Source organism: Chenopodium album, chromosome 1 (assembly GCF_948465745.1).
Source record: "Chenopodium album chromosome 1, dcCheAlbu1.1, whole genome shotgun sequence".
Lineage (NCBI taxonomy): Eukaryota > Viridiplantae > Streptophyta > Magnoliopsida > Caryophyllales > Amaranthaceae > Chenopodium > Chenopodium album.
In genome coordinates this window covers 86,876,273-87,000,864 of record NC_137834.1, presented here as the reverse complement: position 1 = coordinate 87,000,864, position 124,592 = coordinate 86,876,273, and the positions used below count along the sequence as shown (strand labels likewise).

At 34.6% G+C, this 124,592-nt stretch overlaps 14 protein-coding genes across 18 annotated transcripts; 3 read left to right on the top strand and 11 right to left on the bottom strand.

The window, feature by feature from the left end:
- Positions 1-7,069: 7,069 nt before the first annotated feature.
- On the bottom strand, positions 7,070-14,866 carry LOC145638098 (phytyl ester synthase 2, chloroplastic-like; the record flags this gene model as incomplete). Its single annotated transcript, XM_081689056.1, has 14 exons — positions 7,070-7,865; positions 8,119-8,228; positions 8,373-8,455; positions 8,756-8,869; positions 9,248-9,614; positions 9,986-10,116; positions 10,281-10,431; positions 11,038-11,160; positions 11,767-11,887; positions 13,011-13,118; positions 13,669-13,827; positions 14,116-14,171; positions 14,665-14,716; positions 14,830-14,866. Coding segments are annotated over 14 exons (1,803 nt in total), but the record flags the coding sequence as incomplete, so codon positions are not given.
- Positions 14,867-20,155: 5,289 nt separating this feature from the next.
- On the bottom strand, positions 20,156-23,280 carry LOC145638086 (phytyl ester synthase 2, chloroplastic-like). Its single transcript, XM_081689048.1, has 11 exons — positions 23,067-23,280; positions 22,863-22,970; positions 22,656-22,762; positions 22,386-22,507; positions 22,158-22,308; positions 21,884-22,014; positions 21,399-21,765; positions 21,181-21,294; positions 20,790-20,872; positions 20,549-20,658; positions 20,156-20,364 (listed from the first exon to the last, which is right to left on the bottom strand). Exons 1-11 carry the CDS (start codon positions 23,278-23,280, stop codon positions 20,174-20,176), a joined length of 1,698 nt encoding a protein of 565 aa, XP_081545174.1. The 3' UTR covers positions 20,156-20,173.
- A 129-nt stretch (positions 23,281-23,409) lies between these two features.
- On the bottom strand, positions 23,410-25,311 carry LOC145638075 (phytyl ester synthase 2, chloroplastic-like). The gene is made up of 3 exons (XM_081689038.1): positions 24,873-25,311; positions 23,659-23,710; positions 23,410-23,503 (listed from the first exon to the last, which is right to left on the bottom strand). Exons 1-3 carry the CDS (start codon positions 25,201-25,203, stop codon positions 23,410-23,412), a joined length of 477 nt encoding a protein of 158 aa, XP_081545164.1. The 5' UTR covers positions 25,204-25,311.
- A 2,090-nt stretch (positions 25,312-27,401) lies between these two features.
- On the bottom strand, positions 27,402-38,094 carry LOC145560566 (phytyl ester synthase 2, chloroplastic-like). The gene is made up of 14 exons (XM_081621795.1): positions 37,646-38,094; positions 36,070-36,121; positions 35,905-35,960; positions 35,444-35,602; positions 34,636-34,743; positions 33,542-33,648; positions 32,746-32,867; positions 32,317-32,467; positions 31,220-31,350; positions 30,412-30,778; positions 28,743-28,856; positions 28,323-28,405; positions 28,062-28,171; positions 27,402-27,912 (listed from the first exon to the last, which is right to left on the bottom strand). The coding sequence occupies exons 1-14, from the start codon at positions 38,046-38,048 to the stop codon at positions 27,722-27,724; spliced, it is 2,154 nt and encodes a 717-aa protein (XP_081477921.1). The 5' UTR covers positions 38,049-38,094; the 3' UTR covers positions 27,402-27,721.
- A 3,155-nt stretch (positions 38,095-41,249) lies between these two features.
- Positions 41,250-45,002, bottom strand: LOC145560529 (putative serine/threonine-protein kinase PIX13). The gene is made up of 6 exons (XM_081621788.1): positions 44,712-45,002; positions 44,179-44,516; positions 42,743-42,878; positions 42,527-42,669; positions 42,014-42,137; positions 41,250-41,902 (listed from the first exon to the last, which is right to left on the bottom strand). The coding sequence occupies exons 1-6, from the start codon at positions 44,791-44,793 to the stop codon at positions 41,454-41,456; spliced, it is 1,272 nt and encodes a 423-aa protein (XP_081477914.1). The 5' UTR covers positions 44,794-45,002; the 3' UTR covers positions 41,250-41,453.
- Positions 45,003-50,083: 5,081 nt separating this feature from the next.
- LOC145560540 (uncharacterized) lies at positions 50,084-51,863 on the bottom strand. 2 transcript variants are annotated; one of them, XM_081621793.1, is made up of 2 exons: positions 51,658-51,863; positions 50,084-51,041 (listed from the first exon to the last, which is right to left on the bottom strand). In XM_081621793.1, the coding sequence occupies exons 1-2, from the start codon at positions 51,708-51,710 to the stop codon at positions 50,267-50,269; spliced, it is 828 nt and encodes a 275-aa protein (XP_081477919.1). In that variant the 5' UTR covers positions 51,711-51,863; the 3' UTR covers positions 50,084-50,266. The 2 variants fall into 2 exon arrangements, with proteins under 2 accessions (XP_081477919.1, XP_081477920.1); XM_081621794.1 differs by having other exon boundaries at positions 50,084-50,952; positions 51,658-51,854.
- A 2,715-nt stretch (positions 51,864-54,578) lies between these two features.
- LOC145560519 (protein GRIP-like) lies at positions 54,579-66,361 on the top strand. Its single transcript, XM_081621779.1, has 22 exons — positions 54,579-54,649; positions 55,632-56,114; positions 56,357-56,472; positions 57,421-57,590; positions 58,155-58,248; positions 58,807-58,893; positions 59,030-59,110; positions 60,717-60,842; positions 61,454-61,562; positions 61,681-61,760; positions 62,447-62,575; positions 62,774-62,874; positions 63,270-63,403; positions 63,475-63,572; positions 63,652-63,765; positions 63,881-63,908; positions 63,997-64,049; positions 64,483-64,554; positions 64,630-64,677; positions 65,217-65,322; positions 65,448-65,506; positions 66,019-66,361. The coding sequence occupies exons 2-22, from the start codon at positions 55,643-55,645 to the stop codon at positions 66,121-66,123; spliced, it is 2,382 nt and encodes a 793-aa protein (XP_081477905.1). The 5' UTR covers positions 54,579-54,649; positions 55,632-55,642; the 3' UTR covers positions 66,124-66,361.
- Positions 66,362-66,980: 619 nt separating this feature from the next.
- Positions 66,981-71,133, bottom strand: LOC145560501 (formiminotransferase cyclodeaminase-like protein). Of its 2 annotated transcripts, none has more exons than XM_081621768.1 (4): positions 71,001-71,133; positions 69,974-70,550; positions 68,559-68,977; positions 66,981-67,636 (listed from the first exon to the last, which is right to left on the bottom strand). In XM_081621768.1, the coding sequence occupies exons 3-4, from the start codon at positions 68,947-68,949 to the stop codon at positions 67,122-67,124; spliced, it is 906 nt and encodes a 301-aa protein (XP_081477894.1). In that variant the 5' UTR covers positions 68,950-68,977; positions 69,974-70,550; positions 71,001-71,133; the 3' UTR covers positions 66,981-67,121. The 2 variants fall into 2 exon arrangements, with proteins under 2 accessions (XP_081477894.1, XP_081477886.1); XM_081621760.1 differs by having other exon boundaries at positions 70,529-70,550; positions 71,001-71,129.
- Positions 71,134-75,883: 4,750 nt separating this feature from the next.
- Positions 75,884-77,583, bottom strand: LOC145560491 (phosphoserine aminotransferase, chloroplastic-like). The gene has a single exon (XM_081621750.1). It carries the CDS (start codon positions 77,486-77,488, stop codon positions 76,208-76,210), a length of 1,281 nt encoding a protein of 426 aa, XP_081477876.1. The 5' UTR covers positions 77,489-77,583; the 3' UTR covers positions 75,884-76,207.
- Positions 77,584-83,394: 5,811 nt separating this feature from the next.
- On the bottom strand, positions 83,395-86,646 carry LOC145624836 (G2/mitotic-specific cyclin-2-like). 2 transcript variants are annotated; one of them, XM_081677927.1, is made up of 9 exons: positions 86,179-86,646; positions 85,909-86,026; positions 85,730-85,786; positions 85,414-85,591; positions 85,171-85,296; positions 84,696-84,785; positions 84,345-84,566; positions 83,979-84,256; positions 83,395-83,774 (listed from the first exon to the last, which is right to left on the bottom strand). In XM_081677927.1, exons 1-9 carry the CDS (start codon positions 86,216-86,218, stop codon positions 83,636-83,638), a joined length of 1,248 nt encoding a protein of 415 aa, XP_081534053.1. In that variant the 5' UTR covers positions 86,219-86,646; the 3' UTR covers positions 83,395-83,635. The 2 variants fall into 2 exon arrangements, with proteins under 2 accessions (XP_081534053.1, XP_081534058.1); XM_081677932.1 differs by having other exon boundaries at positions 85,414-85,585.
- Positions 86,647-88,680: 2,034 nt separating this feature from the next.
- LOC145624830 (uncharacterized) lies at positions 88,681-100,472 on the bottom strand. Its single transcript, XM_081677919.1, has 15 exons — positions 100,281-100,472; positions 100,073-100,154; positions 99,128-99,247; positions 97,726-97,823; positions 97,555-97,638; positions 97,301-97,437; positions 95,394-95,466; positions 95,262-95,307; positions 95,067-95,176; positions 94,487-94,594; positions 94,357-94,407; positions 92,340-92,401; positions 90,762-91,074; positions 89,348-90,362; positions 88,681-89,102 (listed from the first exon to the last, which is right to left on the bottom strand). The coding sequence occupies exons 1-14, from the start codon at positions 100,341-100,343 to the stop codon at positions 89,409-89,411; spliced, it is 2,301 nt and encodes a 766-aa protein (XP_081534045.1). The 5' UTR covers positions 100,344-100,472; the 3' UTR covers positions 88,681-89,102; positions 89,348-89,408.
- Positions 100,473-102,194: 1,722 nt separating this feature from the next.
- Positions 102,195-106,639, top strand: LOC145624822 (protein transport protein SEC23 G-like). The gene is made up of 2 exons (XM_081677912.1): positions 102,195-103,113; positions 104,966-106,639. Exons 1-2 carry the CDS (start codon positions 102,454-102,456, stop codon positions 106,622-106,624), a joined length of 2,319 nt encoding a protein of 772 aa, XP_081534038.1. The 5' UTR covers positions 102,195-102,453; the 3' UTR covers positions 106,625-106,639.
- A 2,939-nt stretch (positions 106,640-109,578) lies between these two features.
- Positions 109,579-116,368, top strand: LOC145624813 (protein ANTHESIS PROMOTING FACTOR 1-like). Of its 2 annotated transcripts, XR_014110478.1 has the most exons (12): positions 109,579-109,735; positions 109,872-109,945; positions 110,306-110,406; positions 111,364-111,464; positions 111,553-111,619; positions 111,700-111,799; positions 111,906-112,019; positions 112,108-112,245; positions 112,498-112,582; positions 114,766-114,815; positions 115,692-115,906; positions 116,007-116,368. XR_014110478.1 is itself a non-coding variant. In XM_081677904.1 (11 exons), exons 1-11 carry the CDS (start codon positions 109,729-109,731, stop codon positions 115,833-115,835), a joined length of 981 nt encoding a protein of 326 aa, XP_081534030.1. In that variant the 5' UTR covers positions 109,579-109,728; the 3' UTR covers positions 115,836-116,368. The 2 variants fall into 2 exon arrangements, 1 of the variants encoding a protein (XP_081534030.1); XM_081677904.1 differs by having other exon boundaries at positions 115,692-116,368.
- Positions 116,369-122,857: 6,489 nt separating this feature from the next.
- Positions 122,858-123,698, bottom strand: LOC145624810 (protein WUSCHEL-like). Its single transcript, XM_081677899.1, has 2 exons — positions 123,302-123,698; positions 122,858-123,129 (listed from the first exon to the last, which is right to left on the bottom strand). Exons 1-2 carry the CDS (start codon positions 123,696-123,698, stop codon positions 122,963-122,965), a joined length of 564 nt encoding a protein of 187 aa, XP_081534025.1. The 3' UTR covers positions 122,858-122,962.
- Positions 123,699-124,592: the final 894 nt, after the last annotated feature.

The window sequence follows — 124,592 nt, the reverse complement described above, 5'->3', positions numbered from 1 at the left end:
TGAGACCCAAACCCGAACATTAACTGACCTAGAGACGACCCGACCCGAATGTAACCTGTAAATTATTGACCTGAATCGAACCCGATCTGAACCGAAATTGACCCAAACCCGTTTTAACCCGTTAAAACCAAAATTCAACTCGACATGTTCCTAACCCGACCTGCTACAAACCCGACTCGAATTTTTACCCAACCTGTTACAAACCCGACCAGAATCAACCCGACTTGTTATTGACCAGACCCACATTCAACCCGACTTGTTATTAAATCAATATGTATAGGTCGTTATCTCATGTTGGTATTGGAACGAAAATTGAATCGATCCCAACTCTATTCCTTCAATATTTCACTTTGAATTATTGACCCGACCCGAGATGACCCGACTCACACTAGCCCGACTTGAACCCGAGAATGACCCAACTTGGAAATGACCCGACTTGATTATAACTCACAAATTATTGACTTGAATCGAACCCGACTTGAACCCGAGAATGACCCGACCTGATTATAACCCGTAAATAATTGACTTTGAACCGAACGTGACTCGAACCCGAGAACGACCCTAACTCGTTTAAACCCATAAAGACCCGAATGTAACCCGACCTTTTATTAACCCAACCTAAACCCCACCCAAACCCGATAAGATGTATGACCCGACGTGACCTGACTCAAACATGATCCAACCCGAATCCGACCCACATATGTTATGACATTAACCCGTATTGATTCGATCCGAGATGACCCGACTCACACTAACCCAAATAAAACCTGACCCGTTTACCCGAATTGACAGCTCTAAATTGAACCATCCAATTTGCCTTTAAACGACCAATTTACCGGTTTAAAATTTGCAACGATTTCATTAACTCAAGCCTACCACGAACATTTATTAAAACATATAATGATCATAAATGGTTCCAAACGGCATTATATAACCTCGAGATGTATCTCATATAATTTCAAGATTTTTCGACATCGGGTCCCGAAACCTCCAAAATTTCTCAAAAACCGTGGATATTAGCCTTCAATTTTGGAATTTTTTGACTTTTTTTCGCCCAAAAATAAAAATTTCCAAAATGTTTACCATGGTCCCTAATACCCTTCGTGAGTCCAATTGGGTGGGGTGGAACCATTCAATTTGTCTTTAAACGACAAATTTACCGATTTACAACTTGCACCGATTTCATTAATTCAAGCCTAGCACGAACATATAAGAAAACGTATAATGATCATATATGGTTCCAAACGACATTATATGATGACCCCGAGATATATCCCCTAAAATCTTAATGCTTTTTTACACCGAGCCATGAAACATTCGAAATTTCTCAAAAAGCGTGGATATTAGTCTGCAATTTTAATGTTTTGAATTTATTTCGCCCATAAATAAAAATTTCCGAAATGTTTACCATGGTCCCTAATACCCTCCGGGAGTCCAATTGGGTGGGCGGAACCATCCAATTTTGCCTTTAAACAACCAATTTACCGGTTTACAACTTGCACCGATTTCATTAACTCAAGCCGACCACAAACACTAATGACAACAAATAATGATCATATATGGTTCCAAACGGCATTATATGACCCCGAGATATATCCCTTAGAATTTCAAAACTTTTTGACACTGGACCCTAAAACCTCAAAAATTTCTCAAAAAGTGTGGATATTAACCTTCAATTTTGGATTTTTCTAACATTTTTTCACCTCCGAAATGTTTACCATAGTCCCTAATACCCTCCGGTAGTTCAATTGGATGGGTGGAACCATCCAATTTGCCTTTAAACGGCAAATTTACCGATTTACAACTTGCACCGAATTCATTAATTATTCAAGCCTACCACGAACATATAAGAAAACGTATAATGATCATATATATATGGTTCCAAACGAAATTATATGACCCCGAGATCTATTCCATAAAATCTCAATGCTTTTCGACACCGTGCCCCAAAAGATTCGAAATTTCTCAAAAAGCATGGATATTAGCCTTCAATTTTGAATTTTTTGACTTTTTTCACCCGGAAATAAAAATTGCTGAAATGTTTACCATGGTCCCTAATACCCTCCGGAAGTCCAATTGGGTGGGTGGAACCATCCAATTTACCGGTTTACAACTTCATCGATTTCATTAACTCAAACCTAACATTTGATCATATATAGTTCCAAACGGCATTAAATGACCTTGAGATGTATTCCTTAAACTCTCAAGGATTTTCGACAACGGGCCCCGAAACCTCCAAAAATTCTCAAAAATCGTGGATATTAGTCTTCAATTTTGGAATTTTTTGACTTTTTATTTCGCCCGAAAATAAAAATTGCCGAAATATTTACCATGGTTCCTAATACCCTCCGGGAGTCCAATTGGGTGGGCGGAACCATCCAATTTGTCTTTAAACGACGAATTTACCAGTTTAAAACTTGCACCGATTTCATTAACCCAAGCTACCATGAACATTTATGACAACAAATAATGAACATATATGGTTCTAAATGGCATTATATGACCCCGATATATATCCCCTAAAATTTCAAAACTTTTCGACACTAGACCCTGTAACCTCCAAAATTTCTCAAAAATTGTGGATATTAGCATTCAATTTTGGAAAATTTTGACTTTTTTTAGTCCGAAAATAAAAATTGCCGAAATGTTTACCATGGTCCCTAATACCCACAAGGAGTCCAATTGGGTGGAAAATTTTGCCAACAACAACTTTTTAAATGACCACTTTTGAGAACAACTACCATTTAAAATTTTCTTTTTAAAAAACTACCACAAAGTCACAAAAACTTTGAGTAGCACTACCACGTTTTATTTTCCGCGATGAATTTTCGGTTGAGAAAGCCTAGTTTATAAAATTTCAATCAATTGTGGTATAGAAAACAAGAGATTTCAATAGTAAAACACAATTATAGGTCAATTATCTTTAATTTTGCATTACATTTATTTAATTTCTCAATTAAATCTTAAAATTAGGGTTTTTGGTCAAAAAAATTGAATTAAGGGCTTTACGAAATTGGGGGATTTTAGGCAATTGAAGTGTGTAATCCAATTAAGGGTTAATGTAGTGCAATATTATCATTTAATTAGGGTTTTTGATGGAAATTTTATAAAATATGCCCAAAAAACGGATATTCTTGCCGAAAACAATAAATGTTGTAGTGCTACTCAAATTTTTTGTGTTTTTGTGGTAGTTTTTTCAAAAGAAAATTTTAAATGGTAGTTGTTATCAAAAGTGGTCATTTAAATGGTAGTTATTCACAAAATTTCCAATTAGGTGGGTGGAATCATCTAATTTTCCTTTAAACGTACAGCCAATTTACCAATTTACAACTTGCACCGATTTCGTTAATTCAAGCCTACCACGAACATATATGAAAACATATAATGATCATATATGGTTCCAAACGACATTATATGACCCCGAGATGTATCCCCTAAAATGTCAAGCCTTTTTGACACCAAGCCCCGAAACCTCCAAAATTTCTCAAAAAGCGTGGATATTAGCCTTCAATTTTTGAATTTTTTGAATTTTTTTTTTTTGCTCGGAAATAAAAATTGTCGAAATGTTTACCATGGTCCCTAATACCCTTCGGGAATCCAATTGGGTGTGTGGAACCATCCAATTTGCCTTTAAAAGACCAATTTACCGGTTTATAACTTGCACCGATTTCATTAACCCAAGCCTACCACGAACATTTATGACATCATATAATGATCATTTATGGTTCCAAACGACATTATATGACCCCAAGATGTATCCCCTAAAATCTCATTTCTTTTCGACACCGGGCCCCGAAACCTTCAAAATTTCTCAAAAAACATGGATATTAGCCTTCAATTTTGGAATTCTTCAACTTTTTTCGCTCGGAATTAAAATGTTTACTATGGTCCCTAATAACCTTCAGGAGTCCAATTGGGTGGTGGAACCATCCAATTTGCCTTTAAACGACCAAATAACCAGTTTATTATAACTTGCACCGATTTCATTAACTCAAGCCTACCACTAACATTTATGACAACAAATAATGAACATATATGGTTCCAAACGGCATTATATGACCCCGAGATGTATCCCATATAATTTCAAAACTTTTTTATACCGGACCCTGAAACCTCCAAAATTTCTCAAAAAGTGTAGATATTAGCCATCAAATTTGCCATTTTTTGACTTTTTTTCACCTGGAAAAAAAATTGCCGAAATGTTTACCATGGTCCCTAATACCCTCCGGGAGTCCAATTGGGAGGGTGGAACCATCCAATTTGCCTTTAAACGGCAAATGTACCGATTTACAACTTGCAACGATTTCATTAGTTCAAGCCTACCACGAACGTATAAAAAAAACGTATAATGATCATATATGGTTCCAAACGACATTATATGACCCCGAGATCTATCCCCTAAAATCTTAATTCTTTTCGACACCGAGCCCCGAAACATTCGAAATTTCTCAAAAAACGTGGATATTAGTCTGTAATTTTGAAATGCTTTGAATTTTTTTCGCCCAGAAATAAAAATTTCTGAAATGTTTACCATGGTCCCTAATACCCTCCGAGAGTCCAATTGGGTGGGTGGAACCATCCAATTTTGCCTTTAAACGATCAATTTACCAGTTTACAACTTGCACCGATTTCATTAACCCAAGCTACCACAAACATTTATGACAACAAATAATGAACATATATGGTTCCAAACGACATTATATGACCCCTAGAATTTCAAAACATTTCGACACCGGACCCTGAAACCTCCAAAATTTCTCAAAATGTGTGGATATTAAGCCTTCAATTTTAGAATTTTTTTGACTTTTTTACGCCCGGAAATAAAAATTGCCGAAATTTTTACCATGGTCCCTAATACCCTCCGGGAGTCCAATTGGGGTGGTGGAACCATCTAATTTTCCTTTAAACAGCCAATTTACCGATTTACAACTTGCACCGATTTCATTAATATAAACTTACGACGCACATACATGAAAACATATATTGATCATATATGGTTCCAAACGAAATTATATGACCCTGAGATGTATCCCCAAAAATATCAAGGCTTTTCGATACCAGGCCCCGAAACCTCATTATTTCTCAAAAACGTGGATATTAGCCTTCAATTTCGGAATTTTTCGACTTTTTTTCGCCCGTAAATAAAAATTGCTAAAATGTTTACCATGGTCCCTAATATCCTCTGGGAGTTCAATTGGCTGGTTGGAACCATCCAATTTGCCTTTAAACAACCAATTTACCGGTTTACAACTTGCACCGATTTCATTAACTCAAGCCTACCACGAACATTTATGAAAACATAAAATGATCATTTATGGTTCCAAACGGCATTATATGACCCCTAGATGTATCCAATAAAATCTCATTTCTTTTCGACACCAGGCCCGAAAACATTCGAAATTTCTCAAAAAACATGAATATTAGACTTCAATTTTTGAATCTTTTTGAATTTTTTTCGCACGAAAATAAAAATTGCGAAATGTTTACCATGGATCCTAATATCCTCCGGGATTCCAATTTGGTGGGTGGAACAATCCAATTTGCCTTTAAACGACCATTTTACCGGTTTACAACTTGCACCGATTTCATTAACTCAAGCCTACCACGAACATTTATGACAACATATAATGATCATTTATGGTTCCAAACGACATTATATTACCCCGAGATATATTCCATATAGTTACAAGACTTTTCGACACCGGGGTCCAAAAACTCCAAAAATTCTCAAAAAGCGTGGATATAGCCTTTAATTTTTGAATTTTTTGACTTTTTTTCGCCTTGAAATAAAAATTTCTGAAATGTTTATCATGGTCTCTAATACCCTCGGGAGTCCAATTGGGTGGGTGGAACCCTTCAATTTGCCTTTAAACGACCAATTTACCGGTTTATGACGAACATGTATGACAACATATAATGATCATATATGGTTCCCAACGGCATTATATGATCCCGAGATGTATTCTCTAAAATCTCAAGGCTTTCGATACCGTACCCCGAAACCTCCAAAATTTTTCAAAAAGCGTGTTTGGTTTCACAATTTAACTCCTAAAGATAATTCTTGACAGACTTACATTATTACGGAGAATTAATTTGCGTATAGGGTATACCTACATTCCCTAAAATATTTGCAGTCGCTTAATCATCAAAGGAATAAAATCATACACTTGAATGACCTTTAATCAAAGTCATTAGGATTTTACAGTTTGATCAATTTTGACTTAGAAATTATGTCAAACCTCAAGATACCAAGTAGAAAATTTTCTAAACCATATCTGATATAGCTATTCAAATTTCGACTTAGTATATGCATTGCAGTTTCCACATCTTTTGTTTTTTAACAATTGTCAATTGCGAATTGCGATTTACAATCTATGAATCGGCTATAATCTCAATTTTAAATAAGACCAGTCTCATATTGGGCCTATAATAGTCCCAATTTTATGCATTACCCTAATGGACCATATAAAGCCCATTTCATTATCTTATTTTCAAATGTTACCGTATTAATTTCATCTTTTTGGGTTAGTAAATGTTATTGCTTCAGCTCCCTAAAGACTGTCAGAGTTGCTCCTTCTCCTTTGTTAAAAGGAGTGGCAACCAAGTAGCACATGAATTAGCTAAGCTTAGTTCCTCTTTTGATATGGAAGAAGTACCTGAGTGTATTTCGATCTTTGTACTGGATGATTTGAGGCCTTTGGCTAATTAATAAATTGCTGTGCGTTTTGGCGTGTCAAAAAAAAAAAATGTTATTGCTTGGTCATACAGGAATGACCAGAAAAACTATGTAGGCGCATTTCCTTCCAAGGTCCTGTAATAACATTTGGTTTAAATTATACTTATATAACCGAGTTTAAAAAAAAAAAAATTACCGTGTTCATTTTGTGACTGTTCTTACACTGTGATTTCATTATTGAACCATCCAAAAGTTATTAAACCTTAGCTTGTTACCTGCACATCTATAATATAAGCATACAAAATAGTTGCTTCTGTAAAAACCAATGAATATATACTATGAAGTATGACTTAATCTAAGCACAATATATAGCAGGATTCGAGGACATGAAGGAAGTACAAGAGAACAGAAGATTTATATATCTTTACGGTTTTGTTACACATGCTGCCAGTTTCATTAAGAAAGCTTAGCTAGTGCTTCCAAGTTTCCAACTCCTATAAACAAAGACAGAGACTACAAAGCCAGAAAGCAGAAAATGAAGAAAACTTTCAAGCTACATTCGTACTAAGAGCTCGGCTGTTAATCAGAATCGTATTGTATTGGAGGATGTAGTTAGCAACCTTAAAATCAACACATTCATCAACCAGCAGGAGCTCCAAAGTAGTTACTGGACTCCTCGAATGAATCTGGCTTGTTAGACTTATAATAACTGTCTCCTGTGATGAATGGAACTTGTCGTGGCACACTGGCACCTGAGCATTGTGGTTGACAACGTAAAGATAGAAATGAAACATATTCCTTCAAGTATGAAAATGACGGTTCAGGAAGCAAATAAGCCACCAATGAATCGTTATTAATCGTTTGTCTGATTTTACTCAGTAAAGGTCCCTTAGCCTTTTATTGTGTTGGAGTATACAGGGTGACTGGACCATTGTATGCATTTCTGTAGATAACATGAGTTCCTGTAATTACAGAACTTCCATGTATGTAAATAATAACTAATGCTCAAATGTAGGAATTTCAGCATCGGAACCATGCATGGTTTGGTATAATGTTCGGGCAGCAAGACTCCGGTAGGGATCTTTATCCCTTTTCTCCTTTAAATATGAGATGCAACGCTCAACCTCTGACTTCACTTGCAAATATACTCTGTGTGCTTTCTCTTTGTCTCTCAACTCCTGCTTCATGCCTGTCATACACAGCAAAATTCATAGCATTAACAATGATGACTGACAAACCTTTAAATGAAAATTTGATCGGATGAAGAAATAGAGAAATCAGGAACATAAATAGTATATGAATTACAGAACCACTACTTGCGTTGATAATTTGATATCCATGTTATACATAAGCAATCTGAAAACTCTAAAAAAGTGGCATGTAAGTCGTCTGTACTGACATGAGACAGAATCAATCTTTGCATACACTAATTGGAAAGATACCTGCTGTGTCAATTGGTTTGCCAAACATATAATAGAATCGGCCTGGAAGTTTTGGTACAACTCCTGGAAAATATGTAATTTGATTTGCTACTTCCCCTTCCAAGTCAGTCCTGTCATAAATTTAACAAAGGTTAGCTCATAGATGTTTTTTTGTTTGTATCAAGCCTTTATTTGAGGACTCATATGTAAGCTAAAAACCGGAGCAAGAGATACTATATATATCTTGCCAATTCAGGATATAGAACCAAAATTACCTTAATTGAATCTGACTAGTCCGTTTCTCTATGGTCTCCCTGAGGTAAGGAATTTTCATCTGATCTTCAGAGTCTAGAAGAATCTGCAAAAATGCAACAAAATAAATCTTACGTAAATCATACATGCAAGTTATGGATGTAAACGCGAGACAAGCATGATTTATGCTTGTTGCATCGGTACATCCACAGAACAGGTTGTTGACAAATTACATACCTTAATATGCTAGGGAATTTGTCATACATGAGCGCATATGAATGAATTTGCGTAAAAGAATCATACATGTATGCTAAATGTTTTAGACTTGAAGTACAAAATGGATAATCATAATCGAGTATGCGTAAAATTCCAAATGGACCAAATATTAAGACAAACGTGAACTAACCTCACAAACATCATCTTCTCCAATAACTCCGAAAGGTATAATTTTTGCTCCAAAACTAGAAGCCATTCTCACAAATTCAGACCTTTCTGGCCAAAATAATTGATATTCCTCACCCTGCATAGTTTATTGTTTATTCGAATGTTATTTATAAAATGTCAACCAATACATTCCATTGCCATACAGGGATTTCGAAATTCTGTGACTTTGACTCTCTCCCAGCAGTGGATTTATAAAAGGAAATGCTCTTTAGTATTACCATTACATTTGGTATTTATATTGGAATTGTCTGCCCTTTTTCTTTTAAAAAAAATCCTTGAGTTACTTATAATTCTCTGCTGGTCTCTACATAAAAGGACAGCTATACAAGATTAGCCAAGTAAATTAATGGGGAAAGCTGCACACATCTGACATCAGTCTAGAGTTTGCAACCTTAAACTATCACCAAAATGAGCTAAAATTTAGAAAGACGCAATTTTAAAAGAGATACATAACCTTGTCATGAAGAGCTTCACGCACTCCTCCTGGATACAACAGAATGTGAGAACCTGATGAAAGTAACTTGTAGATGTTACTGGCTGAGACCGGAACTGCACCCATGATCCTTAATGAATCGAACATGGATAAATCTAGTACATCTTCTTGCAGCTTTACAAAAAACAAAGGATGTGCAAGAACTCTCAAAAGAATATTTCTTTTTTCCATGAAGTTTCGTAGTATAGGAGATGTATCCAAAGCCAGTAACATGTGATTTCCAACTAGTACTACAGGACCTTCAATAGGAATTCCTGCAAGGCCTCTCACAATTTTACCATCCTCCAAAGTAGAGAGCATCACCGGTCCAGTAGCAATGTCAATCCATCTGTGATCAATGATATGGTGATAAAAGCAACTATAATCAAGATCCACAAAATGTTTAAATTCTGAATTCTGAACCATGTAATATAGTGTTCCTCATTTCCCCCTTCATTTCAAGATAAAAGGAAATATAGCTACTTAAACACTTATAGAATTCAGTTAATATCACATATAATTATGTTGATGATGTATAGTGACATCTGATGTTGCATTGACATTTTAGGATCTAAATGGTGCTATGGTAGTATACTCTGAAATGAGGAGATTATATGGTTATATAACCTCAAGAACTTTTCTTTTCTCCCTTCTTGAAATTTTCCTATCTGGTGTCATTACTAAATTCACACAGATAAATTTACTAAAAATGATGATTACCTGAATGGATAAGATAGATTTTTAAATTCAGCGTCAGTGGGAGGCAAGTAGTCAGAAAGATAGTCATGGATTTTACCACAACGATATAGATTTGTACTCTTTATAATGGTCACAATATCAACACCATCTTCCTGTGAATTAAAGCATATTAAAATGGAAATGTCAAGATTAGAACAGAATTACAAATAAAACAAAAGGAACAAAAAACTTGCCAAGAGTATCATATAAAGAAGAATAGAAAGGGCCATATCAGCATCCAGTCCCGAACATTTAAGAAGGACAATATTCAACTAACCAGTAAGAGAAAATGACCAGAGTCCTTGAAGCTACGAATCTCACACTTGGGCATTTTACCAGTGTTTTTCAACACACGAATCTCTTGTTTTGGTAAAGCTCCACGAATCCTTTCTGCTTCCTCCAAGCTTGGTAGAAGCTGGTCCCTTTCACTGAGATAAATTACAAATAATAAAGCTGAAAATCAGAAAGTGAAGTCGTATATCACTGTACAAGACTTCTTGAGTACAATCAAATGATGGTGATTCTCATGAAGAATTAAAAGTTTTGTGAAGTGTTTGATATACCTTTGCAATTTTTTTCTAAGTATTATCTAAGACCATCCTGCCTTATTTGACATCATCTTATTTCTAGTTCTATGCTTCCTAGTATTATTTGCACAAATACTTAAAGGTGTGCTGCATGCTTGTATTAGTTAATTGTATATGTATTTGTGAGATTTGATTAACTCACTATTTACCATAAAAAATAAACGAGCTATTGTGGCGTACATCAGGTCAAAAACCAAATTAGTACCATCGCCTCACAAATCTATTGTGACAGGCACTCCATGTGGTCTGGCGAGGAACACACAGTGTAATCAATCTTAAGAAGTACTCAAGCAAGTAAATCTGAAAATCCCAAACTAAAGATTAGCAAGATTAAAGATATATTCATTCCTTATCTTGGGGCTATGGCAAACCAGAACTGCAAAATAAGGAACTCTTTTAAGTTATAACAGTAACATATTAAGCTTATGAGATGAAAATATTGACCACCTGGTAAGAATTAGAATCTGAGCTTTGATAGCATGTAAACGCGAATTAGCAAATGAACAAGCTGATTTCATTATCTGCAGCTTCCACAAAAGTGTGTCTCTAGGAAGAATATCAAGCCAAGACCTGCGACTTTAATCATGAATTTCTTACAACTAGGTAACGTGCGAAGTAAGAAAATCGATTGGGTCTAAGATATCAATGACAAAAGGCTCACAATAATTCACAGTTAAAATTCCAGAGAATAACTGTGACCTCAATCAAGAACTCACTGCTTAGTAAGTATTCACTTGTATAAGTGTATAATGAAAAACAAGAGCATTCTGATACTGTAAATAAATGATAAAATTTCATAAGTAATAAGCCATATATGAAGAGAATTGATATTTTAAGGAAATTAGGTTGCAAACTTACAATGATACTTGTATATAATAAGAAAGAAGACATGAATAACGAGTAAAAGAAGTTTTGAATTTTTTTTTCTCTTCCTTAGTAATCCCAAGTACACTTTAATTATCCTACCAGATAGAAAGGAAGAGAAAGCCTTCAAGCAGAGACACGCCAAGTGAAAGAACAGCATGTAAGAGCGTTATTGTTTTGCAATTAAATTTGATTTTGGCAACATGCATAAAAGCAAAACAAAACACAAATACATGGACAATCTGCTGTACATACATGACTATCATAAATGTAAAATAAGTTGTGCAATGGAATCCAATAAGAGTATTGAGCCTTACAGATAAGTAGGATAACAGATCACCAAGACCTTGAGAAAGTTGTTCCAATGTTGCTTGTCGTTCAAGGCCTTCAAGCCCTTTCTCCATACTAGATGAGAGCAAATTAAAGGGATCGCCTGGGGAAATTGAAAGGAAGTTGTCAGTTGGCAGTTGCTTAATTTTTTTGCTAGCCAGATACAGTTCGTCTGCTCCTCCTCGTCGAAACAGACATGGATCAGTAATGAAAAAGTCTAATGGCTCAGAAAATTTGCTGCATTGCCCATCGTTAATGATATGAGTGGTGGCGGAATTATAAACTCAATGATATTACAAGGTCTATTAGCAATTCAGCTTCTAACCTATGTCCAGCTTGCTATTTTTTATGGAAGTCAAGCGCTCCTCTATTAAAATCACTGCTTATAAAACTGTATCATCAGGTATTCCTAGCATTTGTTATTCGACATTGCAATGGTAGCCTTTCACAGTTATGAGTTTAGGTCTCATAATTCAGGGCATGGTACATACCCTGCATTGAAATCCAACAGTTAAGTTTGCAAATGTGAAGGTCAAACTTTAGAGTTTTTCTATTTCTGAAACAAGTTGACATTGTCTTTTCTATTTACATTTTTGAGTCTCAACATGTTTCTATACAAGTCTACTCTTTTGAGTAAAAATCATGAGAGAAATATATATTCCTATAACTATTATACTAAATACTCTAGACCTCATTTTTTTATGATATCTCTCTCTCAAAAAAAAAAAAAAAAAAAAAAAAAAGAAAAAACACACACACACACACAAAAACACAAAAACAAAATCTCCAATGGAGAATCTGGTAACATGGGCACACGCTAAAATCACTTGATATGATAAATTATTATCTCATAAACACATATTAGAACTGATACAGCTGCCCCGTCTGTTTTGTTGATGATATAATTAGAATATGTGAAGCACTACAATCAAAGGTGGACATTTCATTTTCAACCTCACACTCATATCTATGGTGTAGGACCATTAATTATGAGTAACTTAAAGTCGGATTCATATTCACATAGAAAACTAAAGCAAAGGACCATGAACACAGATTATTTAGGACCTACATACACCTGATTTACTAAAGAGGTACTACGTATCAATGATCCTTTGATTAAAAAACACCCAGGAAGATTAGGAAATAGTATTCAGTCTTCAGCATGCATAAATTATTGGATTAGATATGAAGGATACAAAATCGGATAAACGAAAAGAAAACTAAACCTGTCATAAGGCCGAGGGTGTTTCGCATACTGATCAGAGAAAGCTCATTGGGGATGACTTTCAATAAAGGAAATAGAAGTTGCAGGTTTGATTTGCTATAACATGTAGCTGCAAGACCAATATCAAAATTATATTATAACTAGTTCTAGCAAAGTAACTGAATAAACATGAGAGTTAAACTTTATGGAGTGGCAAACTAACAAGTGATAGTAGACTAAAAATGTTGGATACAATTTTGATAAAGGATCAAATAACCAGAGATAACAAAACCAATGTTCTAATCTCCAGGATTTGAGAGATGTTTTTAACATAAATTAATCTAGCTTACATATGCTCCTGGATATTCCTCATTAACCAATGGTCTTTGTCCTAGGCATTTCACTTCAACAATAGAGAATTTCTGCAAATCATGGCACCATAGAGGTAGATTTTTTTAATCGATAAAATCATATTGATAACATTTTAAACATCGACTGAGATTCACATAATGCAGCACATTTAGCCAAAGTTTAGCTGATACAACTTAGTGGTATATTTTCTATACAAACTTAATTGAGATCACAAGATTGATGGTCGTTCAGCTCAAGAAAATTTACATGGGAAATCATTGTAAGAAAATTTACAAGTACAGGTTGGTTACACAAACAATAATTCTTACCAGGATTAGCCAAAATGAGTACAAGATCAAGATCAGGATTTCGAGCTGCCACAGCTAATGCAAGACATCCTCCAATTGATTCCCCAACAAGGTAAATGGGTTTCTCAGGGGACTGATGATTCTCTGACCTTGCAGTTTCCTCAACCAGCAATACCAGTTCTAAATGAAGAAAGAATAATATCAGTAGTAAAACAATATTTTCTATGACCACAAACATTAGGATTATTACAGCAACACATTATATTTATGTAAAATGGGTTCAACATGAATATACGCTACATACGTGATACGTTGAATAGAATTGATTACATGATCATTTAGTTTATTACAAAGTATAATACAAAACAGGATAACAGGTTACAAAAAATTAAATAAATAAAAAAAAAAAACAGACAATGTACTCTGCATATGTATATAACTAATGGTGCAAATCAAAAAGAGGTAGACCTTGGAATGGAGTTCGATCCTTGACAGGTATGTGCAAGCACCATACATCAAACATCCTTGACATAGAACACAATATCCCATTAGTTCGGCGTGATAAACACGTACTTAGTATAGCAAGATAGATAGGAATGTAAGGAAAGAGGAGGAAAGGGAGGGGGTCATTTTCCTTCTAAATTTCTCCAATTTTGAGGGATATTGTTTATTAAACAAGGAGGGCCTTTTCCCTCAACTTCATCCCCCCCCCCCCCCCCCCCCACCAACCTCTCATCCAAACACAGGAATCTGTTCCCCTCCCTTTCGCTTCCCGCCCTTTCTTTCCAATTATCTCTCATGAGTCTCATCCAAACAAAGTGTAAAGGTTTATGGTCATTATGGAGCAGTACATGTTTATAAAATCTCATGGGTATATCTTTTGCATCAACAATTACATACAAATAGCCAAAATAGGATATCTTTGTTGTTACAAAAACAGGCTTTTTTGCCAATGAAATTATACAAACAGTAAAGTAAAAGGATTGGCAATGAACTAATGAGGAGGGTAATACTCACTTGCCTAGGTTCTGGTGTTGTAAAACAAGCCCACATCCAAGACCATCAATTCCTGTAAATTATTTAATCAAAACCAACTTTGAATAAGTAATGAAACATTAAACATAGCAAATTGTACTACTAGTAAAGCACTCATTTTAAGATTGAAATTTTGTCAAAAATTACCTCCTTGGTGAGTGTTGACACTACCAATTGACGGAATTCATCAAACCCACATTTTTTAGTTTTCTCTTCCATGAAATTTGAACATATTCATCTTTACCGCGAACTGGGTTTCCCACGAAAAATCAACAAACTAGTCGCCAAAGTGCTAAACACCCCTAACAGGGAAACCCAGTTCGCGGTAGACTTGGCGACGAGTTTGTTGAGCTTGCTTATCCAAAATATCATCAATTCTTCATCCACCCAACCTATTAAAACCCATCACCAGCCCAAAAAACTGAAATTCACCCATTTTTCTTTCCTCCTGTAAACTAGAAATCCTCAAATTCATCGTAACTTTAAGTTGAACACCTTTTTATTGATTTGTGTAATTTATACGAGTATTGTGGAAGAGGGGAAGACGGGAAGTGTTTGGCGGAATAAATTTCTTGTAATGAAATTGGAAATGAGAGGGAAATTGATAATTAGATAAAAGAGCCCGGGAACCGGATGAACTCATGAATGTATGAATCCATGAAAGTCAATTTTTTTTTTTGAAATAAATTGCAACAATTTAACCTCACCAGTGTGTAACACCAGGCTTTGCTCTAAGTGACACTTTAATTTGAATAATTTCATCTTTAATTCTTTATTATATACACTTTAAAATCTTTCAAAAAAAATACACTTTAAAAAGACATATTAAATTTTTTATTATGGGTATATGCCCATAATAATATACAAAGATAAGGTTTTATTTGTGCTTAATATGGTTTTTGGTTGTGCGGGGCTACTATTGATTATGGTTCAGATTCAGGTTACGGAATCAGCACAAGAATTTACTTTCTCACAAAATTGTGAAACGACGACGAATCCACTCAAAAGTTGTATGAGACAACAAATCGAAAATATGCCGAATTGTTATATTTATGTATTTGGATTCTTAGCCCTTCCCCGATTAATTCTTGTTTGATTTTGTTAAATTCGTTTTCATCATCGTTCATTGTCAATTGTAGATGCTCTATGGCTTATATTAATGAAATTTAGTGTCCTTTAGGACTTCTTTCAAAAAAAAAAAAAAAAAAATAATGTAGGACTGACAATCCCTGACCAGCCCGATAACCCAACTTGAATCCGATGCGAAGTTATTGAGAGAAACCCAAATCCGACCCGATTTCACCCAATTCATATTTCATAATAATATTTAGTTTTACGCTATTTTTGATAGTTTTTAAGCTTAACCCAAAATCGACCTGAAATTTGACCCGAACCCGACCCACTGACCTGAATTGTCACCCCTACATAATATATTTTTAAGGGTTATTTTGTTAAGGTGAATTGAATAGGAATTTACACATGTTTTGATTAAATCAATCTATAAACAATTTAAATACACAATAAAACATTTTTTTTTAATTTTAAAACATATATTTAGCCAAAAGATAAACACAATAACATGTGCATTGCACTTGCTAAATTTTAGAAATTTCTTATTTTTCATCAAATTGAAAAACAATACAATTTTTCAAACTTCAAAATCAAATTAAAGTTGTTAAATTATCTTATGATATATAAGAATGTAACAAATTGTACAATTAAGGAGTGATCATCTTATTCAAGTTGACTATAATATTGTTAAGTAAAAATACACAACATATGGTGTAAGACTTTGCTTGTAACATAATATTTCTTGGTTTCACCTTTCAAGTTCAAGTCTTTGTATAAGCGCTTTTTCTAATACTATGTACTTGTATATTTTTTGGTCCTCACTATCCAGTGGAGCCCCAATTCAATCATCATTATACTAACAATTAATTGGTTCTAATACTAAGGACATGTTCTAATTGACTGAATAGAGTTGAACTGAACTGAACTGAACTTATTAGAGCTGAACTGAACTGAAAATAATCTTATCAAAACAAGCCTTAATTATATAAAAGTATAGATGCCTTATTAGCCATCAAAGATTTTAGGGTGCACGAATAAGAAAATAAATTAATGATGAGAGGAAATCACAAAAGTACAAAACCATCCCATGTGATTTAGCCTCAAAACTAATTAAGGTGGGTAAGGAAGCTAAGATAGGTTACTTCATATTACTCCCTTCATTTTTAAATACTTGCTCCATTTTTATTTTTCACACTATTCATTTGTGCTACTTTGATTAATGTTTGTGATTCATACATAAGAAAAAATATAGTCTTGTGAGTACTTGTTAGAATCGTCTCATAACGAACAGATTATTAATGTTCAATTACGGAGTATTAGAATTTACACTTATTGATAATTAAAGATATTATTGATCAATTATTAGCATCGACATACGTGTCCAAGAAAAATAAATCAAGTTTTAAAAAACGGAGGGAGTAAATGGGTAATTTGCAACATGAAAATAAATATAAATATCAAAAAAAGAGAGACTTTAAATAAGTACAAAACAATGTAATCACTGTAATTCTTTTAAATTTCAACCCTTAATACGGAGTATATTATTATAGACCAATACTATCTATGCACATGTTTAACTTTAGTTTCACCTTAAAACAAATAATGTACAAATAGTTATGACACATTAGAAAAATGTTAAAAAGCAATGCTATACTTTCTCATATTTTTTTTAGTTGACACCGTTTGACTTTTACACTATTAACACAACACGCTTTGACTCGCTTTAGTGGTTTATAGATACGATAAAACATATTTATGTGGGATTTTATTTGAATCGTTTTAATGTATATTTTATTAATATCTACTTTTTATTGTTGATAATTAGCAATATTAATTGTTAAAAACATAAGTTGTCAAGCATGATAATAGAACGGAGAGAGTATTAAATTATGTACCGGGAAGGTAGAGAAGAAGAGGGGAGTTGTGCATTCTACTCCCCGTCTCTAATGGCGAAAACCAACGAGGCGGGCCATGGCTACGGCCACCTCCACCGTCGGATTTGATGAAGAGCTTAGCCAATTCAAAATATTCTCTCCAACTCCTCTTATCTTCCTGATCCTCTTCCATTATTGCACCTGCATTAATGGCCTTTCCATTGATATGAGTATAGTTTTTATTAGCTACCTTCACTTTTACAGTTGGCGTTACAGTAGTTTTTATCGTGGTGGAAGTGATCGGCCATGCACTAATAAACTTACGCTCTGCATTGTAGACTGCAGAAACGGTTGCCCGCTGCCGCGGCAAAGCACTACCAAACAACCTCGTCACCGGTGTCGATAATAATCCTACGCCGGTGACGGGGATGTAGACTTTACCGGTAACCGCCATCAATAAAAGATGAGAGAGATGAAGAGAAAAGTAATAACTTAGGTAGTGTAATAGAGTATTATTACTCTATAATCTTATATATAGATTTTTATTTTTATTTTTTTTTTTTTTTTTTGGCTTCACTAGATACCAATTATTTGTGTGAGGGATCGAACACGCGGTCCTTCTTATCAGGGATGCAGCCCATCACCATTCATCACCACAACAACTACCAATTAATTAAGTATAGATATTATAAAGAGTACGGATTAATAAAATGTCAATATTATGGAAATTGTTGATATCTTTGTTCAGAATTGGTGGATATAATTTGAGTACACGAGTACTAATAATTGTGTACATCTATTATTGGTTGTAAGAAAGGACATTTTCAATTAATGATAGATCAAATTAGACGATTAGTATATGATTCCTATATAATTCAGTATTATTTTGCAGCCATGCAATTGGAGATGCTTGCGAGCACACGGGTTTTGGCCATTATTATAAGAATTAAATATTTTGAAAATTTACTCAACAATAATATTTATATTCCGTACTTTTTTGTATTAATTCATAAAATTGTAATTATAGATTAAAAGATTTGATTTATGTATATTAATTCATATCATTGTAATTATAGAGTTTTTTTTTTTTTTTTTTTTGGGAAATTCTCACCGGTAACACTCAACTTCTGTTTTTTCTCAATGGTAGAATGCTAAATTTTGGATTATCATTGGTAATCACTAATTAGTAGTACTAATTTACTGGTAACATTAATGAAACTTTTACCTAATTATCGACTAACCATAGTTTACTAATAACAAAATTACAAACCTATCCTTCTAAAAAATCACTTCCCTCCTTAATCAATTACCCCTTTATTTAAACCCTAAACGATTATTGCACATCCTTCCACTGCTATGCTGCTATGCAGGACTTCTTCAGGTCTTTCTTTCCATTTTCTACAGCAGAAGTATCCTCAAGATACTGGGATTCAGATTTTTCAACATAAACTGTCCATTTTATTGATATTAATATTAATTAATTGGATGAAAATTTTATGTTTATTACAGAGTATGCATAACAAAGAATATGTTGAAGAAGTGATACGTAATAATTGCCCTTTTTTCCCCTTTGGTATCGGTTTGACTAATTATTAATTTCACCATCAATATTTGTGAACAATATAGTATATGGCTATTTATTGATTTTGAATTTAGAATATGCCATACCAGTTCAATTACAAATGAGGGCAATCTATACGTCTCAAAGTCTTGGTCATATATTCAAAACTAAAATTTGAATGGTTTATGAAGAACAGTATTAGACATGTACCTTTTTCATTCTAGGAACCATTGAGCAAGATGATATGAAAATCAATTATAGTCCAAAATCCTGATCAATCAAGCAAATTTGAATTGGTAACCATGGTTAAGGACTTAGGTAAAAGTTTCATTAATGTTACCAGTAAATTAGTACTACTAATTAGTGATTACCAATGATAATCCAAAATTTAGCATTCTACCATTGAGAAAAAAACAGAAGTTGAGTGTTACCGGTGAGAATTTCCTTTTTTTTTTTTTTTTTTTGGTGCATTATGGAGTAGCATATATATTGACATAAAATTTGTAAAGATTTGATTTATCATTTTTTTTAACAAAGGATTGATTTATCATTTACCCAATGTATAATAATGAAAAAAATTATTTTTATGGTGTTATGCATATGAAGAGTTTTTCAATAGGACTGGGATGATGATATAACGTCACATCATATGCCAAATGGCAAAATAACATGTTTTGCCATGAGTTTTAATAGTTATATATTTGCACCAAAAAATTAGTACTTATATATTGATATTGACTATTGTGTGGAGCAGTGGAGGCGTTGCTCCGGATGTTGCTTGGTGTATAATTATATATGATGAATTTTGAAACCTTTAGCGAGAAAAATTAAAGAATCTATTCACCAATCGTTTGTCTGAATTTACATACTGTAGTAAAGGTCTCCTTATATCTTGTGTTGGGAATATAGAGGATGAATGGGCCATTGTATACAGTTCTGTACATAATAGTACTTGATTTCCTGTAAAATTGTAAATAATGAGCAACTAATGCTCAAATGTAGGAGCATCATCCGCGGAACCATGTATGGTGTAGTACAATGTTCGGGCAGCAAGACTCCGGTAGGGATCTTTTTCCCTTTTCTCCTTTAAATATGAGATGCAACGCTCAACTTCTGACTTCACTTGCAAATATAATTCGTGCGCTTTCTCTTTGTCTCTCAATTCCTGCTTCATGCCTGTCATACACAGCAAAATTCATATCATTGTATGTAGCAGCTAAACATAGATAGTACATGATTGCAAAACCACCACTTGCATCAATAAAGTCCTCTAATTTCAAGGTTAAACCACTACTAGAATTCATCAGCAATCTGAAAACTCGAAAGAAGAAGACTGTAAAGCGTATATTTAAGTCTGTACCTGCTGTATCAATTGATTTGCTAAACATAAAATAGAATCGGCCTGGAATTTTTGGTACTACTCCTGGAAAATACGCAACTTGGTTTGCTACTTCCCCTTCCAAATCAGTCCTTGCATAAATTTAACAAAAAGGTTAGCTCATATATGTCAAGGTAAAAACTGTAGCAAATCAGCAAAAGATAATACCATACCTGTTACTAGAAGGATTACGGAATATTAAATCTTGTCAAATCAGGATTACCTTAATTGAATCTGTTTAGTCCGTTTCTCTATGGCTTCCCTGAGGTAAGGAATTTTCATCTGATCTTCAGAGTCTAGAAAAAACTGCAGAAATCCAAAAAAGAAAAAAAAAAAATCATTCATAATGAAAATATTTTCGAGTTATGGATGTAATAGCAAGACAAACATGTTTATGTTGCATTGGTACATCCACAGAAAATTAAAGGAGGCTGTTGCTAAGTTGCATACCTTAGTATGCCAGGGTAAACGCCATATATATGAGTTTATATGAATGAATTTGTGTAAAGAATCATGTCTGCTAATTGTTTTAGACTTGTACAAAATGGATGATTATATAAGGCAAACAAGTAAAATTTCTAATGGACTAAGTATTAAGACAGACGCGAACTAACCTCACAAACATCATCTTCTCCAATAGCCCCAAAGGGTATAATTTTTGCTCCAAATCTAGCAGCCATTCTCACAAATTCAGACCTTTCTGGCCAAAATAATCGATATTCCTCACCCTGCATAGCTTATTATGTAATCGAACTTTAATTACAACATGTCCACAGAGCATTCCATTGCCATACAGTTACAACACTACAAAGATTTTAATAGAGATCAGAACCTTGTTATGAAGAGCTTCACGCATGCCTCCCGGATACAACAATATGTGAGAACCCGATGAAAGTGACCTGTAGAAGTTGCTGGCTGAGACAGGAAGTGCACCCAACATCCTAAATGAATCGAACAAAGATATATCCAATACATCTTCTTCCAGCTTTACAAAAAACAAAGGATGTGCAAGACCTCTCAAGATAACATTTCTCTTTGTCATAAAGTTTAGTACTATAGGATATAAATCCAAACCCAGTAACATGTGATTTCCAACTAATAATACAGGACCTTCCCTAGGAATTCCTCCAAGACCTCGCACAATTTTACCATTCTCTAAAGTAGAGAGCATCACCAGTCCAGTAGCGACATCCAGCCATCTGTAGTAGTCCATGATATGATGATTAATTAAGACTACATTCAAGATCTACACATTGTTTGAATCTAAAAAATTGGCGTTATATATATATAGTGTTCATACTAAAAATGATTATTTACCTGAATGATTCATATGTTTTTTTAAATTCAGTGTCAGTGAGAGGCAAGAAGTCAGAAATATAGTCATGGGATTTACCACGACGATAGAGACTTGTACCCTTTATAATGGTCACTAGATCAACACCCTCTTCCTGTGAATTAATGTATAAAAATAAAATGTCAAGTCTAGAACAGAACAAAGACTAGAACAGAACAACTAGTAGGAGAAAATAATCTTGACAAGACAAGAGTATCCGCAGTTCCGAGCTCTTAAGAAGGACAAAGTTCAACTAACCAAGAAGAGAAAGTGACCAGAATCCCTGAAGTTACGAATCTCACACTTTGGCATTTTACCAGTGTTATTCGACACACGAATCTCTTGTTTTGGTAAAGCTCCAAGAATCCTTTCTGCTTCCTCCAAGCTTGGTAGCAGTGGATCACTTCCACTAAGATATTTTACAAATATTAAAGACAAAAACCAGAAAGTGAAATGTTATACTCAAAATTTCAAGCGAATGATCACCTGGCAAGAATTAGAATCTGAGCTTTGACAGCATGTAAACGCGAATTAGCAAATGAACAAGCTGATTTCATCATCTGCAGCTTCCACAGAAGTGTGTCTCTAGGAAGAATATCAGCCAAGACCTGCGATTAATTACTCTGTAGGTTCATTAAGGGCGCGATTGTTATGAAATGTCTTTCCTTTCAGTTTGTATTTGGCAATATAATTCAAAAGATCAAAAGCAACACAATACACAAAAATATGGACAACATACATTGCATTGAGACTTACAGAAAAGTAGGATGACAGCTCACCAAGACCTAGGGAAAGTTGTTCCAATGTTGTTTGTCGTTCAAGCCCTTTCTCCACGATAGATGGGACTAGATTAAAGGGCTCGCCTAATGCTAAAATTGTCAAGAGATTGTTGGTTAATTATTTGATTTCTTTGCTAGCCAGAAGCTAATTAGCTAACTCGTGTTAGTTAAAAGGAAACAAAACCTGTCATTAGGCCAAGGGTGTGTCGTATACTCATCAGAGAAAGCTCATTGGGGATGACTTCCGATACAGGTAATAGAGATTGTAGGTGTGACTTGTTGTAACTTGTTGCTGCAACACCAATAACAACAATACGTTATTAATAATTCATATTCTGTTTCAAAACTCGAAATCACCAATTTTTTTACATGAGAAATTATTTCTTACCGGGATTAGCCAAAATGAGTACAAGATCAATATCAGGATTTCGAGCTGCCACAGCTAATGCAAGACATCCTCCAATTGATTCTCCAACAAGATATATGGGTCTCTCAGGGAATCGACGATTCTCTGCTCTTACAGTTTCCTCAACCAGCAATACCAGTTCTAAATGGAGAGAATAAAGATAGTAGTAAACAATATTGTATATGATCATAAACATTATAAAAAGAGTAACGAACATAAATTCCATAAGACCATAATCATGTGTGTTTATTCTTAAGCACATAATTTATTTGGGATAAAAAATAACAAATTAAACTAAAGGACTATGCATATGTATATAAACCATTCATGGTGAATAACAAAATAGAAAAGATGGAGGTAGACCTTGAAATGGAGTTCGATCCTTGACAGGTATGTGCATGCACCATACATCAAAAATCCTTGATAAGGAAGACAATACCTCATCATTAGTTCAGTTTCGCGAAATCAACACAATTTATGGAGCACTAATTAAATACATGTTTTCAATGACATTGAGATGCAAGTGCAGAAACAATGAAGTAATAGAATTGGTAATTAGGAAAATTATACTCACTTGCCCAATTTCCGGTGTTGGTGAACAAGTGCACATCCAAGACCATCAATTCCTAAAAGTTATACTTGATAAATATAATAAATTTCAAAAACTAATTTAAGATTAAACACAGCAAATTCTTGTAATAGGATTTAAAAAGTATTCCCAATTTTATGTTAAAAGGACTTGCAAATTATTTAAAATTTTAAGCAGATGACTTACCAAAAGAGTGGGATAATTACTTGTGGAACAAGCAACTTGCTCAAATATGCTACACTGCTAATTAATAGAATTTCGAGTATATAAAATTATAAACACAGTAACATCATTTATTAAATATTTTATGCAAGCTTACTACAGATTTGGACAACAGTTTGTAATTTTTTTTTTAAGGCTAAAAAACAAGTTTTATAATAAGGCAATTGACTAATGTATCCAAATCTTGCCCAAATTTACTCAAAAAATATCACTGAACAATTAATTTAATTTTTTTTTAAAAGAAAAAACTTGTGAGGGGGATTATTATTATTATTGCACATCAAAATCCAATGAGGCTTATTATTATTATTATTATTATTATTATTATTATTATTATTATTATTATTATATCAGAAAAAACCTACAAAGTCAATCAATTTACAAGAAATTAGTGGGGAGCCGAGATACAATCTGGGCCCCCACCCCTCTAGCTATAGCGAACCCGATTCTGCTAAAGATGTGAGCTGCCGCACGAGCACCAATATCCTGATTCTTAGCAAACGTCTGAACCCGCTTCAGCAACGCAATAGCATCCTTATTTAATTCCCCCAACGAAGAAAAGGAGAAAGGAAGAAAACCGTAGCCAATAGCCCTGCAACGCACCCCATACTTGTCCCGCTTCCGCTGAGCCGCCGTAGACACAACACGACCAGGAACGAAGTCAGACAACCCCAATTGTGTCAAAGGTGAAGATTATTATTATTATTATTATTATTATTATTATTATTATTATTATTATTATTATTTTAATATTTTTTTTTGTTCTACCCGCTTCACCCTTTAAGTTAATCCGGATTCGGAGATCAGTTCTGAGTGGTTAGGTTTCAGTTCCCTCCCAATTGTTGTTGCGAGGGATCAAATACACACGGGTCCTCTCTACCAAGTGTATTCCTAATCACCCCTACACCAACAGCCAATTGGTAGCTTATTATTATTAATCGACTAATGTATGGCTTGAATTGAAGGTTATCACGTACCGGGCAAGTAGAGAAGAAGAGGAGAGTTGTGCATTCTCTTCCCAGTCTCCAACGGCGAAAACCAACGAGGCGGACCACGGCAACCTCCACCGTCAGATCCGATGAACAGCTTAGCCAATTCAAAGTAATCTCTCCAACTCCTCTTAACTTCCTGCTCCTCTTCCATGGCGCCGGAAATTACAGCTTTTCGATTGATATGAATAATATGATTATCCTCCTTACGCTCCGCATTGACAGCAACAAGGGCAGCCGAACGCCGCCGTGCTGAGGCGGTGCCAAACAATGTTAGCGGTGTCGATAGTAATCTGGCGCCCGTGAGGGAAGTAGCCATTGGTTTACTATGAGAGAAGTACGTGAACAGTAAAGAATGCAAATATATACTATCTTTGTTTCATATTAATTCCAACTTTGGGTATTATTTGTGAGCTATAAAATATTCTAAAATTAGAAATAATATGAAATGGAGGTAGTAGTTATATAAAAATACAAGAATTCAGCACGGCAAAGTCTACAACACTTAAAATGTGGACTGTGGAGTATACAATATCATTTGTTTGTCCAGTGATCTTATTATACTAATAACCAAAATTCTCTTCCTACGTAATTAATTGTTATATTGAGTAGTGAGTACTCTAAGTACAATTTTCAATAGGTTCATTTAAATAGGAGTACAAATTAAGTAAACATACCTATCATCTAATTAATTGGGGAAAAATACAAGTTTGATCTTCATAATAAATAAGGTAAGACTAATTTACAATAATACCTATCACCTAATTTCGGGAGAGTTGTGCATTATTCGCATATAAAAGATTACTCCTATAATTTTTGAGTAATTCATGAAAAATAATTAGGGGCCTTTTGGTTCGCACATGGAGATCGGAATGGAATGAACAAAGGGAAAGGAGAAGAATGAAATGAAAACACCCTATTTTTGCTTTGTTGTTTGTTTTTAAAACAAGGGAATCAATCCCACCACCACACCACCACCACCACACATTGCATATGGTTTTTATCTTTCTTAGCCACGAAACCCCTCGTCGGCCCTCCCCCTCCCCTCGCCGCCCTTCGCAAGCTCTCCCTCGACTAATCTCACCCTCGAAAAACCTCCCTTAGGGGAGGGGTTTTGGGCGGCGAGGGGAGGGGGTTTTGGGCGATGCGCGTTTATCGGTGGGCGGTGAGGGGAGGGGAAATGGTGGCTAGGGTTTCGCGGGTGGTGGGAGGGAGATCGCGGCTAGGGGTGGTTTTTACAGGGGAGGGGAGGGCGGCGAGGCTTGGGGGAGGATCGGCGATGGTCGGGGGAGGGGCGGCGGTGGTCAGGGTAGGGGCGGCGATGGTCTGGGCTGGTTTTCCGGTGGTGTTGGTTGGTGTGAAGGTGGGTAGGGAATGGAATGGAAATACCTAGGGGGTGGGGAATGAAGTTAGAAGCATTTGGGGTAATGAGGAGGGTAAAGGGAATGAATAAAAGTGCTAAACAAACATAAACAAAGGAAAACGGCTCCTTAGTATCATGTAAATCATTTTTAAATAGTATTAGTGTGATTTTATACTATTTACCTAGTAATAATTTTTATTAATCTTTATAATATATAAAGATGGTCAAAACCAACCATGCATTAGCACATCACACATGCAAATATACAAAAAACCTCTTTCGATTTACTGAAAATAACTGAAGTGATTTGAATAGGCTGAAGCGAACTGAATAGAGCTAAAGTAAATTGTTTATGAGAGATGAAGATTAGAAACTGAACCGGACTGATTGATTGATAACTGAACTAAAATGAAATTAAGCTGAACAAAAGGGCCTACTATGTTTAGCTTAATTTCAGTTCAACTCCAATCAGTTCAGTTCAGTTCGTAATTTTCTTCTCTCATAAACATCTCAGATTCTCAGTTCAGTTTAGTAAATCAGAATCGAGCATTACTAAGTCATGAACGAGGGGACTAGGGGAGTATTTAAAAACTCAATTTAGACTATTATATTAGTATTGGTGCAAATTCTCATAATATCTTTTTTGTGTAAATTTTACTAACATACTTCATACGAAGTATATTTGAATATATTAAGCCAAATTTGTGCATTGAAATGTGTACCCATTTTAAGCGGTATCAATTATAGTGAAATAGATTAAATATTAGATTATTTTATACTTATAATATAAAAATTTCTAAAAAAAGAGTTAACAAATGCAAATAATAATAATAAAAAAATTAAAAAAAATCAACCCACTTATTTACCAGCTGAGCTATCCCCACTCTCCTAATTCTTTACATTGTATTATACTATTGTTTTCTATTCTCAAGCCAAATTCTGGATAGAACATTGGCCTTACTCTTAGAAAGTATAATAAGTTAGCTTAAGATCAAAGAAACTTAGCACATAAACCTAGAAAAAAATTGTTGGAGACTTAAGCTAGTAGAGTAGTCAAATTGAACACTATATTTGCATAATTGTCATTATTATTTATTTATTTTTTTTGAAAAAAATAATTGTCATTATTATTGGTGGCGTTTCAATGCTTACACGTTTTTTTTTTATTTGGAAAGAATGCTTACACGTTAACTAGTCTTTAATTATGAAAATTATTATAGACCACAACCTTATTTAACAGTACTATATCTATATTCAAATATTGAAAAGAATAAAAACCAATACAGCAGTTACATAATGTTAATTTTTCATCATATATTTTCAACCAATACGAAGTTGAAGCTTTAACCCAGTATTAAGCAGAGAAAGAATTGAGTCACCAATCGGTTGCCAGATTTTTTCGTTGTAAAGGTCCTATTTGCTGTGTAGGAAGTATGCATGATGACTGGACCATTTGTAATTATGTAACAAATAGTTAAAGCTCAAATGTGGGAGCATCATCCGCGGAACCATGAATGGTGTGGTACAATGTTCGGGCAGCAAGACTCCGGTAGGGATCTTTTTCCCTTTTCTCCTTTAAATATGAGATGCAACGCTCAACCTCTGACTTCGCTTGCAAATATACTTCATGAGCTTTCTCTCTGTCTCTCAATTCCTGTTTCATCCCTGTAGTACACAACAAAATTCTACTACATCATTATAGGCTTATAGCAAAGATAACTAACAAAATTCTAAAAAGATAAGTTGATTGGATGATGAATAGAGAAGTAGTGGACATGAGATAGAATCATCGCATAAGCAAATCAGAAAGATACCTGCTGTGTCAATTGGTTTACCAAACAGGAAATAGAAACGGCCAGGAAGTTTTGGCAGAAGCCCTGGTAAATACGCAGGTTGGTTTGCAACTTCCCCTTCCATGTCAGTCCTACCATTAGTTTTAACAAAGGTTAGCTCGTAGTCGTAGATGAGGAGATTGAATGGGGCATGCATATGCTTTCATATTATTGCAAGCCTTTGTTGTTTGTTTAATGGCTCATATAAAATTCTTGTCAAGTAAGAATCAGGACAAGAATTACCTTAACTGAATCTGAGTAGTTCGTTTTTCTATGGTTTCTCTGAGGTATGGAATCTTCATCTGATCTTCTGAGTCTAGTAGAATCTGGAGAAATGCAACTATGTCATATACTAAACCAAACCAAACCAAAAGAACATTCATACATAAAAAAAATTCAAGCAATTTATGGATGAAAGTAGTGAGACAAACAAGTTGTATAGCTTAAACCAAGGTGTAAAAAAGTACATGTACAAGGAACAAGGTTGTCAACAACTTGCATACTTCACTGACCTCAGTAAGCCAAGGATCGTGTCGTATGAGTGTGTATGAATGAATTTGCAAATAAGTTCATATAAGCTCATTGTTGTAGAATTGTAGTACAGAATGGAAAAACATGTAAAAGTTCTAATGGATAAAGTATAACAGAGGAGCACAAACTAACCTCACAAATGTCATCTTCTCCAACAGCCCCAAAAGGTATAATTTTGGCTCCAAATCTAGCAGCCATTCTCACAAATTCGGACCTTTCTGGCCAAAATAACTGATATCCCTCACCCTGCATTAATCAACATTTAATCAAATTCTAATTATAAATTGTCACAAAATCACTCCAATGCAATCATACATACAGATGCAAGACTTGCATCTGCGACTTCAAATTATCTAATTCCAGGAACTACAATAGAGAGTAAAACATGGCACATTTATTTTGTATTACATAGGTGTTTCTATTCCAAAAAGAAGAACTACAATAGAGAGTAAAACTTGGCACATTTATTTTGTATTACATAGGTGTTTCTATTCCAAAAAGGAGAGGAGGTTTCAAACATGCAGCATATAATTCTATGTAGCTCTGTATGTAATTAGCCCACATATCTACTTGAAAATCAATGTTTTAACTGATAAAAATTTGCCAAGTCAATTAGCAGTCTTTGGAAACTAATGTACAAGGCACATGATTATATAATCATTGATTCTTCTCTTTTAACATTTTGCTTCTGGCATTTTTAATGCAATAAATTATAAATTAATTTTGAACTTTCAGATGTATATTTGTGTTGATGACTGTAGTAGCAAATAAACAAGCTTTGCAATAGACTTCACTAACATATGTCACATCCTAAGGTAGAATTTTCTCCTGTTAAGGGGAAACTCATCTAAAGTGGAGCTTGTATTATCAGTTTATGCCTGCTTATCAAAGCATATAAAATTACAACTGCAAAATCATCTAACATTGCACTCTTGCATACTGGATCTCATGGATCATCTAATAGCTGGTCCTTTCAGATATGACATGTCTAGGTTAATTTGTTTTCTCTAAGGCAGTGCAATGATATTGAAAATATTGTGTGTTGCAGAATTCCTGGGTTGCTGAAAAGTTTTCTGCAAGATACCACTCATAATCGATTAACAATATTGAGTTTTTATCATCTTGGCTGATTTTCCTTACATTTTATAGGGAGCAATGTAAGTTTTGGTCAATTAAGCAACTTCCATTCATAAGTCTACACAGGGGAAGATGAGAATGCTTCAATGTATATCTAAACTAGAAATGCTAAAATCAAGAATGAAGTCATAATATAATACATGAGCTTAATCTTGCAAGAGAAGAGAAGATAGAAGAGGTAATGCTAGAGTTAGCTTTTTAAGTTCTAATATTATAATGTGGTGCAAATTTTTAGACTATGTAGACTAGGGGCTCTCCTATAGCATTTCAAAATCACAGATGGTGCAATAATCAATTCCACTCTTTTCCCTCAAAGTCTTCTCCAGTGATCACTCCTCCTTTCCCAGCAGTGGCTTTAAAAGATACAGAATGTTGTAGATGCTCCCTGATGAATTAGCATCACACTATTAATATTACTCGAGGAATCCTGGTCCTGCTTTTATAAAATAGTTCTCTGCTAAGTAGCTAGAATTACCTATGAATCCACTTTTCCCATTATAAAAGGTTATCACTGCAGGTCTTTCTAAAAAAAACTCTATTCTACGTTACCCTAATATTGGGGAAAGCTACATACATTTGACATTCATCTATACTTAAAAGCGTTAACCTTCCACAAAAAAGAGCTTAACTCGAAAAACATGCAATATTCTAAGAGAGACAGAACCTTTTTATGAAGAGCTTCACGCATTCCTCCAGGATACAGAAGAATGTGAGAACCTGAGGAAAGCAACTTGTAGAAGTTACTGGCCGAGACTGGAACTGCACCCATGATCCTATATGAATCGAACATAGATAAATCCAGGGCATCTTCTTGCAGCTTTGCAAAAATCATAGGATGTGCAAGCCCCCTCATGAGGATATTTCTCTTTGACATAAAATTCATTACTAGGGGATAAATCTCTAAACCCAGTATCATGTGATATCCAACATATATAACAGGACCTTCACTAGGAATTCCTGCAAGGCCTCGCACAATATCACCATTCTCCAAAGTAGAGAGCATCACTGGTCCAATAGCAATTTCAAGCCATCTGTGATCAATGATGAATTGAAGACAATTATTTTCTAGATCCACACAACATTTAAAATCTAAACCGTATTAATAGAGTTTCTCGTTGTTCCTTCCCTATCAAAACATAAGGCAATTTGACCACTTATGTATATATTAAGAAATCAGTTTAATTTTAGGAAAAAAAAAGAAAGAAGAATTGCTTATTTGCTTTGATGATGTTAATTGACATAATACTCCGTATTACATTGATGGTATAGAATGAACTACTAATTGAGCATTGAAATAGTAGAATGACTAGTATTAAAAACAAAATGTTTTGCTAAAATGTTGTATATCTTGTAATGAAGGGGCTATACGATTTATATGACATCGAAAGCTTTTCTTTTCTCCCTTTTTAACTTTTATCTGGTGTCTATACTGCTGTTCATTCAGGAGATATGTACTAAAATTGATTATATACCTGAATGATTCAGCTGTTTTCTTAAATTCAGCTTTGGTGGGAGGCAAATAGTCATAAACATAGTCATGGAATTTACCACGGCGATAGAGACTTGTGCCCTTTATAATGGTCACTAAATCAACACCATCTTCCTGTGAAATTAGGACACAATAAAAAAAATTGTGAAGACTAGACCAGAAAATCAACAGCGAAGAAAAGGATCATGTAAAGACAAGTATATTAATTGAAGATAGGGAAGTTAAAAGCAGAAGAGTGAACATTTGGGTCAGAGGCAAAATTAATACCGTGTGCACAAGACAAACTGACAAAGCACATGAGTTTCTTCAATACTTTGTATAGTAGTCACATTACCCATACGATATAAGCGAAAAGGTGGATAGTAAAAAAAAAAACAAACAAAAACAGATTACCTATATACTAAATCAAGAAGTAATTTCAAACAAAGGGTGCAAAACAAGTAACCAAATGTTCCTAACTCATAAGGGTGTCGTTAGGATTATCAGGTTAAAATTACAAACAAAACTTAATAACCTCTCATCTTGAAGAGATTAGGGAAAAAGAATTCTGACTTCCCTTGCCAGAAATAAAAATAAATACTATAAAATAAATAAATAAATAAATAAGACATAAACGATGAATTCCTTGCTTTTTCCAGGGAGGGAAGAGGAGAGCAGACGTAAATAATAGAGCGTACACCTTAGATAGAGTGATATGAACATACATATTTCCGAAAATTGATCTGGATGTAAAGTTGCATACAGTAAATTTGTAATGTTTCAAAAATGAGATTGCATATTTCAGAAACGTATCTGAATACCATAAATGATAGATAAGCACACAATATAATAAGTGATGGGATTAACAGGGTACTATCATTTCCTGGTGTCTTGAAATGCATTTTTGTCTCTCTAAAATATTACTCAGATAACATTCCCTCCCCATGAAATTGCCACCACAATGCAATTATATGTGTAAGTGGTGTAACAACACTCACAAGTATTACATGAATATTTATATTCGGGATTAACTATGTCATAGCAGCATCCAGTTTTCCACGTACGATCCTGAACTTTAAGAAAGGACAAAGTTCAACTAACCAGGAAGAGAAAATGACCAGAATCGTTGAATTTGCGGGTATCACACTTTGGCATTTTACCACTGTTATTCAACACATAAATCTCTTGTTTTGGTAAAGCCGCACGAATCCTTTCTGCTTCCTCCAAACTTGGCAGTAGTGGATCCCTTCCACTGAGATAACATAAAAGCCAAAATTCAGAAATGAAAGTGAAAAGTGAGGATAGCCACCATGAGTCAGTACTTACCCTGACACAGAAAGGAGAGGTACATGCAAGCAAGAGTTCATTATATACTTGTATTTACCTAGTGCAGACAACAAGTTGACTTCTCTGAAAACAATTAAACTAGCATGCTTTTCTCGGGGTTTAAGCAAATCAGAGATGGATATAGAGGATATCTGTGTTACTTATTAACAGATTAAGTTTATGAGATGAAAAAAGAATGACCACCTGGCTAGAATTAGAATCTGAGCTTTGACAGCATGTAAACGCGAATTGGCATATGAGCAAGCTGATTTCATCATCTGCAGCTTCCACAAAAGTGTGTCTCTAGGAAGGATATCAGCCAAGACCTGCAACCTTAATCATGAATGTCTTTTAAGTAGGTAATATTTGAATAAACAAACTGGGTCTCAATTGTTCAGACAAATACAACAATATAACTGTTGCACGTTCTTCAAATTAGATTGAGCACCGATACATCAAAAATTGAAAAGAAACATGTTCACTCTAAGAAAATTCCAGCCATGAGTTTCTTATTTTGTTGTCAGTTGTAAAAGACAAGAAAATAACATTCTAATAACATAAATCTTCATACCTAATTTGGTATTTAAACAAAGTAAAGTCACATAATAAGCCATATATGTTAAGCAAAAAAGCTTACAATAATATTTCACATAAAATCAGAAAGAAGACATGATAATTGAGTAGAAGGGTTTAAAATTTTTATTTCTCTCCCATAGTTCTCCCAAATCCCAAAACAACATTTATTATCCGGTAATCCCTGCAGTCCAGGAAGTAAGAGAAAGTCTTCAAGCAGACTAGCAGAGTGAAAAAACTGCATGTGAAGGAGTTATTGTTCTATAATGCCTTTCCTTAAAATTTAATTTTGACAACAAGCATAGAAGCTCAAAATCCTTGCAACACAGTTTAAACTTTAAACTACACAAATCAATTTTCACAATGACTCATAGATGTATGATGACAATACATGCAGTGGAGATTCATTAAAAGTATTGAGCCTTACAGAAAAGTATGATGACAGCTCACCAAGACCTTGAGAAAGTTGTTCCAATGTTGCTTGTTGTTGAATCCCTTTCCCCACACTAGATGAGATCAGATTAAAGGGCTCACCTGAAAAATTGTCAAGAAATTGTCAATTGCTTGATTTTTTTTTTCTTTTTTTCTTTGGGTGCTAATCTGAATCTAATTAGTCCAATTCTCGTAGTTGAAGCCCAATATGGAATAGCACCAAAAAGTCACATTATCAAAAAAAAAAAAAATATTCACTGCATTGCTAAAATTAATGATGGGTGAGTACTGAGTAGTGATGAAGTTAGAAGTTCTATCATCAGGGAGCCACATTATAAAGTTAACCATTAACAACTTAGTATCTAAACTGTGTCCAGCTCGTAATGTTTATGGAAGTCAAGCTCCCCTCTTGAGAACAAGACTCTTAAACTGTTGAAAGCTTTTGCATTATATTTTTAATTTTATGTACATTTCATTTCATCAATCGAACTCATCTTCTTATACATATCAACTCTTTCATTGAATATCCAGTTTATTACATCCTCTGAGATAAAGTAATAGACTAAAATACTCCACATACCATGTTTTGCTGATTTTTCAAAGTAAAGATTAAAGATTTTTAATCAGGTAAAGGTCTACACTGCTGTTTCTGGCAACATGGGAACTAAGATCTATACTTGTTTTATCTTAGAAACATATATTATAACAGATACTGGCATACTTCTGCCCTATACACTTTGCTTCTGAAAGAAATAGAATATATGGAGCACAAAAGTTGACACCAGTCACAGCTGGACATTGACATTTCACCTTTATAGTCATTTCTGAGGTGTAGATCCACTAATTATGAGTCACTTAAGCTAAACCCAATTACTCGCATAAATTTATACAAATCTATTACAAAAGACCACAAACACAAATTAGTCCGGATCCTGCAACTGATTTAAAAAAGAGGTGTCAGGGATCATTTTATTAAATGAACAGAGGAAGGTAGGAAATATCATCCAGTCTTCAGTCTGTGTAAAGACTGCTGGCATAGAGATTAAGCAATACCCATCAGAGAATGAAATAATAGAAAGGAAACAGTACCTGTCATTAGGCTGAGGGTGTATGGTAAACTAATCAGAGAAAGCTCATTAGGAATAACTTCCAGTAGAGGTAACAGAGATTGCAGGTGTGACTTGTTGTAACAAGTAGCTGCAAGACCAAAATCAACAACACATAATTACTAATACATGCAGGGTAACAGATTAAACATAAGAAAGCCGAACTCCAGTTCCTTTTCACAGTAAAAATTGGCTTTGGTGGAGTGACCTGACAATAACCTCCTCTGAGATCAAAGCTTTATGTGATTTATGTCTAGACTTCTCCTGAAGTAAGTAGCAACCAGACAGATAGTATGATGGATGTACAGTTAACCTAGCAGCACACTGAAAAGTGATGATTGACTTAAAATGTTGACTTCAGTCCTGGTAAAGGATTAAAGACCTGGATTTTCAAATTTTTGTGAGGACATAACTAAATCAATATTTTAATCTCCAGGGAGATGTTTCTAACAATATATCCAGCTTGCATATTCTCCTTGTAAAACCTCATCGATCAAGGGTCTTAATTAAAACTCCTGTAATTTCACTTCAACAATAGAGAATACTTGCATGTGGCAGAACCAAACTTTCTGAATAGTCAAACAGATAAAATCATATCGGTAACACTTTAAACGTTGATTGAAAGATTCACAAAATGTGTCATATAGCCAAAGGTTTAGCTAATAGTGGCATATTTTTTTAGAAACTTGAAATCCCAAGATTGATGCTATTTCAGCTAAAAAATTATTTAAATGGGAAATCATTGAGAAAAATTTACAAGCACAAGCGAGTTACTCCGAAATAATTCTTACCGGGATTAGCCAAAATGAGTACAAGATCAATATCAGGATTTCGAGCTGCCACAGCTAATGCAAGACATCCTCCCATTGATTCGCCAACAAGATATATGGGTCTCCCAGGAGAACGACCATACTCTGATCTAACAGTTTCCTCTACCAGCATTACCAATTCTATAATAGAGAGAATGATAATAGTAGTAAACAATATCTTCTATATGATCAAAGAAATTGAGGTTACTAGAATACAAAATGGGCCAGAGGAGGAATGGGCGAATAGGAGAGTAGCACATGTATAATGTGTTCAACATAAAAAATCTTTAACATTTGTTATGTAAGATGTAATTCCATAATGTTGTTAATACTTATACAAAACAGGATTACAGGCCACAAAGAAAAAAAAGGGCAAAGGTGATATACTCCATGTGTATGTATATATAATTAATGTTGCAAAAGCAAAAGATGAGGAGTTAGACCTTGAAATGGAGTTCGGTCCTTGACAGGTATGTGCAAGCACCATACATCAAAAATCCTTGAATAGGAAGACAATACCTCATTAGTTCACATCAAATTTTGACAGGTATGTGCAAGCACCATACATAAGAAAATTTATGACAGGTAATGGAGCATTTAATACTCACTTGCCTAGCTTTTGCTGTTGTAAAACAAGTCCACATCCAAGACTATCAAGTCCTGAAAATTATATTTGATCAATCCATAAGTTCAACAGTTAAGGAAGAAAAACATAGGTAAAAATAGTTATGAAAGATTAAACATAACACGCTGGCGTACTGCTAGTTTTATACTTATATAAGATGTGCAACCCTGTTTCATCCGTTTGGTAAACAGAGTTTCGGCAAAAAATTAGAGGATTCAGGTGGTTTAGTTACTTTTGTGTTTGGTAGCAGATTGGATAAACTCTGCAGGTTATTTCTAATTTTGAAAAGGCGCTATCGAACTGTCGGATTTGTCGATGATTTCATGGTCCAATAATAATGCATCTAGCTTTCTCCAATCAAGTGCACTTGCTCTACATAATCCTAACTCATTGATGGCAAATTTCAAGATTTTTGCAAAAATGTTGATCATTTTTTATGTCGGAAAATTTGGAGCTTTTTCCACATTTCTAGAGCTTGGTATACCAACCCGGCAACCCGTGTAGCCGACATACCTCGCTTAAGTATATGAAAAAGTTATGCAGCCATTAGATCATCCCAAATGCACACAAGATGACAAACAAACAACAAGCATTCCCTATGTTACGTGGACTCGGGTACCCATGTCCGACACGGGTATGTGTCCAATCGTCCAACTTGGCTATTTTGTGGAAAAAAAAAACCATGTTTTTGAACCAAATGTGAAGTGTAAGTGTTATACACTCATGAAAAAAAAAAAAAAAAAAAAAAAAAAAAAAAAAAAAAAAAAAAAACCGAGCACCTAAAAATCCATGTAAAAACAGGATTATCAAAGAAATAAAACTCAAGGAGTATTACAAAGAGGGATAGTGTAATCTTGGAATGCACATGGACTCTTCATTTCACCTCAAGTAACCATGTCGGACTCTCAACACTTGGACATGGGCACATGGGTATGTAAGGATACACTTTTTGTGAGAGTTTTTGGGTCAAATGTAGCCAAAAAAAATAAGAGACGGAGGGAGTACTTCTCTTGTCTCACGGAGTACATCCATTCCTATTATTAATCTCTATTTGGATATCTTTACTTCTGCCCACACTCAGTCACTCACTCACTCACAAGCCTAGCATGAACAATTAAATCACCCCATATGCTAATGATACACACCTTTCACATCAATATGTCATTTACACTACCAAGCAAGTTTTACCAAACATTTCATGCAAATAAATAATGCAATTCATATGTCAAATTCTCCTCTAAAAATATTCATTCAAAAGAACCTTTAATAACAAGTAACGAAATCAGCTACCCTAAACTACTCCACATACCGTTGTCCACTCTACTGGGTGTACTTTCCTTTTCAAAAAAAAAAAAGAAAAAAAAAACGCTGCGCAATTAAAACTCCGTAGTCTAACCGTTGCACTTTAAAAAAAAAATTAAAATAAAAAAATAAAATGTAACTCTCCAATTTTATTTTATTTTTTAAATTGCGAAATACGGAGCAATTTTAGATCGAATCTAATCATGTTGCAATTAAAAAGAAACGGAATAATTCAAAACTCGAATTAAATTACATACCGGGCAAGTAAAGAAGAAGAGGAGAGTTGTCCATTCTACTCGCAGCCTCCAATGGCGAAAACCAACGAGGCGGACTACGGCAACCTCCACCGTCAGATCCGATGAACAGCTTAGCCAATTCAAAGTAATCTCTCCAACTCCTCTTAACTTCCTGTTCCTCTTCAATGGCGCCGGAAATCACGGCTTTTCCATTGATATGATTATCATCCTGACTCACCGCCACTCCTACCGTCGGCGTTGCGGTGGTTGTTGCGGCGGAAACCGGCCATGAATTAAGCTTACGCTCTGCGTTAACTGCAATAATCGCCGCCGGCCGCCGTTGCGATGAGGCGGTTCCGAACAACGTCAGTGGTGTCGATGATAATCCGGCGCCGGCGAAGTAGCCTACGCCGGAAACCGACATGGATTTATGATGAGAGAGAAAGATGAGAGAGAAATAGAGAAGTCAATGTAGTAGTCAATTCGAAGTGTGTGTCTTTACTCTCCAAGTCTTTATCCATAAACAAATGTCTAATTCGGGTAATTGGGTCAATTTATAATTGAAATTATAAATAAATGTTGATAAATCTGTTTGGGTGGATTAATTTAGGTACACGACTACTGTTTTTTTTTTTTTTTTTTTTTTTGTGTTCCACCCGGTTCACCCTTTGGGCTAATTCGGATTCGGGGATCAGTTATGGGTGATTAGGTTTCAGTCCCCTCCCGATTATTGTTGCGGAGGATCGAACACGAGTCCTCCCTACCAAGTGTAGTCCCAATCACCACTACACCAACAACCAATTGGTACTTTTTTTTATTATTATTATTATTAATATACATTAATAGTGTTTTGCTTTTGTTTTACCCATGAAAAATGGAAAATGATGTGGATTTCTTTTGCATAGTTGCATATGACAATTGACAAGAAATAATTCTTAAAGGTTGAAATATCAATTGTAAATCAAACATTATTATAGCAGTTATTATAGTGATTGTTAGGTTAATGTCCGCACAATGCATAAATTTAATTAAGAGAAATTAAAAATTGGTTAATATTTTATATGGTTAAAATAATTTTGAAACCAATTCTATAAAACTCATGTTATTTTGATATGAACTTATTATTTCAATTTATATACATGTTAAATAAGTACATGTTATTTCATTCTTGCATGTTTTTTTTATACATGTTATTGAAGTAAATAGCGTACTATTTTAGCAAAATAATACAACATTTAAACAAAATAACATGAGATTTAGGGAAAATAACTCAAACATAATTGGTATGGAGTACATGATCTAGGAGTATGTAATACTAATTGAGACAAAACTAGCTAGTTACTATTACAAGTACAATAATAATTATCATATTTAATACAACTTAAATCAATGGTATGTAAGAAATAAAGAAGAAAGCAACCTAAAGTAGAAGATGAGATTGAATTGAGTTGAAAAAGTTTGGCTCAATAGTCGTAGAGTATCTTTGGGGGAAAATAACCGATAAAATTAGTTTACTTTTCTTTACTTTTCTCAACTTAATTCAAATTTATCTCGATTAAAGCATCATTATCAAAATAAAATAACATCATCTTTGGATTAGGCGAAATTTTGCAGTATATAGTATCATGTAGAATTGTAGATATTAAGCTATAGCGCCCAATGATTTTATACGTCTGCTACAAGTATGTTGATCATGCAAATTTACTCGTTTGTCCTTGTGTGTGTGTCGAGTGTCGTGTAACAGCCGAGGGCCTTTAGCCCTTAACTACACAAATCCACATCACAGATTCACAGCCTTGTGTTAATAATTGGAAGTTTGGAACCAATAATGCATGAAAGGAGGAGGCAACAAGACAACAATCTGCTTATAAAGTTATTAAGACTAGAACATGCATGAACCAGAAAAGGGAGTCAATATATCACGAAACAATACTCACAACAGTAAGTATTTTGAAACCTTTACTGCTCCCTTTATCCCGAATTAAAAGTCTTGTATACAATTTTCAAATGTCCGGATAAAAAAGTCTCATTTTCTACTTTACTTAATTCCGGAGTAGCGTGGAAAAAGGTTGGGACAATGTGATAAAAAGTAGAAAAACATTTTATTGGTTAGTACCTCAGTTTCATTTCTAAATTTGTTTTTGTATCGTTGATGAAAGAAATCTTTGTTAAATCATGGTAATCTGCAAATAGCTGCAATATTTGAACTCTAAAATGATTAAATACTACATTCAAATGAGCTTATCATAGTACTGTATCATTAATCATTTACCAAGATCAAGATCATCAACAAATAGAAAGATTAATAATACGTAGTACTAAATTTGATGAAAAATAGAATAAGGGAGAATTCAAGTTAATCTCTGAGATTAACATAAAAAGTTAATCTCCTCTCACAATATATTGTAGATTAACCGAGAGAAAGAAACTGAGATCGGATCGTACTGTCTGATCTTATGGTGCTGCCTTACAAGTCCTAGCCTGGTGCCGTCAATCCCTGCATATATACCCTGCAGAGAATAAGACAGACAGTCATGTTTACAAAAAAAATCAAAAGAAGTAGAAGAAGAAGAATTAGAAGTAAATAACAAAGAGAAGCATAAAGGAGCAGGGGTAGGGGCTTGGGTTTGGGCTTTGGGTAGGAATTTTAGTTTCATAAGGGAGAGCTCTTGGATTAGGCTACAGTCCTATGGGGAAAACCATCCCCGTCGCCCACTCGAACCCAGACCATTAATTGTTTCAAAGTATGTCAAGTTGGTTCATGTATAAGTTGAGACTTTTACAGTTTTACTTATTCTGCAGGCATTCCTCACTTGGTGATGTTCAAATTGTGCCTAATCATCTTCAGGTGGCAAATCTGGCAATTCCCGCTATGTCTATGTCTATGCCTATCATGGTATCACCAATTCCATGGGCAAGCCGGCACTGCCAGTCTTTCAATAGACATGACCTAGTCGCAGTTGCTGTAGGAAAATTCCAGCAGGGTAAATCATCTAATATTCCAGGTGCCCTGTAAAATAAGTTGGATAACGCGCATGATTCAGTCGCTGTCATAGACTCGTAGTGACAGTGGTCCACATTTTCATGGATACAGCGTACAGGTGGTTCCTCCTGTGTTAAAGCGATCAAACTTATAGAATTGATCATCATCATTGGAATTCATTGCCAACTACACGAATAACTTCTACTGGTACCGGAATTTCATTAAAGACAACGATCTGTTGTTAGGGAGATTGACTGGATGAATACATCAATCAATAAGATCTTAATGATTGTATATTATCTCAACTAACCATTACGACGTAATTAATCTGGTTGCTCCAACACACCTATCATGCTCTTTTGAAATGGCACGGCAGGTTCAGATATCCGTAACAGGGTGATCACAGTTGATTACACAGCCTATGATTCAAGACTTTTGGAAGCAAACTTGTCTCAATCATTCATGTTATGATTAACTTCAAAGTTTAATTTCTTATTTGTCTTGGTATTTTTATGCAAACAAAAACACTCACAACTAATCCTCGAATCATGTAATCATATGAAAGTCACTGGATATACAAAATGAAGCTGAATTAGACAACTAGGCAAACTAAATAAGATAAACTACTAGGCAATCAATTAATAGCTTGTAGACAAGCAGGGCGAGTAGCTTTTATCTCATAAATTAGCCACATATCCATTAACCAAACAATTTACAACATGATTTGACAAGATCAACAACAAAAATCGCTCGACATGGCAAACAAATCGCTCATTAACAAAAGAACCCATTATGTTTTTCGGGAATTTGATGAGCAAACCTCGTCTTGGACTGTATTTTGCAGTTTTACCGTTCCTTCGGTGACTGAGATCCCATCCCTGCCCTTGGATCATGGTGTCGTGGATGGTAAGGAGAACGTCGAGAATTATCAGATTTTTTGTCATTAGATGGAGATTTTTCTCCAGCGCGTCCTCTGTTTTCTTTGACCTTGATGGCTTCAACTTTTTGTAGCACTTCTATCGCCTCCTTCATGCTAGGACGAGTTTTATGATCGGTGCGGAGACATTTTAAAGTGTGTTGAGCCAACTCAAATGCTGCCTTGAGTGAATACTGACCCTCAAGGCGTGTATCCATGACGATTCTCAGCTTTTTTTTGTTGGAGAGATAAGGCCCCATCCATTCTACAAGATTTTGCTGCCCTTTTGGTCGGTTCAAATCAACTGCTCGCAACCCAGTTAACATCTCAAGCAGCACAACTCCAAATCCATATATATCACTATTCACATACAAGTGACCTGAGGAACATCGGGTACACATATTTTCAGCAAAATGTACACAGCCTTAATCTATCCATCATCAGTTCATTATTTCTAAGTTGTAAAATCTGTCATGTGTAGAAATATTACCTGTTGCAACATACTCTGGAGCAGCATACCCATAGGTGCCCATGACTCTGGTTGTCACATGCGAGTTTCCAACAGATGGCCCCAGTTTAGCTAAACCGAAATCTGATATCTTTGCATCATAATTCTGCAGTCATGTAAAAAGGGAACAGATGAATGAACATTACAAGCGATTTCCTGACAAACATGACAATTTGGTAATAATAGTGCAGCTTAAATTTTAACATAATTGTTTATCCTTGTCAAACATATTAACATAATTACATCATTTGTGTGCAGAGATACATGGCTTGTGTCAAATAAAATATTCCAAATCCTCACATAGTAGAAGAGATTTAAAATGATTTCTGATAAAACAAAGTTACACAGCCTAAGTAATGAGGTCATAGCTATACGTTTGCTTCCTTTATTTTTCATTGTCTTACTACTTACTAGTAGTTACTACAGAGCATTTAAACATATTACCACAGAAGCCAGGTTATTATAAAGAAAACAATATATAATCGTCCACAATACCACATCAAGAAGTATATTTGAAGCTTTGAAATCTCTATATATCACTTTATTTTCTGAATTATGCAGAAAGGCTAGGCCACGAGCTACTCCCAAAGCTATGCTCATCCGCCTGTTCCAGCTGAGTGGTTCCACGTTGGTATTCCCTATAAATTAAAAGAGAGTTAGCTTTTTCTTAAAAAGCATAGCATTATCGACAATCAATCTCTTCAAACTTACTTCTGAATAGATGATTTTCCAAGCTTCCTTTCGGCAAGTATTCATACACAAGAAGCAATTCCTTATCCTCCCAACAATATCCCAACAATTTAACCAGGTTGGGGTGGGACAGCCTTCCCAAGAAGTTCACCTCCGACTGCATTTTTTAGCAGAAGCAGTAAATTAGACACGACCCCAATAGGAAAGGTTTTTCTGTCAGATAAATTACCTATAAACAAAACCCGATGCATTATGATGTTGGTTGTCCTGCTGATCACCTTATCATATCTATTCATCAGCTAGATACATGCTCAGATTCCCCCCCCCCCCAAATATCTAACTATGAAACTCTCTTTTCATTTTATTAAACAAATTGAAAAAAAAAAAAAAAAAAAAGGTGGCATATGAGCAATTTAATGGTTGGTTTGAAGCCCTTATCCCTGCGGTAAAACTTAAAGCAGAAGCCTCTTCCAACTTCTTCTGCTGAATATTATCAGCATAAGGTGGCCAACATTGGCAGCAGGGTAGCTTAACCATCTTAATTCATTTAATACTTCAAAAGAACAATTATTAGCTGTTAAAGTGTTAAGAAATGGTCACTAATATCTTTTTACGTGACTTCCAACATATACATGCGTAATTAGGCCGCCTAGTAACTATCAGCACTGTAGCAAAATTTTTGACAATGTCAAATATTAATTTTGATCAGTATTTATAATAACCTAACTTTTACGATAATGATACCAAGATTTAAGTTTTTGTTCAACTACTAAAGACTAACACATCAAATTTCAGTCGTCAAGACTAAGAAATGCTGATAAAAAAAAAAATTATAAAACCGCAACTTGAGTAATTAGACCTTAGCAACATCATGCATAAAGATCTAAAGTCACAAAAGAAGAGAGGGACAACACCAACTGCCTCCCCATTAACCTACCAACTATCCAAGAGGTAAGTATCTTCTTTCCTATTTGATGCAAAAGTCCTAACTATAACTTTTACTCTTTACCTCTTAAAGTTTTTAGAATTAAACAAAAGCTAGTTAAACACAATCAACAAATCATATCCGAAGTACTATTCATTTAAAATTCAACACATAGAAGCATCATCACAAAAAGAACCAATTTAACAGTCAGTCCTAGGTTCTACTATTCACCCTCAAACGACAAAGCTTACTGGTTCCCAACTGTAGCACTAAAACTCCTAGTCACTGGATGATAATCATAGTTAGCCAGACATCCAGCTAAAAGAGGCTTAAAGCAGAAACAATAAGCATCAGGACATCAGCAAAACATTAATAACACCACTCGACATGTGATTTTGTCATGCATTCCTAAACAAATTCCTAAACAAATATAACGTTCATTTAACGAACATATTCAATGCTTATAGTTAGGCCTTAGAACTGTGTAAATCAAAACCGAAAATTGTAGGATGACATAAAATGAATGGATTACCTGCCATTCTTCAAAACCCTGCATACTCTCAGAATTCAACTTCTTGATAGCCACAGCAAGTTTCAGCCCACTTTTAGAAGTCACACTGCCCTTCTCATCAATCCAACCCTTGTAAACCCTCCCAAACCCTCCTTCACCCAGAAGTGTTTCAGGCTTAAAATTCTTAGTAGCATTCTTTAATTCTGCAAAACTAAAAATCCTTAAATTGGGTTTTTCCAATAATTCTCCACTGGGTGATGTTTCCCCAATACTAAGCTGATCTCCAAAGGAAAATCCACTATATCCTGAACTACTGCTTTCTGAATACCCTTTTCCTGATGCATTTCTAGTTGAAATTCCTGTAAATATCAAAAATCAAAATCACATTTATTTTAATGCAAGATTGAGGAATTAACTTCATATAAACAACAAAATTGAAGACCAAAGTTTCAGAAACTAAAAATATCAACAAATGGTAAACACCCACCAAAAAAAGATGAAAACTTTATGTATTTAAAATGAAGAATTGCAAAAGAAAGAGAAAAAGGGAGTACCTGAAGAAGTATTAGGAGTGAGAATTTCAGGGAGTAAATCTGGGGTGGTGGATCTTCCAAAGCAACCCATCAAATTACCCATTTTAAATTCCGGGGTTTTTTTACTTCAAAATTTTGGTTTACATATGAATTTATTCTTCAACCCAGGTCTGCAATGGTAGCAGCTGTCACGGAGGAGAGAGAAAGAAAGGAAGAGAGGGAAAATTGAGAGAAAATGTGTTGAAAATTCTTCCTCTTTCTTCTCAAGTAAGAACAGTATTGCTGTGTAGTTTGTCCAATTCTGAGAATGTGTAGTTAAAATACTCTTCCTGTTTTGTATTCTTGGTCAACTTTAATTTTTGTATTAGGTGTATTTTTTGAAGGAGAACTTATTTTAGCATAATTGTCCTTATCAACTCCTAAAAAACAAAAGCATTTGATTTGCAAGTAATTCATAGACTGCATTTGAAAATCTATTCCACATTATTTCACATCTACACATCATTGAGAAGAAGTTATTGACGTTATTGTGACTTGTATTAAAGTGGGTTTTGAGCATGTGTAAGGTGAACGATCATACAAGGTCTCTCAATGAAAGGAACCAAAATTTAAAGAAATAATTAGTAAATAAATGGCTTAATTTAGCAAAGTTGCATCGGGTCATTGTCATTGTTGGCATTTGTAAACCTACCTCAAACTTGTATTAATTCATTTTAGAAAATGTAAATAATACTTTTTATAAGATAAGAATATGGTAACTGTGAATTTGGTATATATAGTAGATTGCAACATGGTGGTATAACTACATAGATTGTGATACTTCATACAATTAATTAAGCCATGTGAAATTAATTTTTCTTTCCACTTTGATTGAAGACGATATGAACATTTATCTTAATCAAAGTTACAAAAAGAGTCCCTTGCCAATTTAATGCATATAGTACAACTGTACAAGTGGGGTGCACACATGCAAAAAATAAGATTGTAATAATATGAGTATGTGTTGCATAGTAGCCAGGAATCGGGAGGGAAGCTCTAATCATTGGAGCTATCCCTCACTCTCATAGAATTACTTCTTAAATCTCCTTTTATTTGTGCTAATAAGATAAGTTGTTTTTTTTTTTTTACTTGTTTGTTGGAGGAACCGGATGGAAAAAAAAAAAATAGACGAATGTAATACAAGTGCCCGGCATGACTACGTGAGGTTCTTCAGACATAATCTACCGTAATTGCTTAATTGTTTTCCTTTCCGACAATCGCGGTCCTTTACGAGTTAAGTTTACAACCATTTGTGACGACTAATGATCTATGAGAAACAAACTTAAAAGAGACAAAATAAAAAGAAAATTCAGGTGAACATTAAGAGGACAAAGACGGATAATCTAACAATTATTAATATTTTGCATGGTCATTTCAACCGTTTATGGAAACTTCATCTTCTTATTGCAGATATCAAGGTTATTTTGTATTCTTTCTCGAGCTTTCAAGCAAGACATATTTATCGGGAAGGGAATCGAGCAGCAGATTATGTGCCTCTCTCGACTATTCAACTTTGAATCATCAATCTGTTTCTAGATAGTAAATTTTCTTATATATTACTCCTTGATAGATTAGGTCAAGGTCTTGTGAGAAGACGTACCTAATCTCTTTCATATATCTTACTTTTCAAAAACTAAAAAATACTCCCTCCGTCCCCGAATGATAGTCACTTTTGGATGATAATCACAGGAATTAAGGAGAAATAAATTAAGTACATGGGAACTAAAATCCAACCATGTGCAAAACAAAAAGAAAAGAGAGAAACTGATTGTCATTAAAAAGGGAGACAACTCATTCAATTAAGGCACAAGTACAAAGGCAAATATGAGGGTATTTTGGAAAGCACATATAATACAACCAAAAAAAATGAGGATATATAGGTCATTTTGTGTTATTGTATGTGACCTAAAATTGTAAAATGTGACTAAAATTTTGGGTGTCCAAAAATGGAAATAGTGACTATCATTCGGAGACGAAGGGAGTAAATGTTAAATGTAGGAATCTAATTAAGGGACGGGGGGAGTAAATGTTAGATATAGGAATCTAATTAAGGGACGGAGGGAATAAATAAATTAAGTGGACAAAGACAATTTGGACAACTTGGTATGTCACAGCTCACAATACAGTACATGCACTGGTACAATTGTAAGGACATTATACGGAAAAGCTAGTTGAACAATTAATAAAAGTCAAAACGGTAACTTGATAGTTATGAGATATTTATAAAGTGTAGCTGTGGCAATTAGCAAGTACTGGTATTAACTCCATGGTTCTAGGCTAAAACTAGGTTATACTATTATGCTTACATTAAGTAGTCTAAACAAGTGGAACATGTATTAATTTTATTTCTTTAAAGCAACAAGACACTAGCAACAATTATTTGACGTTGGATTAAAGTATACTCACATTAATTAAAGTCCAAAATTTCACCCAAAAAAAAAAAAATTAAGTCCAAAAGGCCATATTTTAAAAGAGAGAATAATCGCAAGTTTGATTTGATTCACAACCACAAGACCAACATAAAAAGCCAAAGATAAGCAAACAGTAAGCTGCTTTACAATTTAAAAATGCTGTCTTGCTTTGCCTGCCCACCTTGGAGGATTAGTCTGGATTAGACAAATATCTTTGGTATATGCAATTTATGAAAACACTGCTATTCGGATTGTTTCGCCTCTTATAATAGTGTGATCTACATGGACGTGACTAGGTAGCTTTTTTTTTTTTTTTTTTTTTTTTTTTTTTTTGAATAGCTCCGATACTAGTAGTTGTGCACATGAATACATGATCGCCGTAAAAATCGATCGAATCCAATAGAATAAATTCGAGCCACCAGAACTCGATCTACATGGACGTGACCATTACTTAATAGACCGTACAACACGGAGCAAAGATAGCAGACAGGATCAATGCTTGACTGCTTGTTGGTTTTTTGCTAAACTTAATAGCGTTACATGACATCCAAGGTTTTGAAGAAAATGAGATATTGGGACGGGTTGAGAGAATATCCACACTTATTGGTCTTATTAAATCTAGAAACGTCACAAAGTCGTAGTCTAAGTCAAGAGACCTCTCAACATTTTCTACAATTCTATGCAAAGTATCCAATACTTTCAAATCATGTTTAGAAAAAGAGAGGCCTGAAAATTCATCCACCTAAGAGCTACCATGATAACAAATACGTTTAAAAAAATCGTATGACAAACCCAGTTCAACAACTACTTTTCAAAGTCGCTACTTTAAGATCTAAACCCAAGCTAGGGTGTGTTTATTGGGAGTCTTGTGCAGAGTCTTGAGTGGAGTCTTGTGTAAGTCTTACCAATAATCTTGCATGAAATTTGGAGGAGTCTTGAAGTGAGTCTTTAAAAACTAAACTCTACTCAAGACTCACTTGGCATATATTTGTTGACCAACAAAATTATAGAGTCCTTCTTAAATTTTTTAACTGTAGGGTCTTGGAATAAAGTAAAAAAAATATAGAGAGTTTGGAGTGAGTCTGATTAAGTGGAAAGCTGATGTGATAGAGTCTGAAGGGGAGTCTTGAGCCTTAGAGCAAGATTAGCCCTGTCTGGTCTATAGATTTTAATTAATTGTCACATCAGATTTTATATTAAATATAATTATTTTTTTAATTTTAATTATGTTAAGACTCCTTAAGACTCAATCAGATTTATCTCTTCAATCCTAAGACTTATTTTAGATTTCTTACAATAATTTATACTTTTTTTTTTTTGTCCTTTAACATATATATTTCAATATATTTTTTTTGAAATACACATACGAAGTATAATTTTAATATGATATAAATAAACAGTGGGATAACAATTTCTAACCCAATTTAGATGTATGTCATAGTTGAAAAATAATAGCAAAATAGATCAAAAAATCAATTATAATGAAACTACATGAATTTAATTGATTTAAAAATGCATGAAATTTTATAATTACTATACACATATTGCATCAAATAGTTGTAAATGTAAAATAAAAATGACTAATGTAAAATTGTTCTGAATTCAAATATCACTTCCCCCAAAAGGACTCCACAAATGTTCAACCAAATCATGTTCAGAAAAAAGCTATAATATTGTACGTTCTTTATATTTTTAGTAGGCTTTTAAAGAAAACAAATAAATGATAATAAAATCAATAGCATATTTAGCTTTAATGATACATATATATAGTGTATGTAGTTTTATTATGACTAGGTACATACATGATAAATATTAACAAAAAAAATAGGATAATTAAAATACAAGATAATTTAAATTTATAATTGTTGTTGAATCATGACTGGTATGTATTTTTATTTTTTTTGCAACAAGATAAGTACATAAAACATAATTAAGATAAAATAAAACAAACAATATGATCTTTGTATATAAAAAATTAAAAACAACATACATATCTATAAAAAAAATTTGAAACAATGTACATACATTTTTTTTTTTAAACAACATACATAAATTTTTTTTTATTTTTAAGAAATGTACATAGATTTTAATGTATTTAAGAATAAAAAAAAAAAGGTTTTTTTTATTATCAAAACACTGTGTTTTGATGTATGTATAGGGAAAACATTGTGTATAGTATATAGAGTTGAGTCTTGAGTTGAGTCTTGAGTCTTAAATGCATTAAAAAAACAAAGTCTTATCTTAAGATCACAAAATCAAAAAATGATGATGTCATCCTGAGACTCAGGGCTAATCTTGCTATTAGGGATAAACTTCATTGAGCTAACACGAGCACCATGAAGAAGTATTACTCCCTCCGTCCCAAAAAAAACGACCCATTTGGCCAAAACTTTATCCCAAAAAGAATGACCCATTTGCATTAAAACACCACCAATTTGCAACAATATTTGTGCAAAATTAGCTTCCCCATATAAAAATTTCATTTTCCATGTTATTTTATTACTTTCTCTTTCTATTTTTTTACAAACCCCATTTAAATTTATCTTTCCAATATACTTTTACTTCTTTTTACTTAACTTCCTTAATACCCGCGTAATCAACCCAAATGGGTCGTTCTTTTTGGGACGGAGGAAGTAGAAAGAAATCGTGTTCATTATTATCTTCACTTTGTAACATACAGAGTGTTTATGCAACTTATCCAATGATCCAAAGCATATATTATACATTTATACTCCAAATATGCATGGCACAACCGATAACCATACATGTATGGCACCACCATGTTTTCATATTAAGAATACCCAATACAACAATGACAATTGATATAGCAAAAGACAGCCATCCATGTACCTGTATAGCTTGTACATTTGCAGCTGTAGTGAAATGCTTACGAATAAATTTCCAAGGAAAGATGCCGCCAGAAAAATTTAACGAGACAGGCCATAAACACAAATCATAAGTTTTGAAACCTTGTATTATGATGCAGAAAACCTAGAGTAACTGACAATTTTAAGGTCTATACTAACAAACTCGCAAAGTACAATTCTACGAGATGATAAAACCAAAACAGTAAACTCAATCTAGCAACTGAAAAAGCAACTGAAACTCTTAACTACAGTATACTCCTCATTGCCTTGATCTTGACTCAGCTCGCCTTGCTTCTTCAGGTGTTGCGGGAAAAAGCTCTACATATCGTGAACCAATTGTCATCTTATCCTTACACATGGCACTCTTAGCCTCGTTAGAGGATGAAAACTCAACATATGCTTCTCCAGTAGCCTTCCCATCTGCTCGGCTTGCTATGTGGATTTTATTCTCTGCCACCTTAAAATCCCCAAAGAATTTCAGTATGTCTGCCTTGGTTACAGAGAAAGGAAGACCACGCATTCTAAGGATCTCAGTGTACTCCAATTGGTCCTTGTCCACAGACCTTCTGGATCGACCTGGTGGAGAGTTTGGGCGGTCATTGTCATAGATTCCTTCGTACTTCACTTCTCCAGCAACAGCATTGTAATAGTCCTGCTTCTTACATCTGAAAACTTCCACATATCTACGACCCATGTTCTGTCGATCTCTGTTCAGGGCAAGGTCAGCCTGAACTGCTGAGGCAAGCACCACAAATGCCTCCCCCGTGAATCTCCCATTCTTGTTGACCAACAAGACATCAACAATGTCCAGGGCAGCAAAGAACTTAAGGATGTCAATATCAGTGCAGTTGTAAGGAAGACCTCTGAGGCGCACCACCGGAAATCCAGAAGGCTGAAAGTTGCTTCCATAGTTGTAAGGCGGGTATCCTGCTTGACCGCTTCCCACTGCGAAGTAGGGATTTGATTCCATCATTCGTTGTCTCTTTGAGCCGACCTCGTACCCGTCCGAAACCCCCCCGCTTCCCAACATTGCCCTTTTCATACCCAACAAAGAAAAAAAATCCCCCACTTAACCTGTTAATATAACCAAACCCAACCCAGAATTTCCTAGGAGTAATGCCTAAAGTCTGAATCCCATAAATAATTAAAAACGCAATTAAAAATAAACAATCTACCCTCTTCAAGAACACAAGAACTCAACTTAAACATGAAATCACCGAACCAAACAATGCCAATCAACAATTTTTTTTACAAAAAAACCCAAAATATTTTTACGAAATTAGGGTTAGACGAAAAACAACATCTAATCTAATTCAAATTGAAATTCTTTTTACAAATTCGACTCCATATGTTCTTGGATTATAGTGTAATTCGCAATTTCTTATAAAGGGTCAATGATCCAATAAAGGAAATCAATCAACAAATATTCCAGGTAAATAACATCATATAATCAAGTTGATAGATTTCACGTAAATTAACATAACTGCGAAGCCAAATCAATCAAATTCGACAAGAATAAAACCCAAAATCATCAAATTCGACATGAACAAAACCCTAAATCATCAAACCTTAACCAAGAAATCATATCATATAATAATAATAAAATCAAAGAAAACGAAGCAGAAAAAAAGGGGGAAATTGAGAGCATACCCTCTAGAAGCGTAGCCAGAGCCATAACCCGAACCGTAGCCTGAGCCGTACATCGTTTTCGTAAACGTTTTCTGGGTCACCCAAACAATGGAGGAGAGAGAATTGAAGAGAGAAAACCCTAACAAAGCGACTGATTGTTTCTTTGGTTTCTAATCTTTTTGGTTTGTACGGGCCACCAGGGTTAGCCTTTGCTGTTTTATAATTAGCCCATCAGATCTGGTCGGTTATTGTATTTTCCTTTTGGAGTCACACTACTATGCGAGTTGATAAAAAATACTACCTCCGTTACAGGTTATGTGCAACGATTAGACATTTTCCTTCTCTGCTTTATGTCAAATCGTTGCACATAACCTGTAACGGAGGTAGTAAATAAAGTCGGGTCGGATTGGATCAGATCAGATCTTAGCATCGAATTCATTTCACACCCAAATGGCTTTAACGGACCGAGTTTGAGTTTTAAACTAAGGGCGGGTTCTATTTAAATGAATTTATCCAAACTCAACTTAATTTATCTTAACTTAACTGAACTTATTTTAGTTATAATTTGAAGTTAGATAACTCTTATCACAATTTATTTTTCCTAAATTAAACTTAATTGAACTTGTATTCTCTAAACTGAACTTATTAGATCTGAAATAAGTGAAATTAAGGTAAACAGAACAATTCCTAAGTCTTAACCCATTTAGATACAAAAAAATCAGGCATACATTAATGTGTCGTTTGGATGACAAATTTTTGGGAGTCATTAAAAAAATTCCACTTTCTACAAAATAGAAGAGATTACCATAAGGAACTCAAAACACTATTTTGCAATTACTGAAAATTCAATTACATGGGAATATAAATTTTCAAGATTCAACTAAAAAAGCTTTAAAAGGTTTTTTTAAGCAAAAAGAGTTGTTAGTCCATTTTAAAAAACTATTTGGAATATTAGGTGAATAGCCGAGTCGAAAGAGCGTTTTGGTTGTTTAAACATTGCAAACAACTACTCGTAATAGCTATTATTAGTCAAATAGTTATAAAAAAAAAATTACTTAACACAATTAATGATGATTAGTTAATATCTAAACAACTACTATGTACTAACTAATAGCAAATCAAAATACTTAACAACTAATTGTCAAATTAGACCATAAATATTTACTTGGATTAAACATCAAGCTAGACATTTGGGAGTAAAGGGAAGGATAAGAGAATTTGGGAAAGGATAAGAGAATTTTGGAAAGGATAAGTGAATTTTTACCCAACAATCCTTAAACCTTAAATATATAGAATCTAAAATCTAAAGTAAGAATCAATTGACAAAGAGGACCTTCCACTGGGGCCATTTGCAGGCAATTGCTACCCCCTTAAAAATTGTACTCCGTAATTAATTAGTTAATGAACATAAATAACCTATTTTTACTTATATATAGTGGCATAGTGAATTTTTTTCCCTGCAGGTGGATGCATGATGCTTCGTGCATCCAGTTTTGTTGTTTTTTTTTAAAAAAAAAAGGCGGAATGAACATATAGTTGTTCAGTAAAGAACATTTAGTTGTTTTTGTAAAGAACATATATTTATCTTATAAAGAACATCACATATACTAGTAATTGTTTTGTAATGAACATATAAGTTTATGTTCTTTATATATATCTAAAGAACATCTATAATATTAATAAAGAACATGATAATATAATGTAATGAATATTATTTGTATTCAACCACTATAATCTAAAAACAAAATTTAAAGAACATTTCAAAATAAATAGTTAATTTTATGTCACAAATTAAAGTACATTATACTAACAATCAAAGAACATGAAGATAAAGAACATTATTAAATAGCAAGCATGTTAATATGTTCATTATATTTTAATAGTAGGTTCTTTTCACTTATGGTATATGTTCATTATATTTTAATAGTATGCTCTTTTCATTGTAACTATATAGATATGTTTATTATGTTTATATAATATGTTCTCCCGCTTTATAAAAATATGAAAAAGAACATTTTACTATATTTTAATATACATTGTATTATTTAGATCTACAACTTTTTTCTGAATTTGCTAATTTGTTTGCTTTCTTTTTTCAAAATGTAATAATTGGTCGGTTTTTTTCAAGAACTTCATATAGTTTCTCATTGCAACACCAAAACCACATAAATCACAACTTTACACCAAGAACTTGCAAAAAAAAAAACTACCAATCGAACTCAAATTAAACAACTATGCATGTCGAAATTGTACTTACCTTTTGTTTTCATCAGCCATCTTGAACAATTTTGCACCAAGAAGTTTGAAATTAACGATTTCTTTATTAAGGTTTGATGAACTTGAAGTGGTTTTCAGTTTTTTTTTTTTTTGGAGAGAAATCTTGTAGAGAGAAATTTTTTAGAGGGAGAGTATAGTTTAAAATGATTTGAAATTACTATATGATAAAAAAAATTATTACTATTTATCTTTTTGTTTTTTTTTACAAAAAAAGAAGCTAAATATAACTCGTGTACAATAAATTAAACAATATGTTCTTTTCTACAACCATGTACATTATGATACAACATAATGTACATTCCGCATTGGATGCACCATGCGGATCATGCATCCGCCTGCAGGAACCACCCATTGAGGGGCATAGTGATTAAATTTGAGCAATAAGTAAAATATTTAAATCCCGACCCCTCATATTTTCGACCCAGATTCGCCATTGTACATAGTAATTGCCATTGTGAACAATTTTTTTTTTTTTAAATTTTTTTTAACGAAACGTGTAGACAAAAAATATTGAATGAGCATTAATGGAGTAACTATTCTGTTATTCACACAAACTGTTACAGAGTTTTTTTTAAAAAAATAAACAAAAAATCCTCTCCACCAAAACAAAACAGTTAAAAAGTAGAATTTGTCTTCATTTTGAAGCGCGAAGAAATAATACGGAGTAGGAGTTCATCAGTTTGAGATCCACTCAAACTTACTGTCATTCCTTTCTCGATCTCTCTGCCTTTTCTAGGTAAGTCTTAATTTCCTCTTCTTTTAGTTGATTGCTTTCTTCTTAATCAATGCTATCATTCAGCTTGCTTTAATTCGATTTGATTATGCGGTTTATCGATGATCCCTTCAATTTGGTGATTTCGATTCTTATATAGTTGTTAAATTGATTTTGAAGGTTGATTGTTGAGTAATTATGTGCTAATTTTGCCAAAATCAAGCCAATTTTGCTGGCTAAGGTTTCAATTTGTTGCTGCATTTAAGCAATTTACAAATTAGGGTTTTTAATTACTATTTGGTGGATGATGGATTAGTTTGATGATTTGAAATTAGTAGCATAATGTGATTATATATTACAGATTAGTTTGAGGACTTTGATTTTGTCGCAATTTAACTGTGGAATAAGCTATGATCTGAGATATTAGCTCGAGGAAGATGTACTGTATAATAGTTTGAGGAACTTATGATGCTTCAATTAAAAAAGAAAAAAAAAAGAAAAAAAAAAGAGGAGAACCTTTATCCAGGCGTCTGATATGATCTTAAGTATTCGAGATCAGGTGTGGAATTATCGGGTTTTCAATTAGCTTGGTTACATGACTTACATCTTTAAGTGAGCGGATATGGTTAGGAAAGGGGAAGGGAGAGGAGAGAGGAGAAGAGAACATTTTTGGATTTGTTATTTCGCCGCAATAGTTCTGTCATCTGTGTAATACATAGTTACTACGAGCATTTTCTCTTGTTTATTCTCTTACTATTATAATTATCTGTTGATGTGTGGTATTGATTATATCATCTTTGTATGAAATTAATTACATTGTTAGAATGCTAGTTTGATTAACTCTTTTGAGAAATCTGTTTCCGAGTAAATCAGATAGATGCTGATGTATAGATAGAAACTAGTAAGTGCTGTAAATTTAGCTCTATGCTTTATTTGCTGTACCAACTCTCAAGGAGAGTCTTTTTGTTAAAGTATTAGATATTGACTTTGAGATTGGGTATTTCAGAAAATAGGTCAATGTTGAACCAGGAAGGAGATGTCAATGGAATGATAGAAACTACAGCAGAGGATGATTTAAAATTGGTGAAACAATTGACCGAAATGAATTCTGATGGATGTCATCCAAAGGAGAATGGGGTCTGTGATCCGGATGACTCTGGCTCTATTAGTACTCATGATCAGCTGGTCCAAATGGTTGTTGAGCTCAAGTTTCAAAATGAGTATTTTAAGTCTCAGATAAAGGGCTTGCACATGCAAAATTTAGGCATAGAACTAAATGGATCTTCCCAGCAAAATCAAAAGGCTGAACAAGACAATGCCGCATCAGATAATGTAAAAGCATTACAGGAAAAGATAGAGTTGTTAGATAAAGAACTGCAGGAAGAAAAACAGACTCGGAGTGCTGCAGAAGAGGCACTGAAGCACCTGAGAGAATCATATTCAGAGGCAGATGCTAGAGCCCAAGAGTTCTCAGTTAAGCTTGTTGAAGGTCAGTTATTGAGTTATTCCTTTCCTTTCCTTTTTATGAAATTTATGCATTTCTGTGTGACTTAGAAGTTGGCACTGCCCTTCATGTTTTAAAAAAAGAGGTATGACTTTAGATGTGGACTTTCTTATAGAGCACAGAAACCCAAGACAGTATGTCGTAGCATGGCAACTATTTAATATTTGAAGATAAGTTGTCAGATGTGGAAACTATATTAAATTGTTTTTGACTGTTTCTGTTTGTAGCTCAACAAAAGATGGAACAAGAAATCAAAGACCGAGATGATAAATATTCTGAGCTTGATTCCAAGCTTAGCAGGCTTCACAAAAGGGCAAAGCAGCGCATTCAAGATGTGCAGAAGGTAATTTTTTTTTCTTTTAAATATACTTATAATCAAGGATATGTACCGTATATTCTCAGTAGAGTACTTAACTTTCTTAGTTAATAAATAATTTACTTTAAGGGTGCTAAGAGAGTAAGAGGGTGTTACTGAGATTTTAAATATTGGATGTGGTTGGCTGTTTGAAATCGTGATATTGGTTGTGAAACCACTTTTATGGGCAATGGGGATAGTCAGCAAGTTTGTTAAAACTTATTTACTACCTCCGTTACATATTATGTGCAACGATTAGACATTTTTTCTCTCTACTTTATGTTAAATCGTTGCAAATAATATGTAACGGAGGTAGTATTTTTTTAAACTTCATAGATATCTTCTCCCACAATGTTGATTTCTTAATTTTTATATGTTTACATCCTTTTTCTGTCTATATTAAGCTTGGAAAAAGAAGTCGATTATTCCATGGTAGCTCATTATGTCGATTGTAAAGATGAGGATCAAGATTAAGATATTAGGGACAAGATTGATGATTGATTGATTTCACAAGCGTGTACAAACCACAAACAATCATCGAGTAAAAATCTGGAGGTTTGTGGGAATCTAGGTGTGGACAACCTTACCCCTATGCCCCTATTGCTCAGAGACCACTGAGTAGGATTTAGGGAAAATGCAGATAAAGATTACTAGACCACCAATCATTTAATTTGGTCTTATTTAAAACATTCTGTCTTAGAGCTGAACTTGGAATAAAAAAAACGACAAAGCCTATATGGGCTTTTTTCCTTATAGCAGTAGAAACATGGGGAGTTGGTCTTTTTAATTTGTTTTTGACGGGTGGATGCAGCTCCTTTATTTATTTATTTTTTTTATTGAAAATAGCAGCAATAAGTTTCTTGGCGCTTCTTTTCTTCTTCAGGAGTCTGACATTATACTTGTTTATGTTTTTTTTTTAAAAAATAAAAAATTTAGGAAAAGGATGATTTAGAAGCACAGTTCCGTGATGCAAATGAAAGAGCTGAACAAGTGTCATCTCAACTTTTAGCACTGCAGCAAGAGCTGGAGCGCACGCGACAACAAGCTAAAGAAGCATTAAAAGCAATTGATGGGGAAAGGCAGCAATTAAGAAGTGTGAACAATAAGTAAGATCTTTCTTTTTAAAAAAAAATTAATAAAACAATTAGTGAGATTAAGATCTTTCTCAAAATTTTTGGGCCAACTATATTATAAAATTCTAGATATATATATGATATATTCTGGGAACCTGACCTTTGAAATCCCGTGAAGAAGTATCTGCTATTAGCCTCTGTTTCTTTTTATTCAGGCATCATATTACCCATTTAGAAATTCCATATGTAAAAGTATAAAACCTAAACCTTAATTTTATAATTTCACGAATGCCTTTCATGTACAAGTTAATGAGGCGGAGGTGTAACTTATAATTTAATCTCGTATGGCTTTGAAGAATTTCCTTGGTTTTTCATCTGGTGTGGTCTGGTGAAGGGTAAGAAAACATAGAGTTGGACCTCCAAATACCTCAGTAGATTGTTGCTCTACATAGATGTTTATATCCAAGGAAACAAAATGGGTTATCTGAAATGGGATGGGCTTAATTGTCTTCCCCACTTTATTTGTTTGCTGTGAAACGATTACTATTTTATCTTTGCTTGTATAAAATTATTGAATTGACAAGTTACTACATGCAGGCTTCGAGATAACATTGAAGAGCTCCGTCATTCATTGGAACCCAAGGAACATGCTCTTGAGGCACTGCAACAGTCACTTTTGGAGAAGGAACAGGTATATCCATATATGTTTAAATTTCTCAGGTTGACCAGTTCTTAGCTTCACTTGTACATAGATGCATTTTTGTTGAAATGCAAATCAGTGTATCTCTGTGCCCTAATATGCTCAGTGATTTAGAGCTCAATTGCTTAGATGTTAGCTTGATCATCTGTAACTCCATTTTCTGCAGCCTTATCGTCAATGCATGATTTCTATGCACGAATGTCAACATAGTTGGGTCCATTCTCAGGTCAATTGTAGGATTAACGTTTAACAGTAGGGTTCTCAATCCTGCTATGAACTTATGACTTGCTCACTGATTTGGTGTTATGTTTGTAATATTTTTAGTAGTCATCTTTCTATCAATAAACTGTAGTAAATACTTGTGTACTTGAACCCTAGCAATAGCATGGAGAATAAATTGGTGTGTAACTGTTGCTAGCGGTTTTTGCTTGTAGTCTTGTATCATGGTCAAGCTGACAATTCCACATTGTTCCTCCTAGCTTTTTGGTTGATAAGGCTGAAAATCTTTGAAGCATCTGCTAATTTATTTATTGAATTTTACTCTTGTAGATGTTGGAAAACATGAAAGTATTATTACAAGCTGCTGAGGAAAAACGGCAAGCTTCCATGGCTGAGCTCTCATCCAAAAATCAAAAGGTGAATCTAGTGTGGAATTGCTTTGATATGTCACACTTACTTTAGGCCATATTGATGTTTCTTAGAATTCCCTTACTTTATAATATCTATATTTTAGTGCTACTCAGATATTTGTCGTTGATCTGATTCTATTTAGCATGTAGAAAGTTTGGAAATGCAACTTGCTGAAGCAACATCTGATCTTAAGAAGGCTGCAGAAACTGTCTCTAGTTTACAGGTAAAATTTTGTTTAAAATGAGCTCCTAATTATTACTTGTCTATGGTCTTGTGAAAAGTTCAAAGGTTGAGAATCTATTTGGCACTCCCTAGAATGATAAATATGAATATTTGCCATTACTTATTGGTTTTCCAGCTTTCTAACCCAATTTTTACCGAACTGTAAAGGACTATATGTATTGGCTGATATGGAGCTGATGCACCAGGTCTTTAAAATCTCAGATGCAACCGCAATAGCATTTATGATCTAACTTTTGCAGGCTTTGCTCTCAATATAACAGTTGGAGTAGGGTAAAAAACCTTAAAAAATGTGGTGAGCCTAATGACATAAGAAAATAATTTATAGTCAGGAATTTCTGGATAAAACTAATTCAAGTCCAACACAGGTGTAAGGGAGATTGATATGGACAAAATGACCTTTTTAACTTGATCATCCCACAACTAGGGTTGAAATGTCTAAAAGGCGGGTGGTGGCCTTCCTCCTCTCTTTCCAAACCCTTCGCAACGTCCTATGTTGGTGATTAGTTAGTGAAACAACAATGTCCTACGGAATATATTGATCGATCAATCATTCAATCAAAGCCTTAATCCATAAGTGGGGTCGGCTACATGAACCTAAAGTGATTATTCCAGTCATCCACAACAAACTTCCTCCTCCATCCCTTATGATAAAATACCTTATTCTCATGCAAGTCCATATGCTTCATATCCTTCCTAATTCCTTCTGACCAAGTCATTTTCGGTCTCTCTCTACCTCAATCAACCTCTTCATGATCCCACTCTTCCACTCTTCGTAACGGTGCACCCTTGGGTCTCCGTCTTACATGCCTGAACCAATGCAGGCGATTTTCTTTTAGTTTGTCTGCAATGTCTGCGACACCCATTTTCTTGCGAATAACTTCTATATAGTATCATGATGTATACAGAAAACAATAATACATAAAGTTTGTTCCCGATTATCAGTTTATCACATCATCAAATACTCTTTGTCCCATATTTCACCCTTTCTCATATGGCTATTCGATTTCTGCTCTTCCACCCCCCCCCCCTTTCTACGTGAGACCATTTAGTTCTCAGTTCCTGGCACTAGTGACCAATTTTGGGGTTTACGCTTTAATTGTACATGTCAAAATACTAAACTATAAAGGTAAAGACTTTTCCTCTGTTTTTGAAATTAGTAAGATACTAAAATCTTATATGTAGGCAGAGATTTTTTTAATTGTAAATTTTGGAATACGAATACTAAGAAGTTATGCTTTGATTACAAGTCTATATTGCTGAAAGTCTGAAACATAAGTTAAACTGCAATTTATAAAAGTAATATATTTATAAAAATCATGCGATTGAATTTCATTGTAAAAACTTTTAAAGTTAATATTTTTGTCCCCCCCCCCCCCAAAAAAAAAAAAATAAAAAAATCCATCAAGTATTCAAGTTCCACCAATATAGATGAATAACTTGACACTTCAGTGAAATAAGCTTCTGTAATACATGACTTTTTCCCACAATTGGTATTGCATGTGTGATTTAAAAATCCTTAAAAATGAAGGAAGAGTTTTAAGCCATGTGTTTGTTGTTGTTGTAATGTCTGGCAATTAACTTTCCAGGCAGTTGTTGCTGAAAAGGAATCAAGAATAGCTGAAATGGACACTACTACTTCCGGCGAAGCAGCTAGACTGAAAGCTGTCATTGAGTCTGTTAAAGGAGAACTTGTTCATCAAAAGCACGAACATGTATGTATTTCTTGTAAATTTTAAGTTGTACACCATCTATTGTATGCCTTTAGGCTCATTTACGCCAGTGAATGATTGGTATACACACTGAAAATTAAGAAGCTGCTGTACAGGTCGAATTATCTTATGTTTAGTCTGATGGTAGAATCTTGGTTAGTGATTGACAACACAATGATCATGTTCAGGAACCGCATTAGGTTTCTCTTATTTGATTTATCTTTCAATATAATTTGTTGGCATGATCTTTTTCGTGGTAGAGGACATATACCTCTTGCTTCCTGTTATGTTTCCCTGCTTTTGTAAAAAGGGTGTACCTCATGATATCTTTTGACACTCTTTTTCTGTAAAGATTTTTTGGACCCTGTAAAGTGGTTTCTACACTCTCCTTGTTGGTTTTGCATTGTTGTGTTGCGTTTAAGCTATGCACTTAATGTTATTAGTTGTCGAAGAATTTCACTGTAGTGTTTTTTTTTTTTTTTTTTTTTTGTTTTTTTTGAAATAGTTTCACTGTAGTTTGTAAAGCTTTTGTGTAAGATATTGCATTCTGGGATAATAATTATCTAGAGCTGTTTTAAGAGATTTCTTAAATCGGATTGTCATTATGAATTCAGGAGAAAGAGAAAGAGAGCTGGGAAGCAACCTGTGAAGCCCTCAAAGCGAAGTTAGAGACTGCTGAGAGTAGCCGCGTGCGAGCAGAAATTGCGACTGCTAAAATTAAAAGTAAAAATTAATCAATAAAAGCACACTTCTTATTGCATGACACCTCCCATTACAATCCTTTAAAGAAAATCTTGACTGCTTGAGTTCCTGAAGCATCCCTGTTTTTCTGTTTTTCAAGGTCAGCTTGAATTGCAGTTGTCTGAACAAGCTCAGTTGCTCAATGATAAAAATGCAGAACTGGCAGCCTCCAGAGAACAGGTACCAACTACCGCTATTTATCTTTTACATGCCATAGTAAGGCTGGCGTGTTTCGCTTTTTGTCTATAATTGCTGCATGCTTTGACTCTCGTTTAACTGTTGAGTTATAAAGAACCTTACATTCACCTTTAAAAATTGAGTCATATGAATTTTATGATCATGGGCGAATCACCTTTGTATTTGTACTTTAGCTAAGATTAAATATTCTCCTGTTGTCGTGGAATCTGGATTTGTAAGGTTGGATGGTCTTTTCTAATTTTTCATTTGAAATAAGGACATTTTTTAGAATTACATGGTTTAGATGTATATAATCTCTTTTGAACTTTAGTTGTGATGTTTAGATTGTGGACCGCAATAATTCATTTGTAATGTATGATTAGGCATATGGTTACCTGTTGAAGTTTCTTGTCTCAAAGTACAAAAAAGCTGTTTTTCCCCTGTCCGCTTAGCTAATCTGCATTTGATTTTAAAGCTTGGATCATAGTTGTACATCTATTACAACATTACAATTTGTGTTGTCATTACCACCTGCTCCATTGTTCCATTTTATTATTCATGATTAATTGTAATATTTTTAAATTTGTAGTCTCCCTCTTTTTGACTGATGTCTTGATGCTTTTACATTGTAAATTTGCAGTTGCAATCTATTTAAGTGTTTTAATCGCATGTTTATCATGTCTTTGTAGATTAGTCGACTAGAAGCTGAATTTTCTTCCTACAAACTCCGTGCTCACTCCCTTCTTCAGAAGAAGGATGCAGAGCTAGCAGCAGCCAATGACAATGAGCAAATCAAAGCTCTAGAGGAAGCATTGAAAGTACATAATCTTATCAGAATATCAATTTCCTTTATCGTCCTCTTCATTTGACTCCCTTGCACTCCTTCCTTTCTAGTTTATTATGAACGGTGGTACAGTTGGATCGTTGTGTACTACAAATAGGCTCATGTACCTTGTTGCTTAATGTGAAATACTTTGAATATTTTTCAGTAACCTGTGTGGTCCTTTGCCGTACAGGAAGCTGAGAACGAAATATCACTGGTCTCTACAGAAAGGGATAAGGTTGTCATTGAGCTTCAAGCTGCTTTGGCTAAATATGACAAGGAACTTTCAGCAAGGTACTAATTTTTGTTATTATTGCTGTTGTTGTCATGTTGTGACTAAGCTCTCTTTATTGATTACTTTTGTTTATGGTAATATATGCCTTCTGAGTTATTTTGTTGTGAAGTTTAGTGGTTTATTTCAAATACTAAAAAGGTACTAAAGTTATTCTAAAGAGTATACACAATATAAATATCAAGAGTAGTAAACTGAAGATATCTTTTCCAATTGAATTAGACTATGGTGAGCAAAAACTTAGATGGCTGTTAGCTAGATATTAAATATTAGTATTGGTTATCATGATATATCTTTTTTTGGAATCGGCAACATATGCCAGGACCATAAAGTTTTCATTTAATCAAATACTCCTTTAATGGCTATTGCTTAATGTCTTTATGTGTCTACATTCCAGGGACGCTGCTCTTAAGAATGCTGAGCAGCAGACAAAGAACTTAGAATCAAAGCTTGATTCTCAGGCTTTACAGTTTCAATTAGAGAAAGATGCTTGGGAGTTGAACCTACGGAATTTGGAAGAAACATGGCGGGGTAAGTTTTTAATGCTTGCTCCCACTGTAAATTTATCAATGCAAGATTACTTTTAACTTACAAAATTACAGGAAAGTATGAAGCCATGAAAGCGGAAAACGAGGCATCCAGCGCGCCAGATATGCAAAAAGAAGTCGAAGAGCTCAGACGCGATTATAGAAAATTGAAAGTATGTTTTATTGCTGGTTGTCTTGTCATTGAATGATTTACTGCATACTTAACTGGATAATTATACTCCCTGTTTGTAGGAAGAGCATGATTCATTTCGTGATCTTGCTGATAAAATGCTTGAGGATAAAGACAAAGAGATTTCAAGGCTTTTGAACAACAATAATAAACTGCAGCGGTCTTTGGAACACAAAGTATGTACTGATTAAGTTTACTTGCTGCTGTTATTTGGGCTTGGATTATAACTGCAACCCGTTACCCATTATTTGTAGTCGATTATACTTTATTCAAATTGTTTATTCTTTTCAGGAAGGTGGTGGTGATACCCAAGGGAAAGGTACGCACATAAAGTTAATAAGTTATAACTTATTATCAAAAGATGCAATTTTTCAGCATGATTGCTTATTCTTCATATATTGTATCAGCTTCACATAAACAAGATACCTTGAGCGCTTCCTCTGCAGAGCAGCAAATTCTGGTATTCTTTTATACATTCCTTCTCTTTTCCTGCTATAGTATGAATTGTATCTGCTTTAGAAGCAAATAATCAGTTAATAGTAACTTAAGCATCCTGACAAGTGTTTGTGTATAACTGAGGTTTTCAAATTTCAATAGATGATAATCACTTACATTAGCTCTGTTTTAGATGCATACATGATTTTACGTGCATACTTTTGTCAGTGTTTTAATATTAGTGTCATCTTCTAACTTTTTCGTCTTTAGCTTGATTCCTTGTATGTTAAACATTACTAAATGGAAGTAGAAGAGCGCTTTAGTGATAATTTCAATGTATGCGTGCTGCTTTTTCTACTTTCCTACAGGCTGCAGTTATGTTGAATTGAAAATTTTGTTGCGTTTGTGTAGAGTGGTTAGGAAATTTATTTTGCTAATTCTCTGTTTTCTCTCACAAGATGTTGGCAAGGCAGCAAGCCCAAAGAGAAGAAGAGTTATCTCAGTCTCAGCGCCACATCCTCGCTCTTCAAGTGGGTAAAGTTTCATCATGAACAAATTAAATTTAAAATACCACTTGTTCTGATTTCCTTTTTCTTCTATACTAGGAGGAAATTGAGGAGCTTGAGCGTGAAAATCGGCTTCACAACCAACAGGTAGGTGCCTTGATCAACTTGATCCCCTTAGCGGCTGGACTTGTCTCCCAGTGATTTAATGAGACTAGTGCAGTTCTCTTTGGGGTGAGGAGGAGGGAGTTTAATCAGTTTTATTGATGTTCAACAAACTATCGAGTACATTGCAATTAGTAATTTACATTTTTTTTCCCCTTATTAACGCATTTGGTTCGTATGATTTCTTATTGATAAATTAGATTCTGATCCAAAACAGTAAAACCATCTGTAGCTCTTAATTGGTCATGGATGGTTAATTCCTAGCTCATTTACATTTATCTTGTTAAGTTTCTCAACGACCACATGGGTGGATTCATCACTCTTCTGTGTTCATTACATCTTTGATACTGTTATATCTTCCAAAATTGAAGTTCAGCTGTTTGTGTGTTATGACTATTATCTATAATATGACACTTTTGACCCAATTACTCAGAAGCTTCTTTCTAGCTGGTATTCGGCTGTGATGTAGTTTGAGAAAATGCTTTTCAGTGAAAGCCTGAATCCCTAATAACTTGTGCTTGCAGGTTGACATGTTGAAGGAGGAACTACGAAGTATGGATAGAGCGCGAAAGAGGGAAGGGGTGGATATGACCTACCTTAAAAATGTTGTCTTGAAGCTTCTTGAAACTGGTAAATGCTTAAGGTGTAGTTTAGATATTGAAACATCTAGGGTTCTATTTCACGGCAGGCTTGAATTATTAATTGGTATTGATGAGGTAATTATAGCATAACCTTGTTACTTTTCTCTTGCATAGGTGAGGTGGAAGCATTACTACCAGTAATTGCAATGCTTCTGCAATTCAGTCCTGATGAGGTAATTACACCTATTTACCTAGTTAAATAAATTCTATCTTGTAAAGTGTGTTTTTGCTGCCTTGACTCGTATGAAAGGTGAAGGTGATTTTTGCTGCTTGTTTGCTTTTTAAATGTTTGAATCCATCGGTCTGTCCTAACGTCCCTATGTGTGTTTATGACTTTATGTATATTGTAATGTATATGCATGTACATATTTGGCCATGTTGAGTTATATTTAAGTTGTGATGTATATAAGGCGCAACTTGTAACAGATTATAAAATCTTAATGGTCACTTTTTTTAAGCTTGCAGCAGTCATTGTTTTTCTTCTTTTCTCTTTCTGCAGTCCGCTTCTTTTTCGTGTTAAAGTCTTTCATATTGTTGATGCTTTTGACAATTTGATCATTAGGCTATGTTCTGCCCTTTGTATATCTGCATCTTTGATATGATGCTCTGCAGAAAGAAAAATGTTTGGATTGAAAACTAAGTAGAAGTCTCTTTTTTACTTATTTCTGCTCTATACTGCTTGTAGGTCCAGAAGTGTCAACAAGTTTATCGCAGTTATGCGGAAGCATCACCTAGCTCGGAAAATGATGTACCAAGTCGCTCACTTTTCTCTAGATTCTCATTTGTCTGACTAGCTAATTTTTAATCCAAAGAGACTTCTGGCCGTGAACTTCACTTACAGAGAATCTATTAAGCAGGACACTGAGCTGCTAATTTTTGTATTTTTTAATTTTATTATGTACATCATCTTTCTGTAACATCAAAATTCTTAATCATTATTGCCATTGCATATGGAAACTTACTGTAAAAAAAGAACTGATTTTTATACATCATATTCAAAGGGAATGGAGAATACATCACTACATTATAGCTTTCTTTGCAAGATAATTTCTTCTCCTCTTATAGTTACTGTAAAAAAATTGCTTGTATTTGGGATATATAACTTGATTTTTTTTTTTTTTTTTTTTCAGGAACATACAAGTATTACTTAATTTTTGTTGGAATCAGGCCAAATCAAAAAGAAATGTTTTGCTTATTAATAGGAAAAAAAATCAGATCAGATATTGGAGTAATGCTTAGAACAAAAGAAAAATGCAAACCACTCAGTCGATCACTGAGTCCACTCTTACAGCAAACTAGTTAAAAGAGCAATGATCCTTGATATCTTTGATTTGCTTGCCTAAGAAAAACGAGATATGAAAAACTCATGTTATAATGCTTTCCAAAGAGCCTGTGTTTTGCACGCCAAAGACTCACGAGGATGTAAAAAACTCAAAACACTTATTCTGCTATACAACCACTCGGAAGTCGGAACAATCTGAAGATTAAAGACACCAAAATTGAGTCCAAACCACAAGAAAAAGTCTATTTAGCAGGAGACAATATGTCATAGCCAACATTAACTAACAAATAAATATTGATTAAGAGCACTATTCACCCAAGTTACTAACATAGCATCGTAGCTGTAACACAATTAGTAGACTCAAATCACAACAAAATCAAAGGAAAGATTTGACTGCTATTGTAATATGTTGTATCATAATCGGAAGTTGTTTTTCACAAGAGTATGATGCATCAAAGAAATCTGGCACCTTTACAGAGATAATCCTACTTACAATTAAGTAATGGTCAAACAGATGTATCTCCAGAATCCAAAAAAGCATTGATGATTTGTTCTTGTGAAAAGTCAGTAAAGTAACCCTTTCCGGCAACCATACCTTCTTCCTGTGCAAGGCGCTCAACTTCAATTTGAACTTGATCTCCTCCAACCTTGTTCGGTTCCAATAGATTGCAAGCAACCTCAATGACTTCCTCTCCATGAGAAAGTGCCATAGCTTGAACTGATGGAAGTCCACCTCCTCTTTCACTAACGAGTTTGGCAATTCTACGAACAGCTGATAGATTGGTGGAAAAGATTGGGACGTTGTAGTTATCTACCCATTTTGTACTCCCTATAACAACAACGCCCTTTGATAGGTCAGCTTGATTTGGCCCTTCATCTGGATGCAAAGGTAAAGTCTCTGAGCCCAGCCCTCCCGCCCAGATATTTCCATTAATGTTTGGCCTAAAGTAGCCAAGTTCTCTTCTTACTGAATCAAGAGTTTGTCCTTTTTCATGTGCTGCTCCATATAAGAAGGTAGGAACTGCAGCTTTCAAATAAAAATGGCATAAGAGTGAAATAATAGTCCAGATAAGCTTTAACCAAATAATAGTCCTCTACTTGAGGGGAAGAAACTGTTAGCTGTGTATTAAAGCTGAAAATTGCAAAATCTTGGTGATTGCCAGTTTTGACACCAAAGGCAGCCTTAAGCATTAGTTACTATCAGTCACATAAGTCGCACAAATACCAGAGTAACACTAAAGTCATAGGAGTCTCTTTTAATATGCAAAGAACGTGCATAAATTCAGATTTCACATATCCATAGAGCTTCCATTCAAGATAAAATACATCTAGGATACAACAGCATGTCCAAGGTACTTGAAAATCATCACGATTATACTAAAAGAAGAGGCTTGAGTGGCACCCATCTCTTAATTGATCACCCAAAAAAAATATGATCCATAACCATGTTCTCTAGAAAGATACAGTTCCTTTCACTGTCAGATGAATCTTGCTTAAAACAATAATACTCCCTCTGTCCCCTTTCCATAGCTTCAGTTCCCACTTTAAGATGTCCTAAATTGTCCACTTTTTCCACAGCATCATCCATACCCAAATGTTTCTTTGAGAAATAGTATAGTGCTGGACAAAAAATGAGTAGCAAGGATGATGATTGAATACACAGCTTATGAGGTTTGAATATAGAACGAATATCTGAAAGGTACCTTCAGACTCCCAACTTTCCAAAAACACAAAGCATAACTAAACAACAGTGAGGCGCCACCATTTTAAGCTGCTTATCAATAGGACGACAACAAAAACAGCTGCTATACAATATTATAACGTGAATATTATGACAATCTTTGCACCAAAACTCACAATTGGTTCTGTTTTCTACTCAAAACATTAAAGTGAATCCTCCAAATTTTAGTTCTAGGTTATTAAGCTAGATGAAGTAAACAAACCTTCAAGCTTGGTGCCAACATCTTTGGCCAAGGACCTTGCAATATTAGCTGTCTGCTCCAAAGAAGTACTGGCCAATGGGTGAAAACAGATGTGATCAACAACTCCCAGACGAGGATGGCTTCCACTGTGCATATTAAAGTCAATTGCTTTCAAAGCAGTGCTAACCATTGCAAAAGCAGCATCTTTTAGAGGGCAAAGATCCAATGACGGCTTTGGAGGTAGCTTAGAGACAAGAGTGTAGCCAACTCTGTTATAAGTTTCATCTTCAAATTTATTGACAACTTTAGTATCATGCACAAGCTTGGCTACTCGTTCAATAGACTCAAGGGCAGCTTTGTTGCGGCTTTCAGATATGTATAGTTTGCAACAAGCCAGTATCATATTTTTCATTTACTTCTTTCCCACTTATCTTCCCAATCTACAGGAAAGATAGAATACCAATGTTAGCTTTGCAACTTCAATATAAAGATCCTGATCAAATTCTAGAAAGGACCACAAACTCAGGATCTATCTTTATCAACATATTTCATCTCATGTAGCTCTGGCTTAAAAATAACAGCATCAGCAACTAAGTTTTTCTGCTAAATCAAAGTAAATCTTTGAATTGTAAAAAATCATCAAATAGATGATATCCACACAATTTTTACACTAGCATTGAACTCTAGCATAGTAGCATGAAGTGTCAAATATTCAGGACACCTCTGCTATCCCAAGCAAAAGAAAGGCAAATAGATAACATGTGCAGTCAACGACCAAAAGTAGTTGTGAATAGATAAGCCAAGATGATGGAATGTTGTTTAAACTTTAAAAGATATATCCAGTGCAACATACATATCCTGCATCAAGCTAAATGAACAAGCATAAGCAAGAAAGAAGTGACTCCACATCCTATGACTCATAGAAATGACATTGCTGATTGCCCAGGTGTAATTATCTCATTCAATTGAACACCCAGAGGTTAAATTTCAAATCACAGGAAAGATTTGAACTCATCTTCACCAAAAGCAGTTAAAATTCAATTAAAAAAAAAAAAAAAAAAAAACAACTAACATGAAAGCTTTGAATTTCCCAATCCAAATACCAATAAAAAATGGTGAATATTTTGAGAGACGAAGTCTGCATACAAAAGTTCTCATGTGTAGATTCATTGAATTAAACTTTCTTACATGTTTATGAGTATCAAACCACACAAAGTATTCTTCGCCATGTGCTTCTAAATAAATACTTCGTATCAACTTAAGATAAGCATCTTCTACAATTTCAAAGCAATACAAAAATATATTTATTTTTCCTAAGATAACAAAGTCATGGCCCTAATGCTACAAGGGTAACAGTAAGACAGCCATCATAAACAAAACTGAGAAGAAAATCTTAACTCCATAATGCATCTACTGTAACCGTCAACCAAGAATACCTTGCTTATGCCCAAAACTCAATAATCATGAGAATCGGACATTTTAGGGTATCCCTCGTATTCCAATTTAACCCCTAAAGAAGCACAAGTGGCCCTAAACTTCAACCTAAGCTCTTTTAAAATGTCATCTTTGCTCTCATCTTCATGATCCATAAATGGGTACTTCTCAAGCAACTCCTGAATTTGATGGATACTCTTCTTTACTCGAGAAGAGAAGAAGTTGGGTTCAACCCGAATCACAGAGGTCCAAACATCAACAAGACCACGGTAAAACCCGAGCTCTTCACCAGCCTCAAACCCATGTTTTAGACCCACTTCATAGCCCTCTTGCTTGCCCAAGGTAAGACCATCCCTAAACCCATCTTTGTAGCCTTCTTCGATGTGAGATTCTTCCAAGTTTATAGAGGAACCAAAAATATCTTCATCATTTAGGTTGTCATTGCTCCGAATTTCAGGTTTTGGAGGTTCGGTTTGTGGGGAATCGATACAAGAATCAAATATATCCATGGGATTTATGAGAAGAATAGAAATTAGTGAGAGATAAAAGAAGGGTACCTGTTAGATCGAAGATTTAAACCTGTACAACAAAGATAATCACATAATAATTAATACACATTACACTCTAGATAATTTAACCAAATTAACAAGGAAATTACAAAACTTTGAGTAATTAATTGATTAAAAATGATCTATTATGATGCAGCATACCAAGAATAATGCTAACTATAAAAGCCATGAATTCATAGCTATATTCAATTGATGATGCTAATTATCCATAATAACAGGCTAACAATCAAGGGTTTTGCAACATAATAAAAACCAAATTTGACTCAATTATCAAATTAAATTCTTCTCAATTAAGAATATGAATAGCAAAAGTCTAGCAATTTAGTATTTAAATTATAACCAATAATGGTTTTACCAGAGAAGAGAAGAGAAAGATCAATATATTAGAAGCATAAAATAAATTATTTCCAAAAATAACATCAAAATTTCATTTTTTTTAAAAAAAAAGTATAAATCTAACCTGAAAATCAGCGGAATTTCATATCACAGTCTCACTTCATCGTTCAGGTGTCGTCCGATAAACCTAAGCTAAGAAGCTGCTTTCTATGGAGGAGGGAACGCTAAGAAGCCGCTTCAATTGAGTGTACAAGAGAAATAAATAAAGTAAAAAAATTAAAAAAAAATGGTGACGTAGCATTAAGGAGGGCAAAATCGTAAAATACTGTTCAATCGATACAGTGCCAAGTTTTTTTTTTGTTTTTTTTTTTTTTTTTTCCTAAGATCCAAAAACGAAATTAATCCTCAAAATTCCTTTAAAAACAACAATAAATACAATGAAATGACGGAAATAACTCTCTAATTTTTTTTTTTTTTTTTTTGAAAGAAAATAACTCTCTAATTAACAACTTTTAAAAGGGGGAAAAGCAGTGGTCTTTAGTTAACAACTTTTAAAAAGCAAATCTGATTTGTATCTCTTTAATCCTAAGCCAAACATTATGAGCATCAACTCTTGTTTAAGACACTTTGTGACTAATAAGCACCAAATCGGAATCGATCACTAAATCAATTTTAGTAACTTACTTGGCCATCAACTGTTGTAATGACCAAAACTCATCGAACATAATTTGATGGATCAATCTTGAATATGATACCAAGAATGTACTATTGTAGTTTTTTTTTTTTTTTTTTGACAAGAAGAGCTAATAAACAAACAACAAGTCAAAAAGAAAAATATAAAAGCTGACGGCGACGGGCTTTCATGGCCAACCAATGAGCCGGATTAACCCAAGGACGAGGGACCTTAGTAAGCCTGCACACAGAAAGACTCAAAAGAGTAGAATGAATATCATGAAATAACCACCTCGAAGAAATGGGAACTGAACACGAACCAGATAGCAATGACAACAGGGTAGAACAATCGGTGTACATGAGAATCCGTCTATAACCTCTTCGAATACCCATTTGGAGTGCCCATAGACATGCTTGGAATTCCGCCTGCAAAGCTGAAGATGAGAGACAAGCCCTGGCACCACCCCTAAGAACTTGCGAAGAGTCAAATGACCGAATAATCCAACCCATACCAGCACAATTATCCGAAGACGACCATGCACCGTCGAAAATTAAACACACATCCACTGAATCCGAAGATATCCCACGAAGACAACAAATAGGATCTGGAGATAAAGAGTGATTAACCGAACGCATAAGTAGATTTTGATGTTTGAGTTCAAAGGCCTGTGAATTTCTAACCACCCAATCTGCAACTGTCCGGAATATCATCTCCGGGGAAGAAAGAGATTGACGAAAGCGAACATTGTTACGAGCCAACCAAATAGTCCAAAGCTGAGCAAAAAACCAAGCTAAACCATCCCAGTACTTGGAAGAACGGAAAAGGGAAATAATAGTAGTAAACCAAACTAGAAAAGGTTCAGAATGTAAAGAGTCCTGACTGAAACCCAACGGACCACATACCCAAAGACGGCTGGAGAAGGGACAATCCCGAAATAGATGGGATACTGATTCCTCATCTTGCTGACAGAAAACACACACTGGGTCTACTGATAAACCTCTAGACTGAAGCTTAGTAGTAAGCGGTAACGCATCATGAACAAGCTTCCAACCAAAAACCTCCCACTTCGGAAGAATAGGCAGACTCCAGAAATGTTTCCACCAAGAAGATGGAACCCGAACAGAAGAAACCACTAAAGAGCACTGACGAACGAGCATTGCATATGCTGTTTTAGATGAAAATGAACCGTCCCCGGTAAATTTCCAATAAACAAAATCATCCATCGGTTGAAGAGGTCGATCTAGTGATAGAATACGGGAAGCTGTAGGATCATCGAAGAACCGATGAACTTTAAAAGAGTCCCATGCGTTAGAACGCGGATCGAGTAGATCAGAAACAAGAGACGGACGCACCGACTCAGAACAAGAATCTTTAAACTGGACCAAATTTCCCATAACCCAAGCATCCTCAGTAACCCAAACCCGAGAACCATTTCCAACCTTCCAAGCAATTCCCTGGCTAGAGTAGAAAAACCCTCTAATAAACCACGACAACCCCAAGAAGGACGATAAATCCTACCAGGATTATTAAAAGAGTTAAGAGAAGGATATTTGGAGAAGAGAAGTCGTTGATGTGTCTATTTTATATAGTATTTTACCCCCGTCCCTTGGTCATAATTAGTAGTGTTTTTGGCTCTTTAGAGCCACTTTTATTACTAATTGGTGTTTTCTAGTGTTTTCGTAGATTTGGTTGACTTTTGCAGGGATTTATACTTTTGGAGTATTTTTCCGAGATATTTTGGAGCAATCACGAACATTGGAGAAGCACGACCAGAGTTTATAGCCCAGGGCCGGTTAGAGCCATCGAACCGGTGATTAAGGGCTTGGTATGTGTGATACCGGGGCATTTGGACCGAGTATTCAAGACCCAAAGAGGAAACCCAGATTGGCCCGAAGAATTGAAGCCCAATCGTAGTCCAAATAGTGGCCCAAGAGAACCGCCCAGCCAAAAAGGCTGGCGCCCGGAGGCGCGCCCGGCCGGGCGGAAGAAGCAAAGGTCGGCGCCCGGCCAAAGAGGTTGGCGCCCGGAGGCGCGCCCGGCCGGGCGAGGGAAGCAAAGGCTGGCGCCCGAAGGCGCGCCCGATCGGGCGCGTGTTATTGTTAGGAGACGATTAACATCGTTTAAGTTTGTTTTAGTTTAAGATTCTTAAGGAGTATAAATACTTCTCCGTAAAACGAATTTAGCACTTCTTTACCTTCTTTTTACTCTTTCTTATTTTTTCAGAGACTTTCTCTCTCGAACTCTTTTCTCTCTCCTCTTAAACTCTTAGTATTATTTTTTCTCTATATAACTCTTGGTTTAATTTCAGTAATTTATTCTCTTTCTTTTATCATGTCTCCTCTAATTGTCTTGATTAGTTTAGTTTTAATTATGTGTGAGTAGTTTTATTTCTAGGGTTTGTGGGGATCCATAAATAATATGAAGGGGTAAATTGTTGTTGTTAATTATCAATGCTAGATTAATTTCCTATTGATTGATTTAATGCTCTGTGACTAGATTTACGCAGATCTTTTATGCATGAGTTTAACAATATTGATTCGAGATTCGACAGATGAGAATTAATGTTTAGGTCTAGTTTCAATAGGCAGATTAATTTATAAATGGTTAAGTCGAGATTCGAGAGATGAGATTTAATACCGGTAAATTAATTGTGTGATTGTAATACGTAGCGAATGCCCTTTACAATCTGGTTAATTGATGCATTGATGATTGACTATTATTGATTATTGGTATTGCATGATAATTTCTTATTGAATTGTTTTAACGTTTTACAATTGCGGCTTGTAAAAGTATAGCAATATTAAATTGATGAATCAAGCAGATGTTAATTTGATATTAAAGGCTATTTTCAATAAGAACTTAGATCTAGTAAATTGCGAGAGCCTGTTAGATCTATGTTGATTAATAAATTGCGAGAGCCTGTTAATCATGTTATTTATGCAATGTCAATGATTGATTACTATGTTTTACCCTGGAGTATTATTTATTGGTGAACCTATGCCCTAGATCCTTTTATTCGTTGTTTTCTCTCTACTCTTAATCTTCGTAGTTTAGTTTCCTTTGATTACAATATATTGGTTACTTTATAATCTGGATTATATTAATTAATTAGGAATAGAAAGACTCGTTTCTCTGTGGATTCGACCTTACTTCCCTATCTACGTTATTTAGAGGATTTAGGAATTACTTTTGATTAGAGGATACCACTTTACCCTGTCAGTCGTGACACCAAAAGCTGTGGATGATGCATAAGACGCCAACTCTGCTTGGCTAACAGGGCAGAATTGAAACAACCCAACCTTCGAAGACCAAGCCCACCTAAACCCTTAGGCAAATGAAGAAGGGGAGAAGACCTAAAAGCTATACCCCGAGACTCAGACGACTTCCACCAAAAGCTAGCAAAGAGATTATCAATTCGGTCACAAATGGTTTTCGGAACCTTGAACACCGAAAGGATGTGGTTAAAAGAGGCAACTAAAATACTATTGATAATGACCAACTTTGCAGCAGCCGACAGATCATGACAAGCAAAACTCGATAACCGATGGACGATCTTATCCACCATAAAACCAAACTCAGCAGTTTTACTACGACCCATATCCACCGGTAGACCCAAATATGAGCCTAGAGAAGGTTTAGCAGTAAGATGCATGCTGTAAGCTAAGTACTATTGTAGTTAGTTTATAAAATGCTTTGCACTTTGCAGTTTCAACTAATTTTTGCTCTTTTGTAAGGAGTACTTGTGATGAGCTTAGGGAACACTGTAAATGAATGTTGCTGTAATTCTGTAATTCCAAAGTAGTCCGTAATTCTCCTGCTAAATTCACAGTATTATTATTCTAAACGAGGCGTTAACGACCGCAGACCAGTCAGTCCATCAGCATGACAGACAAGACAGGGTTAAAAACTTAAAAACGAACATGATTAACAACTTTCTGATTCTCCATTTCTCTTTTATGTACTTCTACAAATATTCCTCTAAAAAATACAAAAAGTTCTACAATATTTTAGGCAAAGGTTTTCAATTCTTAGATGTTATTGCCACTCGATTTTAAGCTTTGCCTCCAAACCACCACCCTGACAAAATAATTTCAAACACACACAAAGTGACTAAGGTCACAAGCATTATACAAAAAGCTCAAGGTGATCAATATATGCCTCATCAAAGCAAGAAGCCTTAGTGCACTTCGGTGCACCTCTCCTATGCCTCTAGGCCAGAGAGCTTGACCCCTATCGCCTCGAGCCTTCTGATCAATGGTTATAACTAGCAACAACTGATCACAGTAATCTTAAGCATAACATAAAAAAATACTTCGTAGGAATGAGCAGAACACTTCCCAGTAATAATAGTAAAAGTAATTCTCATTTAGTTGTGCATATTTCATAGACTGCATACAATGTGATACTCCTATTATCTAATGAGCTGCATAGCAGTAAAACACTTATTCATCCACTAAAAGGCTCTTGTAATTTGGCCATACAATACTCAAAAACAAAACTTTCTTCTACTACTACTAATATACTTCATGATTATGATTATGAAGTAACAAGCAACAAACATAACAAACCAGGTAAAAAAATTAAACTGAGAGAAACAAACACTCAGATATTCTGCAGCAAGAAAGTGCCAAAATTAGACCAAACCATTCCAAAAAAATCTAAGCATGTTTAGCTTGGAATTCCTTCATAAAAGCAACCAACTTTTGAACACCAGCCAAAGGCATAGCATTATAGATTGAAGCTCTCATCCCTCCAACAGACCTATGACCTTTAAGAGCCACCATCTTCTCCTTAGCAGCCTCCTTAATAAACTCGGGTTCGAGCTCCGATTTTTCAAGAGTAAAGGGTACATTCATCAATGACCTTACTGATTTCTCAACTGGGCACTTGTAAAACCCATTGCTCTCATCAATTGCATCATACAGCACCTGTGCCTTAGCCTTGTTCTTCTTCTCAACCTCAACTAACCCACCTTGGTTCAACAAATCCTCAAAAACCAACCCACACATATAAATTCCATAACAAGGGGGAGTATTATACAATGACTTATTATCAGCATGAATCTTATAATCTAACATAATTGGGGTAATTTTCTGAGCATTTCCAATCAAATCATTCCTAACAATAACAATTGTAACCCCAGATGGACCAACATTTTTCTGAGCACCAGCATAAATAAGCCCAAATTTGGTAACATCAACAGGTTTAGAGCAAAAATTAGAAGACATATCAGCAACCAAAAACCCATTTGGATTAGCAGGAACAGGGTAATCTTTAAACTCAACACCATAAATAGTTTCATTGGCGCAAATATGCAAATACCTTGCGTGCGAGTTTTGCTCAAACTCAGACCCATCAAAATTAGGGATTCTTGTATAATTATCAGATTTCCCAGACCAAATGGTGGATGATTTAGCATACTTGACAGCCTCTTTAGCAGCTTTATCTCCCCAAGACCCAGTAACAAGGTAATCAACAGCATCATCAGAGTTGCAGAGATTCAAAGGAATGGCGGAGAATTGGGTTGAAGCACCACCTTGAAGAAAGAGAACGGTGTAATCAGACGGAATATTCAAAAGGGTACGTAGATCTGACTCTGCTTTTTCGATAATGGAGGTGAATTCCTTCCCACGGTGGCTCATCTCCATAACACTCATGCCGGACCCTCGCCAGTTAAGGAGCTCTGATTGCGCTTTTTGGAGGACATTTTCAGGGAGGACGGCGGGGCCGGCGGCGAAGTTGAAGACGCGGTCTTCGGATCGGTGGTTCGCCGGAGATTTGGTGGTGGGTGTGGTGGTTGTTGCGGCGGTGCATGTGATCTTGGAAATGGGGGTTCGGATCTTGAAATTGAAGGGAAGGAAATGGGTTTGTTGGGTTTTTTGTGGGGTGAAAGGGGTTTTGAGGAAAAGGGTTGTTTGTGTGTTGCAGGTGGCTGCCATTGTTATGGTATCGAAGGTGTTGCAGAGAGAAAGAGGAGAGAGAAAGTGAGGAAAGTTGGTGGGAGAAAGAGGGAGGCAAAAGTGAGGGAAAGTCTTGAGCTTTATGCGTAGGTAAAAAGGGAGGCTGCGCTTGTGTTGGGGTAAAGCCCACCTTTGCTTGGGTTAAAAGTTATAGACCGTGGCAAATTATAATACGCATCATGGTGTATATAGTTCTATGTGAACCAATAAAAATATATTGTCTCTTCTCTTTCCTCCTTTACTTTCTTAATTTCTTATTTCTTTCTCTTTTATTTTCTCTCTCCTCTATTTTTCTCTCTCTTGAATTCATTCATCATCCTCTTAATTAAAATCCTTCATCACCATAGTTGATCATCATAGATTGAATTCCTTCGTTATTATAGATTAAATTTAAATTATGTTTTCTTCAACCTTCGATTTGAAGCTTTGTTAATGGATGGAGTTTTTACAATGAAGTAGTGAAGCTAAAAATGGCGCCGTCGTCGAGGAGAAGGTGGTTAAGACGACGGAAATGATTATTTTCCGGTGAGATTTCATTATCTAAATCACCATGGCTAGGTTTGAGTTTTGGAATATGTATCTTTCATATTCTTTTGATTTTTTTAGTGATAATTGTGTATTTTGTTATGAATAGTTCTGTATTTGATTATATTTTAGTATTTTGAACAATTTAAGTTAAAAATATGAACGTATGATATGTTTCCTATGAATACATATTTTTACCGACAGGTATTTTTGAACATCTTTATAATAATTTTGAACATGAGATACATTACTTATGAACTTTTTTTTTTGTTTTAGATCTATATATTTTTAATTTTATTAAATTTTTTGACATTCACTACTTTATAATTTATATATCTGAACATTTGGCATTTTGAGTAGTGTCTTCAAGTGCAAAAGTTTTTGAAGGGTGTTCAATGGTTTGTGGTTGGGGTTTAGAAGTTTTTGTAGGGGGTTCATAGGTTTTTGTAGGGTGTTCAGTGGTTTGCGGTTAGGGTTCAGAAGTTTTTATAGGGGGTTCAGAGGTATTTAAAGGGTGTTCAGTGGTTTATGGTTGGGGTTCAAAAGTTTTTGAAGGGTGTTCACTAGTTTGTGGTTAGGGTTCAGAAGTTTTTGTCGGGGGTTCAGTGGTTTGTGGTTAGGGTTTAGAAGTTTTTGTACGGGGTTCGTTTTAAACTCTCGGTAAGCGAGTAGTAGACTAGTCGTATGAGATTTTTTAGGGTGATCAGTGGTTTTTGGTTGGGGTTCAGAAGTTTTTGTAGGGGTTCAGAGGTTTTTATAAGGTGTTCAGTGGTTTGTGGTCGGGGTTCAGATGTTTTTGTAGGGGTTCAGAGATTTTTGTAGGGTGTTCAGAGGTTTTTGTAAGGTGTTCAGTGGTTTGTGGTTGGGTTCAAAAGTTTTTGTTGGGGGTTCAGAGGTTTTTGCAGGGTGTTCAGGGGTTTGTGGTTGATGTTCAGAAGTTTTTGTATGGGGTTTAGAGGTTTTCATAAGGTGTTCAGTGGTTTGTGGTTGGGGTTCTGAAGTTTTTAACAATTGGTTTTTTCTTATATACATCATCTAATTTATTCTTTTTTTGGTGTTCTGACGTTGAACATTTGACTAATTGTAATGTTCAAAAAATTTCGGGTTCAATTCAATATTCAATTCTAAAAATTAAGAATTTAAGATCGATTTGCGAATTTAAACAATAAATTACTTGCTTATACATCTTCAGTAGGAGTAGATAATTTCGATTTTCTACAAAAAAAAAAAAAATTAAAAAAAAAAAATCAAAAAGACAATTATATAGTCGAACATAGTTTCAATTTTATAAAGTTGTTGAATTATATTAGCAAAATTAACACAAATGTAGGAAAATCAAAGAAGTTTAAGTGATATTCATTTTTTTACGGTGTTTTCTTGTGTGTTTTTGTCTTTTGTCATGGTAAATTGCAGTTTTTAGAGAGAGAAAAATGGTGATAGGAGAGAGAAAATACAAAAAAAAAAAAAAAATAATTCTAAAAGGTTTTTTATGTATGAGAGGAGAGAGAATTTTTTTTAAATGAAATAAAAAATAGATATGATAGTTGGAGAGAGGAGAAACTTTTATTTAATAAAAAAAAAAAAACTAAACTCCAAGGGCTTCTATTTTCTGGGCTTCCTCTTTTGGGCACAGATTGGGCCAGGTGTACCTATTTCTAGGTGTACCATGGTGCACATAATACTAATTGATAGATTGTAATTAGAGTAAGTAATCCCCACCTAATCATCCCACTAATGATCCAATGAGTCCATTTATTGGTATTATTTTATTACTTTTTCCGTTTTATTAATATATTTTGGTGTTTAGAGAGCTATAAGGGCGGGCGACGAGAATGAAACCCGAGATATTGAGAGGGAACCCCGACCTGACTCAAATAGCCCGAAATCGACCCAATTTGACCCATGCATAATATCTTGTAATGACCGATTCGAAATCTAACCCGAACTCGACTCGCTAATCCAGATTGATAAGTCTAGAATAGGATCATAAATAATTTTGTTTTTTACCACCTCACAAAAACACGAAAATCTGTTTTACCACCTCCCAAAAAAAAAGTATTACTTTACCACCTCATAAAAAACACGAATATAGGTTTTACCACCACTTAACGGTTTCCATCCAAAAATTCCGTTAAGTGTGGCCCACAGTAACACGTGTCAGCATTTTATTTGTTAAAAAAAAAGAGAAATTAAAAAAAAAAACAAAAAAACCTAAAACTACTCCAGCCACCACCACAGTGCCACCGCCGCCGCCTTCCCCCCAACTCACCACAGCACTCCCCGAAATCACCACCCGCGTCGCACCACCATTCCCAACCCACCTGAACCCTCCCCGTCCCTTTCCCGCAACCGAAACACCCCCAAAAACCACCAAACCCAAAACCCTTCTTCTCTAATACGGTCACGATTTCGGCCACAAATGGCCGAAATCGGCCGGTTTTGGGGCTGAGTGGCCTTAACCGGCCGATTTCGGCCATTTGTGGCCGGAATCGTGGCTGTTTTGGGGGGATTCGTGGTCATTGAAGGTTGTGGGTCGGTGGTTTTTGGGTCGATTGCGGTTGCGGGAGAGGGAAGGGGGCGTTCAGGTGGGTTGGGAGAGGGAGGGGGTGGAGCCGCGCCGCCGGTGGTAGGTTCGGGGGGGCAGTCGTGGGTTGAGTGGTGGCGCGGTGGTGGCGCTGTGGTGGTGGCTGGGTAGTTTTAGTTTTTTTTTTTTTTTTTTAAAAAAAATTTTCTTTTTATTTTTTTTTCTTTTTTTGGCCAATAATAACACGACACGTGGCTTTATGGGCCCACTTAACGGATTTCTAAACGGAATCAGTTAAGTGATGGTAAAACCTATTTTCGTGTTTTTTATGAAGTGGTAAAGTAATACTTTTTTTTTGGAGGTGGTAAAAGAGATTTTCGTGTTTTTGTGAGGTGGTAAAAAACAAAATTGCCTCATAAATATACGTATGTACCATATCGTATCTGAATCAATGTTAGCTCATGTGATGTGGATGGAAATAAAGAGAGATCACGTGCTTCTAAAAGATAACGTTAATAACAAGGAAGTATTTAAAAGAACAATAAATGAACAAATGTATTAGGGTTATATTCATAATCTGCTTAAAAACAAGGAAAAATTGGCCACAACAACACCAACTATGACAAAGGTGCGTGTAGCAGCACAACCTTTCAAGGGTGCACTCAACATCACAAACTATGCACTTGGGTGCACATAACAACATAAATGACATTGGCAAAATGTAGATTTCTTCTAAAAGTGAAATCTTAAATATTTTTAATGCCTTTTTGTTTAAAAATATTTTTGATTAATTTCATTCTACTTAATTTTCCATTTTCCATCACATGTAATTAAATAACCATTAAATTGAATTATTTCAAAAAGTTTTCGCCATTATTTTCTATCGTTTGTTTCTTCAATTACTTTTTTTACATCTCATGTGATGATTGACTTAGTTTCCTCTTCCATTATAATTAATTTTTTCCCTTTAAATTAATTCTCTCTTAACCTCCACAATTTAAGTGTTGTACATCAAAAACAAAAAAATCAATTTGACATATCCTAAAATCCAACTCTAAAATTATTTTTTGAATTAAGTATTTGAAATCACTTTGTGGGTTTTGATATTAGTATTTAGAAAGTTACCTATGTATCCTGAAATCTTGTAGAATAAAGGTATTTAAATGATTTTATTTTTTATTTTTTATTTTATTTATCAATTTAGTATTTAACTAGGTGGAAAGGGATAGGAAACTAAGTCAATCATGTGAGATCAATATTAGAAATAGTAATTGGAGAAGCGAACAAAGGAAAATAATAGCACAATTTTTTTTTTTAAGGAATCCGCTTAATATAATGGTGGAGGTCAAGAAATGCTTAAATGAAAAAAAAAAAAAAAAAAGGTAAGGCTAATTTAGTTACGCATGATGGAAAATCATATATGTTTAAATAATGTTTAAACAATTATATAAAATAATAAAGATTCCACTTTTTTCCATGCAACCTTAGTTCATTAGTGTCATTTATGCTAATATGTGCACCCAATTACATAGTTTGTGCTGTAAACCGCACCCTTAAAAGGTTGTGCTGCTACACGCACCTTTGTCATAGTTGGTGTTGTTGCGGCCAATTTTTCCTAAAAACAATATAGCGCAAGGGTATGAAATATTTATAAGTATGATACGCAAATTTAGCTTAGCATTGATTCAAATATGGAGTCACTTTTATAACAAGTCCAAATTTTACTAAGAAACAATAAAGATCATTTATGTATCAAATCGAATATTCATCTTAAATACTTTCTTTTTATAAAAAAATATATATATCTACAGAATTATGATCGCAATACTATTCTTACATCAAGATTGAAATATCGTGTCGGAGTGTGAACAATATATCAATCAATTACATACTACTAAAAGCGAATCTGTAGGAACACTTGGCAATATATTATTAAAAAAATTCCTGCCAAAATTACATACTACTAAAAGCGAATGTGTAGGAGCACTTGGCAACATATTATTAAAAAAATTCCCGCCAAAATTACTTTCTAAATAAAATCGTTATTATATAAAAATAAAGATTGCATTTAGATTATGATTTTTTTTTTATATAAAATCTAAAATAAACTTCCTAAAATATCAACTTGCACATTATAACTATAAATATTTTCTCTCACATGTTTTAATTGTTTTAATATATTTTCATGCACTTTAATACGATGAATCGATTCATTAATTTTTATATAATTATATTGTTATCATAATTATTCAACAACCGTGCATTTGCACGGGGGTTTAACCTAGTTAACAATATATGCTATTTATGTATCAATTCAAATATTTATTTAAACATTCAAAACAATTAATACAACACTAATCACATCACGATTGAAGTACGTGTAGCAGTGTGAACTTGTGTTCATATTTTCAAGCCATATTTTTCACATATTTAATTTTAGTAAATGTTGTTATCAATGTTGCTAAAATAGTCTTTGATGGTGATCGAAGTAAAAGCAAATTTGTTTGGTATAGTCCTCAAGATAGACAATATTCAAATCACTTCATGGTCTTCATCAATATGGTCCTTTCTATTATTATACTAACTTAATTCCATGCCATGAGGTGGGACATTCTTCACCAAATATATTAATATGAACTTGTCAGAAATCTCAGAATACATATACAGTGTTAACTTTGTCAGAAAATGCATACTTTTTCCTCAATAACTTTTTTAACAGAATTGAAGAAATGCTTTGGGTTTTATAAGATTTGAATTTTAAGGTAAAAGAAACTTTTTCTACTTTGTATTGAGAAAGAAAACAATGAAGAAATGATACAAAATATTTAACAGAATATAAGCAGTTGAATCTGTATTTATTCAAAAAATTGAATATGAAATACAATGTGGATGTTTGCAAGAAACATAAACAAAGGGTGGTAAATATTGTCAATATCAATATCCTAAAAGCCAATCAAGATTATTAGCTACACCCCTCAAATAGAGATTAAATGGGTAGTTTTCAAATGTCATTTTGTTGTAATTACCAAATTTCTTGTATAGTCAGTAAACTATACAGTAATCCTTTCTCATTAGACTCAATTGTTGAGGAGAAAGGTTGCTGGGTTAAATTTTGCTGCATAACCAAACTTTGAAGTTGAATATTTCCTATGTACTCCACTTAGCTTTCCTGTTCCTGCCTTTTGATGGAAATTGACCATAAGCTTTGAGCATTCCCTGCAATCCCATAAAGTTAAATTAGAATCATCGCGAAATTTACAAATTTAAATTATTGACGGTTTAGTTCTATGTTACTCAGAACTCAAATACTCGAGTTTCACACATGTATCTCCAAAAGTCAAGACTTGGCACCTAGGGTGAGATGAAGAGTCCGAGTAACATAGTAATAAGTAAACGCGGACGTGAAAAGAAAGGACTTACAGTAGCTGGTTTTCAGTGTAGTTTGTGTAAAACTCACAGGTCTTGCTCCACTGCTTAAAGCCATACAGACTGCATTGTGCTGTATACACTGCAGCAGCAGCTAACAGTGAAGGTGGAAATTTGATCATTTCATACTCCACCAAAGAAAGTTCAATCAGATAAAAGCACAGCAGCTCAAGCTTCTTGTCAGATTCAGCAGCTTTCAGACATCTTCTTAGAAAAACATATGGGGTTGGCAAAGAAATGTTAAATTGCAATGTGTTGAGCATTATTTTCTCCTGCAAAACAATGATATTAACAGTTAAATCTACTACTTATGTTTCAAAATCAGATAAAAATTCAGGTTTTCGAGGGTAATTTATATACCATTTCAAGAAGATCTTCTCTAGTATAAGCTTTGTCAGAAATAAAGATCAAATCTTCAACAACAGGTACAGAAACTTCTTCATATTTGCAGGCTAACAACATTGCAATTAAACCCACTAATTGCAGCTTCTTTCTCACCATTGTATGTTTAGCTAGGAATCTGTCTATTAGATGTACTGTGAGAAATAAGGTCTCATCCCTAAGTTCAAATTTGTAATGTACCTGTGTATGAATTCAAAATTTTGATTAGAAAACTATACAATAAGTCAATATATAATTGCAAATTCATTTAATATACTTTATATTATATACATTGTCATAGGAAGTGTAAATTTTATAAATAATTTTTACCTCAACAAGCCAGTCAATAAGTATAGCCCTCATCTTTTCATTAATGTCAAATTGTTGTGACATGTAATCTGGTGATACACAGCTGCATGCCTGCAATAAGGTTATGAACAAGGTTAATTAGCTTAGCAGGTCTTTAATTTCAATATAGACCACGTAACATAGATAAGTGTTCAAGTGTCAAACCCGACTTATTTTTGAAAAGTTTCCATACGCTCATGATCCGACACAAATACATATTAAATTATATATGTTACTTTTTAAATTCTTTATAAACCTTTCCATACATTATTCACCAATGTCGGATTGTTGATAATCCAACACGAGTACTTTTAAATTCAATGAAAATTAAAATTGATCTTTCCATACGTTACCCATCTATATCGGATTGTTAGTAATCCGACACGGGTACTTCAGAAATTTCATACATTACTTTTAAAATTCTATGATAAAACAATCAAAATTGATGAAAAATTACCTCCATTTTTTTATAATAAAGGTAAAGATCATCAATATAGTCAGTAACAGCAAGAGGGTTTTTTGAATCACGGCCATCAATGTCCAAGATTGGATCTTCAAAGATGTCTTCCATCTCAACCTCTTCCTGTAATTTATTAAAGTTCACAGTAAACAAAATTATTATTTTTTTTCACATAATTAACCAAAATTGTACCATAATTAACCAAAATTGTACCAAAATTAATATTAAATTAATGTATACCATCTCATTAATCTGATTTTGTGCTGCAGATTCAGGCTTTTCCAATGACATTGGCACAGGCACATCTGTAATTGTCTTACACTCCACATCTATTATTTTAACATCTTCAATAACTTCACTTGAATTTTGAACTTTGATTTCTTGTTTATTATTAATTTCAGCAGCAAATTTCCTGAAAAAAAAATAATTAAAAAAATAAAATAAAATAAAATAAATCTAAAATCATCAGAAAAACTCAAGTTTTTTATTTTTTTTTATTTTATTATTCATTTTTTTGTATTATATCACCTTGAAATAAAAAACAAATAAATAATACCTTGTGACTGGTCTTTGTACAGGATTGGGGATGTTTTCGTCAAAAATTACACATTTTCTGCAAATAAAACAAGATTAACAAAAATTAACACAAGATTTTAACGAATAATTCAAAACCCATAATTTTTTAACATTTTTTTTTCGCAAAATTTGAATGAGGAGAGAGAAAATGAGAATTACTGTGAATTGGGTCTTTTGTTAACAACGCAAGGATAAGGCTGAGATCCAACCAAATTCTGATTAATCACACTTAATGCTCTTCTTGTTCTTTTAGCTTCATGCCCAAATTTTCTGGGACCTAATACAAATTCAACAAAAATTCAAAACCCCACTTCATTAAACAATTAATTTCATCTATTTAATTCTTGTCAAAAAAAATAAAATAATAATAAAATAAAATCATCTATTTAATCAATCAAAACGAAAAAAAAAAAAAACAAACAAAATTACCTTGGAAATTGGGAATACTTTGATTTTCATCGTTAATCATCTTTGCTAATTATAATCTCAAGATCTAATTAATCTCAATCAAATAACAAAGAATAAATCAAACCCCAGAAAAATCAACAAAAACCCCAGAAAAATTAACAAAAATCCCAGAAAAAATCTTAACTACTTCTCTTGATTATGAACAAAAAATCTGATGTATAATTAGTTCATTTACTAATTATACTCTCTTTCTCTCTCTCTCACTCACTTTCTCTCTCCTCTCTCTCTCTCTCTTCCGTTTCTCTCTCTTACTCAGTCATTCAAGAGCTCAGGTAAATAAAGAAGAAGAAGAAAACAGAAAAAGGAAAGAAATAAAATTGTTGCCTTAAAACGGAAACAACGGAAAAATTGTCTGGAAAATACACGAACCTAAACCCCCTTAAATTTTCAAATACAACGGCTAGTGAAAATATATGGCCGTTGGATGAACTAAACCACGCCCTTCTTTTTTTCTTTGATATGAGCTAGCCTTAGCCAACGGTCACATAAATTGGCTGGCATGTGATACATACATTGCACCCACGTGACCCGACCCGGCCCGAATAATCATACTTAATTGGAAAATATTGATATTGTATCAGTGTAATGTGTATACAATATGATTGGGTTTTTTATTTTGATTTTATTATTTTATTTTATTCCTTTTTGGTAAGATGACATACGCTCTCCCTAAGTGCAAGAGTCATACGCTCCTATGCACTTTGTAAAATAATTATTTTTTTTTTTTGTTTTTGTTTTTGGGTTGTTTTGGGTTTGAGAAAAAAGAAAAAAAAAAAAGAGAGTGAGAATCATAAAGATTTGGAAAGTATAAAAGGTAATATATCTCATTGATATGGATTATGTGTGAAATTATTGGAGCTTAATTTTTAGAAAGTTATTTTTAGAGAATCTGTTTTGATTTAGATTAGGATGTATGTGGTGAGTCATTAATTTTATTTGTACATTTATTTGATGGAATTGGATTAGCTTGTAACTAATTGAGTAAATGGTATTAAAGGTAATGACAACAGATTGAAAGCTTTGATGATAAGCTAGACATGTCTAGTAAAGATGTATGAATTCGATCGTAAATAGATGGTCAAAATACAAATAAGAATCACGTTGTTGCCAAAAAAATATTTATATACATATATATGTGTAAAAAGTTTTACTAGTTTCGAATTGCATGCTTTAAACAAACAAGTGAAATACCTTAAATGTTCTATTGGCGGCGCTAGTTAATTTGATTGCATTAATGAGTCATTACAACTCTTATCATTTATTAAAGTTGTCATTGGATTTCATTCCCCGTAATTAAATGTATTTACTTGTAAAAAACATGCACTATTTGAAAACGGCTACGAAATACAAGGAATTCATAGTAATGATATTACATTGTATTAATTTGACTTAAAATATCTAATACAAAGAATATACCACGTATCTAAGCTAACTAACAAACATTTATGGATTAATTTTTATTCCTTTCCTTCGTCTTTGTAAATTATTTTTTCAAACTTTAAAATTAAAGGGATGTATTCCATATATGTAAATACTTTTTAAATTGCATTATTCATACAATATGTGAAACTATTATTTACATTATTTTGTTTTTTTTTGGAAAGCGATTACACTAGTTGATTTACTTGCATTAAGAAGTTATTACAATTGCGGATATTTAATAAAGTTGGCATTAGATTTCATTATTAATAATTAATTGCAAAATTTAAAGACAGTTTCTTAATAAAAGGGAATTAATATTAGTAATTTAGTACTAATAGGAATATTAACTAAATAAAATGTTCATCATAGGCCAATTTATAAACATGACTCCACAAGGTACGATTTTACAAATAAAAAATTGTAATATATATATATGGTTTGCCAGAATGTCAGCCTACATCAAACTGCATATGATCCAAATTCCAAACTGCATTACATAAAAATTATCCCAAGCTTTTAAAAATATAAAACTGTAAGACCCACTTGAAACTTTTCTGCCAATGTCCTTCATTGAAGCATTTTACCAACAAAAAACAATAACATTATTTGAGAGTTCAACTCTTTAGTACAAGTCACCTAACTATCAAATATAACAAGATACATGATAATTAAAAAAATTCTACATTTCAAATAGTTTTACTGGTAAAGTTTAAAAATCAAACTTATTTTACACCATCACCCTTCATAAATATATAGACAAAATATGCATAAAAAGTTTTTCTTCAGAACAATTATGATCTTATGAAAGATCCACATTGAACCTTTATTAAACTAATTATATATATCAAATCATTATTGTAGCATATAATAGTGATAAGACAGAAAAGAGCCATTCTAAAATCACCAAAACTCAGAATTAATTATTCGTGGACAATTGAACTACTTAGTTTTATGAAATCAAATTATTTGAAAACATACAGTGACCTTGGTAGACAGTTTCCACACAATTTTAGACCTTAGTAGATAAGGTAGTATGCTTTTTAAATAATTAAATTAACTAGTTTGAGAAAGGGAGTTGACAATATATTTGAAAATTATGTAAAAGCACTAAAGTGAAAAGCAACAATAACGTATCTTTATAATTTTCCAGAAAATAATTTTCATAAGTGCCTTATGGTTTATATTGCACCACAAACTTGGTACATGTTCCATCTATGCCAGCTGCCAAGGCACCGAGATGATTTTAAGCTGATGCACTATTCACCTATCGCCGTTGCTTGATTCTGTTAACACTTAACTCATTTCCTACCAAAACTAAATTAATTTACACATTTTTGTGTCTGAATAAGAACTAATAGATGCAGCTTGATTTCTATTTCCCCTTCGCGTAGCAACAGGTTGAAGACACGGACTGAACTAGAAATTGGAATTGCAAGGTAGCCTTCCCCAAAACCTGCATTGTCCTGCACCAACAGTAAACAAATTTACAGGAAATTACTAGAATGATTCCATAGAAACATTACGGAAAAAGAAGGTATAAAATGGCATCTCAGTAAAAGAGAGAAACTCCTGAATCTACAAAGGGGCACCAATATTACACAACCCTGTCCCACTTTCCAGAGAAACTCTAAAATTATAACAGTAATATATAATCTCCCCTACATACACACACACACACGGGTGAGAGAATAGAAAAAGGTATACAAACCTGTGTTGTGATAAACTCTTGAGCTCTGAAGCGTTGGTGATCGATCATAGAGCATGTCAACTCATTTAAAAATGCTCGACAGTTTCGGTATTCTCTTTTTCTTGTTAGACCCTTTTTGACATTGCATTCCTGCGGCTGGCTGCTTTTTTGGTTTACGGTAAGGCTTGCTAGGATCCTTATCTCCTTCGAAAAGGTTAGAGAGATTTAATACATTCAACACATTGACAGAAGCCTGAGTTTTGTGCTGTTTTAATATACTGGATGCATCTTCTAGCACATCCAGCATCTCTTCAGGAACCTCAGCATCCTGTTGTTTCTCTGTTGTGGGAAAAGTCTCTAGAACATTAAGTATCTCGTTTGGATCCAGTGTTTGGAGCTGTTTTGCCATCATGGGTACTTTTTTTAGCGTGACAGGGATCTCCTTTGGAATCTCGGCTTCTTTGTGCTGTCTAATTTCCAGCTTAGAATCTTGCTGTGGCATCTCATTCGGCAGTGAAAGAAAATTGTTGACATCTTTCACCACCTCTTTCTTATGCTGCTGCTTTCTTTTTGCTATACTTTGGCTGCTTAAAATTTCCCCCAACTGTTTATTAACAAGCTCATGTGGAGCATCTGTGCTCTTGCTCTGCTTCAGTTTTTTAGTACTTTGTCGGTGCAGTTGATCATCAGGACCATCTGTATTACGTTTTGACTTGCCCTTGCAAATTTGTGTCTCATGTTTAGGATCTTTTGAATTTGGCCTCCCTAGCTCCATTTGCTCAACTTTTACTTTAGATTTATGGAAGCCATCTTTCTTCTCTGAAAGGAGCTTGGGCCTAGAGTCGGTCATCCCACCCCTCATTGTATCCATAATAACTTTGCCAAGAACAAATCTGGTCTCTGCTATGTCCCCCTTCCCAAGCAATTCGTAATCAATGCCATAACAATGCCTTTTCTTCCTCAGATACTTAATGTTGCCCTCCAGCACGTCAAAAATTGCAGTTGCTGCTTTACCAGCATTCTTTGATATAAATACCTACAGACTCACAATGAACAGGAGATTTCAAAAAATGCCTCTGAAAATATCTGAACAACTGCAGAATGGGAGCATACTGAATATTTTACTTTCTCTGTTCTTTTCCAGTTGACACGATTTAACATTTGGCATTGACTACCATTTGAGACTTGTAGTTATGATGAAACATAATCATGTAGGATCTTGATACAATACTTTCCTATATATCAATGTATACTTTCATAATATCAAATTTAAACAATTATTTACTTATTGATAATTAGAGATATCAATCGTTAAACTTGTGCATTGGCAAACAGGATATAAGAAATGTGTCAATTTAAAAGGGAATGGAGGAAGTATGTAGTGTGTAAGAGTGGCAAACGCAAGCTAGTGCAAGAGAGGTTCTTAATTTCTTACCGCAGCAGGACATGGAGATGATGGGTAGCGAGCCATGATTTTACGAAGAATTTTGGAATCAGTCAAAGCACCAATAGAGTCAAGCACAATTGAAGCAAATTCAGAAACTCTCTCTGCAAGTTCCTCTTCTGCCACATCATCAAAGGAATTTAAGATCTCTGGCGTAAAATTAACATGCCCTCCAGAAAGTTCTCTGGCAGCTTTTACACCTTCGTCCCACGTGCCATGATACAGAAGAGATGAGAAGGTCCACACTACAAAAGCTTCTTGAGGATTATTGACCAATGCAAGGTGGAAAACCAGCAAGCTTATCCTGTTGCACACAAAAGAGGCATTTACATTTCAGCTTGCATTTCGAGTTTTCAACTCACATAATGATTTATCCCTTTCAGTCAACAATTATACTTCCAGCTTTCGGCTGTATTGATAAGATTCACTTTATTAAATTTATGTTCATATCAGCATAAGAAAGCTAACCGTGTCCTCTCTTCTCCTTCTCTCTTTGTAGTCTTTCACTCTTTTCTCTCTCACTCCCACAGGCCACAGGCGCACTCCCCCACCCCTTCTTTTTATGTCAACAATTATACTTCAAGCTTAAACAAGGTAGAGGGAGACCAAAAATGACTAGGCTACGTAATGCGCATGTTTAGATGGATATGCTGGAACACTCTGAGAAATAGAATCAGAAATGAAGTTATTCGCAAGAAAGTGGGTGCTGCAAGCATTGCAGACAAACTAAGGGAAAATCGTCTGTGTTTCAGGCATATAAGACGGAGACCGCAGGGTCCCCCGGTACGAAGAGTAGAAGAGTGGGATCATGGAAAGCTTAAACGAGGTAGAGGGAGACCGAAAATGACTTGGTAGGAAGGATTTAGGAAGGATATGAAGCAAATGGATTTGCATGATAATGCGGTATTTGATTGTAAGGGATGGAAGAGGAAGATTTTTGGGGATGACTATATGGAATAATTACTTTTGGTTCATGTAGCCAACCACACTTATGGGATTAAGGCTTTAATTGATTAAATTATACTTTCAGCTTACTGTAGTATTAACAGAGTTTACTACATTTAAGATTCAGATTCATATCAGCATAGGTTAGCCATGCCACCCCTCACTTCTCCTTCCCCCTCTCTCTCTCTCTCTCTGTGCACAATTTAAAAACACCTTATTGCCTGACCCAATCACCATATCTTGTCTTAATTTAGCCCATTGCGCCACAGACCCTTACAAAAGCACTTCGCTAAAAAGAGATTACTGTGCAACCTAAGCAAGTAAATAAGACAGACACCAGCAAAAAGCAATTTATATTGAATAGTTCCCTCTAAAAACAATATCAAGATAAAACTACCAGACTAGCAGGAAGAGCCACAGACAAGTAAGCAGTCCCAATCACTCTCCTGTGTATATTATTTAATTTCTCCAGCAGTGCTAGGCACAAAACATTTACCACACATGACAAAAGAATAAAGAGAAAATTTTCCTGTTTAGCACCTAGCAGCAAAGGACATGTTCCAAATTTATTTAACTACTACTTAAGTGTATAGAAGCCAAGCATTTAAATAGATACTTGCTCACCACAGGACAGAATCACAGGGTTGGTCACATGAAATCATGTCATCCAGATTAGAGAACAATTTCTGCACAGGAAAAAGAATGTCAAATAAGAAAGAATCGCGAAACATAAATAAAAATCTTCAGAATTCAAATCACCAAAGCTTCATTTCAAAGACAAAAATAAGGTCAAATACGCAATCATATGGTGAGTATAATAAATAAGAGAAGAAAATTAAGAGAGAGACAATATAAGTATAGGTTCTCCACAAATGATTTAAAGAGGGAAAGAGGAGACACAAAATAACTTGATATCTGTTCAAAAAACCTTTTCTAAGATCGTAGCCGTCCGAATTTATCCTTGGTTTTATACAATCTAATTCGAGTTTAAGTTTGAGTCAAGGGCATTAATTTCTTGGCACCAGGGTAAACAAGCTTAACATCCATCCTCTAAACAAGGTCAGCTGCAGTGCTGCACATTCATTGCTGAAAGAAAAGCTATGATACTGCTGGACAAACAAATCTGGTGTAGGTGAAATTTCATCCCTTTTGCACAACTTAATTCATAAATTTCCCAATCCTCAACCGCGCTACAGAGAAACTAATTTGATCATATTGTGGATTTATTTTAGGAATCTTTTATGTATCTATGGGTTTGTTTCCTATTCTTAGTATAGTGGGTTGCCTAATTCATGTACAGTTAGGTTTCAAGTAGAGCTCATCTTCTCAGAGCTATATCTATTGTAATGCTTCCACAGATTAATGCAAGGTCAATTGACATATTTTCCCTAAAGCTTATCAGCTCGACTAGAGAATACCAAGTCCTCATCAAAGATATCACACATCTTTCTACTGATGGTGTAGTCAACATCACTACCAATAACAATCCTTCATCAGCAATTTTTGCACCTCAATATGTCAGCCTCGGCCTCAATATTTGACTCCGTCCAATTAAATTTGAACTTGTATCAACCATATTATGTCATCATCATATTTCATTAGCAAAGGGAAAACCCTTCCACTGACCTCTCCAGCATTACTCAGCTTAACAGAATCCTCAACAGCCGGTGCTTCCATATTAATACTCCCTCCGTCCCTTAATACAAAGCCTCTTTCTCTTTATTACGTGAGTAATAAATGCTAGAAAGAGGCTTTGTATTAAGGACGGAGGGAGTAATAAATAATCTGAGTCATGCTTCTTAATGTTGATTTAGCCATGTTCTTTGTCAGAAATGGGTACCTATTACAATTGCAGAAACTCGAGCTCTCTCTGTTGAATATTTCATTTGGAGCTTCCTAAGGCCATAGAAAATAAGTTACACTATAGGTGTAACAAGCAGTTTCTGATTTTTAAGCTAATTGTCCAGCTAATCGAACTTTTGAAAAAGTTGTTATTGTTGTTTTTATTACTCCCTCCGGCCTCCGTTCCCGACTAGCCGCAACACTTTCTTTTTCATTTATTATCTATTATATATTAATTGCAACAATTCCTTATTTGGTAAGTATCCACTAATATCTTATTATTTTTCATCCCACTAACTCCACCTTACACAAATATTTTATCTTCTCTCCTACTAACACTTAAATATATCCCCACTAACTATAATTTATATTTTAAAATCCCCTCTTTGGTCCCCACCCTAAAAAAATTTCTAAAACTTTGTGCCCTCCCTATTATTGAAATTATTACGAAATAGAGGGAGCATTGCTTTTAAATTCACATATCAGGGGAAAAAAAACCTTATTGTACTTATTATTTAATTTTTCAGATTACAGACTACGTGTACATTTTCTTAAAAATTCACATTATGCTTTCAAATGATTGTACAACCTAGGATAACTTATTTGTTGCATAAGATGGAGTAGTATAAAGAGCAACGAGCATAAAAAATTAGCATAGAAGTATTGTATACATAAGTATTCAAATGTACAAAGATGTTGGACTATCATGTGATGTTCATTGTACCTAGCACTAATTACAAACCAGAAAAGGAGAGCAATAAATGTAAAGCCCATATTTCTTGCTCAATTTTATACATACCATCAACATTACAGGAGTTTGTCCAGCAGATTGATCAGCAAGGTAAGCAGCCTGGAAAACATGCAATTAATCAGTCATATTCACTCTGACAATAAATATAATTCACACAAGTAAGTTTTTATCTACTTACATGAAATGGAAGGAAAATCTCAAGAATTTTAAACTTCTGAAGAAGGAGGAAGGAAGACTGAGAAGCACCATATGACAGCATATAATTCATCTCCATCATTAACCTGGCCTATGAAATCAAACAGTCAGTAACAGTAATTCCAGACAAGTTAAAAAATAGTCCTAAATAAAAAATCACTGAAAGACAAGTTTAGGAGAAACTTTCTATCAGATTAAAATTACCATGTATTTTAACAATGAACAGTCTGCTTGATTAAAATTCTTTTTATTCAAAAAAAAATTATTAACAATTCCTTTGAAATGAAAGGTGTTTTGCAGGAAGAGAAGTACATTGATGATAGGATGCCATAAAAAATTTAAACAACCCCTGTGTCGACACAAAAAAGGACAATCAATTTGATACCGCAACTTAAATCTCACAACAATCTACTTAAGATGGAAGGTGAGAATACAAAAATCCCATATTAGAACTATTTTTGGCAAAAAGTCATTTTACTAATTACTATAATGCTTTTAAAGGCATAAAGTTGAAAGAATATGCCAATGACCCAATGCACAGGGCCAAATTCCTTTATTAATACCTTATCCAGGGTTTTAACAGAAAGATAGAGGTTTTCTATTGCTTTCTCTGTCTCTTTTGTAAACGAGAAACCTAAACGAGCAGCAATTCTTAGTCCCCGCAAAATTCTTGCTGCACAACAAGATTTGAACTCTTATTCAATGATGGTTGTTATGTTTCAATAATATATCAGTTTACTAAGTATTGAGTAAATTACCACAATCTGCTTGGAATGATGATTGAGCAGGGGCTAGAGTCTGTAGCTGAGATGATATATTTAGGAAATGCATTAATGACACGAACATGACGGATGAAGATGACAACTTCAAAAAAATACAATATAAAGTACCTTCATGGACAACAAATCTGTCATTCCATCGGTATAATCATAAATTTTTTGCGCAAATGGATCATAGAACAAACTGCAAACGATCACAAGAAAGATAAGTCGGGGAGTTTAACTATCTCTAAACATCCATGCAGAAGTACAGACACTTAAACAGCATAGATTTATTCAAAAAATAACAAAAAACCAGAATCTCGCATATCAATATACAAAATAAATTTAATAGAACCCAAAGTGAGAAGAAGAAACTATGTTACCTGGGCTTGGGTAAGGGTGCCAGCAGTGTTTGAAACACATGCCTAGACACTAGAGCCTAAGACACTTAGAAAGGCCTGACAAGGCATTTCGATGAGGCACCAATGAGACAGTCTAAGGCGCAAACAGATGTGCTAAAGTGGGCAAAAGGACACATTGAGGCACAATAAGGCACCATGGCTGCTTTAATTTTATTTTTTCCGCAACCTGATTCTACACAAAGAGCCTTAGGTTTTTAGAATTGACCTCACTACATTTAACCACATGCCTTGCGCCTTTACTTTGCACTTAGGATCTAAGACCCTACTGCCTTAGTGCACCTTGAGCCTTTTCAAACACTACATGTCATACATGGGCACATATCTTGTGTCCAACTTGCCTTAATCCAAGATTCTGGCATTGAGACCAGACTGCAAGAAAGGGGTAAGAATAAAAAAAGAGAGAGAGAGAGATGTACTCTACTTAAGGGGCGTTTGATTGAATATATTGCGAATTTCTCAAATCTATTCTTAGGGGTATTTTGATTAGGTTACATCACTTTATACTAGTATTCCAGTTATATTGAAATACTTAACTATTTCTCTCTAATGTGAGGAAAAAAAAAAAAAAAAAACCAACAAGGAAGTAGATAAATATCTCTATCTTAAGCAGTCGACAATATATATACATATAAAGCACAGGGTATGCAAATAGTGTGCATTAGATCCGCCCCTACAGCCTATAATTACTGATGTCCAAAAGGGTGAAGAGCCAGAAAAAAAAATTGATGTGAATAAGTCAATGAATTTAAGAAAAAAACTTTTGAAGAATCTGTTTCTCCACTATTGATAATTCGGATCCTGGTGATCTCAGCAATTTGGTGCCCACAAGGCCACAACTCTCTTCCATCTTGTTTGTCCAAACAGACTGTACCCAGGGCTTAACTCTTTCCATTCCAGATAATGGTTATCTCAATTATTTTGCTTTGGATGCCTTATTGTCATCAAGCTAACATTCAATCTTCTTTTCTTAGAGTTTGTAGTCAAGTATTATTTAAGAGAGGATGATGTAGATAACAAGAGAAAGACGAAAACATGAATTGTCATTTTTTTGTATTGTAATCTAATTAAAATAGTTTGTCACATTCACATATTCTTCAGAGACACTAAGATATTGGATTTATGTTCAGGACATCCGACTGTAGAATTAATGAATCATAGATACCCTAAAGGAACTTTATCCCAGATTTGAGCACATATACAAGGGCAAGGTACATTAAGCAAAAATGCTCTTTCATAGCTCTATGATACCTTTGGTACCTTTGGTGAAAAAAAGTTCAAATTGTGATAGGCTTGTATATATTTAATTGGAAATTCAAAAATATACTTGTATGACATCAGTGCAGGCAAAACCCTCTTATGGGTATTAAAATGTAATTCAGTGTCCTCAGCGACCAATTGCTGCACTTATGTAGAGTCTGTGTCAAGTTAAACTATTTTAAATTACACGCTATCAACAGTTCAACACTTTAGCATCAGAGGAAGCCCAAGTCGTAGTTGACAGCTGAAATAAACCAAAGCCAAGCTCCTTACATAGAAGGTAACTTGTCTTGACATGGATTTATCCGGATGTCCCGGAAAGTCTAAGTAACATTGAGAAAAAGAAATGAATACTACCTGTTGATGGTAAAATCTCGGTGCAAGGAATTTCTCCAACGCATGAGATCCTTTTCATCATAACCTTTTGGCATCTTAGGCAGATGAGCTTCTTCTTTCTCTCCATCCTGGCTTGTCACTGTTTCAAAACTAGATACCTGGAGACCAAAACCATGCAACGAGATAGTACAGACAGCCAGACAGGACCATTAACACTCAAGTGGCAATTTTAAAACACAAACATCCTCAGGAAGGCGAGAAGTGATATTACAAACCTCAACTTCAGAACCTCTGACATGAACCTTACATATTGGAAACCTTCGGCCCACTATAAAAGCACGATGAAATTTTTTCTTGATCTGCAAGAAAAGGCAAATGGAGAAGTTACTAATAAATTCTTCATGAATGAATCGCAAGTATGAGGTTAATACTAAGCATCACATCACCTGTCGGAGACTTGCTGATGTGACTACATCAAAATCTTTGGGGATTTTGTTCAGTAGTAAATCTCTAACACATCCACCAACAAAGTAAGCATCATGACCTGCAGATTAACAAATCAGAAGATGCCTTATCAATAAAGATTTCCCAATGTACATTAGTAAAAAAGTATTGAATCATGACTGTTGTGAAACAAAAGTACAAAACAGTCAAGGTATATTTCCCAATTCCCACCATCTGAGTCAATGTTCATTATTACTCGGAGCCTCTTCATTTCATCTCAAGTACCCATGTCGGACCCTCGACACTTGGACGTGGGTAGGACACTTGGACACTTCATTCTTGTTCAAACTTATGGAAAATATTCACAAAAAAGCCGAGTTGAAACTCGGACACATACCGTGTCGGAAATGGTTTCCGAGTCTGAGTAACATAGATCCGAGATCCTATTATCCTTTCAGCTTTGATTCTATGCGTCAAAACTTTCGAATAGTTATTGGGCTCATACCCACACTTACGTTCAAGCCTTCTCCCTTATTCCTCATACTATAAGATCTTATGATAGCTCTCAGCCATATTTTTACCACATTATTCGAAGATGGAACTGATGGGAAAATTTTAATTAATTTCAACTTTAATTTTGAACTGAAAAGCCCCCAAAGTTCAAACTGTGGTGGCTGGTGGGGACAACTTTGGTATTTTCAAATAACTTCAGGGTTAAATCCCATAATATAGGCATAGATTTGCAAAACAGACAACTGCTGCAAAGTTAATAACAACTTTCCATGACATTGCTACAGCATGAATCCATGTCAACCTTAGAATAAAGAAACTAATAAGCACCAGAGTTACAGTAAATCAAATAACAAAAAGTGAAATAAACTAAAATAATAAAGCTTGGAAGATGCTAAGATAAGCTAGAAATACAAGGTTCACATTTCCTATAAACCAAACTGCTCAATATTATTGACAAAATACTAGCTTCAAGCACCCAATCCAAGCACCTAAACACAATGCAAGACTCAGCTAAGCAACCTAAGAGAGAGTGTATCTTGTGTACTGAAAGAAAAGGGGTTTAAAAAAAAAAAAAGGTGGTGATCAATGAAAAGCCAATAGCTAAGAGAAAGGATGACGAGTACAGTATAGCACAACAAACCAGCCATGAGGAAAAATCAAAATGCGGCACAGAGAGAGAAATTGAAGATTTTTAAGTGATTGCCCAGGATGTCAAATTCCATTTGTTACTATTTTTCCATATTAAATCAGTATGATAGTAAGTAACAAGTTAACAACTCATATAAGCATGAAGGGCCAACTAGATGAAAATCTAACTTCTAATACTGCCTTATTTAATTTAGTCCATTTAAGACCGACAAACAGATTTGTACAAGCAATCAAGAGAGTAACCTTCACTCTGTAGAATCTTAACAACAGTCTTTGATCCATATGGTATCATCGACAATGTTAATCCTAGTTCCCTTGCATCCATCTTTTTCCATTTTGAAGTGTCAGCATACTCAGCAACATCTGTAAACATGGTGATCGCATAAAAAATTAATTCATCGATTAGCTTTGTTACATGTGTCAATCATATTTTACAATTGAAAGTACAATTCATTACCAACAAAAGTAAAGCCGCAATCCTCTCAAGTCTTGTTATGACGGATTGACGGATACAAAAAAGATTAGCGAAGAACATATCAGAACACACGGGTTTACATGGTTCACTAACAATGGATACCTACGTCCATGGGCAGGTGAAAGAAAGTTTTATTGATATTGAGAATAGGCCCAACTTGTTGATCATGGGGTTATTTGTAGGGAGCAAACAAATTCAAGACATGCTCTTACATGTTTGTTCCTTTTCTTTTATAAAATATGAAAGATATGAGTTCCGGCAAATGGACATTGAGGGGTACCCATCCCCCAAACACACACAAGAAGAAACACCAAATCACAGGCTGCATATATATATTAAAGAAAACACATGCTAGAGACGTTAGGAAAATGGGGACAACAAAAGATGGATACAAATCGATCTAGACAAAAAGCAATCTCGCAAATCATTGTTATGGACAGAGAAAATCCTCCCAACTTGAATACTAATATCATTCACCATTGTTTCTCAGAAGATACATACAGCACATCAAAATCTAGCTAACTCAGGGCACAATGAAAGCCAAAATCATAACTAACACACCCATCAAAATAAAATCAAAGGGTCATAATTCTAGATTACTAGGAAGTGGAATAACATATAATTTAAGCAAAAACGATGCATCTATTAGGCTTGAGGAATAAACATGTACACAATTTCAAATGCTGAAAGATAGAGCTAAGCCCAGAAATTACCAGAGGCAACCATTGCTTTAGGACCCAACTCTTCAAAAAACTCAGCTTCTGAACCCTTTTCAAGGACAGTGTGACAAAACCTCTGAAAAAAAAGTAAACCAAAATTACAAGCTTGAAAAATGTAACACCCAGAAAGTGTTCGACGAAATGCCTCAAAGAACATACAAAAAAAAAGGAGAAATAAAGAGGAGGAGAGAGAGAGAGTAACCAGTTGTGGAAGAAGGCATTTGAGTCTGCAAAAGGAGGGTTTTAATTTGATAGATGTCGCCATAATAATGGTAGACTCATTTGTGCAGAAGAACCATTTGAAGAGAGGAAGAAGGAGGTGAAAACCCCGCGCTTAAGAAGAAAGAGACAGAGTATGTTGGCTGCAACGTTGCTGCTAATTCTTGCCTTTTGAACCAAGTTTAGTTTATTAGGTCTCTCGGTAACAAAGAAAATGTGAAGATTAAAGCAACAATGATAATATACTCCCCTATTTTGTAGATAAAAAAAAATGGAGTATTCATTTTGAATTAAAAGTATTTGAATGAGCATTTTTATATTGTTTGATAAGAATAAAAAAATACGTAGTACTATATCATGAACTTCTGATTATGATGCGCATTATGTTTTTGAATTAACATATACTTATGTAATAGTTAGAGATTATAAAATAATGATTTTCCAGTAAATTTTGAACTAAATACATGTTTGCTAGACCTACTTACAACACGAGAATAGCAATTTCTTATCAAACATATTTACCTTGAAAGTTTTTAAATCGGTGCATATTCCAATAACATTAAGGGAAAACCAGAGGAAATACAGTTGATTTATGGTTGAATTGTAAATTAAAGCAACGATTGTTCATTGGCAACTCATAACCCTGTTTAATCGTCTCATAGGATGAGTTTGGTCATTCTTTCTTTGCCCGATGAAAACATACATACTTATGCTTTCTCTTTGACAAAACCCAACCGCCACTGTCAGCTTCCTTTGTCTTCTCGTTGGTGAAGTAATAATTCTTATGATGTCCTTTTCCGTTCTGAAACGCATCACAGCACCGATCAATCAATCATCCCGTTTTTTCACTGAAGCCCGTTATTGCCAATCTCTATGCTAACTTGTCGATCGACCACAAAACACATCATAAGAAGAGAACATGGTCACCCCTATGTTTTAAGGTTACCATGCCCTAATTTCACCATAATCACAAGGTTTTCATTTAATTTGATGGTGAAGCCACTAGAGAGGGTGGGGTTGTTGGTGGAAACATAGGTTGAGGTTGGTGGAGAATGAGAAGGATGGAGAATATTCAATGGTGTCAGTTAGGGATGGCAACGGGTCCAATATATTTTGCCTAATTTTTTGCAAAAAATGTAATTTTTGGGTCAAAAAATTTATTTCAAACTTACATTGTTGGTTATTAAGTTCAACCCCAAATTAACCAACTTATACACTCATATTTTAAAATACGATGTTACATATGAGCTAGTGAAAAAACAACGATGATGTATATAATATGAGCATCCAAAATTCAGGTTAATCTTTATCATTACTAACATTATCAACATTTTTAATAAAGAAACAAACAATTTTAGTTTTTTTTAATAGGAAAAATAAAAAAAAAAACGGGTCCGCGGATCTGGATCCGGGTCTAGAGCCCAGACCCAGATCCAGATCCGTTTTTGTCAGCAGGACCCAGATCCGACCCGGATCCGTTGAGTCCAAAATTTGAAGACCCAGATCCGTGAAAAACGGATCTGGATCCACGGATCCGGGTCGGTCCAGGTCCATTGCCATCCCTAGTGTCAGTGGAATATCCAACTCAACACATTACTCCAGCAACACATCAACAACACTAATATGATGTGTATGATTTCACCGTTCTTTTTATTTTACAACCTTGTCGTTAGATGAAAAAACTCGTTTATCAATTCGTTATAATTAGCTATATACACCCGTCTATAATGTACACCAGAGTCATTTGCTCATTTAACCAAAAAAAGAGTAAAAATCGAATATATGGTACACCCGGCTACAGTGTACACGCGAGTTTACATAATAGGCTCTCTCAACTGCGTACTCCATATTTGAATTTGCGGCCTTGCGGGGCACCCCACTCTAATTTCCAAAATTGCTCACCTACGCATCCGCAGATTCCGCACTGGCGCACTGCTCTGCTCTCACTCAAATCCACCCACCAATTCTCCGACGAAATTCCCATTTTCTCTCTCCTCCCTCCACCGATGCCGGCGGCCTACTCAACGACGACACCCACAATTCATTCAAACTGGAGGTCTTGGAAATCACTCTCACCACCACCCAAAATTGATTTCCCAATTCGCAAAACCCCAATAAAGTAAAAACAAAAACAAAATTAGGGCAAAAAAAAATCAATGGATTTCCTAGAATTAGAAGGAATTGAAGGTTTAAGATGGTCATGGAATTCATGGCCGACTTCGAAATCCGAGGCAACTTCTCTGGTAATCCCACTTTCAATTATGTGCACACCATTAGCTTTAATGGAGTCTTCTGAGCTTCCTGTATTAGAATATGAACCCTTGATTTGTATCAAATGTGGGGCAATTTTGAACCCTTATGCTCGGGTTGATTATCAATCGAAGATTTGGCATTGCCCTTTTTGTCATAATAGAAATGGGTTTCCTAAATCGTATGCTGGGATTGGTGAAAACAATCTTCCTGCTGAACTTTTTCCTACTTATAGTGCGGTTGAATATCAGTATCAATTTAGTAATTTAGGGGGTGGAAATGGGTTGTCTTCTTCCTCTTCATCTAGCTCGATTCCGTCGATGTTGGCAGGGGCGGTTGATTCGAAACTCGGGCCGGCTTTCGTGTTTGTGGTGGATCTTTGTACGCCGGAGGATGAGCTTAGGGCGCTTAAGAAGGAGTTGTTGCATGTGATCTCTTTATTGCCTGAGAATACATTGGTGGGATTGGTTACTTTTGATTCAATGGTTAGAGTTCATGATTTAGGTTTTGCTGATTGTAATAGGGTTGTGCTCTTTCAAGGTAGCAGGGATCTCAGCTCAACTCAGGTAATTTTTTTTTTAATTTGTTGCTTCAAATTTTTAAATTTTCATTAACTCTTATTTGTTGCCAAGTTTAGCATTGATTGGTAAACTAATTAATTGTTCTATTTCAATTAACTATGTGAATTACTTGTTTATTGGATCATGGTGAAACCGTGAAAGTTGATGACTTGAAATTTTGTTTTGTTTTCCTCTTATTGGTCTAGAGTGATGCCTGGACTATTTTCTTCAATGGTACCTAAAAGATTATGAGTTGGCTAGAGTTTTATTAAAATGATAATCTATTAAAATGATAATCTCCAGGTTGGCTTCTTAATAAGTTAAAAATGGTTGTATCACTTGCGTGGCATTGTCAATAGGTCTGCTGCAGTTTTCAAATCACCATTTTTATCATAAAGAGTTGGATTTGGAAACTGTAGTTTAGAATTGGGAAAGCTTTAATAGCTGTGCACTTTACTCGTATCAGTCGTATGGCTTATTTGGTATGACCGTATGAGGTTATAAATCAAGAGAATGGTAGGTGTTTGTGTGTAATTTGGCATGGAGTATCCCTGTGAATGTCAACTGCTATGTATCTCTACCTACAAACCTGTACTTTCCTTCATACATTTCCTTGAAGTGGTAGTGAGTGTTATACACATGTTAAGAAGAAAACCACATGCTTATAAAGGAGATGAGTTACTTTGGACATATATATGTGACATTCTCTGCGAAATATTACACAAAAACCATTATGATTTATGCAAGAGTTTGAAGAATTCATACCACATCGGTGATGACCTCTATCAAGGTTCCATCTTTTGCAAGATGGGGGTTAGGATCTAAAGGCTTCCCCTGCAGCTGCTAAGAGGTGTAATTGATTATAGTGGTAATGGCCTCATTTGATATCTTGGCTTCTCCACTAGGAATAATTGCAGGACACTTCTATGAGGAAATTTGACCTATTCCACTGTAATAAAAGTCTTGAAATTTTGCTCAATATGAAAACTTTTGACTTGTTAGAAAGTATCAAAGTTCTTACCTCAGAGTTTTCCTAGAGAATAGTGAGTAGAATGTAGCACTATAGGCTTTTGAGACAACTCTTTTGCAGTAATTTCAACATAGTAAGAGGGTCTCATACATGTATTAATGTTGAATCTCAATTATAAACAATGATATACCTTTTCATGCATGCCTTGGCGATTAGATTAGATCAATATATTTAATTATCGATTAGCAAAAATTATATATATAAGAAAATTATATTTTTAAAATGTATATTAGGGAGAGAGGGAGAGAGAGTTTTCCATAATTCTAGCTATCTAGTTTTAAGATGACTAGATCGTGTCGTGCATAATTCTAGCTGTCTAGTTTAAAGATGATTAGATCGTGTCGTGCGGACGAAGTAGAGAGGCTACACTTGGAAAATTCATTTTTGTTCTTAATTGAATTGACAAGGAGGAATGCATCAAGAAAATATCATTTTTTATGATTGAGATTCTGTATCAAAATGTGTATGAGATCCATACACCATTTTGTCGTTTCCACAATAGTTTCATCAAAACCCTACAAGCTTTTGCATTGTAGAGCTTAAGAGAATATGCTATAGCTTCCTCGTCTACGAGTGTAGCAGTGTGAAAAATGGTCTTTATGTGTATTTCAGGTCACCTGATGATAGATAATGTAGAATCTACTGCTTATGTTCTATTATTTTCAATTTAAGCTTCAGAATCTGGTAGTCCAGTGGCCTATGGGAGAACGGCGTCAAATGAAAGTTGCATTATGTTCCTCCCATCTGAATTCATGTCGGTGAAGACGGAATAAGTTATCTAATAATTTCATTTCTAAGATTATTTCTTATGTTATGTCTCACCCTCAGATTCAACAACTACTACAATTTCCAACCATGAAACAACCTTACCTTGGGAAGACCACGGTTGTCCAAAAGCAAGGCTTTCTGTTAGCAGTGTCAGACTGTGAATTTGTTGTCACAACAGCAATTGAAGAGATATGCTCTTCAGGAATTGTTGCTCGTGGTCATCGCTCCCTGAGGGCTACTGGAACTGCAATATCTGTTGCAGTCGCACTTATAGAAGGATGTACAGTGAAAACAGGTTCCAGGGTCATGGTCTTTACATCTGGGCCTGCAACTATTGGCCCTGGCATTGTCGTGGAGTCTGATTGTAGCTATTCAATAAGAAATCACCAAGAGTTGATAAATGGTCATGCTCCTTTTTTCGAAAAGTCTTGCAGTTTTTATAAGAAAATCACTCAGCGATTATGTGATGCTTCCGTAGTTCTTGATTTGTTTGCTTGTTCTTTGGATCAAGTGGGAGCAGCAGAATTAAAAGCCCCAGTTGAAAGGTCGGGTGGATTTATGATGCTCGGAGAAGTATTTGACTCAGAGCATTTTAAGAAATGTTTACGTCATCTATTTAAATGTGACAGCAATGGGAACCTGAAGATGTGTTTGGATGCATCTATAGAAGTGGTGACAACTAATGATGTAAAGATTTGTGGTGCCCTAGGTCCATGTGTATCTCTTCGGAAGAGGAATAGTCTAGTGAGTGACAATGAGATTGGGGAAGCTTCTACTAATGCATGGAAGTTGTGCTCTCTGACAAACAAGACATGCATTGCGTTTTTCTTTGAAGTTAATGACAGTCAGAAAGTTGAACCTGGCTCTGCATTTTTTATTCAGTTTATTACCCGTTACCGATATGGAGCAACTGGGATCCGGAGAAGAGTGACAACTGTAGCAAGAAGGTGGGTGGGGAAGAATTCGCCGGAGATTTCTGCTGGATTTGATCAAGAAGCTGCAGCTGCTGTCATGGGCAGGCTTGCAATTGACAGAGCAGAGAGGCATTTTGTTAGAGATGTCATCAGGTGGCTGGATGATAATTTAATACGATTTGCTTCCCAGTTTGGAGACTACATTCAAGAAGACCCATCTTCATTTCGCCTTTCATCGAACTTCTCTCTGTATCCTCAATTTATGTATTATCTAAGAAGATCCCAGTTTATCAATGTATTTAACAGCTCTCCAGATGAGACCGCTTTCTTTACGTTGATGTTGAATCGTGAAGGAGTGGTTGGTTCTATGATCATGATTCAACCAACGCTTTTCCAATATTCATTTGAGGGCCCACCTATTCCGGTCCTCTTAGATATTTGCTCAGTGTCTCCTGATGTAATTTTGCTTTTTGATTCATACTTCTATGTGGTCATTCACTATGGCTCAAAGGTTGCACAGTGGCGGAAGCTTGGTTATCACAAGGACCCTAATCATGAGAATTTCAGAAAGTTGTTGGAAGCACCTGAACTGGATGTAGACCAACTTATTGCCGAACGGATGCCAGTTCCTAAAGTCATCAGATGTGACCAGCACAGCAGTCAGGCTAGGTTTCTTCTCGCCAAGTTGAACCCATCTGTAACCCATAATTCAAAGTATGCTGACGGCTCGGAAATCATATTCACTGATGATGTGAGTTTGCAAGTTTTCATGGATCACTTACAAGAATTGGCGGTGCGAGGATGATAACTTCATAATCATTCCAGGTTTTTTTTTTTTTTTTTTTTTTTTTTTTTTTTTTGGGGGGGGGGGGGGTGGTTATGAATCTGCCTTTTCTTAATGAAAAAAAGAAGAAAAAAAAAAAAGTCATCAGATATGGTGTTTTTAAGAGAGGCAAATTTCCTCTTCTTTATATTTAACCATTAGGAAAGGAGAGGATATTTGCTCTTTCCTTCTTGTGTATGCAGTGAATTGATTGTTAATTTACACATTCAAATATACCATACCAACTCATTTTTGTAAAAAGCCTTCAGGTATTGCTTTCAGAAGGCGTGAATGGAATATTATGGTTTCCAACCCTTATATTCACTAGCCTTTCCTTTTGGGTTCAGGTGCAGAAACTATATCAGCCCAAAATAGGAAAAATGCTTAGGACTGACATTTTTTCCCTTTTTGGGGGGCACACCGCGAGGATGGCATCTATTTGGGTTGAGGGTATTTTCATTTTTCCCCATTTGCCATTTTCACTTCTTTTTATCCAGAGTTCTGGATGCAGCCATTGTCAGTCTATGAATTGTGGATGAACCTGATGTGGCTGCCCTGCGATTGTATAACTTCATTGGGTTAAAGTAGTTTCTTTTGTGCTTAGATATATTGATGTAGATTCACCCAACTCAGTTGCTAAAGGAACTTACATGCTGAAATTTAGAACATCACAGGGCCAAGCCCTCACATCTGGTTCTTCTGAGAGTATTTTCTCTATATATGCTTGTTGTATCTTCCAAATTATGGCTTAGCATAATAAGCATTATAGTTTAAAATGATAAGAAGACACTTTTTTCTCTCCTTTTTCTTTTTTTTTGATAAAAGGGAGAATTTCTGTGGCACTGCAAATGTGTATAACTTAGTTGTTATTGAATGCTGCAACGTGTATAATATATTTCGTTCGTCCCATAGTAAATGTAGGAGGACCTGTGTGTGGGGGGTGGGAGGGTGAACTGAGAAAAAGAAAGTTGGTGGCTGGTTGTGGGTTCCAATGTTATTGAAAAAGTGGATGGAGGGAGTATTAGGCACTCAGCTTTGGTCTCTGATTCTTACAGTCATTCTTGATTACTAGTAGAAACTATTGCACTTACTCTTGGAGTCTCGGTCATTTTATTTTGCAAGGGATGGGGAAAGTAATTGCATTGGCACCTCAGTTTCAGTTTTCATGTCTGTATCAAGTGGCTCAAAAGAAGACTATGCACCTGCTCATGTCAAAATGCAATTTAAGCTGTATATTCGTACTAATTAATGTACTAGTTCTCGTCTTGCATCATCTAGTGGAGTGGTGATACTCTGAGTTTATAAAAGCTTGTTCATCATGATTAATCTGAGATGGATCTTGTAATTATCCAACAAAAATTTTTCTCCTAATAATTAGTGTTTTTTTGTCTTTCTGGTTCTCCCTTTTGATTTACTCAATTTGTTCCAGTTTTTGGAGAGAACATCAGGTTATGTTTTTTTTCCTCTTCCTGATAGGTGGTTATGTGTTTACTCTGTTTTTAGGATGCTATTGGACATTGAATTGATTGATTTGTTAATATGGAGTATGTATTTGCTAATATATTTGCCTTCTTTGTTTAATGTATAAAAGTCATCCAAAAACAAAATTATCATGGAAATTTTGATTTTTAACACCCCACAAAAAAATAAAATAATAATAATAATAAATTAATTAATTAATTAAAAAAAAAATAGAGTATTACCCACATGCTTATCATGCATTTATTTGCTTAAAGCAATTTCAATGACAATTAGCTTGTCATGCCAAATAAGCTTTTAAACTAATTATCACTTTAGCTACTTTTTGCTCCAATGGCTAGCTATTAGCTTAGTAGTGATTGTTGGATTGAAAATACATGAAAAAAGCTTAATTGGTTCAATGAGCATTTAATTTTGACTAGTTTAATTCCCAAGCAAAGCTAATTGAGTTTTCTAGCTCCAATGGTCAAGCTAATAGCTAGGGAATTATTGAAATTGCAAGCAAGTCTCCAGCTACAACCATTAGAGTTGCTCTTAGGACCTTTCACGCAAAGTGTCTTAACTTTGGCAGAAATTGACATTCTTTAATGATATTCAAATTAGATTTAAGTCAACTTTATATATTTAAAAAAATATATGGATGAGGTGGTTTGAACAATTAACCTCTTAGGAAAAACATTATTGTTTAATCATCTAGACTAATTGTCGATTATGCTCTAAACCTGCGTATATTTAATGTTGTATTGTTTGTGTAAATGAAAATTTGATATTATACTACAATAGTAATAGTAGTAATAAAGACTTGTAAGTTGTAATACACATAATACAGAAAATTTTGGAGAGTAAGCTTATTGTGCCCTATTAGAGGTTTGACTAATTAAAATAGCTAATTTAGGGCCAGTGTCACTTCTGCTTAATTTCATTTCAGTTCAGTTCTGTTCAACTCCAATCAGTTCAGTTTAGTTTAGTTCTTAATTTCCTTCTCTCATAAAATATTAAGTTTAGTTCACTTCAGTTAATGTGAACAAGCCCTTAGGTGTTGGGTAAATAGCTTATTAAAAAAGCGTTTTGGTCTCGAAAAGCTATTTTGGCTATTTGAATAATTACCTTTTGAAATGAGTTTATGTTGAACAATTAGCTTTTTGACTATTTGAATACACAAAAATAACTAATAATTAACAGTTATTTATCAAACACTTTTACATAATTAACTACTTCGTATTTACTACTAGTTAATGTAACCAGCTAGTCAAAGCAAGTAATATCAACTAGCTCGTACGAAATACGAAGTAAGAAACAAGGTTTATATGTTTTAAAAATTGTTACTCGTATTGGTTAAAAACAGAAAATTGAGATTATCTATTGAGTCGTGTCATCATCGGGTGTAATGAACTACTAGTGTATAATTAAGAGAGAGAGAGAGCGACAAACGCAAATACAAATGGTAATCGAGTCGGACGCCGAGCTCCCGCCAACATGCACACAAGTGACAACTGACAAGTCTTATAATCCCCAAATTCAGTTGACGACTTTCATTAGGGTTTTGCTGGATTCTCAGTGTTAACCCTCACCTTTCATCTTCACACAATTCTCTCATTCCCCTAATTATGGCTGGTATTTCTTCTTAATCCCTAATTTCATTTTCAATTTCAATTAATGTTTGCTTCGTCCTTTTTTTTTTTTTTTTTTTTTTTCGAATTGAACTATCATTTTTTTGCTTAAATTGCTGCAATTTTGATATTATTTGCAGAAGATAAAGTGTCGTTGGATTTGACGGAAGAAACTCTTCAGAGCATGGAAGTCGGCATGGCGTTTCGCGATTATGTAATGTTTCTCTTTCACTCCGATTAATTTTTAATAAATTGTGTTATGATGATTTTGTTGTATGGATTGGTGAATTTGAAGAAATTTGAATGATTTGTCGTTGCAATTGAGGAACTGTAATTTATGAGATTAATTAATGTTGTAATTAATGTATATACCAGTCATGCATACACTATTGAGTAAGGATTATTGCTGATTGTCTGTGTATAAGATCGCCTTTCGTAGTTTCTGCTAATTCTAGCGTATTGAGTGCTCGGTAGTTGGTAACGGCATATTTTAACTGAATTGTTAGTGTATTTGATGTTTCATGGTCAACCTATGGAGAGACTTTAATGATTGTAGCACTTGTTGCTGTTGCAGAGTGGAAGAATCAGTTCAATGGACTTCCATAGGACCTCAAGTTACTTGGTAACTGCTAGTGATGATGAATCGATCCGCTTGTATGATGTCGCCAATGCCACGTAGGTGTTTTGATTCTGAAATATGAAGCATTTTACATACGCAGTCTATGCTTGCCAAATAAGGATGCAACTTTTTTTAGGGTTTACAATTATCATTTCCTATTTGTTCTGCATTACATTGACTCTAAGTGTCTCTTTCTGTTGTTTATATATAATATTAAAACTACTCCATCTTTTAGGATATAATAGTCGCTTTATTCCAAACCCCAAAATGTAAGGATTTAGATGGTTTTCCACAATGATTTCGACTTGTGCAAATTGGGTTGGACGATTAATGATCTTTTAATCTTTCATATTGTGTGATGCAGCAACTTCCATAGAGATCAACATATTCCGAACCTGCCTTTAATTATGAGCATGACTACATTTGATAGCATTGGACAGTTGTCACATGGATTTAGAGTAGACTGACTTTGTTTCGAGAGTGAATATTAAGCAACATTCTGTGTTTAGTTTCCTAATCATCAGCAGTGATTTGTAATTATCTATAACATTGAAGTAATGTCTGCTAATAAATCACAGCAGATAACAACCTCGTTGACTTGATAGAAGGCGAAAGGATAACAAAGGATTATCTGTTGCTTCCGAAGGCAATGTATAGTTGGTTCCTTAAGGGAAAAGTATCCAGAAAGAACCTACCAAAAATAGAAACAAATAGTGAATTCATTCCAAACATACCTCCTAACAGTGTCTACCATGATACAGTTTGGCTTCTACACCATGGTCTGCCATTACTTGTGAATTTTTTGAATTAAGCTTTATGACTTCATTGCAAGAGAGATGAATGGTGGCTAATTGAATTAGGCAATTGTTTATGTTTATGTTTAGTTTTTAAATCATCCTGCAGTTTCTTTAATTATATGGAACTTTTTGTTTACATTTTGCTGTTGTCATGTATAAACTCGCTATTTCATTCTGATATACAGAGATTATTAAAAACTTTGCTTTTGTTTTCAGATGTTTGAAAACCATCAATAGCAAGAAGTATGGAGTTGAACTTGTGTGCTTTACTTCTCATCCTACAACAGTGATCTACTCGTCAAAAAATGGCTGGGATGGTAATTTAACTTGACTCTAGATCACGTAAACGGTAAATTGGTAAATGTATATATTTAAGATTTATAATCAGATATAATTTGTCTGCAGAGTCACTGCGGCTTCTCTCCTTGAACGACAACAAATATTTGCGATATTTCAAAGGTCATCATGATAGGTATTAGTTCCTTGGGTCATCCATATATGTGACTGATTTTACTTTTCATGATTCATGTTGCCTGACAATACTCCTTTCAGGGTCGTATCCCTAAGCTTGTGTGCTCGCAATGAATTCTTTATATCAGGTTCTCTGGACCGGACTGTTCTGCTATGGGACCAACGGGCTGAGAAATGTCAGGTATGATTGTTGCCTGTCTGGCCCTTGTCTAAATTAGGTATTGTTTCCCGTGCTTGTCTGGTGAGTGATACCTAAAGGATTATTATCTTTTTTTATTTTATTTCAGGGTCTTCTACGTGTCCAGGGAAGGCCTGCAACAGCTTATGACGATCAAGGATTAGTCTTTTCGATTGCTTCTGGAGGATATATAAGATTGTTTGACACTCGCAAATATGAAAAGGTTTGTGCTTCATGTCCTCAATTTGCTTATCTAAGAAGATGTGGGTTCCTTAGAAGGTGTGTTTGATGGCTGATTTCTTGTTATTTAGGGCCCTTTTGAAATATATTCTGTTGGGGGAGACTTCTCTGATGCCAATGTAGTCAAATTCAGCTATGACGGGAGACTTATGCTTTTAACAACAACCAATGGATTTATTCATGTGCTTGATTCATTCCGTGGTACCCTTGTAAGTTCCTTACCCCCCAATTATTGTTTTATAAGTAAAATAAAAATATATATGTCTATTAATCAGCTGTAATAAAAAATTAAAACTCATGTAGGACAAGTTGTCCTCTAAACAGAAACCAAGATTACATCTTAACCCAGTTTTTATTAACTTCTCAATTGAGTATGATTATAATGTAAATATAGGGTGTTACTCTGAAAATCTTTTTTTTTTCCTAATTTTTTTTCCTGTTTCTTTTGACGTTATATCCAGTTATGCTCATTTAATGTAAAACCAGTATCCACCAATTCGACTTTGGAGGCCTCATTTAGCCCCGAGGGAATGTTTGTCATATCAGGTAATACACAAAGTTTTTTCTCTATTAGTTCCTTGGATGGCTTAATTGACTATTTTAACTAGCCACCTTTACTCTTGTGATTGGCCCTTCGGTTTATTATTGGGCACCCTCGTTTTTTGTGGAATTATGTGCATGTGTCTGTGTGGGGTATAAACTTCTTTGAAGTCTGTCAAGCCATCCATATGACTGTAAGAGAGAGAATTAGCTTTTTTATTTTCTTTTTTAAGATGTAGATTGTGAGCGTGTTTTGGGTAGGGTTAGGGTGACTTTGCTGCTCCATAGTCCATATGACTAATGGACTATGCTCAATGGCCCAGCCTTTCATGAGATCATCATCTTTGACCCACCAAATGTGTCCCATACTCCCATGGGCAGTGGCTATAAATTGCCTAGGCACCTAGATATTGTGTCACAGTTTCTTGATTAACAATTATGCTTCAGCCCCAAGGTGTCAATCACACACGAGGCGAGGGCTAAGATGGATAAAGCGGCGAGGTTGAGAATGTGGGGGATGAAGGTCATTGCCATTCCTGAATTTATTTCATTCTGAGTCCAAATATGATTTTTTATTCAAATGGCCCCTGAGTTTACATTTCAAGTTTGTCTGAATTTTGCTTACCTAAACCCCTTTGATACTTGCCGACCAGAGATGTCATCTGTTAAAATTATACATCATGGTCGAAAACCTTGGGCCTTAAATTGAGCTAGTAAGTTTATCCAATAATGCTGAAATAGAAATGAACACGAAGTAGACCATGATGCAACTCAGCATATATTGGGGAATTCTTGGTATCCTATTTTACTAACCATCATGCCTTTCTTCATACTTTTGAGTTTTGACCATCTGATATAGACATTTGGCACTGTTTTAGCATGTAAACTTTTCCAAAGTACTTTGGTATCCCTAATTCAGGTCAAATGTTTTCCCTTTCTTGTTCTTTTTGATTGCTACTCTTAACTTCCTCCATATTAATGCAAAAGCGAGGTTTATCTAAGAATAGAGGAGCTGACCTTTCCCAAACAAATGTGTTCTTCTTCAATCTATTGAGAGGGCTGTCAAAGTACCCTTTACAGGCTTCACCTAGCTTTGATGTTGCATAATTGGCAAGCACTTTCTCAGCAGCCTTCATTCAGGCGGTTTAACACTGCAAGTCCTTGCTTTCCCCTCCCCTTAGTCTGAGCTAACTTAGACTTTTGTCTCATTATGGGCTTCAAGTCTTTGATAATATTTCAAATGCTCTGGGCCTGGACTTCGCCATCAATTTACCCTAGTCTATATTTTTATCCAACTTTTATCGTATTTGCTAGCTTTTTCTGCATGTTGCTTTTTTCAATTATGCTTATTCTTTGATTTACCATGCGCTTTTCTCCCTTTCTTACAATTTTTTGAGCTCTACTTTATTGCATATTTATAAGGGTTGGTTCACTCTTGTTAGCATAATCCCTCTATTGATACCGTCTTTGGAAATTTGCATACCTGTTATGGCTGTAAATTCCTTCCCCTAATCGCTTTACAACTGTGGCTACATATCTTTTGTATGTCACCTTGAACACTCTTTCCATCTTGTGTTACCAACTAGTTATGTTGGATAGTCAAACAATCATTTGACCAATCTTTCATAAATTTAATTTGTTTCCCTGTTTTGCTGAGTGTATGTGTACCTCTGTTTCCTTGCATCATTTGATATTCTTTCTCAGAAAATTTAAAACATGATAGTGCAGAATTTTTGTGATCAGCACATCACTTTCTTGGAATGTTTCTTGGTTTCTCTCTCTATCTCACCACTTCCTCAAGTCCCTCCCAGACTCCCAAAGCACTCAAATGGAGGGATCAATTTTCTTGGTAGGTTATACATTGTCAATGTGATTATGTAGGAGTGAGAAAGTTGGACAAATTTTAAAGGCTCAATGAATCCACAGATCTGGATGAATTTATGTTAGAAGTGGTTGTGCACAAAGTTGTGTAACTTGTGTTTCATACCTATGATTTTAGTCCCTAGTCCTTCCATTAGTGGGAATGTGGGATCCTTACTGGCCTTTTGTTTGCATACTTGCTTTTGATGTGTTATAGTTGTAGTACATGCTGCTATCCGTTTGGAAAGGATTCAGCCTTTGTTCAGTTTGTTTATGCTTCTCTTCTTTTAAGTAATTTCCAATTTGGTTTATTCCACTTTCTTCTGCAGGTTCAGGGGATGGCAGTGTATATGCATGGAGTGTCCGCAGTGGCAAAGAGGTATGGAGTATTAAATGGTTCTTGTTTTAGTTTTCTTACCTGATTGAAGGTACTATCTTGTATTTCTGGATGATAAAATTTGAGGAAAAGATGTCACACTGGCTGTTTGGCTTCTTTGTTCTTCCTTGGCATTTTGACTTTTTAGAATCCCTTGTATCTGGACACCTAAGTTTGCATGAGCTAGAAATTAGGTGGTGGGGAACTTTTGATTTGGCAATCGTCATTATGGAAGGACATCTATAAAGGCTTTATCTTAAGAAGTGTATATAGTATGCGGTCTGGGAAGATCTAGGATTTTTTTTCCCTTGATTTATGTTGGAAATCAAAATACCACTACCATTGGATGTAACCCACCCTTGCATTTAGCATTGTGCGTTGTATATAAGCGGAAGTAATAAAACATGTTTTTCAGTTTAAAATTTCCATCATGCCCAAACTTAATGTTTCTGTTTTATTTTGTTCAAAATATGTGTTGAAGCAACTTTAGAGAAATTGAAAATCTTCAGCAGTTGTCAACAGCATTAGATTTCTGTTACACCTTGCTTAAACTGTTCAATTCTGACCTCATTTTCCCTTATTTTTAAAATCAAGGAAGGGGGGTGATTGATTGGTGCTTGGTGTGAATTGATTTGTTCTGTACCCTTTTGTGGCATCGGACAAATGTTCATGTAGTGATCAAGGTGTTAGATCCTATTGGTCACTTGTCCATAGTATTAAATTTATATGCAAGCTAAACATTAGGATCCTTCTGGTTAGTTGTCCATTATATTATAGTTTTCCAAGTCATACATGCATTCTAAACTCTTGATTTCTCATATCATCCACTGTTCATTAGAATTTGCAATTAGTAATGTTTTACGAATAATTTCTGTGTAGGTGGCAAGTTGGATGAGTACCGAAAAGGAACCTCCTGTAATAAAATGGGCACCAGGAAATGTCATGTTTGCCACTGGATCCTCTGAGCTATCTTTTTGGGTTCCTGATTTGTCTAAACTGGGAACTTACGCTGGAAGAAAGTAGCAATGAGACTAATCATGGAGGAATTATTGCGGGAAGAAAATAGTCATGAGACTACCCATCAGATGGTCAAAGTTAAGGATTTATGCTTATTAGACATGCAGCTTGTCTAGTCAACTAGAAATGCAGCTTGCACCCTTTAATCACGATTTATGATGGAATCTTTCCTTGTAGTGAGTCTGCTTCAACAACTTATGTTCACAGCTCATGAATAAGACAAGTCAGAGTTATTATGGATTTGAAGCTTCTTGAGGAGAAGTGGTGATACTTTGGCTGCATGCTGCTGAACTCATGTTACTGAAGAAATGGTCATTCATCCAGGTACTAACGTCGAGAACTCTGTATCATAATCTTATCTGTCGAAGAGTTCTATGTAACATTATAAATATACTCTTCTTTGATGAACTATATATTCATGATTTAGCTCATTAATTTTCACCCCTAAATTGTAACATATTTATATGTACTTTATACATCTCCCACGCATTGGAGCTTTCTGTAACATTGTGAGTAACTTGGACCTTATGTTGACTGTTTGGAGGTGTTGTAACTTGATAAATTCGCACATGCATTCCCTTGCTTAATATCATCATCCATATTCACAAAGTGGCACTTGTAGACTTTAAGTATGGAGCTTTGAACTTGTATCCATAAAATGTTAGTTCTCATCTAGGAGTTCTGTTTTGTTTTACTCTTCAAGGATAGGTAGATAGAGATCTTTATGGGTGGTCCGCCCCAAATAATACGGACATAGATTTGACATGTACATGGCCATCATTCAAGTTGCTGGCCTCTAGAAAGTGCCACCAACAATTTTTTTGGGTATAGGTAGTGAAGCTGGCATGGCCGAGAACCCTGTCAGTTTAACCCCAAGAGCCCAATTCCCTCTCCATCTTTCCAACTCCTTAGTGAATACCGAACTCTGCGAAGGTGGTGTACATGTACCCTCCCCCATCCCTGATTTTCAAGGAACCTCTTAAAAAAGGAAAACCATTCAGATAAAGAAAGAAGAGCAAGGTGCAGGTCGGGCAAAACGAATAATATGGGAAAGCTTACGTTACATAGTCCTGATGCACATGCACATAGTCTGAAAGTACAAAAATAACTTATGTAATGCACACAACTGAGCATATACAATGTACAACTTACACAATGATGGTTGTGTGCATTTTGAGGGGTGTTATATTAGTACATAAAACTTGAGAAGAGTGAATTCAAAAACCAACCATTTAAAATTTACAAAGTGAAACCCTAAAATAGGCAAATATTACAAGTTGCAGTAGTAAGCTTATGGAAGCAAAACTTTCATGAAAAAAGGCGTGATGCATGTCACGCTTCATTTTGCTAGTTTAAGGACATTACGTACTTACCCTCTGAAAAAGTAGCCAAGATTTCCTTTGGATCTACAACTAAATTCCCCTACTAAGGGGATTATTGTCTTTTTAGTTACCCTTATTCTCTCTCTTCTTTCTCTCTCTCTCCTCTCTCTCTAACAGTAAGTGCCCTAAAAGACATTAGGGGTCACTCCTTGTAACAAAAGCTGGAAATTTTGTCAAACCAAATCAAGGAAAGGCATCCATCCAAAATCTTCTTGATTGGGACCCCACCATCATCATCTTTTTCCTATCTATCTCCTTTCAATGTTATTATATGGTGACCCCATTTGCTTTTCACTATTGGAAGTACGTAATTGTGTTGAAGAGTTTTGGGTTTGTTGAATAATCCTATTCTTTATTTGTATGCGTAATTGAGCTTGAATGATTTGGCTTGGGGTGTATGTGTATTTGTATTTAACTTCCTAGACTCAAAAACAAATACTTCGTAGTTGAGTACGTGTTAAGTAGTGGTTGGTGTCGTGGTCGGAATTTAATAGTGGTGACAAGTGAAGAATTATATGACGATAATTTGATAGATTTCATTCACTAAAGTCTAAAGTTGTGGATATTTCGCAAACAAATATCTGAGGAAGTTTAACCTTATTCAAGGTAGACCTAATATCAAATATCGTAAAGATATCGATACTATTGTCTAACTTAAGAAAAATTTTGTTAGAGTCATTTTACAAGTTGAGTATTTCCGTAAAAGTTTTGTAATTGCTCCGTTTGGGCGTAACTGTGTTGAGGGATGCCTGTAACGTCACCTATATACTTCATTCCACTTCAATTCAACACCAATGGGTAAATTTCACTGTTAAGTAACCTTAGAAGTACAGAGAATTTTGATATGGGGCTAATAATGCGTAGTAATAATAATTGTAGCTAAGAAATTCGAGGATACTTTAATGGATAGGGAAAATCTCTAGCAGTTGGAATGGTAAAAAAATTGATGGGACAGCCAGACAGACTAATAATATGCGGCAATTTCTAAGAGAAAAAAAGGTTCACAAACTTCAAAACCCACAAATTTAGTTACCTTTTTATCTAATAATAACGGCTGAAATATTGTTTGTAGTTGTTATGTGTTCTCCCCTTTCATCATTGGAGGGGAATTTCTCGAGGTTCTTTCTCTCTCCTTTTTTTGAAAGAATTATTAGGACAAGTAGGACTGAGATTTTGTAAATGTGCAGGCAAATATCATATCAAATTGTACCCACTTTGATACCCACAAAATAAATAAAATGAGGGACTAAATAATAATTCCATTTACAAATAATTCACACTATGAATCTAATTGTATGAGTAGCTAGGGTTCACTTCCCACCAATTCACCTTTTTTGTGGGGTGCTATCTTTCATCTCTAGTTTCTATTCCACGTGCACATATCTTTATCTTATCTTGTTTTTATATTTCTGTATGTCTATGAGTATATGTGAACCAAATTTGATGTTTTTCTTTTATATTATGTGTAAGGTATAGAATCCTAAGATGTTGGGGTTGAATCTCACCAAGTGAGAATACTTGAATCTCACCCCGTTGTTTCAAAGTATCTTACTCACAATTTGAAATATTGTGATGGTCGAGATCTAGTTTGGGTCATTTTCTTAGGGCCTGTTCTCTTACGTTGAAATTCAATTCAGTTCAATTCAATTTAGTTCAGTTTAGCTTCTAATTTCTTTTTCTTATAAAATATTCATTTCAATTCAGTTCAGTTCAGTTCAGCTGAGTTCAGTCAATGAGAACATGCCCGTAATCTTAATAAAAAGAAAAATAAATAAATATGTGAGGTACTTAGCTCGTGTGATGAGTCTTTAATATCCTATTTTACTTAATACTATATAATAACTTAAAAAATTTACGAAGCACGGAATATATTTTTATGTGCAACTGTGTACCCTAATGCATTGGAAAATATTATCATAGTTCAAAGATAAAGTTAGGCTTTGTTTTGTTTGTTCAATCAAGGAAAGGAACTAAAAATAAATTATGAGAAGTTAAGTTTAGAGGAGAGGGGGGGGGGGGGTTGGGGGGGAAGATTGTTCAAGTTCAATAATAAAAATTAAAGTAGGCTCTAAAAAGTTTAAATAAGTTCAACATGGAAAAAAAATGTTCTTTATAATTGTATTTAGATAAGTAAAAGTTAAATGAATGATACACACCTTAAAATCTGGATATTGTGACATGTTTACACTAGTATGTATATGCATGCAAGTGTGATTAATGATGTTGATTTACTTCCTTAATTAAGGATAGATTATTTTGTTCCAAAATCATCAACAACTCCCTACCTCCCAACATAGGTGATCTGTTTTTAAAAGTTTGATTAAAAATAATGAAAGCTACCCACCTCTTATTAGATCCAAAAATTGATGGAATCTTAAGGTACTACTGTATTAAATCTTAATTTTTGTGTTATAGGGTTAGTTGTAAGCAAGAATATGGCCCCTTTTAAATTAAGGTTTTTATTCATGTTAATAAACTAAACTTTTTGCTCAATAAATTTAAATAAATCTTGCTGACGAGTGGCTCGGGACATTAGATAAGAAATAATTATATTAGTTGAAATAGTATTAAGTTAGGAATGCATGACAAAATTACGCGTCGTTCAGTGTAATTAATGTTAGTTTTACCCTAATATTTTCACTTTTTAATTTTCTTATCTAACGTTCTGGAAGTACTCATTAGCTTTTGCCAATTTAAATATGACCCCTTTTAAATTGAAGTGTTTTCATGTTAATAAGATAAACTTTTCCCTAAACATATTTAACAAACATATACAAAAACAAATGACTGGCCATATGAATAACAACGTGGAGCTAAATCAAATACGGAGTATCATGTATTGGTAGTCTGCTTTTGGTGATTTGATTTGAATCTATCTGCATGAATTTAGTATGTTTGCAGTTTTTTATTTTAAATTTTATATTATAAATGCTGTTTTGGCTGGTCTGATCATGTCAAGCCAGATGATATCTGAGTTCATCTTCTTACTCGTCTAGTCCCTACAAATCTGGAATTATATACACATGCATGTTGGGACTTGCTGGTAGCATTGCTTCTTCCCTAATTATTATGTTGATGAGTATCTTTTGTCACTATAATCCTGGATCTTCATGAAGAGGGAACTACGTCTTTGTGTTACGATAAAATACTAGTTTATCTTCATGATAAACAAAAAATATTTATCTTGTGATAAAAATGTCATGTTGATCGGGATATTTAATAGATTTATTTATAAAAATGTCATTAGATAAAACGGTTTTTGTTTATGTTGAGGATTAAGTAGGGCTCCCGGCCCTCGTGTTATATGATTTGAAATTGATCATATGAGATATGACCATCCAATTTTCTTGCTTCGTATAGTATTTTTTATATACGGAGTAATATTTTGTTATACATGTGACTATATGTGTCTATGTGAGTACATGTCATCCTTTAGTGATACATGGACTTTTACTACTTAGTATTGTTCTCCTTGTGCGTGGTATATGACATCAAGTGATAAAAATTTAAAATTAGTACGTAACACTTTTATTGGCCATTCAAATCCAAAGATTATGATGTCTAGGGCATTAATCCATTTTTCAATACCAATTTTTTTGAGAATTTTTGAGTTGTGAGTGAATTTTTGATGAACTAGCTTAAGTAAGCAACATTATTTTATGAGTTATTTCTAAAGTTTAACTAAATTCACAATGTTTTAAAAAGTTGACATTTTGTGCCCCAAACATCATGTTGTGTTTTCTAACACGTTAGTATACAAATTTGGACTTCCCTTACAACATCATAAAGAAAACACGAAAAGGTTTCATACCCTTAATAGCCCTTGCATTTAATTAGGTTGAGTCATCACTTGAGTGTCTTAACATTCTATTGATTAAACACAGAATGAATTGCACCATCTATCTGAAAAAATATGCACAATTTTAGTTAAACTAACTTTAGTCAGGAACATCAAGAATAAGGTCGGTATTAAAAACATTTGTATTGTACAGCTAGATGTATTTACTTATTACGCCAAAATATAATTTAAAATATCGTGAGTAATTAAGTACATTAATTTAATAAAAAGTAAATAATTTGTGGTTTTATCATACATCAGCTAATGAATCTCCTTGTATTAATATATATATATATATATATATATATATATATATATATATATATATTGTGTAATTTTACTGAGTATTAGTTTATTATCTTGCATTTATTGTATGAAGAAGACATATAACAACAAATATTCATATATCTTGTTATTAATTAGACAGTGAGAGAGTTGTTTTTGTTTTATTTATTTGATTGTTGAGGCAGAAAGGATTTGTAGGGCTAGTCCTGTTGTGTAGGCTTTGAGGTTCTGAAACAGACTTAACAACAGGTCATGTGTACTTCTTGTTGCACTGTTCTAGTCAGATACCAAGAGATAGAGACACTCACATACACAGACCCATCACTCACTTATTCCTAATGTCCTTTCTTCTTTGATTTAATATATTAACATACTAACTCCGTTAATTATTACGTGCGAGCTAGTAAATTAAATTAGAATAAGATCGATCATAGCTATATAATATACTCACTTGCAATTATGATTAGAAATTTAACTACGTCCTAATTACGCTGCAGCGCACTTAACCATAAGTTATAAGAATACTAGGGTCTTGTTTGAAAGGGCAACATTACAAGGAAAACGTACATATACCCTCATAACTAAAGACCACTACCTAGCTAAACTCTTAGCTTACTAGTATATGACAATGATTTAGTGATTATGATGGTTAGCATTAGACTAACTAATTAACTAACTAACTAAAACTTACAATAATTAATAACTAATTAAGATTAGACAGTTTTAGACCTAAACACTCTTCTTAGAGTAGTCATTATACTACAAATTAGATATTTGGTGAATAATAGCCATAACCGTAGGAGTTGAGGCTAAGCTCAAGGGAAGTATTGCCACCGCTACCATTAGACCATCGGTATCCACCAGTGTAATACCCGCCGTCTGATGGAGGCTTAATGGTATAGAAGCCGTGGTTGTGGTCATGGTCGTGGTCGTGATCAAGCTCTTCATTGTGCATAGGGAAGAGAGGAAGGGTCTCTATCTCTGGTGTTTCTGACCCATAATGATCTTGGTCAATGTAAGGATCTTCGTCGATGGTTGATATCTTGTCCAGTAAATTTGCGTAAGATGCTGGTGCATATGGACTGTAATTAGCTCCAACTGCAGTCCATTGGTTCACATGATTTCCTCCATTAAAAATACCTCCTGATATTGAACAGTCCTGAAAATAATATTTTCCAGTCAAAAAATTTATATATAGTGATCAGAAAAAAAAATATATAGAGAGCATAGTACTATTCTATTAAGCTATAGTCTAGTATCCAATTTAGGTTATTAATTTTCAGTATCAATACAAAATAGGCCAACTTTACATACTCTCTCTGTTACATATTACTCGCAACAAAAGGGTGAACCGGGTGTAACACCAAAAAATAATTAACATTATTGTAATAGTACCCTAAACTTATTCTTCAGTTTTCTTCCATTATATTAATCTCTATTATGATTAAAATCCCGGTATAATCCAAAAGATTAGACTGAAAGAATATGATCATACTTATTACTGATTGAAAAAACTGTTAAGATTTGGTTTTAGATTTTGCAGGATGAATATGGACCAAAGCTAAGAGTACTTTAAAGTACTAGTACTTATATGCATATATAGTATAAGAAATTAAAGTAGCTAATAATTAATTAATACTTGTATTATTAACAAGGAGGTTTAGGGCAAAAGAGGTAATAAGTGTACTTACCCTAAACTTATTCTCCATGTTAACAGCTCCATACCCAAAACCCCCCATCAACTGTCCTCCACCAGGAATCACTTGTCCATTTGATGAACTCGAACACGAAACCCCTGCAACATATATTACAAAACACCCAAATATATCAACTAAACTATTTTTCACACAAAAATAAGTTAACTACAAAATTACAAAAAAAGCAACAAAAATGCTTCTAAATGAACATTATACTACATCTAGTTAAAACATTTTCTTACAACAAAAAAAAAAAATGTAAATTTTTACCAGGATTGTTAATAGTGCAAGGGTACTTATTAGCATGAAGAGTGATATCCTGATGATCTTGTTTCCAAGTAAGACCACCATTTCTGACGAAATTATTATTTCTACCAACATTATTACTATTATTAGTAGTAGGGGAGGTAGGAGTAAGCCTCTTCTTCTGTCTCTCCCTAGCCTTATGATTCTGAAACCAGTAGAAAACGTTCTTGCCTTCGATCTTGCCATACCGCCTTAGCCGAGCACAAATGCTCTGAATCTGATCAGCAGTTGGAGACCGAACTCCGTTGATGTAGTAAAGCTCCTTAAGAAGCTTAATTTGCTCTGTTGTTGGTGTCCATCTTGTGCTACTTTGCCTACATAGGTAGTTGTTGCTTGTATTAGTAGTGTTATTATTAGTCATTTTCCCACAGTTTAAGTTCATGTTCATCTCATCTTGTTGTTGTTGTGATTCCATTTTATGAATGTTTGGAAATAAATTTGGAAGAGTTTTAACAAGAATTTGTAGTTATTTTTATTGTTTGGAGTAGAGGGTTTTGTTTTAGAGAGAAGTTTGTGTTAGAGAGAGAGAGGGAGTTGTAGAAAAAAGGAAGGGACAAAAGAGGTTTGTAGAAAGACTGAGGGATCAGAGGATATATATTGCTTGGGTGAAAAGTTATGGAGAAGTTTGATTTTAAGAAAGAGAGAGAAAATGAATGAATGAATGTGTTTTATAAAGTTTCTCTATTTTTACATAGCAAGTCACCCAATAATTAATAATACAAAGAGGTTTCGACTAATCCGGATTTAAATTGAATTAGACTTCAATCAGGAGAAAATCTCGGTATTTCTAGTTTGACCTAAGACAACCTTCGATTCTAATGAACCAACTAATTTACCAGTTTACCGGATGATTCTAACACTTGTTTATTTTATTCTCTATTATACTTTGTGATTTTTTTTAAGGAAGAATTTTAGAGTTTTTTTCACTAGGGTTATCTCCCATTTTTTTTTTTTTATTTACTCCCTCCGTTTTAATTTGCTAGTCCATATACTATTTTTGGCGTTTTAAAAAGATCTACCCATATTGAATGTATTCCACTTTTAACTTAGTTTTTGTTTTTTATTTTATACATATTAAATTCTGGTTGGCTTAATTAATTTTTGGTGTTTAGAGAGCCACAAGGGCGGGGGTGAGAATCGATCCCAGGATCTCCTGGAATCGGGAGGAAAGCTCTAACCACTTGAGCTATCCATCACTCTCTGGTTGGCTTAATTAATTGATTGTGAATTAATAACATGACTCTAATTAAAGAAA

Coding starts and splice junctions, on each gene's coding strand:
- LOC145560519 (XM_081621779.1), top strand. CDS start 55,643: ATGTTGAACCAGGAAGGAGATGTCAATGGAATGATAGAAACTACAGCA. Junction 59,111..60,716: donor AAACTGTCTCTAGTTTACAG/GTAAAATTTTGT, acceptor TTAACTTTCCAG/GCAGTTGTTGCTGAAAAGGA. Junction 63,909..63,996: donor TGGTGATACCCAAGGGAAAG/GTACGCACATAA, acceptor ATATTGTATCAG/CTTCACATAAACAAGATACC.
- LOC145560529 (XM_081621788.1), bottom strand. CDS start 44,793: ATGGGTAATTTGATGGGTTGCTTTGGAAGATCCACCACCCCAGATTTA. Junction 42,670..42,742: donor GGAAAATCATCTATTCAGAA/GTAAGTTTGAAG, acceptor TTTAATTTATAG/GGAATACCAACGTGGAACCA. Junction 42,138..42,526: donor CAAATATACTTCTTGATGTG/GTATTGTGGACG, acceptor ACATGACTGCAG/AATTATGATGCAAAGATATC.
- LOC145624830 (XM_081677919.1), bottom strand. CDS start 100,343: ATGGCGACATCTATCAAATTAAAACCCTCCTTTTGCAGACTCAAATGC. Junction 100,155..100,280: donor AATGCCTTCTTCCACAACTG/GTTACTCTCTCT, acceptor CTTTTTTTTCAG/AGGTTTTGTCACACTGTCCT. Junction 97,639..97,725: donor CATCAGCAAGTCTCCGACAG/GTGATGTGATGC, acceptor CTTTTCTTGCAG/ATCAAGAAAAAATTTCATCG.
- LOC145624813 (XM_081677904.1), top strand. Junction 112,246..112,497: donor ATTCATTCCGTGGTACCCTT/GTAAGTTCCTTA, acceptor CGTTATATCCAG/TTATGCTCATTTAATGTAAA. Junction 114,816..115,691: donor GTGTCCGCAGTGGCAAAGAG/GTATGGAGTATT, acceptor ATTTCTGTGTAG/GTGGCAAGTTGGATGAGTAC.
- LOC145560501 (XM_081621768.1), bottom strand. CDS start 68,949: ATGAAAAATATGATACTGGCTTGTTGCAAACTATACATATCTGAAAGC. Junction 67,637..68,558: donor TGTTGGCACCAAGCTTGAAG/GTTTGTTTACTT, acceptor TGAAAGCTGCAG/TTCCTACCTTCTTATATGGA.
- LOC145560491 (XM_081621750.1), bottom strand. CDS start 77,488: ATGGCAGCCACCTGCAACACACAAACAACCCTTTTCCTCAAAACCCCT.
- LOC145560566 (XM_081621795.1), bottom strand. CDS start 38,048: ATGTCGGTTTCCGGCGTAGGCTACTTCGCCGGCGCCGGATTATCATCG. Junction 32,468..32,745: donor CAGATTCTAATTCTAGCCAG/GTGGTCATTCTT, acceptor ATGTTATCTCAG/TGGAAGGGATCCACTACTGC. Junction 28,406..28,742: donor GAGAAGATGACATTTGTGAG/GTTAGTTTGTGC, acceptor GCATTTCTCCAG/ATTCTACTAGACTCAGAAGA.
- LOC145624836 (XM_081677927.1), bottom strand. CDS start 86,218: ATGATTAACGATGAAAATCAAAGTATTCCCAATTTCCAAG. Junction 85,787..85,908: donor AACAAAAGACCCAATTCACA/GTAATTCTCATT, acceptor TTTTATTTGCAG/AAAATGTGTAATTTTTGACG. Junction 84,257..84,344: donor GAGAAGATCTTCTTGAAATG/GTATATAAATTA, acceptor ATTGTTTTGCAG/GAGAAAATAATGCTCAACAC.
- LOC145638075 (XM_081689038.1), bottom strand. CDS start 25,203: ATGGCTACTTCCCTCACGGGCGCCAGATTACTATCGACACCGCTAACA. Junction 23,711..24,872: donor TCTTCTTCTCTACTTGCCCG/GTACGTGATAAC, acceptor TATAACTTTTAG/GAATTGATGGTCTTGGATGT. Junction 23,504..23,658: donor CAACACCGGAAATTGGGCAA/GTGAGTATAATT, acceptor TTCCTTATCAAG/GATTTTTGATGTATGGTGCA.
- LOC145560540 (XM_081621793.1), bottom strand. CDS start 51,710: ATGTACGGCTCAGGCTACGGTTCGGGTTATGGCTCTGGCTACGCTTCT. Junction 51,042..51,657: donor TCTGGCTACGCTTCTAGAGG/GTATGCTCTCAA, acceptor GGGTATGAAAAG/GGCAATGTTGGGAAGCGGGG.
- LOC145638086 (XM_081689048.1), bottom strand. CDS start 23,280: ATGTTTATGATCATATACAATATTGTTTACTACTATCTTTATTCTCTC. Junction 22,971..23,066: donor ACTCATTTTGGCTAATCCCG/GTAAGAAATAAT, acceptor TTGGTGTTGCAG/CAACAAGTTACAACAAGTCA. Junction 22,508..22,655: donor AGCTGTCATCCTACTTTTCT/GTAAGTCTCAAT, acceptor AATTAATCGCAG/GTCTTGGCTGATATTCTTCC.
- LOC145624810 (XM_081677899.1), bottom strand. CDS start 123,698: ATGACTAATAATAACACTACTAATACAAGCAACAACTACCTATGTAGG. Junction 123,130..123,301: donor TTGCACTATTAACAATCCTG/GTAAAAATTTAC, acceptor TATATGTTGCAG/GGGTTTCGTGTTCGAGTTCA.
- LOC145624822 (XM_081677912.1), top strand. CDS start 102,454: ATGGATTTCCTAGAATTAGAAGGAATTGAAGGTTTAAGATGGTCATGG. Junction 103,114..104,965: donor GGGATCTCAGCTCAACTCAG/GTAATTTTTTTT, acceptor TCTCACCCTCAG/ATTCAACAACTACTACAATT.